The following is a 139,638-nucleotide window of genomic DNA, read 5'->3' on the forward strand; positions in this document are numbered from 1 at the left end:
TGTGTGAATTTATTCTTTAACATAACTCAGAGTTAAAGCAGACAACAAGGCTGGTTGAGCAAGGGAGTCCTGGTCTATAGAAAGTGAGTTCAGATGAGATGAGGAACTGTGTAAGAAAACAATTTAGTAGCCACCTTACAAGGAATCTGATTTAAAGGGGAGTAGATGCAAAAAGAACTTGTGTCAAATGATTGATCATCAACATACTAGATACATTGTAAAGATCAATGAGTAAAGGAAGATCCAGGAAGTATTCAGCACTGACTTAGAGCACTGTGGAAGTGTTCTTTTGTGCCAGGGATATTTTAGAGAACGAAACAATAATCAAACATATAAGGTGCAGAAAAGATAAATGTGTTTGAAGTCTTATACATCTTTAGTTAATTTAATGCCACCGAGTGGGACAGTTAGTGTTTTATTTTAACAGAGGTGTTAAGAATTTACGCAGTAACTTTAATCGAACATCTCCAGCGATTTCTGGAAGTTATAAATTTGCCACGTGTGAAAGAGGCAGATCACCATCGTCATCATCAGCATCTGGCGCCGTGTCATATGATGTGCACGATCGTGGTCTATGACCATGATTTTTCTTGGAAAATTCTCCAGAAGTGGTTTGTCACTGCTTTCTTCTGGCCAGTGTCTTTACAACACGGGTGACCGCAGCCATTATCAGTACTCTTAAGAGATTGTCCGCCTGGCGTCAGTGGTTGCATAACCAGGATTTCTTATGTTCTTATATACCAGCTACTCATACAGTGATGCACCACCTGCTCCCATGTGACCCTGATCGGCGGGGGAGGGGGTGGGTAAGCAGGTGCTACACCTTGCCCAAGGGTGACCTGCAGGGAAGCAGCATCTTACACCTTCCTTGATAGAGACATATCTCCACTCTGCCACTGAAGATCAGTGATCACATTAGTAAATTAAAGCATGCACTGTACCAGTAAACTTTCTGTAGTCTTTGCAAGTTGCATGTGTTCGTTGATAATGTATTTAAGCAAAGTTTCTTAATACACCACAATATGACTTTGAAAGTATATACACAACTGGAGATGCCTCAAGGAATGCAATAGAAATTTGGGGTGTGGGGATTCAGGGAAGAATGATTTGTTTTAGGCCAATCAGTGCAAAAAGTAGATTGGCTGAAAATTCTTGGGAGCCAGGGATGGGGATGGGTGAGAAAATTTGATCGCATTGTAAGGTTGCTCTAGATTGTCACCCAATCTAGCTCATTTAGAACAAATGGCTTTTCTAACTTAAAAACAATATGCAATAAGAGTTTGCCTGCAAGTCACAACAGCAGCAAGTACAAACTTCTCACTAGGGGACAAGTTCAGGAAGCAATCAGTAACCTGCCCATCTGGAACCACATTGAACATTATTTATGCTGCATTTTGACCACAATGTAAAGTATTCTTTCACCACTCAGAAGCCTTGAACAATGTCAGTTGTTAGACACTATGGGACATCATTCTTAAAATTGGCTGAACACAGAAATTTGCTGTAATCTTAACTGTAGAGTCATATAGTAATAGAAAAGTACAGCACAGAAACAGGCCAGTCCCATGATCCCACTCAACTCCATACATCTGCCTTCTCCCCATATCCGTTGATGCCCTGACCAATCAGGAAATGATCAACTTCTACTTTAAATGTACCCATGGACTTGGCCTCCACCGCAGTCACTGGCTGAGCATTCCGCAGCTTCACCACTCTCTGGCTAAAAGAATTCCTTCTTACCTCTGTTTTAAAATATTGCCCCTCAATTCTGAGGCTGTGCCCTCTAATTCTGGATACCTCAACCATAGGAAACATCCTCTCCACATCCACTTTATCTAGTCCTTTCAACATTTGGTAGGTTTCAATGAGATCCTTCCCCTGCATTCTTATCAATTTCAGTGAGCACAAGCCCAAAGCTGCCAAACGCTCCTTACATGTTAACCCCTTCATTCCCAGAATCATCCTTGTGAACCTTCCGTGGACTCTCTCCAATGACAACACATCCTTTCTGAGATATGAGGCCCAAAACAGTTGATAATACTCCAAGCGTGGCCTGACTAGTATCTTAAAAGCCTCAGCATTATCTGTGTGTTTTTATATTCTATTCCTCTAGAAATAAATGCCAACATTGCATTTGCCTTCTTTACCAGAGACTCAACTTGGGAGTCTTGCACAAGGACTCTTAAGGCCCTTTGCACCTCTGAAGTTTAAATTTTCTCCCCATTTAGATAATAATCTGCACTATTATTCCTTTCACCAAAATATATTATCATACAATTCCCAACACTATATTCCATCTGCCATGTTTTCGCCCATTCTTCCAATTTGCTTAAGTCCTGCTGCAATCACATTGCTTCCTCAGCATCACCTCCCACATTTTTCATATCTTCTGCAAACTTTGCCACAAAGCCATCAATTCAATTATCTAAATCACTGGCAAACAATGTGAAATGTAGCAGTCCCAATATTGACCCCTGAGGAACACCATATGCCATATGGCAGCCAAACAGAAAAGGCCCCCTTTATTCCCACTCACTGCGTACTGCCTGGCAGCCATTCTTCTATCCATGTCAGTATCTTTCTTGTAACACCATAGGATTTTATCTTGTTAAACAGCCTCCTGTGAGGTATCTTATCAAATGCCTTCTGAAAATCCAAGTAAATAACATCCGCTGCCTCTCCTTTGACCACCCCGCCCATTACTTCCTGGAAGAACTATAACAGATTTGTCAGGTAAGATTTTCCTTTATAGAAACCATGTACCTATCCAAATTTCTCTTAAAGATTGAAATTGAGCTCGTATGTACTTGTATCGGCAACTCGTTCCACAATCTCATGATCCTCTCAGTGAAGAAGTTTCCTCTCATGTTCCCCTTAAACTTTTCACCTTTTACTTTTAACCCTTGACCTCCAGTTGTCGTCCCACCCAACCTCAGGGGAATAAGCCTGCTTGTATTTACCCTATCCATACCCCTCATAATTTTGTAGACCTCGATCAAATCTCCCCTGCTGGACCAGAGAAGATCTTATTTTATTACAGACAGGTATCAAGCAAAACTCTGTCAATCCCCCAGCACATTTCTCAGTCTTTTTCACTGCTTTATCCAGTAAGATTTCCCCTGAAGTGGATCTATTCTGCAGGACAAAGGGAAAAGTGTTTAATCTATATCACCTTCACTTCAGAAGCAAGTTTATGCCGACTTTAGTCATCGAGTTGCAGTACACAGGCAATCTTGCATGTTCACACATTTGCAGCTCCAAATTATCAGTGAAGCAATTTTTAAAGCATACCAGAGGACAAGCCTTGCACTTAAAAGCTACCAATCAAAAGTTTATAGCACTTTAACAAATTGTTAAACAGAAGTTCTTTACGTCAAGTTGTACAACACAACATCCTGACAAAAATGGTTCTTGTGAGATTCTGGGAAACATGGACAACTTCCCATTCCATGGGAGCCACTTTTAAACAATGGGTACACAGTGCTGATGAGCACACCATTTCTTCAATTGATTAGCACAGCGTTTGGAGGTCCAAAGGAAAGATCAAGATCTTAAAGGTGGAAAAAAGCTTATGATCTATGAGAGAACAGGGATCCTTGTGCTTCTGTGCACATGGTTAACTTACAGGAGGTACCTCAAAGCAATGGAAAGTTACCACTAACAGCCTTTCTACAAATCCTCCAAATTAGTTATCAGTATAAGCACACGAATGGCAGCATCATTTTCCAAGTTAACAGCCCCCACCTAGAGGCCCAATTTAGATCCAACAGTTAGGCCACTTTATTTGCATGAATAATGTTATATAGCTGAATCGGACACCCTACTCAAGGTTAGAGATTTGAAATTCAAAGTTCTAAGCAAATTTATTAACAATGTACATATATGTCACCACACCATATACAAACCTGAGATTCTTTTTAAAATGCTTTTATTGAGTATGTAGTTATACTCAATAAATCCATCAAAAATAATCTCAAGATTGTATATGGTGACACATACATACTAGGATAACAAATTTACCTTGAACTTCAAACTTTAAATCTGGAATTTTGAATCTTGAATGGGGTGTCTCATATTTATCACGTGTACGTAGAAACACACAGTGAAATGCATAATTTGTGTTAACAACCAACAATATCCAAGGGTATGCAGGGAGCACACCATGCGGTGTCAAGTGTCACTATACATTCTGGCACCAACGTAGCATCCCCACAACGCTCAGCCGGACAACACGGAACACAACAGAACAGAACATAACAAGCAACAAATAAACAAGAGCAAACCAGGCCCCATTCCTCCCTCCCTCCCACCCACACACATACACAGTTGTCCTACTCCAGGACAGGCTGTCTTCAGCCTCCAGCGGACGTGATCTTGCAGACATTGGAACTTCTGTCTTGTTTGGCTGTATTCATGTATGGTTGAAAGATTTGAACTTCAACTTCAACTTCCTCACTGGCTCACAGAGATTCATAGACTTGGGTACTGGCCAATGTTCCTCAACTTACAGACTTGCGATTTGACTGTCAGGTCTTGAGCTTCAGCATTGACCCCAGGACCTGCCGATTACTGAATACTAGACCTCCAAATTGAGTCTTGCTGATCCGCGAGCCCTGTGTGTCATCGGACCTCATTCCTCCTGCCCACATGGAACTCCAGCTCTGGAACCCACTGACAATTCATTGACCCTGGGGGGGTGATGTGGAATCTCCCAACATCTGACCATAAATGCCCCAAGTCCATGTCATTGGCCTTCAAATGTGGAGCGGGGGATTAGACTTTGGCCTTACAGCCAACTTCCCCCACATCCTTGTCAGTAACTCTTAACCTGACCGCACTCCTCTCTGTCCCCAAAAAACATCTGAAATAAAGAATGAAATCTGAGCCGCGAGCTTGATGGAGACCACGTGTCATTACCATCCAAGCACTTTCATGGGAAGGAATACTTAGATATTCTTAAAGCCTGTTTGAAAAATGTGGAACATCCTCAACAACTTGTCAAAATCCCTAGCCCATGACAACTCAAAATTTAGGAGTATTCAGGACTGCACTGAACTCCACTGATGCATTTATCGAGAGCACAGCAATGTCCAGTTTAAACTACAAGTGAAACATACCACTGTCCCAATTACTCATTTGCCAGATGTCTCTTGTACCTGTAGCATAGCCTGTGCATCCACATAGGCTTCAATAGTAATCTTTATTCCTGAGGGGCTGCTTATGATGAAGGAGTCAACAGGACATGAAGAATCTACAAATAGAAATGACACAGGGCACCCAAAAGAAATCCCTTTGAAAGTGGATATATACAGTAAATGAACATATACCATCACCACAGCAGACATGGAAGAGATTGGAAAGGCACACGACAGGGTTAAATCTGTAATGATATTACGCGTATCATGATTTTCTGCCACACAAGTTCCTTTTACCCGTTAAACCCCATGCTATAAGTGAAGATGCATTCTTATGGAAAATTTTTGTTTCATATTAAACTTTTATTTCAGTGATGACAAAGTGACCCACTGCTGATACTTGACAACTGAGACCAACATTAGACTAGGGGAATGGAAAAGGCTTGTACGATATGAACAAGATATTTTGTCAATTTTTAATTTTTAGTCACTCGTGACCTGGGACAATAAGATTTGGAAATAATGTCACTGCGTCAATTGCGTTGGCAGTCAGAAGAGAGTCTGATGATACGGGAACAGCCATCTCAAAGTGCAGTGATGCCATCTTCTTCATTTCCAAGGCTGTTTAAAAAATGCACCTCATCCTGGTTCCCCATTCCTTTGTTGCCACCAAAGGGCTGAAATGTTTTGGTAAAGTGTTTTGTGCTATATCCCCATGGTTACAGCAGTAGGTAAATTGCACTGTAATTGTTACTTCTACTTTGTAAAATGCTGGAATTCCTCCACCATTTTGTATGTATTTCTCATGACTTCCTGCGTCTTTCGAACCTCTTGTGTTCATCATTTGCCAAATAATGGTCACCTTTACAGGTAGAGGCCAGAATGCATAACATGGCAATAACAAGTTGGATAAATGAGAGATGAAACTTCAGGCCAAGACTCAGATCCTGAAACAACAGGAATTCTGCAGATGCTGGAAATTCAAGCAACATACATCAAAGTTGCTGGTGAACGCAGCAGGCCAAGCAGCATCTATAGGAAGAGGCGCAGTCGACGTTTCAGGCCGAGACCCTTCGTCAGGACTAACCTGACGAAGGGTCTCGGCCTGAAACGTCGACTGCGCCTCTTCCTTTCGATGCTGCTTGGCCTGCTGCGTTCACCGGCAACTTTGATGTATGTTACTCAGATCCTGACCTTGATTTCAAGTTAATATTGTCCCCTGCCACAATTCTTCCTGACTTTCGACATTGTCAAAGTACTACGTTAATTTGCAAGAGGAAGATTATGTCATGTGGAAAGATTGGAACAATTCTGCTAGAATGCAACAAGGAATGACTCCCAATATTTGATACAATGTCATGTTTAGAGGTGCCATTGTGAATGGCGTGAGGGGAGCATTTAATTACAGATAAAATAGTTGTTTGATAAGATAGTCAAAGCTGTGGCAAGTATATTTGACTATATGAAAAGAATTTTCATGGCATGTATGCGGAGGTGATTAGAACTACTGGGACAGTTCCCGAATTCTGCAGTACGATCAGGAAAAGACAAATTTCTTCCCAGAGTATATTCTTTTGTTATTTTATTTGCTTAAGATGTTAGATAATAGGCTGGTTTCTGTTAAGGTATAACTATTATATGACTGAAAATATTCCTTCAGCTATAGTAAGGTAGGGTAGAAAAAGATGACAGCTTTTGGAAGAAATTACTGACATAGTTCTCTTTGCAACTGTTTCTTAAAATTGATATATTGTATTTAAATGGAACTTTCTGCTCAATGCATAATACTAGTAAAAGCAATACATAGTAAGTTTATTATCTCACAAAGTTATTTCTTTATTTTTATCATCTATGTCTAGAATGAAGCATTACATTTTGAATGAGAGATATTTTCTTTGAATACTAATAACAACCAAAACCACTCCAGACTATTACATATGGCATTTATATCAGTTACAAGTAATCCTATTCCTATTCAATCTAAAAGTACACAAAAGCGTTATATGTCTTTACTTACCTAAAATAGAAAATGTTCATGTAGCCAGTTTCCATTTGCAGCAAAACTCAGTGTAGGCTCACAAGTGATCGAATTTTTTGTAGACTTCAAATGCTCCTTTGAGATCACAAATGGAAGTCCTTATTGAAGTTTGGCTGAATTTGAGGATGAATTGCAATTTGAATGGATTTCTATTTTTTTAATTAGTTTTTCATCACTCGTGTATTGTTGATTTAAAATCCATATCTCCATTTAAAGCCTAATGGGGAAAGCTACCAAGTTGTGTATTGGAAGAAAGCTATTGGTAATTTTTTGTGGTAATTTTGAATTAGATGCTAGTACAACATTGCACATTTCAATAATCATTACTCTTCACCACAACCTTGTTCTCCACTCTTTATCCTCTAAAAGGTAAAGAGCCAAATATCTAATCCTATTATCAGACAAATAAATATAAAGTAAATAATCAAAATATAATTCCTAACTCTAGAAAATGTTTATAGATTAATACGGCTTTAACTAGTCAACACTAGTGAAAAGAGTTTTGTTTCAATCTGCATGATTAAGGAGTCATCACCAAATTCTCAGGTGCATTTTAGTGTGGGGAATAAATGTATCCACAGACACCAGTAATGTAACTGAAGTCATTTTATGCTTCTATTCTCAATGAGTTATAACAGTTAAATATACAATATGATGAAAGATAAACCAAACAACAATTTCAAACTCATCTTGGAAACAATACTTAAATAAACCAAAGTTAACTAATGCTTGACATTTTGTTTCATTCCTAGTTTTGAAATACTATATAGTTAACAAAAACCATATTAGAAGGTTGGTACATACAGAAGCTAAAAATTTTATTAAGAACTGTACTAAGATAATCATCAAAGACATGAGTAAATGATTTGCTGTAGAATTTCTTGTTTTCCATTCTTCATTATCTGTTGGGGATGTAATTCATTTAAATTAATAATAGTAATGCACTTTAAGATATAAAGTAATATATTAATACACCATTTAGCACATCTGCAAGGAGCACTGCCACAAGTAAGCAGCACGCAGGCCATGCTCTCTTCTCACTGCTAGTATTGGGATGGAGGTACAGAAGCCTTAGGTCCCACATTATCAGAATCATCAACAGTTATTACCCTTCAACTATCAAGCACTTGAACTAGTGTAGATAATTTCCCTCGCCTCAACACTGAACTGATTCCACAACCTATAGAGGTACTTTCAAAGACTCTACAATTCATGGTCTCAATAGTATGTACGTATGTACATATGTATGTATATATATTTATTTATTTTTAATATTTGCACTGTTTGTCTTCTTTCACACAGTGGCTGTCAGTTTTTGTTTGTGTGTAGTTTTTCATTGATTCTATTGTATTTCTTAGTTCTACTGTGAATGTCTGCAAGAAAATCAATTTCAGAGTGGTATATAGTGACACACGTGCACTTTGATAATAAATTTACTTTGAACTTTGAATTCATAAGTCTATAAGAAAATTGTAACTCACAAGAGTTAATCTTAGAAATTGGATTAGTGAAAACTTACTTTCTTCCATATTTATTGATAAATTTTGCATGACTATGATCCTGGGAATGTTGTGAAGTATATTTTCTTGGCTGAATGGCAGATGAGTAGGAAAAGCTGAACTCAAACAACAGGAATTCTGCAGATGCTGGAAATTCAAGCAACACACATCAAAGTTGCTGGTGAACGCAGCAGGCCAGGCAGCATCTCTGGGAAGAGGTACAGTCGACGTTTCAGGCCGAGACCCTTTGTCAGGACGAAGGGTTTCGGCCTGAAACGTCGACTGTACCTCTTCCTAGAGATGCTGCCTGGTCTGCTGCGTTCACCAGCAATGTTGATGAAAGCTGAACTCAATTGCCTGCATTATTAACATTCTGTTCAACAAGGGACATTTCATGCCAAAAGTCTTGAATCGAACATGATTTAGAGGGACATTAGTAGTGAGTGACATTAATTATATACTGTTAGTAATATCCTAATATCATTAGGACATTGTTTATATAATTATAAAGCATACACTTTTTGCTCAGTGATCTTCATTGCATTAAAAATGTCAGCTGCCTATGCTAGGAGGTGCAGACACTACCCCTGACTGAATTGTGATACTTTCTCCTACTTGGCCTACTTTCATAAGGTATTGAACATCTAATCATGACTCACTATGTCCCCACCAAATTTCACCCACCCCCTGCTTTCTATCCCTTCAGCTCCCCACCCCAGCTCTATTTTATTCCACAACCCTTCTTAATCTCACCGGCCCTGACTCTTTCTTCCTGCCTCAGCCCTTCATCCTATTTTTTCTCACTTCCCTGACAGTTATCTTATCTTTACTCCTTCGTAACTATTATTGTTTCAAAGTGTATAACTTTATACATCCATTTGACTGACCTATTCAACTAACACACTCAAAATGCTGGAGGAACTCAGCAGGCCAGGCAGCATCTATGGAAAAGAGTGAACAGCTGATGTTTCAGGCTGAGACTCTTCATCAGGACCAATCTAATTTCGGTTTTCATGACACATTATCTTGCAATATTGACCCTTGATCCTTTTTTTAAGGTTTTCTTGTGATATTGCTTTTCTGTTCTGTAAACGTTCTAGCTTACATTATATCATGTCCTTTCTTTGCATGTTTTCGCCATTTAGTTCAGTGAACCTGTTTCCTTCTGATCCCGCTGATGTGGCCATCATTTTCACTCAATGTCCTCAAACCTACATTTTTCATTAAAAGCAGAATTCACCCCAAATGGGTTTGCTGCTGTACGTATGGTAGATTGACAAACTGAGAAACAACTCTGACAGAGCAAATGGCCGTCTCTTAATCAATGCACCTTTCCTCACCAATTTCACTTATACTTTGTGGTTGATTGAAAGGATTGCTTTGTTGAGACATTCTCGGATGTACTTCGGGAGACCTGAAAGAAAAAAGGAATCTTGTTATTTGTTCTATAAAGTCATTTTTAGAAAGCAGGTTACCAGGTCCTTCCTGTAGCTTTGATTATCCAGACCCTGTATATTATTAAGAACTCACTTTGTGATTTTATTCTATTGAAACATACAGTTTCTAATCCTCCCTCAGCAACAGAAAACATCAGACCATCTCTTGCATGACCATGGACTTGTCTCTGAGCATTTTATCTTGTTCTGTACAGTCTTTTTTGCACTTAACTGTTTTGTATAATTTATGCATAAAGTCTTCAAAGTTTCAAGTGTACATTTAATGTCAGAGAAATGTATATAATATACATCCTGAAATGCTTTTTCTTCGCAAGCATTCATGAAAACAGAGGAGTTGTCCTGAAGAATGAATGACGGTTAAATGTAAGAACCCCAAAGACCACCCCCCAGCTCCCTTCCCTCCCACGCGTATGCGGCAGCAAGCAATGATCCCCCCTCCCCCCACCAGCAAAATAAACGCATTGGCGCCATCACCGAGCACTCAAGTGTGCAGCAAAGCAACAGCAAAAACATAGACTTGCAGTACCCCAAGGACTACTCGTTCACCTGCTATTCAACGTAACACAGGCTCTCTCTCTCCGTAAGAAGGGAGAAAGAGATGTCTCCATTTCACAGAATTTACAGTATGTTCTGTATTTTGTCTGAATCTATGTGTCTGTGATGCTGCAATATAAGGGTACTGATTTTCATTGCACCTGTAACTTACCTGTGCATATGATAATAAACACAACTTGACTTAAAACTTCAACACTGTTTCTTTGTTTCTAATCCATTTATAATATTTATTTTCTGGACACATCTTAGACATTATCTTCCTGTTTTACACTCTGGTGTATTTTCAGGTCTTTGAAGAGCATACATAAAAGTATTTCAAATAGGACCAGGGATAGCTAGTCTTCCACTCAAGCCTGCTGTTCCAGTCATGTCTAATATATTGTTATTATTTAAATGGTAAAAAATTGTAGCATGCTGCTGTGCAGAAGGACTTGGGAGTGCTTGTGCATGAAAGGTTGGTTTGCAGATGCAGCAGGCTATCAACAAGGCAAATGTTGGTTTTCATTGCTGGAGGGATTGAATTTAAGAGCAGGGAGGTTATGCTGCAACTGTACAGGGTACTGGTGAGGCTGCACCTGGAGTACTGCATAAAGTTCTGGTCTCCGTACTTGAGGAAGGATATACTGGATTTGGAGGCAGTGCAGAGGAGGTTGAGCAGGTTGATTTCAGAGATGAGGGGGTTAGACCGTGAGGAGAGATTCAGTCACCTGGAACTGTACTCACTGCAATTCAGGAGAATGAAAGGAGATCTTATAGAAACAACAAAAATTATGAAAGGGCCAGGAATCCCTGGTCCTATTTCAAATAAGATAGAGACAGGAAAGTTGTTTTAACTGGTCCGTGAGACTAGAATTAGGGGACATTGCCTCAAGATTCGGGGAGTAGATCTATGAAAGAGATGAGGAAGAACTGCTCCTCCCAGAGTGGTGAATCTATGGAATTCTCTGTCCAATGAAGCAGTGGAGGCTACCTCAGTAAATATATTTAAGACAAAGTTGGATAGATTTTTGCATAGTAGGGGAATTAAGGTTTATGGGCAAAAGGCAGATAGGTGGAGATGAGTCCATGGCCAGATGAGACATGATCTTATTGAATGGTGGAGCAGGCTCAATGAGCTAGATGGCCAGCTCTTGCTCCTACTTTTTATGATCTTATGTTCTTATGTAACCTGGTTTCAGCATGAGATTACTGTGTTCTCTCTTTGTCCCTTGACCACCTTATAGATCAAACATTTGTCAAACCCTGCTTTGATATGTTCAATGATTTGTGTTCCAGTATAAAAAGAATATATTACTGCCTCTCCGCTCATTCACAAAGCCAGCTGATATGGCTGAAAAATCACTTTAAAAAAAGACTACCAAAAGGTGGCAGTATGTCATCAGTGACTTACAACTTTCTATAAACGTGCAGTGGAGAGCAATACAACAGCTGCATCACAGCCGAGTACGGAGGTTCTGGTGCACAGACTGCAAGAGGGTGCAGAGGGTTATAAACGATGCCAGCTTCATCGTGGGCACCATCAAGGACATCCTCAAGAGATGGTGCCTCAAGAATGTGGCATCTATCACTAATGACACCCCTCCCCCCACCCACCATTCCAGATGTGCCCTCTTCTCATCGCTACCATCAGAGGGGAGGTAAAGGAGCTGAAAGAACTACACTCAACAATTCAGAATCCCCTCTGCCATCAGATTTCTGAACATGACCTTATTATTGATTTCTTTGTATTATTTACGTTTGCTTTTCTAACAGTAATTTTATTCTTTGCACTATACATACAACATGTCATGCATGCCAGGGATAATAAACCTGATTCTCGTCCTCTCCGTTCATTGAATGGAGATGTTCTTCTTCAGGTATGTTAATCTGTTACAGGTCCAGCAGACAAATTTCCCTGCCTGAGAGCTGTGAAATCTCCAGAAGGATGTTTTGTCTTGCTGAGTTCCAATTGCATCATTCTTGTAAAATTTGGGTATCATTTATGATTTTCTTGTGAATTCTGCTAATCTGCTGCTATGTCCCTGTGATTCTGCTGCAGGTAAGTTTTTCATTACATCTGTGTATACTTGCATTCCAGAATATGAAAATTAACCCAATTTTGATTTCATGCATTGCAATTTTGGTGGTCATTGTTTAATGTTCTGTCGAGTGGAAGGCAGTGTTATGACCTCAGTTCAGTTGTTATCTGATAACAGGCTTACTTATTGATAGATCTTGTGGGACCTCAATGGATATTTTTCTCCAATAATATTGCAAGTAAATCTTATTGTCCACAATATAACTTTATATTTAGAAACATACTCACCATTGACCTGAAATGTTTAAAGAATGCTTCCCGTATCTAAAAATGATGAAATAAGTAAGTTATAAAAACAATTGGGTACAAAAGCAGCAACAAATGCTTAAATTTTTGAAACGTTGTTCAAAGGTTTCACCTTTGCCTCTGTGAATCCTGCAGTTACTAACATAAAGAAGCCCTTGAAGAGAAATGAATACAATGTATTAGGATGCATTTGTCAAGTTTCAGAATGTTTCGTAACTGAAATGTTGTTCTCTCCATTACCTGAAATGCGTTTAACAAAACAAATGCATATTGCAGAAAATCATGAGGATCGTCTTGCATGGGAAATCCAATGATCCAGGTCAATCCAAAAGATGGAGTGAGAATAAGGACAGCTTTAATGATCTTTTTAATTGTTTTTTTGTCCTGCTCCATTAATCCTTCCGCAATATTTGGCCTCAGCAATTTCAGAATGACTATTGTCAGGATAATCATATTGATGCCAACAATGCATCCAACTGGAATGATGAACGATAAGGATGGAGTATACTCTAGCCAACAGTTACTTTTTCTCGTATAATTGCTTTTCTTCAGGAATGCTGAGGCTACAGCAGTTACTATTACCAATGGGCAACCATAGCCGATGATGAAACAAAATGACAAAAAGGGTACCCTTCTAATGTGATGGAAAACAAAGATAATCTGATGGAGGAGAGTTAGACTTTGATTTAATGTCCAAAAGAACATTGAGAGAAAGAAAAAATGAGTGAAAATTGTTGCCATTGTACAAAGTGAGTTATCTTTTTTAACAAAGTCAATTGCACCAAATACAAATGAAATCTGGGCAAATAACAAAGCAATAGCAGTGTTAATCTGAGTAATGTGCCGGGAATAGGCAATGCTTGTTTTAGTAATTGAGTTCCACATCATTTTTTCAATACTGATCCATATTAACAGTGATAGAATGGAAATGCTTAATCCTATGTAGGTCAATTCTTCAATAAATGGGATTTTTCTTTCCTTTGATGCCATTAGCACAGCAAAGGATGTTAAGTGGTTACACATGCAACGTATTTTATCCCCAATCCTCTTGGACTTACAGCCTTCATCTGACCAGCCTCCTTGATTGTTGGAGAAACTAAAATTCCAGAATACACACCTTGCAGTGTTCAGATCAGCTTGTGGATTTTTTGGAGGGATTGTAATTGTAATGCTTGGGATTTTCGGTAGGCTCTGGTTTCCGATGACCTTCACTGTTATTGTTAAAATATTGGTTTGCACCTCCTGGTGCTTTTTTGACTGCTCTGCTTCTTCTCTTTTTGGAATTAAAATCCTGTCCAAATCTCTATACTGAACACTCAATACTTGGAAAGTGACATTATCCTGTGCCATCCAGCCAGCTAGATTTATTGTAGTAGAGCCATTAGGAACTACCGTGAAGCTAAAATTCGTAGAACTAGCATTAAATTGTTTTGTACTTATTTTAATCTGATCCATTTCTTCACTGTCGCACACATTAGTGTCGGGCTGTAAAGCTTCAGTAAATGTTTCAATGGACCTCAGTAATGTATTGGAATTTGGATCTGTGTCATTATTTTCTGTTTTCTGAAGAAGAATTCTGTTTGAAGTGTTAAGGAAATCCTGTAAAAAAAAGCAAACAAGCACAAGTGCCATCATAATACAACACAGGGAGAAGCCTATCATATCAGGATTAGAATGGTTATGTTTTGACTGTGAATAAAAGACAAGAAACTGGATCAATCTGAGCCTAATTTTAGTCTCATTTTCATTCTAAAATCTTTTTATTAATTATTATTGAAAATCAACAATTAAATACATTAAACTAATCAAATCAACATATCAATATGTACAATAAGAATTAAACTATTAAATAACCGATTAACCAAGCTAAACAGTATATCAATAATAATAAGAAAAAGCAAAATGTTAAAACTATTTTTTTGGAAAAAAAAGAAAGAAGGAAAAAAGAACCCCTACTAACTAAAACAAAAAAAAACCCCTCTACTAACCAAAAAAACAACGAGAAAGAAACTCCATTGGGAGCACAACCCCAGAGCTATACACCATACAAGCTTCCACAAAAGAAAAACATCAACCACCAACCAAATCCAATTACACAAAAATCAGAAGGGGACCATCTTAATTAACTCAAATCAAATGATAGTAGTGGGTAAAGGAACCCCATCTTTTCGCAAAGTCTAATCGAGGATCAAAAGTTCGACTTCTAATTTTCTCCAAACTAAGACATAACGTTACCTGAGAGAACCATTGTATCAAAGTGGGAGCAGAGGCATCTTTCCATTTCAATAAAATAGCCCTTCTGGCTAATAATGTGACAAATGCAATTACATGTTGGTCTGATATAGAAATACGGTGAATATATTAAGGAATTATACCGAACAAAACTGTCAATTTATTAGGTTGTAAATTAATTTTTAAAGCTTTAGAAATTTTAGAGAAAATAGATTTCCAAAACTGTTTCAATACAGAACACGATGAAAATATATGTGTCAATGTAGGCGTCTTAGTTTTACATCTATCACACTGGCTATCAACATTAGGAAATATTTTCAACAGTCTCTCCTTTGTCAAATAGTAATGATGTACAATTTTAAATTGAATTAGAGAGACTGACACAAATCGAAGAAGAGGTAACCAACTTCAAAATTCGCAACCAATCCTCTGTTATCAAGGTCATGTTAAGCTCTCTTTCCGTATCTTGCTTAACCTTAAGTAAAGGATAATTATACTGTTGTAATAGTAAATTATAAATTTTCCCAATAAAGCCTCTCACTAAAGGATTCATTTTTAAAATAATGTCTAACAGGACAGAGTCTTGTATATATGGAAAATTACTTAAATATTCTTGTAAGTACTTCTAGTCTCTAAACATGAAAAGATTGAATTAATCCAAAGTAGATTGTGCTGGCAGTCACTATGAGATAAAACTGCTCCCGTAATGAAAGTGAACCAGGCACTACCATGCATTATTTACATTAGCTTCCTTGATGTTTACCAGGTATCAGGGACCTTCTGAATGACTTTACTATTCATCTAACACACTTTTTCCACTCTTACATAAATTGGCTGCAAATGGTGATTAGTCTCTGGAGCATATTTGTTCAAATTTGCCACTTACATTGTTTTTTTATGGAGAGAGTTTGATGAAATCTGGACAGTTGCCTCTGTAATGACACAAGTAACTACATGCTGCTCAAGTATCTTCTGAGGTCACAGAATGTTACAGCTAATGGAGTGCTTCTCCAGCATGTAGTTACACATTCCATGGTGGTGGTGAAGAATGGCGGGAGTTTGAATGGGGAAGACTGGGTGGAGCTCAGTAGTGATATCATTGGCACAGTTCCAGTATTGGATGAATCATTGTGTTCACAGGATTGGTAAGGACATGAAACTCGTGCAGGAAGGGAAGACGTGCCATTTGTAAGAATCTACCCTAAAAGAACCTTCAGAGGCAGCACAACTGACCAAGGCATCAGACTGTCTTCATTGAGACCTTTAGTTTCTTGCCTGAACTGCTTTCACTGTGAAATTCCATCAAAATGGTTGATTTCACATTTTCCACATTATACAGTATGTCACCAACCAGGTACTTGTCCATTTACAACTTGTCCATTTACAACACCTGCATCTCTGCATGCTCCTCACAGCCCACACTTCACTTAGTTTAGTATCAATCATCAGACACGAATATGTTGCAGTTGTCACATTGTCACACACTTCTGATATACTGTTTGAACAGCTGGAGCCACAGAAATGATCCTTTGGCACTTCACTGATGTTGGCCTCCGAATCCAAAAATGACTCATTTATTGATTTTCTGCTGACCAATCTTTAGTCTATGCCAGTATATTACTCCAAATATTGTGTGATCCAATTTTGTTTAATAATTTCTTGTGTGGCACCTTATCAATGGTCTTCTGAAATACACCTTATCTCATTTCACATCCATTCCGCAAGTTACAGCTTTAGAAATTGCAACAAATTTATCTGACAAGATTTCCCTTCCATAAACCCACATCAGCTCTGCTCAGTCCTATTACTATGCTAGAAGGGAATTGTTATCATTTACATAATAATTTTTTTCTACATTTTTCCTTTTTACAAGTCAACAATACACTGTAATTATACCCAGAAGTGGCCTACGCATAGGACTCCAACATTGCAAAATCATTTTCCACACTGTCAACTTTGTAAAGTCCACCTCACTTGTATCCAACTAGGTAGGGTCATCCTACAGATTAATGAAAAAAACACATCCTCACAGACAAAGCCCTGTACCCTTCAGAAACAATCCCATGCTGCACCCTCTTGCATTGACAGGATTGATTTATTAACAATGGCAGAACAATAATGCATAATCTGGAAGGAGTGTTCGCTCAACGTCAACTTTCAACACCATGAAATCCAGCATCAGGTCAGATAAGGGAAGATATCCTTCTGCGGATTGTCCTCTCTAAATTGATCTGACTATATTGGAAAACAATTGTCATAAAGACTGAGGGGAATGACAGCGCTTTCTGGGTACCCATCACCAAGATAGCATCATTGATCAATGAGCTGAAGCAATCTTAAAAGGTTTGAGTCTCTGGCATATGGTAAGTTGACCAGCGAAATAAATTAAATTCACTTCTCCTCCCTAATGTCGCAAAAACAAAGGAGCTGGTTGAGGACTACAAGAGGAATGGAGACAGGTTAACCCCTATTGATATTAATGGATCTGGGATTGACAGGGTGAACAGCTTTAAGTTCTTTGGCATATATATCACCAAGGATCTCATGTGGTCTGTGCATACCGGCTGTGTGGTGAAAAAGGCACAACAGCTCCTCTTTCACATCAGAAGATTGAAGAAGTTTGGTATGGGTCCCCAGATCCAAAGGACTTTCTACAGGGGCACAGTTGAGAACATCCTGACTGGCTGCATCACTGCCTGGTATGGGAATTGTACTTCCCTCAATTGCAGGACTCTGCACAGAGTGGTGTGGACAGACCAGCATAACTGTAGTTGTGAACTTAAGACCATAAGACCATGAGACAAAGGAGCAGAAGTTGGCCATTTGGCCCATCGAGTCTGCTCCGCCATTTTGTCATGAGCTGATCCATTCTCCCATTTAGTCCCACTCCCCCGCCTTCTCACTATAACCTTTGATGCCCTGGCTACTCAGATACTTATCAATCTCTGCCTTAAATACACCCAATGACTTGGCCTCCACTGCCGCCCATGGCAACAAATTCCATAGATTCACCACCCTCTGGCTAAAAAAATTTCTTCGTATTTCTGTTCTGAATGGGTGCCCTTCAATCCTTAAGTCATGCCCTCTCGTACTAGACTCCCCCATCATGGGAAACAACTTTGCCACATCCACTCTGTCCATGCCTTTCAACATTCGAAATGTTTCTATGAGGTCTTCCCTCATTCTTCTAAACTCCAAGGAATACAGTCCAAGAGCGGACAAACATTCCTCATATGTTAACCCTCTCATTCCCGGAATCATTCTAGTAAATCTTCTCTGTACCCTGTCCAATCCTTTCTTAAATAAGGAGACCAAAACTGCCCACAGTACTCCAAGCGAGGTCTCACCAGCACCTTACAGAGCCTCAACATCACATCCCTGCTCCTATACTCTATTCCTCTAGAAAGTAATGCTAACATTGCATTCGCCTTCTTCACCACCAACTCAACCTGGAGGTTAACCTTAAGGGTATCCTGTACGAGGACTCCCAAGTCCCGTTGCATCTCAGAACTTTGAACTCTTTCCCCATTTAAATAATAGTCTGCCTGATTATTTCTTTTGCCAAAGTGCATAACCATACACTTTCCAACATTGTATTTCATTTGCCACTTCTTTGCCCATTCTTCCAATCTATCCAAGTCTCTCTGCAGACTCTCTGTTTCCTCAGCACCACATACCTTCGTATCGTCAGCAAACATAGCCACAAAGCCATTTATTCCATAATCCAAATCGTTGATGTACAATGTAAAAAGAAGCGGCCCCAACACTGATCCCTGTGGAACACCACTGGTAACCGGCAGCCAACCAGAATAGGATCCCTTTATTCCCACTCTCTGTTTCCTACCAATCAGCCAACGCTCTATCCACGTATGTAACTTTCCCGTAATTCTAAGGGCTCTGATCTTGTTAAGTAGCCTCATGTGTGGCACCTTGTCAAAGGCCTTTTGAAAATCCAAATATACAACATCCACTGCATCTCCCTTGTCTAGCCTAGTTGTAATTTCCTCAAAAAATTATAATAGGCTTGTCAGTCAGGATTTTCCTTTAAGGAGTCCATGCTGAGTTCTGCCTATCTTGTCATATGCCTCCAGGTACTCTGTAACCTCACCCTTGACATCCTTGACACTATTCAGGACATTTATAAAGACAAGTGTGTAAAATGGCCTGAAAGATCATTGGGGACCTGAGTCACCCCAACCACAAACTGTTCCAGCTGCTACCATCCAGAAAATGGTACTGTAATGTAAAAGCCAGGACCAATCGGCTCTGGGACAGCTTCTTCCACCAGGCCACCAGACCAATTAATTCATGCTGATACAATGATATGTTCACCGTGAGATGTCAATTGATTTTTTAAAAATGTAAGATAATTGTAAGTTCACTATTATTCTGGTGGAATACCAATACTTTTGACCTACCCAGTGGAATAATACTTGCAATTATGGTGCAATTTAAAATTCTCAGGCTTAGTGTTAATTGCAAGGGCTAGTTTCTTTGAATAACATGCAAATGGAAATGGATTTCCCAGTGAGAAAAGCATGGTGCTGACAATTTCTGAGACAGACTATCTTTTTCATTATCCATCAGCCCTGACAGAAACTCAGCATCGAAGTCATAGAATTATGCAATTTTCCACACAAAACTCATTTTGGCGCACTGTGGGCAAATTTGAACTGTGTTTCACTGGGACAAAGTATAACTTCTCAAATTGCATATGTAGAAAGATCTTGCAAGTGAAGTAAAATATCCTTATTGTGTATCAGACATCCTCCTGTCCCTTCCTGAAATGGACTTACTAAGTTCTCCAAAAGGACTAAAGAGGTCCTAAGAAAGAATACAGGGAGTTGGGAAGGAAGCTGAGGAGCAGGACCTCAAAGGTAGTAATCTCGGGATTGCTGCCAGTGCCACACAACACTGAGGATAGGAATAGAATAAGGTGGCAGAAAAATGTGTGCTGAAAAATTGGAGCAGAGGGCAGGGATTCAGAATTCTGGATAATTGTGACCTATTCTGGGGCAGGTGTGATCTCTTGCACTTCAATCCGAGGGGATCAATATTCTTGTGGGCAGATTTACCAGAGCTGTTGGGAGTAGTTGAAACTAATATGGCAGGCGGATGGGAAATAGCGTGATAGAGCTGAGGATGAGCCAACAGGTTTACAAGTAGATGCTGGGTGTAACATGAATGTAAGGAAGGACAAGCCAATCAAATGCAGACAGAGCAAAGAGCTAAAATTCAAAAGGGAGAAGAATGCAGGACTGAAGGTACTGTATTTAGATGTGTGTAGCATTCAGAATAAGCTGGATAAACTCATGGATAAACTCAATCAATGGCTGATTTGATGTTGTGGGCATCACTGACTGTGGCTGAAAGACGACCATAATTGGGAGCTTAACATGAAAGAATATACTTTGTATCAAAAGGAAAGGCAAGAAGGCATAGATGGCGGTGTGGCTTTGTTGGTAAGAGATGGAATTACATCCTTAGAAAGAAGTGACATAGGGTCAGAGAATGTTGAACCTTTGTGGGTGGATTTAAGAAACTGCAAGTGTGAAAAAAACATTATGGGAATCATATATCGGCTTCCAAATAGTAACCAGCATGTGGGCTTGAGATTGCAAAGGTAGCTGGAAAGGGCATGTAATAAGGGTAAAGACACAATTGTAATGAGGGAATTCAATATGCAAGGGGATTGGGAAAAAAATGCTGGTGTCAGATTGCAAGAGAGGGAGTTTGTTGAATGCCTACAAGATGGCTTTTTAAAGCAGCTTGTGTTTGAGCCTACTCGAGGAAAGGCCATCTTAGATTGGGTTTTGTGTCATAACACAGATCTTATTAAGGAGCTTAACATGAAGAAACCCTGAGGAGGCAATGATCATAATATGATTGAATTCATACTGCAATTTGAGAGGGAGGAGCATAAGTCACGTCTATCAGTATCGCAATGGTATAAAGGGAATTACAGAGGCATGAGAGAGGAGCTTGCCCGATTGAATTGGAGGAGGATATTGGCTGGGATAAAGGCAGAGCGGAGATCACGGAAGTTTCTGGGAACAGTTCACAAGCACAGGATAGATCTGTCCACAAAGGAAGAAGTCTTCAAATGGCAGGGGGAGGCAACTGTGGCTGATAAAGAACTGCATAAAAACCAAGGAAAGGGCATATAAGGTAGCAAAAATGAGTGGGAAGCTGGATGATTGGGAAGCTTTTAAAATCCAATGAAAGGCAACTAAAAAAGCTATAAGAAGGGAAAAGATGAAACATGAGGGCAGACTAGCCAATAATGTAAAGTAGTAGTGTCAGGGAGTAGGAGCGAATGCCATTGCTATTACAAAGGAAAAAGTGCTGGGCAAACTCAAAGGTCTTAAGGTGGATAAGTCACCTGGGCCAGATGGACTACATCCTAGAGTCCTGAGGGAGGTGGCTGAAGAGATAACAGATGCATTGGTCATGATCTTTCAAGAATCACTTGAGTCTGGCATTTTCCCAGAGGACTGGAAAATTGCAAATGTCAATTCCTTTAAGAAGGGAAGAAGGCAAAAGAAGGGAAATTATAGGCCAGTTAGCCTAACCGCAGTGGCTGGGAAAGTGTTGGAGTCTATTATTAAGGATTATTAAGGTTTTGGGCTAGTTGGAGACTAATGCTAAAATAAGTCAAAGTCAACATAGTTTCTGTAAAGGAAAACCCTGCCTGACAAATCTGTTAGAGATCTTCAAGGATGTAACGAGCAGGGTGGACAAAGGAGAGGCGGTGGATGTCACTTACTTGGATTTTCAGAAGATTTTTGATAAGTTGACACGTACGAGGCTGCTTAACAAGATAAAACCCAATGATGTTATGGCAAAGATACTGGCATGGTTAGTGTAATGACTGTTGGCAGGAGACAGTGAGCGGAAATAAAAGGGGCCTTTTCTACTTAGCTGCCAGTGACCAGTGGAGTTCCTCGGGGGTCAGTATTGGGACCACTGCTTTTCATCTTGTTTGTCACTGATTTAGATAATGGGATTGATAACTTTGTGGCAAAGTTTGCAGATGATATGAAGATAGCTGGAAGTGTAGGTGTAGGTGTAGCTGGAGATTGCAACAGGACTTCGACAAATTGGAAGAATGGGGAAAAACTTGGCTGAACTAGAGGTCACAGCCTCAAAATTGAGGGGTGACCCTTTAGAGCAGAGGTAAAGAGGTATTTTTTTTAGCTACAAGTAGTGAATCTGCTGAATGCTCTGCCATAGACTGCAATGGAGACCAAGTGAATCTGTGGAACCTCCATGATGGAAAGGTGGAGCAGACTCAATGGGCTGAATGGCCTAATTCTGCTCCTATGTCTCATGATCTTATGGTTTAATGCCCTGTTTCCAAGCAAGGATGAATTTAAAAAAAGTAAGCCAAGAAATTGGTTTGGTTTGCAGCCAGACTGCAATGTGTGGAAAACACATTGCTTGGATTTTTATACCAATTCCACTGCAATTCCTACTACAGGGAAACAGAACCAGAACAAAGCAGAGTATTTGATTCCAACACCATTCACACTCTAAACGTTCATTCCCTTCTCCACTACTGTGACCACAGTGTATACCCTCTACAAAATCCTCTGCAGTTACTTTTCAATTTAGTCTGATAGCAGCTGTCATACCTTAAATCTCTACCACAAGGAAAGGCAAGGGTGTTACGTACATGGGAGCACTGCCTTACGGTGCCCCTCCTTGTCACCATCCTGACTTTGAATTAATTCACCAAGCTTTCATCTAAAATCGGGATCTTCACTGGGATGACTGCAACAATTCAAAAAGTAACCAATCCTTTTCAATCAAAATTATTAATATCAATCAAATAATGTATTTGCCAGCAGATTTCTTTGCGTTTTCTAAAGAGATATTGAACTACTCTCTTTATACTGGGACACAGGCAGGCATTCAAATAATGAACTCAGCAGAATGTTTCATTTTGATTTTTATTTGAAATTTTAGATTTTTATTAGAATTTTTATTCTTAAAAATGAAAGTAAATTACTTACTTTAAGATTTTGGCAAGAAATGTCTTCGTCTTCTTTCTTTAAGGTTTCGGAAAGTGTATTTAGAATGTCAACAGAAACTCGAGAGTCTGGATTAGAAATCTCCCTGTTTGTCAGATTTCCGTTTAAATTATTCCGTAATCCTATCAACACTTCTGTCAGCACTTCTGTCACATTACCACGTCCTTCCTTGATCTCCTGAGAGGTAACACAAACCACTGAAATTAGATTCTTTTTAAGCCACTGTCTATTGGTCCACATTCTAGTTTATCCCTTTTTGTTTGAAGATCTGTTTTGGAATTTCTAAGGGTGAGTTTTTTAAAACATTAGAGTATGAATTTCATGTCCAAGATCACAAGAAAGTCAATGGTTTGCTGTGAGTAATTAAGTAAAACTTCATTTTCTTTAACAGATTTTAAAAAATGTCTTTAGTAAGTAAATTCTAATATTCTTCGGAAGTAAGTAGCTTGTATTGAACTGACAGAGGAGGTCTGGGATGAGTGTTTAAAGAGTACACATGATTGTTTGGTCAATGTCAGACACAGACTTATACAGTTTAAAACAATACATAAACTTCATTATTCCAAAGAAACGTTGCACAGTTTCTACCCTGATGTTTCACCAGTTTGTAATAGATGTAAATCTGTGAACAGTAACTTGTCACATTCATTCTGGTCATGTTGTAAGCTTTATGCATACTGGAAAAGTATTTTTCACTGTATCTCTGAGGCTTTTGGGAAGCGGTGGGAACCAGACCTGCTCATAGCCATCCTTGGAGCAACCAGCTCCCTATCTTCAGCTAATAAGTATGAAAAAAAAGGCTGTATTGTTTGGAACGGTGATTGCTAAGAAGTTAAACCTGCAAATGTGGAAAATGGACTCTGTGCCTACATACGATCTGTGGCTGAGAGAACTGGCAAATACTTTACATTTGGAGAGACTGAGACTATGTAATGAAGACAGAGGGGACATCTTTGAAAGGATATGGTGCCCTGTATTGGACTTTCTTACGGGGTGAAGACTGAGGTTTTTTGGTGTGGTGCACCTCTGCATGTTTACTTTTGTCTTTATATTTTTCTCCCTTTTGCTGCTCAATATTTAAACAGATTTTGTTAAGCTCGTGGTTTTTGTAGATGTGCTTTTCTTTTGTCTTGTTTTTTTCTTTGGTAATAAAAAAGTAGAAAGAATATGAAAACAAAACAAAAAAAATATAGTTGATGCAACCTTGGCATCAATACCAAGCACAATAATCCAGTTGAAAGATAAAATACAATTAGTCTCAATGAAGTGAATAGATGAAATAGTAAGGAAAGCGGGAGAGGAACAAAAAGGATCATGGAGAAATTGAGGTGACAAAGGGATGCAAGGCTAGGAGAAGAAGAATTATTAAAAAGGAGGAGCAGCATGAAGGAACAATGACACAGGCATGAGGAAGGAAAATGGATAAGAAGTGCAGATGGAGAGAGAAGCAGAAATTATATCCAGAATCATGTCTAATTATTGGCAGAAAGTATCAGGAAAAGCTATTGCATCCAGAAGCAATAAATTGCCTATTCACTAGGATACTGGAAGGGATTAGAGTTGAATTCCTGAGAATGGCCAGATGAACTTGATTTAGACTTCGTTGACTTCGATGTCACAGGTATCAGCGGCAGCAGAAGGCAAGTGGAGCAGTCATTGTTGGAGAGGCCATCATCAGTGTGGGGGCTAGAGTCAGAATGGGAACCTCGAGGCTTTGACTCAAGAGGCTTAATTGAGAAGAGGCTGAGGCCAAAGAAAGATAAGAAAGGTAGGTTCTTCCTTTCGTTATTACTGATCGGTCTTGGTTGCCCAGAGAACAGTACAGGCAGGATGGCAGTAGAATGTTCCTCCTGTATAATGTGGGAAATCATTGAATCTGATGGTCTCCTTGATGACTACACCTGCGGGAAATGCAGCCAACCACATCTCCTGAAAGACCGCATTAAGGAGCTGGAACTGGAGTTGGATGAATTTAGGATAATCTGGGAGGCAGAGCAATTGGTAAACAAGACTTTGGAGTATGTGGTTACATCCAGAGTGCAGAAGTCAGGGGGTAGATGGTTGAACACTGAAAGAGGTAAAAGGAGAAAGAAGTCAGTGCAGGGTCCCCCTGTGGCCATTCCCCTCACAACAGGTAGACCCCTTTGGATACTGATGAGGAGGTGTTCTATCTGGGCAAGGCAGCAGCAACCAGACCAATAGCACTGTGCTCAGCTCCGAGCCTCAGAAGTGTAGGGTGAAGGCAGGCAGGGCAATAGTTACAGGGGACTCGATAGTTAGGGGGACAGATAGGATATTCTGCGGTAGCAAAAAAGACACCAGTATAGTGTGTTGCCTCCCGGGTGCTAGGGTCCAGGATGTCTCAGAGTGGTTGCAGGATATTCCTGAAGAAGAGGGCGAGCAGCCAGAGGTCGTGGTACATGCAGGTACCAATGACATAGGCAGCAGAGGGGTAAGAGACCCTGCGCAGTAAGTTTAGGGAGTAGGAAAGAAGCTGAAGGGCAGGACCTCCAAGGTGGTAATCTCTGGATTACTCCTGGTGTAATGAGCTAAGGAAAATCAGAACAGGAAGATAGTGCAGATGAATGAGTGAATGAGGAGATGGTGCAGGGGGCAGGGTTTCAAGTTCTTGGATCATTGGAACGTTTTCTAGGGAAGAGGTGACCTGTACAAATGGGACGGGTTGCACTTTCACTGGAGAGGAACAAATATCCTAGGAGGGAGATTCGCTAATGCTTTTGGGAGGTTTAAACTACATTTGCAACGGGGTGGGATCCGAAGTGAAGAGGCAGAAGATGGAGTGGTTGGTGCACAAGTAGAGACAGCTTGTAGGGGATTGTGAGGAAGGAGAGGCGGATGATGGTTTGAGATGAGTCTATTTTAAAGCAAGGAGTATCATAAACAAGGGGGATGAACATAGAGTGTGGATCAATTTTTGGAACTATGACGTTGTGGTCATTTCAGAGACTTGGATGGCTCAGGGGCAGGAATGGCTTCAGGGTGTGCCGGGCTTTAGATGTTTCGAAAAGGACAGGAGGGGATGTGCATTGCTAATCAGAGATAGCATCATGGCTGCAGAAAAGAAGGAAATCTTGGAAGGATTGTCTACTGAGTCTGTGTCGGTGGAAGTCAGAAATAGGAAGGGGGCAATAACTCTTCTGGGCATTTTTTATAGATTCCCCCAATAGTAACAGCGAAATCAAGGAGCAGATAGGGAGGTAGATTCTGGAATGGTGCAATAATGATAGGGTTGTTGTGATGGCTGATTTTAACTTTCCTAATATTGACTGGCATCTCCTTAGGGCAAAGGGTTTGGATGGGATTGAGTTTGTCAGGTGTGTTCTGGAAGGTTTCCTGACACAATATGTAGATAAGCCAACTAGAAGAGAAGTGTTACTTGATTGGATTTGGGAAATGAACCTGGTCAGATGTCAGATCTCTCGGTGGGAGAGCATTTTGGAGGTAGTGATCACCACTCTATCTCTTTTACCATAGCACTGGAGAAAAAAATGAGCAGACAGTTTGGGAAAACATTTAATTGGGGTAGGGGGAAATACAATGCTATTAGGCAGAAATTTGGGAGCATAAATTGGCAGCAGATGTTCTCAGGGAAATGCACAACAGAAATGTGGCAAATGTTCAGGGAACATTTGCATGGCATTCTGCATAGATATGTTCCATTGAGGCAGGGAAGGGATGGTAAGGTAAAAGAATCATGGTGCACAAGGACGTAGAAAATTTAGCTAAGGAGAAAAGAAAAGCTTATGAAAGGTTCAAGAAACTAGGTGCTGTTAGAGCTCTAGAAATAGCAAGATTGTCAGGCAGGAGCTTAAGAATAGGAGAGCTAGAAGGGGCCATGAGAAGGCCTTGGTGAGCAGGATTCAGGAAAATCCCAAGGCATTCCACAAGTATGTGAAGAGCAAGAGGATGAGCTGTGTGAGAATTGGACCAACCAGGTATGATAATGGAAACGTGTGCATGGAGCTGGAGGAGGTAGCAGACATACTTAATGAATACTTTGCTTAAGTATTCACCAGTGAAAAGGACCTTAGCAATTGAGGGGACGACTTACAGTGGACTGAAATGCTTGAGTGTATAGACATTAAGAAAGAGGATGTGCTGTAGCTTTTGAAAGATATTAAGTTAGATAAGTTGCCAGGACAAGATGAAATATACCCCAACCTACTGTGGGAAGCGAGGGAGGAGATTGCTGAGCCACTGGCAATGATCTTTGAATCATCAATAGAGATGGGAGAAGAACCAGCCAGTTGGAGGTTTGCAAATGTTGTTCCCTTATTCAAGAAAGGGAGTAGAGATAACCTGGTAAATTATAGACCAGTGAGTTTTACTTCAATGGTGAGCAAGTTGTTGGAGAAGATCTTGAGAGGCAGGGTTTATGAACATTTGGAGAGACATAATCTCATTAGGGATAGTCAGCATGGCTTTGTCAAGGGCAGATTGTGCATTATGAGCCAGAATGAATTCTTTGAGGATGTAGCAAAATACATTGATGAAGGTAGAGTGATGGATGTAGTGTATATGGAGTTCAGTAAGCCATTCGATAAGGCTGCCCATGCAAGGCTCATTCAGAAAGTTAGGAGGATAGGATTTCAAGGAGACCTTGCTTTATGGATCCAGGATTGGCTGGCCCACAGAAGGCAAAGGATAATTGTAGATGGTTCATATTCTGCATGGAGGTCAGTAATCAGTGGTGTTCCGCAGGGATCGATTCTGGGACCCCTCCTGTTTGTGATTTTTATAAATGGCCTGGATGAGGAAGTAGAAGGGTGGGTTAGTAATTTTGCTGATGACACAAAAGTTGGGGGTGTTGTGGATAGTGTGGAGGGCTGTCAGAGGTTACAGCAGGACATTGATAGGATGCAGAAGTGGCAGATGGAGTTCAACCCAGATAAGTGTGAAGAGGTTCATTTTGGTAGGTCAAATTTGAAAGCAGAATATGATGTTAATGGTAAGATTCTTGGCAGTGTGGAGGGTCAGAGAGAGCTTGGGGTCTTTGTCCATTGGACACGCAAAGCTGCTGTGCAAGTTGACAGTTTAGTTAAGAAGGCATATAATGTTTTGACCTTCATCGACTGTGGGATTGAGTTCAAGAGCTGTGAGGTAATGTTACAGATATACAAGACCTTGGTCCGACCCCACTTGGAGTAATGTCTTTGGTTCTGGTTACCTCACTGCAGAAAGGATGTGGAAACAATAGAAAGGGTGCAGAGGAAATTTGCGAGGATGTTGCCTGGATTGGAGAGCATGCTTTCTGAGAATACATTGAGCAAACTTGGCCTTTTCTCCTTGGAGCGATGGAGGACGAGAGGTGACCTGATATAGGTGTGTAAGATGACCAGAGGCATTGATTGTGTGGATAGCCAGAAGCTTTTTCCCAGGGCTGAAATGGCTAAGACGAGGGGCATAGTTTTAATGTACTTGGAAGTAGGTACTGAGGGGATGTTAGAGCTCAGTTTTTCACACAGAGAATGGTGGAATGCACTGCCAGTGACGGTACAATAGGGTTTTTAAGAGTCTCTTAGATAGGTACATGGAGCTTAGAAAATAGAGGGCAATGTTGTAGGGAAATTCTAGGCAGTTTCTAGAGTAGGTTACATGGTTGGCACAACATTGTGGGCCGAAGGCCTGTAATGTGCTATAGATTTCTACGTTCTATGTTTCAAAGAATATGGAGTGATCGAGGTTAACTATTTCAAAGAATGCAATAGCATAAATACTTAAAAATTGGTTCTTTAAAGATAGCAAAAACAAGATGAGATTATCTTTAAGTTAGTTTTGGGTCACTTAGAAAAGAAATCAGGAAGATCTACTTCTCACAAAACAAAGGAAATCTGAAAATTATTGTTCCAACAAAATGTAGATATTGTGTCAAGACTCTGATTAGTATTTATTTTTGATGAGGGGATTATTTATTTATATATATATATATATAGGACCCAGCACCAATTCCTGAATTCCAGAACAATACTGGTTCTCTGTCTCCAATCTGAAAGACAACCCTCTGCTATATAGGCATCCGTTAGTCTCATGAGACCATGGATTTGCACCTTGGAAGGTTTCCAGGGCGCAGGCCTGGGCAAGGTTGTATGGAAGACCAGCAGTTGCCCATGTTGCAAGTCTCCCCTCTCCACGCCACTGATGTTGTCCAAGGGAAGGGCATTAGGACCCATACAGCTTGGCATCAGTGTCGTCGCAGAGCAATGTGTGGTTAAGTGCCTTGTTCAAGGACACAACACGCTGTCTCTGCCAAAGCTCGAACTAGCAACCTTCAGATCTCTAGACAAACACCCTAACCACTTGGCCATGCCCCAACACACCCTCTGCTACCACCCTCTATATTCAAGTTGCTTTCTCATCTTGGATCTCGTGTATTTAACTTTGTCAGCCTAGTGGACCAAAGGGCTTATCTCCAACCTGAATGGCAATAGCTCCATAGTTCTAAAACCAATGCTTGAGAAATACAATGGAACTATCAAAAGTGTTCTTGGCTTTCCAAAGATAACAGTGTGAGAATGGAAAGAGAAGGTATTACAAGTAATTCTTGGACTACAGCTGGATAGATTTAAATAGAACCAGGCGAGTAGAGTGGCAACAAATTGTGTGACAATGGAGAAGCTTTGGAGAATGATGGTGAGATCAACTTTATCAATGTTTCTAGATGGACTTAAAAAAGAATGGACTTACAGACACAGAGGTTATTTCTATAACTGCTTCAGTGCTCAGGTGGAGATAATTAAAATAAAAGAACATAAACCAGAACAGTCCAGTACAATAGGGCTCTTTGACCCACAATATTGTACTAACCTTTTAACCCACTCCACAATCAATCTAACACTAAGGTTGCAATCTAACCTTTCCTCATACATAGCCCATAAGCCACCATTTTTCTTTCATCCATGTGTCTATCCAAGAATGTCTTAAATATCAACCTCTACCATCACACCTGGAAATGTAAAAAAAACTACATTTGACAGCTTCTCCAAACTTTTCTCCACACACCTTAAAAAGGATATCCTTTGGTATTAGCCATTGCCACATGGGGAAAAAGGCATTGTCTGTCCACTCTATCTGTGCCTTTTAGAATCTTACATACCTAAATCAAGGGATCTCTTATCTTCCTCCATTTCATAGAAAAAAGCCCTACCTCGCTCAAACTTTCCTCATAAAACATGTTCTCTAATCCAGGCAGCATTTGATAAATCTCCTCTGTCAGTAATTATGAAGTTTTCAATGGTTCCAACATAATCAAGGATTCAAAAGTGGAAAATGGGTGGGGGAGGGGAAGTCACATTGCTTCTCAAATCTACAATTTATTGGACATATATCCAGAACTACAAATTGAGTCAGAGAGAGAGAGAGAGAAGTTGAGACCCACTGCAATGTTGGGGGAGAACAGACCCCTGGAATTTCTTGACTATAATATGCAATTTTCCAGAATTTATTAGCAACCCCACATAAGTACTGTTCCATCAAAATGAATTAAAAGCTAATACCGTTGCCATATGCAATAATTTCAGCAAACGTTTTGATGTGCAGTTTTTAAACACGTCATCCCACTTGCCATCTTCCTTGCAAAATCTTAATATTTTCCCAACATTTCCCTCTGTACAGGATTTGTTAGCTTCCATAAACGAGTTGGCTTTGGTACTTTTCCAATGGTACTCACTCGTCATCTCCTCTCTGCATGTTTTATCATTCTCTAGATAGATATTCAAAGAAAGGGAAGAGACATTGTTGAGTAACTTGTGAAGGAGCCGTTCTCTTCGCATCATATTTTTATACAATGTATTTCCTCCTTTGGTGATCACCTCTAAATTGTATTGCATCTGAGCTGCATCCTGCTAGGAAGCTTCTGTCCATGGTGGTCTGCTTGGCTTTGTTAAAATCACCATGGTCAATTCCATATTTTCCTGTTAGGGTAGGTTAGTATAGATGTGCACTTGATGGTCAGTGTAGAGAGGATAGGCAGCAGGGCCTGTTTCTGTGCCATATGATTCTGTTATCCCATGTATTACATCACAACACTGGTCTGCTTTCTTACACATTATAAATATTCTCCTATTTCTGTCCAATCCCTGTTTTTTTACTGTGTAAGGGATATATATACCTAACTTAAAAATAATACATTCTAAAAAAGATACACAATGACACAAACTGTAGATCTACTGAACAAACTCCAGTGACTGAGTTCAAATCTGACTGCGTTAATAGAGTTTGCACATCCTCACTGGGTTTGCTCTGGTTGCTCCTGTTTCCTACCACATAACTAAAGTGTATTGGTTGGAGGCCACTGTAAATTGTCCTGTGTGTGTTAGTAGGATCTGGGGTGTATAAGGTGATGAGATGATGACCCACCACAATGCTGGGGGAGAACAGACCCCTGGAATTTCTTGGCTATAATATAATATAATATTTCTTGGGTGTATGAGATGATGAGAGGCATTGACCGTGTGGATAGTCAGATGCTTTTTTCCTAGGGCTGAAATGGCTAGCACGAGAGGTCATAGTTTTAAGATACTTGGAAGTAGATACAAAGGAGATGTCAGGGGTAAGTTTTTTTACTCAGAGAGTGGTGAGTGTGTGGAATGGGCTGTCAGTGACGGTGGTGGATGTGGAAACGATGGGGTCTTTTAAGAGACTCCTGGATAGGTACATGGAGCTTAGAAAAATAGAGGGCTATGGGTAACCCTAGGTAATTTCTAAGGTAAGGACATGTTCGGCACAGCTTTGTGGGCCAAAGGGCCTGTAATGTGCTGTAGGTTTTCTATGTTTCTATAAATGGGAATATGGGGAGAATAAAATGGGTTAAGGATTAGGGTAAACATGAGTATTTTAGGGTTGGTATGGATCCAACAGGGTAAAGGTCTTCTTTCTGTGCTGTATGTTGAATGTTGTTTTTTGTTGCATGTTACACCCTGACCAGCACACCTCTGAAAATTCCTAATATATGTAAATGTATGTGGCAAATAAAGTTGTCTTTGATCCTTGATGTTTCTAACTTTTTGAAAGTGGCTATTAATATTAGATTTCATGTTTCTAGTAAAGGGCCAGGATCTTAAGGCATCCTGTGTATTGAATCAGAAAGCAAAATGATTCAGAAACAAGAGTGCAACCAAAACAGGATCAGTCCATTACTGCTGTCTCAACTGGCAACAAAAGTTTATTTATTATAAAATGTGGAGAAGTATACATGGAATCAATACTTGCGTATTAAACAACTGGTACATTCATCAGCAGAAACCTTTCTTTAGAATATCAGGCTTAAAGAAGCAAGACCCTTAACAGTGCTGATGAACAGAGGGGTCATGGAATCCAAGTTCATTGCTCCCTAAAGGTGGCTAGACAGGTTGATGAGGTGGTTAAGAAGGCATTTGGCAAGCTTGCCTTTATTACTCAAGGCATTGGGTTACAAAAGTCAGGAAATTATGTTGCAGTTTTATAAAACTCGAATTAGGCTGCATCTGGATTATTGTATTGGGTCTGGTGGCCTCATTATAGGAAGGATGTTGAGGCTTTGGAGAGTGTGCAGAAGATATTTACCAGGATGCTGTCTGGATTAGAGGGCATGTGCTATCATGAAAGGTTGGCCAAGCTTCAGCTGGTTTGTCTGAAGCGGTGAAGACTGAGGGGAGATCTCATAAAGGTTGATAAAACTATGAGAAGCATGGACAGCATCTTCTTTCCCAGGGTTGAAACATCTAATATCAGAGGGCCTGCATTTAAGGGGCAAGGGGGTAAATTGTTTTTTTTTTGCACACAGAGTGGTGGGTGCCAGGAACCACCTGATTAGTGGCAGATACATTAGGGGCTTTTAAGAGATGTTTAGATAGGCACATGAATGTGAGAAAAATGGAAGGATATGCTCATCATGTAGGCAGAGAGGATTACTTTAGTTGACCAATTGATTGCCAATTTATTTGGTTTGGCACAAAATTGTGTACTGAAGGGCCTATTCCTATGCTGCACCATTCTGAGTTCTCTGTTCTAATATTCTTAGAGAGGCATCCACAATAGATCTGCAATTGTTTGCCTTCGCTCTGTCGAGGTTGCTAAAGAGACAGTGTAAAGTTACAAGGATATCCAAAATGACTAGAGAACGGTGAATTTGCAGTTGCAAAGTCCTGGATAAAATATTGTCATAGGATTCAGCAAGACAAGCTAATCATGATCTTTCTATTGGTAAGATTGACAACACTCTCAAGGAAATTAACAAAGCAGAAAAGAGTCCTAAATGCAAAGCTTACAGGAGCACCAAGAACATGACAGATAAAAGCTTTAGAAACAAGGTAAAAATTCTAGAAACTCACAGAACTTCACATCCGTAAAATCAGTCAAAGTAACAATGAAAATCATAGGTACCAAAGAAAACAAAACCCACGAGGGGTTAGGCTCAATCCAAGCGCAAGAGGTGAAAATGGTTGCGTAGTCATAGAATCCAAAGGTAGATTGAAAGCAATACCGGGAAGGCTCAGAGCACCACTTGTGAATATTGTTCTTCAAGAAACCTGTTTTGCTCTGGGTTCAGTTGATGAAGAAGTTTTTGATTGCATCCATCAGTTGTTTTTCTGTTATGAGTATTGAGTTTGAAGGCGATAATGAAGAAAGAGAGGAAAATAGAACATAGAAAATAGAAATCTACGGCACATTACAGGCCCTTCAGCCCACAATGTTGTGCCGACCAAGTAACCTACTGTAGAAAACAACTAGAATTTCTCTACCACATAGCCCTCCATTTTTCTAAGCTCTACGTACCTAACAGTCTCTTAAAAGACCCTATTGTATCTACTTCTACCACTGTCACCAATGGTGCATTCCACACACCCAACACTCTGCGTGAAAAACCTACCCTTGACAAGCCCTTTGTACCTACTTCCAAGCACCTTAAAACAATATCCCCTTGCTCATCCCAGTTTGGCAAAAGAATAAATCAAGGAAGCAAGCAGCTGAGAAGAAAGGGAAGAACTCAGATGGAAAAAGTCGCTTTTTTTTAAACACAGCTCGGGGCGAAGGGTCTGCACTGCGCAGGCGCGTGACGTAGCGCGCCAAGGTTTAAAAGACCGCCATATACAGTGGCCATCGTTGTAGCGGCCATCGTTGGAGTGGACTGAGTTAGAGTGGGACGGCTTTGGTTCAACAGGCTTCGGCAAGAACAGGCAGAGACCAGGGTAGGTTCCGGTAAGTTTTTTGTTCAGATTGTTTAGAGAGAATGCCAGGCAGGATGTTGGAATGCTCCTCTTGCAGGATGTGGGAAGTCAGGGAGCCCTCCGGTGTCCCTGACAACAACACCTGCAAGAAGTGCATCCAGCTGCAGCTCCTGACAAACCGCGTTAGGGAACTGGAGCAGGAGCTGGATGACCTGCGGATCATTCGGGAGAATGAGGAGATTATAGATAGTAGCTACAGGGAGGTAGTTACGCCAAAGGAGCAGAGGACGAGAAATTGGATCACTGTCAGGCGAGGGAAGAGGAAAGGGTAGGCAGAGCAGGGTTCCCCTGTGGCCATTCCCCTCAACAAAAAGTATACCGCATTGGATACTGTTGGGGGGGGATGACTTACCTGGGACAAGCTGCAGTAGCCGGATCACTGGCACTGAGTCTGGTTCTGCAGTGCAGAAGGGAGGGTGGAAAAAGAGGAGAGCAGTAGTGATAGGGGACTCGATAGTTAGAGGTGCAGATAGGAGGTTCTGTGGTCATGACAGAGAATCCAAGATGGTTTGTTACCTCCCGGGTGCCAGGGTCAAGGATGTCTCTGATCGCTTGCATGACATTCTGAAGTGGGAGGGTGATCAGCCAGATGTTGTGGTGCACATCGGTACCAATGACATAGCAAGGAAGAGTGAGGAGGTCCTGGAGAGTGAGTATAGAGAGCTTGGTAGGAAGTTGAAAAGCAGGACCTCGAGGGTGGTAATCTCAGGATTGCTACCTGTGCTAGGTGCCAGTGAGGGTAGGAATAGGGTGCTTTGGAGGATGAACAAGTGGCTGAGGAACTGGCGTAGGGGGATGGGAACCAGAGTGCCAGAGCTGACAGTGTGGCTGGGGTGAAAATAAATGATGTTAAAAGTTCAAGCAAATCCGCTAATAGAAAGGTTGTGAGTGGTGGTAAAAATCTTCTGAGGTGTATATATTTCAATGCTAGGAGTATTGCGGGGAAGGCGGATGAGTTGAGGGCGTGGATTGACACATGGAATTATGACGTTATAGTAATTAGTGAAACTTGGCTACAGGAGGGGCAGGACTGGCAGCTTAATATTCCAGGGTTCCGATGTTTCAGATCTGATCGAGCCAGAGGAATGAAAGGTGGGGGAGTAGCATTGCTTGTTAGGGAAAATATTACAGCAGTGCTCAGGCAGGACAGATTAGAGGGCTTGTCCACTGAGTCCTTATGGGTGGAGCTGAGAAACAGGAAATGTATGGTCACATTAGTGGGATTGTATTACAGATCACCCAATAGTCAACAAGAATTGGAAGAGCAAATCTGCAGAGAGATAGCAGGCAACTGCAGGAAACATAAAGTTGTGGTGGTAGGGGATTTTAATTTTCCTTATATTGATTGGGACTCCCATACTGTTAGGGGTCTAGATGGTTTAGAGTTTGTAAAATGTGTTCAGAAAAGTTTTCTAAATCAATATATAGAGGGACCAACTAGAGGGGATGCAATATTGGATCTCCTGTTAGGAAACAAGTTAGGACAAGTGACAGAAGTCTGTGTAGGGGAGCACTTTGGTTCCAGTGATCATAACACCATTAGTTTCAACTTGATCATGGACAAGGATAGATCTGGTCCTAGGGTTGAGGTTCTGAACTGGAAGAAGGCCAAATTTGAAGAAATGAGAAAGGATCTCAAAAGCATGGATTGGGACAGGTTGTTCTCTGGCAAAGATGTGATCGGTAGGTGAGAAGCCTTCAAAGGAGAAATTTTGAGAGTGAAGAATTTGTATGTTCCTGTCAGGATTAAAGGCAAAGTGAATAGGAATAAGGAACCTTGGTTCTCAAGGGATATTGCAACTTTGATAAAGAAGAAGAGGGAGTTGTATGACATGTATAGGAAGCAGGGAGTAAATAAGGTGCTTGAGGAGTATAAGAAGTGCAAGAAAATACTTAAGAAAGAAATCAGGAGGGCTAAAAGAAGACATGAGGTTGCCTTGGCAGTCAAAGTGAAGGATAATCCAAACAGCTTTTACAGGTATATTAAGAGCAAAAGGATTGTAAGGGATAAAATTGGTCCTCTTGAAGATCAGAGTGGTCGGCTATATGTGGAACCAAAGGAAATGGGGGAGAGCTTAAATAGGTTTTTTGCGTCTGTATTTACTAAGGAAACTGGCATGAAGTCTATGGAATTAAGGGAAACAAGTAGTGAGATCATGGAAACTGTACAGATCGAAAAGGAGGAGGTCCATGCTGTCTTGAGGAAAATTAAAGTGGCTAAATCCCTGGGACCTGATAGGGTGTTCCCTCGAACCTTGAAGGAGACTAGAGTTGAAATTGCAGGGGCCCTGGCAGAAATATTTAAAATGTCGCTATCTACAGGCGAGGTGCCAGAGGATTGGAGAGTGGCTCATGTTGTTCCGTTGTTTAAAAAAGGATCGAAAAGTAATCCGGGAAATTATAGGCCAGTAAGTTTAACGTCGGTAGTAGGTAAGTTATTGGAGGGAATACTAAGAGACAGAATCTACAAGCATTTGGATAGACAGGGACTTATTAGGGAGAGTCAACATGGCTTTGTGCGTGGTAGGTCATGTTTGACCAATCTATTGGAGTTTTTCGAGGAGGTTACCAGGAAAGTGGATGAAGGGAAGGCAGTGGATATTGTCTACATGGACTTCAGTAATGCCTTTGACAAGGTCCCGCATGGGAGGTTAGTTAGAAAAATTCAGTCGCTGGGTATACATGGAGAGGTGGTAAATTGGATGAGACATTGGCTCAATGGAAGAAGCCAAAGAGTGGTAGTAGAGAATTGCTTCTCCAAGTGGAGGCCTGTGACTGATGGTGTGCCACAGGGATCAGTGCTGGGTCCATTGTTATTTGTCATCTATATCAATGATCTGGATGATAATGTGGTAAATTGGATCAGCAAATTTGCTGATGACACAAAGATTGGAGGTGTAGTAGACAGTCAGGAAGGTTTTCAGAGCCTGCAGAGGGACTTGGACCAGCTGGAAAAATGGGCTGAAAAATGGCAGATGGAGTTTAATTACAGACAAGTGTGAGGTATTGCACGTTGGAAAGACAAACCAAGGTAGAACATACAGGGTTAATGGTAAGGCACTGAGGAGTGCAGTGGAACAGAGGGATCTGGGAATACAGATACAAAATTCCCTAAAAGTGGTGTCACAGGTAGATAGGGTCGTAAAGAGAGCCTTTGGTACATTGGCCTTTATTAATCAAAGTATTGAGTATAAGATCTGAAATGTTATGATGACGTTGTATAAGGCATTGGTGAGGCTGAATCTGGAGTATTGTGTTCAGTTTTGGTCACCAAATTACAGGAAGGATATAAATAAGGTTGAAAGAGTGCAGAGAAGGTTTACAAGGATGTTGCCGGGACTTGAGAAACTCAGTTACAGAGAATGGTTGAATAGGTTAGGACTTTATTCCCTGGAGCGTAGAAGAATGAGGGGAGATTTGATAGAGGTATATAAAATTATGATGGGTGTAGATAGAGTGAATGCAAGCAGGCTTTTTCCACTGAGGCAAGGGGAGAAAAAAACCAGAGGACATGGGTTAAGGGTGAGGGGGGAAAAATTTAAAGGGAACATTAGGGGGTGCTTCTTCACACAGAGAGTGGTGGGAGTATGGAATGAGCTGCCCGACAAGGTGGTAAATGCGGGTTCTTTTTTAACATTTAAGGATAAATTGGACAGATACATGGATGGGAGGTGTGTGGAGGAATATGGTCCGTGTGCAGGCCAGTGGGACTTGGCAGAAAAAGGTTCGGCATGGACAGGAAGGGCCAAAAGACCTGTTTCTGTGCTGTAGTTTCTATGGTTCTATGGTAGTGCACCCGTGGCTGACAAGGGAAATTAGGGATAGTATCAATTCCAAAGAAGAAGCATACAAATTAGCCAGAAAAAGTGGCTCACCTGAGGACTGAGAGAAATTCAGAGTCCAGCAGAGGAGGACAAAGGGCTTAATTAGGAAGTGGGAAAAGGATTATGAGAGAAAACTGGCAGGGAACATAAAAACTGACTGTAAAAGCTTTTATAGATATGTGAAAAGAAAAAGATTGGTTAAGACAAATGTAGGTCCCCTACAGACAGAAACAGGTGAATTGATTATGGGGAGCAAGGACATGGCAGACCAATTGAATAACTACTTTGGTTCTGTCTTCACTAAGGAGGACATAAATAATCTTCCGGAAATAGTAGAGGACAGAGGGTCCAGTGAAATGGAGGAACTGAGGGAAATACATGCTAGTAGGGAAGTGGTGTTAGGTAAATTGAAGGGATTAAAGGCGGATAAATCCCCAGGGCCAGATGGTCTGCATCCCAGAGTGCTTAAGGAAGTAGCCCAAGAAATAGTGGATGCATTAGTGATAATTTTTCAAAACTCTTTAGATTCTGGACTAGTTCCTGAGGATTGGAGGGTGGCTAATATAACCCCATTTTTTAAAAAAAGAGGGAGAGAGAAACCGGGGAATTATAGACCGGTTAGCCTAACATCGGTGGTGGGGAAAATGCTAGAGTCTGTTATCAAAGATATGATAACAGCATATTTGGAAAGCAGTAAAATCATCGGACAAAGTCAGCATGGATTTGTGAAAGGAAAATCATGTCTGACGAATCTTATAGAATTTTGAGGATGTAACTAGTAGAGTGGATAGGGGAGACCCAGTGGATGTGGTATATTTGGATTTTCAAAAGGCTTTTGACAAGGTCCCACACAGGAGGTTAGTGTGCAAACTTAAAGCACACGGTATTGGGGGTAAGATATTGATGTGGATAGAGAATTGGTTAGCAGAAAGGAAGCAAAGAGTGGGAATAAACGGGACCTTTTCAGAATGGCAGGCAGTGACTAGTGGGGTACCGCAATGCTCAGTGCTGGGACCCCAGTTGTTTACAATATATATTAATGACTTAGATGAGGGAATTAAATGCAGCATCTCCAGGTTTGTGGATGACACGAAGCTGGGCAGCAGCGTCAGCTGTGAGGAGGATGCTAAGAGGATGCAGGGTGACTTGGATAGGTTAGGTGAGTGGGCAAATTCATGGCAGATGCAATTTAATGAGGATAAATGTGAGGTTATCCACTTTGGTGGCAAAAACAGAAAAACAGATTAATATCTGAATGGTGGCCAATTAGGAAAAGGGGAGGTGCAACGAGACCTGGATGTCATTATACGCCAGTCATTGAAAGTGGGCATGCAGGTACAGCAGGCAGTGAAAAAGGCGAATGGTATGCTGGCATTCATAGCAAAAGGATTTGAGTACAGGAGCAGGGAGGTACTACTGCAGTTGTACAAGGCCTTGGTGAGACCACGACCACACCTGGAATATTGTGTGCAGTTTTGGTCCCCTAATCTGAAGAAAGACATCCTTGCCATAGAGGGAGTACAAAGAAGGTTCACCAGATTGATTCCTGGGATGGCAGGACTTTCATATGATGAAAGACTGAGTCGACTAGGCTTATACTCGTTGGAATTTAGAAGATTGAGGGGGGATCTTATTGAAACGTATAAAATCCTGAATTGGATGATCAGCCATGATCATACTGAATGGCGGTGCAGGCTCGAAGGGCCGAATGGCCTACTCCTGCACCTATTTTCTATGTTTCTATGTTAGCCATTTCAGCCCTGGGAAAAAGCCTCTGACTATCCTCATGATCAATAACTCTCATCATCTTGTACACCTCTATCAGGTCACCTCTCATCCTCCGTCGCTCCAAGGAGGAAAGGCCAAGTTCACTCAAACTATTCTCATAAGGCATGCTTTCCAATCCAGGGAGATCCTTGTAAATCTCCTCTGCACTCTCTCTATAGTATCCACATCCTTCCTGTAATGAGGTGACCAGAACTGAACACAGTACTCCAAGTGGGTTTTAACTAAGGTCTTATATAGCTGTAACATTACCTCATGGCTCTTGAACTCAATCACACGGTTGATGAATGCCAACACAGCGTACACTCTCTTAACAACACTGTCAATCTGCGCAGCAGCTTTGAGTGTTCTATGGATACGGACCCCAAGATCTCACTGATCCTCCATGCTGCCAAGAGTCTTACAATTAATGTTATATTCTGTCTTCAAATTTGACCTACCAAAATGAACCACTCACACTTATCTGGGTTGAACTCCATCTGCCACTTCTCAGTCCAGATCTGCATCCTATCGATGTCCCGTTGTAACGTCTGACAACCCTCCAGATTACCCACAGCACCCCCAACCTTTGTGTCATCAGCAAACCTACTAACCCACCCTTCTACTTCTTCAGCCAGGTCAGTTATAAAAATCACAAACAGGAGGGGGTCCCAGGACAGATTCCTTAGGCATACCACCTCTATGCAGAATATGCATGTGTGTGTGTAAGTATGAAATCTGTGATTCATATATATGCGATTCATATGTACAGGTAAATATATATAAAGCCGTTTAACTGCGGGTTCTTTTTAAAAGACAAAGCAATGCATTGTATTTAGTGATAACCGTAAAAGAGTATCACTTAGCTTTAACGCTTCTATCTCATTAATCACTGTGTCATCTGCTCTTTGTGTTATAACAAATATCCATGAAGACTTGCTGAATCCATCTAAAGTGACTCTTAGAAGAAACAGTCATATGTCTGGCAGTTCCCACATCTGAGAGACTTTTCATCCACAAAATTGAAACAAAGAGCCCAGACGTTGCAAAAGTAAACGCACTTGAAGCAGATAAAGCACAGATTATCCTACAAATCATTGTGCTGGAGTATTTCTTTTAGTCTTATCACTTTAAATTGTAACTAAGCAATGAAGTCTTTACTTACTTTTTAGGACATAAATAGAGAATTTTGCACTTTTCCACTGATTTGCATTATTTTTAAATATGCAGTCATAGTGAGTATCATTTTCTGTTGAATTCACTTGAACTTTCCAACACGTGTTTTCTCCATCTGTCTCATTTTGATGGCAATTTACTATGAGCAAAAGGTTAATAAAACTAATATATGAATCAGAATTAGAATCAGGTTTAAGATCACCAGCATGTGTTGTGAAATTTGTTAACTATGAGGCAGCCGTACAATACAATACATGATAATAAAGAGAAAAAAGAAAACTGTGAATTACAATAGGTATATTATCTATATTAAATAGTTAAATTCTGTAAGTAGTGCAAAAAATAGGGGGAAGAAGTAGTGAGATAGTGCTCATGGGTTCAATGTCCATTCAGAAATCTGACAGCGGTGGAGAAGAAGCTGTCTTGAATCATCGAGTGAGTAACTGGACCGGACCCTGGCAACATTTCAGTTTGTTTGGGGTCTGACCCTGACATGGACTTCTAGGTGTGTGTCAGATAATAATAAATAACAAAAGGCATCCATAATTCACTCATAGAACTTCAATGAGCAAATTGTATAAATAATGCAATTGGTTGCATTATCGGAAGTTCAGAATATTACAGAGCTATGGATCATCTTTATATTTTACTCCTTTTGCACTTTGATAGTTTGTCCGTCCTGTTGAGGACAGTCTTACAGTCTTTCATTAATTCTATTGTGTTTTTTGCATTTACTGTGAATGCCTGCAAGAAAATGAATCTCAGGTTTGTTTATGGTGACATGTACGTACATTGGCTGGCTGACAGGAAACAAAGAGTAGCGATTAACTGGTCTCTTTCAGAATGGCAGACGGTGACCAGTGGGGTACCGCAGCTGTTTACAATATACATTAACGATTTAGGTGAAGGGATTAAAAGTAACATTAACAAATTTGCAGATGACACAAAGCTGGGTGGTAGTGTGAAATGTGAGGAGGATGTTATGAGAATGCAGGGTGACTTGGACAGGCTGGGTGAGTGGGCAAATGCATGGCAGATGCAGTTTAATGTGGATAAATGTGAGGGTATCCACTTTGGTGGTAAGAACAGGAAGGCAGATTATTATCTAGATGGAATCAAGTTAGGAAAAGGTGAAGTACAATGAGATCTAGGTGTTCTTGTACATCAGTCACTGAAAGCAAGCATGCAGGTACAGCAGGCAGTGAAGAAAGCTAATGGCATGCTGGCCTTCATAACAAGGGGAATCAAGTATAGGAGCAAAGAGGTCCTTCTGCAGTTGTACAGGGCCCTGGTGAGACCACACCTGGAGTATGGTGTGCAGTTTTGGTCTCCAAATTTGAGGAAGGACATTCTTGCTATTGAGGGAGTGCAGCGTAGGTTCACGAGGTTAATTCCCGGGATGGCGGGACTGTCATATGTTGAATGATTGGAGCAACTTGGCTTGTATACACTGGAATTTAGAAGGATGAGAAGGGATCTGATTGAAATATATAAGATTATTAAGGGATTAGACACGCTGGAGGCAGGAAGCATGTTCCTGCTGATGGGTGAGTCCAGAACCAGAGGCCACAGTTTAAGAATAAGGGGTAGGCCATTTAGAACGGAGTTGAGGAAAAACTTTTTCACCCAGAGCGTGGTGAATATATGGAATGCTCTGCCCCAGAAGGCTGTGGAGGCCAAGTCTCTGGATGCTTTCAAGAAAGAGATGGATAGAGCTCTTAAAGATAGTGGAATCAAAGGTTATGGGGATAGGGCAGGAACTGGATACTGATTGTGGATGATCAGCCATGATCACAGTGAATGGCGGTGCTGGCTCGAAGGGCCGAATGGCCTACTCCTGCACTTATTGTCTATTGTCTATTGATAATAAATTTACTTTGAATTTAAACTTTGAACTCCACAGAAATGTTAATAAAACATACCTGTTTCATCAGTGTTACCATCTTGTTTCAATGAAACATGATAGCTTTCATCGTCGTTCTTGATACAGCACTGAAACTTAATATTTTCTGTTTTTCCATTCACTGTGTAGTTTAATGGTTTAACTACTATTTCCTCAGGGAGAAGATGGACTTTTACATTAGAATATGCTTTTTGTTTGATTACTCCATTTTCAAAAGTCAGAGTACAGGTATAAGTTCCTACATAATACAACACACAAGAGAAATATACTTGAGAATGACTAGATGCTAAGTAGTGCATTTATATCTAGAACACGGGAATAATTTGGTCTTCATTTTGTAAACTGTAAGTAAGCTTCATAATTCCATGCAAGCTCTGCTGAGGTTGAAAGTGAAACTAGAATAGGAAACTACAGGGCTTCAAAATTTAGATTCACAGTGCCATTTTCAGTGTGCTACAGGCTTATGCGGACTCCAATATAATGGGTCAGGAGTGTGCAATCTTTCTAATCGATCCACCTTGATGGAAATTGAAGGAAAAATGAAGGGCTGCTCGGTGCTTACACAGGTAGAGTCATAGAATCATAGTGCTGTAGAGCGAGGAACGACCTGGCAAGGTGACTACCTGAGCCAGTCCCACCTGCCTGTATTTGGCCTGTATGCCTCTAAATTGTGCCTATTTATGTTCCTGACCAAATATCTTTTAAGTGTTGTGATTATTACTGTCTCTACTACTACTTCCTTCAGCTCCTCATTCCATATACTCATCATCCCCTGTGGGAAAAACTTGCCCTTTGCGTCCCTTTTAAATTTTTTTCCCTTTCCACCTCATACGCTGAACAATATTTCAATTCAAGACTTCATTATCACCGTTATGAAAGGTTGAACAAGTTGGGGGAAGGTTGAACAAGTTGAGTCTTTATTCTTTGGAACGTCAAAGGTTGAGGGGGGACTTGATAGAGGTATTTAAAATTATGAGGGCGATAGATGGAGTTGACATGGATAGGCTTTTTCCATTGAGAGTTGGGGAGATTTAAATAAGAGAACATGAGTTGAGATTTAAAGGGCAAAAGTCTAGGGGCAACATGAGGGGGAACTTCTTTACTCAGAGGGTGGTAGCTGTGTGGAACGAGCTTCCAGCAGAAGTGGTTGAGGCAGGTTTGATGTTGTTGTTTAAAGTTAAATTGGACAGCTATATGGACAGGAAAGGAATGGAGAGTAATGGGCTGAGTGCAGGTCGCTGGGACTAGATGAGAGTAAGAGTTCGGCACGGACTAGAAGGGCCGAGATGGCCTGTTTCCGTGCTGTAATTGTTATATGGTTATATGGTTACATAGCTAAATGGGTCCCTTTCGGAATGGCAGGCGGTGACCAGTGGGGTACCGCAGGGTTCAATGCTGGGACTGCAACTGTTTACAATATATATTAATGATCTAATTGAGGGAATTAAAAGTAACATTAGCAAATTTGCCGATGACACAAAGCTGGCTGTCAGTGTGAAATGTGAGGAGGATATTGTGAGAATGCAGGGTGACTTGGACAGGCTGGGGAGTGGGCAGATGCGTGGCAGATGCAGTTTAATGTGGATAAATGTGGGGTTATCCACTTTGGTGGTAAGAACAGGAAGGCAGATTATTATCTAACGAGTCAAGTTAGGAAAAGGGGAAGCACAACGAGATCTAGGTGTTCTTATACATCAGTCACGGAAAGCAAGCATGCAAGTACAGCAGGCAGTGAAGAATGCTAATGGCATGCTGGCCTTCATAACAAGGGGAATTGAGTATAAGAGCAAAGAGGTCCTTCTGCAGTTGTACAGGGCCCTGGTGAGACCACACCTGGAGTACTGTGTGCAGTTTTGGTCTCCAAATTTGAGGAAGGACATTCTTGCTATTGAGGGAGTGCAGCGTAGGTTCACAAGGTTAATTCCCGGAATGGCGGGACTGTCATATGTCGAAAGATTGGAGCGACTAGGCTTGTATACTCTGAAATTTAGAAGGCTGAGAGGGGATCTTATTGAAACATATAAGATTATTAAGGGATTGGACACGCTGGAGGCAGGAAGCAGGTTCCTACTGATGGGTGAGTCCAGAACCACAGTTTAAGAATAAGGAGTAAGCCATTTAGAAGGGAGTTGAGGAAAAACTTTTTCACCCAGAGAGTGGTGGATATATGGAATGCTCTGCCCCAGAAGGCTGTGGAGGACAAGTCTCTGGATGCTTTCAAGAAAGAGATGGATAGAGCTCTTAAAGATAGTGGAATCAAAGGTTATGGGGATAAGGCAGGAACTGGATACTGATTGTGGATGATCAGCCATGATCACAGTGAATGGCGGTGCTGGCTCGAAGGGCCGAATAGCCTACTCCTGCATCTATTGTCTATTGTCTAAACCTTTGGGCTTCCTGTCATCAACAAGTTTAAAAAGGAAACTTCGTTGTACATGTGGCAATCAAGAAAACCTATTCACTTCTCAGTTGGCACTGGACTTCCAAACCTGAACTCTGTTTTGTTTTACATTGCCCCAGTCTTCTAAATGGGTAGCGGGGTGGAGATACATCTCCCCCAGAGGAGGTGTAAGGTTCTCCTTCCCTCCATTAGCTGCAGGTCACCCTTAAGTACCTGCTTAGCCCCCCCCCCCACCACCACCGTCCCGGATCAGGGTCACATGAAGCCATGGGAGCCGGTAGGGGGATGCCCGTATGAGTTGTTGGTGCCTATCTCAATTCCTGGTTATGCAACCACTGAGGTTAGGCAGACAGTCTTGGGAGAGCATTGATAATGGCTGACATCACCTGTCTTGTAAAGACACTGCCCAGAAGAAGGCAATGGTAAACAACTTCTGTAGAAAAATTTGCCAAGAACAATCAAGGTCAAAGATCATGATTGTCCATGTCATATGACACAACACATAATGATGATAATGACTCTTCTAAATCCCTTCATGGCATCAAATCATCTCATTCCTAACTGAAACCTTCCATTCACCTTCCAGGAATGAAGGGGTTAACATATGAGGAGCATTTGGCAGCTTTGGGCCTGTCCTCACTGGAATTTAGAATAATGTGCGGGGATCTCTTTGGAATCTACCAAATATTGAAAGGACTAGATAGGGGAGATGTGGAGAGGATCTTTCCTATGGAGGGGGTATCCAGAACTAGAGGGCACAGCCTCAAGATTGAAGGGTGACCTTTTAGAACAGAGGGAAAAAGGAATCTTTTTTTAGCCAGAATCTGTGGAATGCTCTGCCACAGACTGTGGAGGAAGCCAAGTCAGTGCGTATATTTAAAGCGGAAGTTGATCATTTCCTGATCGATCAGGACAACAAAGGATACGGCAAGAAGGCAGCTGTATGGGATTGAGTGGGATCTGGGATCAACCATGATGAAATGGCAGAGCCGACTTGATGGCCAGAATGGCCTAATTCTACTCCTATGTCTTATGGTCTTATGGTCTTACCTTCCCTGTTTAATTCCATCATTACTCATTTATGCATTACTAAAAGAGCTCGGGCATATACCTGCTCTTCCCTTATCCCATACCATAACATTGAAGTCCTGCAAAGATTTTCTACTCTCTTGTTGCCTTATAGCAACATCTTCTGATACTGTGCCAGTCAGATTCCTTACAAACATTAACGTACACGTATGCATGACGACTTTGGAGTCCCTTATCAACAGATTTTATTATTTCTGAATCGCTTCAAGTTCAAGTTTGTAGTCCTCTGACTGTACATATGTACAACCAAACGAAGAAACATTCCTCTGGCCGCAGTCCACCCACGATACACAATACAGTCCACAGACAGCACAGAAGGCAAAATATTAACCACAAATAAGTTAATAAACTCTAATTCAGCGTGCATGTAGTGCGGAGCACAGATGAACAGTAAGCTGTACAGCTCTTCTCCGGTTCCAGCCTATTGAGTATTAATGTCTTCTTTGATCCCACCTTTACTGTCAATGTCATCAGCTCACTAGGTTGAATTTGCTATAATTTTACAGCTTAGTTTCTTAGCTCCACCTGCCTTCTCCTTCTGTAAAACTTCATTAAAAGCACTTGTTTTGCCAAGAAGAATGTCCACACTAAAATCTCCTCCCTGACCTTTGATTACATTCCTGTGTTGAAAGCATTATATAAATAAAGCTTGTGCTGCAATGTCCTGTTGTCTTTCAAGGATAACACAATGAAATTGGAACAATTCTTGTAATGGTATGGATGGGGACGGTAGGTAGGGACAAGGAAGACATCAATGGCATTGAAAGTGAAGGGAAGGAAAGAAAGGTGTGGAGAGAAATTTTGTAACATTTTTATATGGGAACCAGAGTGCCCAAACAGACAGTGGAGAGGTTGTAGAGACAGATGTTGTCAAGACCTCAGACAAAGTCAGGAAACAAAAGGTTGAGTATAGTACGGCTAATGTCATGGGCTGTGGGTATCTTCATCCAAGAAGTATTGCAGGAAAGACAGATGAGCTCAGGGCATGGATCAACACCTGGGATTATGATACTGTAGCCAGTAGTAAGACTTGGACGCAGGAGGGGCAGGTCCGGTAGATCAGTGATCCAAGGTTGTTTTAGATGTGACAGCGAGAGAGGGATTAAAGGAGGAGGGGCGGTGTTACTAGTCAAGGAAAATTTCATGGCAGTGCTCAGTCAGACTGGAGAACTTGTTAGTGAGGCATCATGGGTGAAACTGACTTAGAAGAAAGGTATGACCACATCATTGGGGCTATGTTACTGACCACACAACAGTCCGAAGGATTTAGAGGAACAATTTTGTAGAGAGATCCTAGACTGTTGCAAGAAACATAAGGTTGTTATCATAGGTGATTTTAACTTTTCACATATTGACTAGGACTCCCATATTGTAAAAGGACTAGATGGGATAGAGTTTGTCAAATGTGTTCAGGAAAGTTTCTTTCATCAGTAAGTAGAAGTCCCAAAGAGTGTGTGCGATACTGGATCTGCTGGTAGGGAATGAGGCAGCGCAGGTAACAGAAGTTAGTGTAGGGGAACACTTTGCACTAGTGATCACAATTCCATTAGTTTCAAAGTAAATATGCAAAAGACAGATCTGATCCATGGGTTGAGATTATAAATTGGAGAAATGCCAATTTTGATGGCATCCGCAAGGATTTGGCAAATGTGGATTAGAATAGGCTGTTTTCCGGCAAAGTTGTACTTGGTAAGTGGGAAGCCTTTAAAAGTGAAATTTTGAAAGCATAAGGTATGTGCCTATCAGAATAAAAGGTAATGATAACAGGTTTAGGGGACCTTCATTTTCTAGAAATCCTGAGGCCTTGATTAGGAAAATAAGAGGTGCATTGCAGGTATAGGCAAATAGGAATTAATGAGGTGCTTATGGAGTATAAGAACTGCAAGAGTACACTTAGGAAAGAAGTCAGGAGGTCTAAAAGAAGGCTTGAAGTTGCCCTTGCAGACAAGGTGAAGGAAAATCCTGAGAGATTTTCTACAGATATGTTAAGAGCAAAAGGATTGTAAGGGACAAGACTGGCTGTCTGGAGGATCAGACTGGTAATCCATGCATAGAATCAAAAGAGATAGGGAAGATCTTTAACGCATTTTTTCATCTCTGTTTAGTCAGGAGCCAGATATTGAGTCTATTGAAGTAAGGCAAAATGGTATCAACTTCATAGACTCTACAGGTTACAGAGGAGGAGGTTTGTTGTTTTAAGACAAATTACGGTGGATAAATCCCCATAACATGACGAGGTGTTGTCTTGGACCCTGCGGAATTAAGAGGAGAAATTACCAGGGCCCGAGCAGAGATATGTGAATAACCCTTAATGACAGGTGGGGTGCTGGAGGACTGGAGGATAGCCAATGTTGTTTCTCTGTTTAATAAAGGCTCTAAAACTAAATCAGAAAATTATAGGTCACTGAGCCTGACATTATTATTGGGAAAGTTATAGGAAGATGTTTTAAGGGACGGTATATATGAGTATTTGGATAGACATATACATTGATATCTATGAAGTTAGAGCCGTAGATGTAGTGTATATGGATTTCAGCAAGGCATTTGATAAGGTACCTCATGCAAGGCTTATTGAGAAAGTAAGGAGGGATGGGATCCAAGGGGACATAGTTTTGTGGATTCAGAATTGGCTTGCCTACAGAAGGCAAAAAGTGGTTGTAGACGGGTCATATTCTGCATGGAGGTCGGTGACCAGTGGTGTGCTTCAGGGATCTGTTCTGGGACCCTTATTCTTTGTGATGTTTATAAATGACCTGGATGAGGAAGTGGAGGGATGGGTTTGTAAATTTGCTGATATCACAAAGGTTGAAGGTGTTGTGGATAGTGTGAAGGGCTGTCAGAGGTTACAGCGGGACATTGATAGGATGCAAAACTGGGCTGAGAAGTGGCAGATGGAGTTTAACCCAGATAAGTGTGAGGTGGTTCATTTTGGTAGGTCAAATATGATGGCAGAATATAGTATTAATGGTAAGACTCTTGGCAGTATGGAGGATCAGAGGGATCTTGGGGTCCAAATCCATAGGATAATCAAAGCTGCTTCGCAGGTTGACTCTGTGGTTAAGAAAGCATACGGTGCATTGGACTTCATCAACCATGGGATAGTGTTTAAGAGCCGAGAGATGATGTTACAGCTATATAGGACTCCGGTCAGACCGACTTGGGGTACTGTGCTCAGTTCTGGTCACCTCACTACAAGAAGGATGTGGAAACCATAGAAAGGGTGCAGAGGAGATCTACAAGGATGTTGCCTTGATTGGGGAGCATGGCTTATGAGAATAGGTTGAGTGAACTCGGCCTTTTCTCCTTGGAGCAACGGAGGATGAGAGGTGACCTGATAGAGTGTATAAGATGATGAGAGACATTGATCATGTGGATAGTCAGAGGCTTTTTCTCAGGGCTGAAAGGGCTATCATGAGAGGGCACAGTTTTAAGGTGCTTGGAAGTAGGTACAGAGGAGATGTCAGGGGTAAGTTTTTTACGCAGGGAGTGGTGAGTGTGTGGAATGGGCTGCCGGCAGTGGTGGTGGAGATGGATATGATAGGGTCTTTTAAGGGACTCCTGGATAGGTACATGGAGCTTAGAAAAATAGAGGGCTATGGGTAACCCTAGGTAATTTCTAAAGTAAGTACATGTTCGGTACCGCATTGTGGGTCGAAGGGCCTGTATTGTGCTGTAGTTTTTCTGTGTTTCTACGTCTCTATATTTCTATATAGACTGATTAAAGATAGTCTGCATTGCTTAGTGCATAGTAGGCCATGTCTAACCAAACTTATAGAGTTTTTTGAAGAAGTTACCAGGAAAGTTGATAAAGGTAAGACAATGGATGTTGTCTACGCGGACATTAATAAGGCATTTGACAGGGTCCCCATGGAAGGTTGGTCAAGAAGGTTCAGTTACTCAGCATTCAAGATCAGCTAGTAAATTGGACTAGACTTTGGCTGAAGCCCTGTGACTAGTGGTGTGCCACAGGGATCATTGCTGGGTTCATTGATGTTTGTCATCTATATCAATGATCTGGATGATAATGTGGTTAACTGGATCAGAAAATTTGCAGATGACACCAAGACTGAAGATGGTGGATCATCATGATTTTGTGGCGGGATCTGGACCAACTGGAAAATGGGCTGAAAAATGGTAGATAGAATTTAATGCAGACAAGAGTGAAGTGTTGCACTTCGGTAGAACCAACCAAGGTAGGTCTTGCACAGTAAATGGTTGGGCACTGAGGAGCATGGTACAACAAATGGATCTGGGAATACCATAAGACCATAAGATATAGGAGCAGAAGTAGGCCATTTGGCCCATCGAGTCTGCTCCACTATTCCATCATGGGCTGATCCAATTCTTCCAGTCATCCTCACTCCCCTGCTTTCACCCCATACCCTTTGATGCTATGGCTAATCAAGAACCTATTTAGCTCTGCCTTAAATACACCCATTGATTTGGCCTCCACAGCTGCTCGTGGCAACAAATTCCACAGATTTACCACCCCCTGACTAAAGTAATTTCTCCGCATCTCAGTTCTAAATGGACGTCCTTCACTCCTGAAGTCGTGCCCTCTTGCCCTAGAATCCCCCACCATGGGAAACAACTTCACCATATTTAATCTGTTCAGGCCTTTAACATTCTGAATGTTTCTCTGAGATCCCCCCTCATTCTCCTGAACTCCAAGGAGTACAGCCCAAGAGCTGCCAGATGTTCCTTATACGGTAACCCTTTCATTCCTGGTATCATTCTCATGAATCTTTTCTGAACCCTGTCCAATGTCAGTATATCCTTTCTAAAATAAGGAGCCAAAAACTGCACACAATACTCCAAGTGTGGTCTCACAAGTACCTTATAGAGCCTCAACATCACATCCCTGCGTTATATTCTACACCTCTAGAAATGAATGCCAACATTGCATTTGCCTTATTCACTACCGACTCAACCTGAAGGTTAACCTTTGGGGTATCTTGCACAATGACTCCCAAGTCCCTTTGCATCTCTGCATTTTGAATTCTCTCCCCATCTAAATGATAGTCTGCCCGTTTATTTCTTCCACCAAAGTGCAGATCCACAATTCATTGGAAGTATTGCCACAGGTTGATAGGGTCACAAAGAAAGCTTTTGGCATATTGGCCTTCATAAATGGAATTACTGAGTAAGGGAGACGTTATGTTGAGGTTGTATAAGACATTGTTGAGGCCTAATTTGGAGTATTGTGTGCAGTCTTGGCCACCTATCTACTAGAAAGATGTAAATAAGGTTGAAAGAGTACAGAGAAAAATTTCAAGTATGTTGCCGGATCTGGACAACCTGAGTTATATGGAACGATTGAATAGGCTAGGACTTTATTCCTTAGAATGTAGAAGATTGAGAGGAGATTTGGTAGAGGTATACAAAATTATGTGGGGTACAAATAGGGTGAATGCAAGCAGGCTTTTTCCACTGACGTTAGGTGGGACTAGAAATAAAAGTCATGAGTTATGGGTGAACGGTGAAAAGGTTAAGGGGTACATGGAGGCGGGTTCTTCTTCATGCAGAGGGTCATGAGAGTGTGGAATGAACTGCCAGTGTCAGTAGTGCAAGCAAACTTGATTTCAACACTTGAGAAGTTTGGATAGGTGCATGGATGGTAGGGGCACGGAGGGCTATGGTCCCAGTGCAGGTGGATGGGAGTAGGCAGTGTAAGTGGCTTGGCATGGACTGGATGGGCCATAGGCCCTGTTTTTGAGCTGCAATTTTTTATGAATCTATAACTCCATAACACTTCAGCAACAAATTGTGTATACAGTACCTGAAGTAATGGCTATGAATTTCCTTAGAACTATTCTCATTTACTGTTTTAGTTATCATTATTTTGATCATGTTTCTGATCAAGCTCTTCTTTCAGATATTTGCAAATTCACCAAAATGGTGAGGAAACCCAGTTTGCTCAATATTTATTTTTGCTTATCTCTAAGATTTTCAGCTTTTGATATTTTATTTCTTTTCATTATTTATACCTGGTCTATTTACTACTTCAGTGAATGCCACTTTGTTATCTCGTATGAGACTTCTCCGAAGTTCCTGAAAAAATATACTATAGCAAACATCTTGCAATAAAGACAGCCAAAACCCTTCCCTATTAAGAAAATAATATTCATTTGGTCAAAGCTGCAAAAGCTAGAGAATCATAGAAAACTCCTGTGTAGTGTCTTAGACTTTATTCAAACTTGTTGGTAATTCAATTTACCTTCCCAAATTGAAGTTGCACGTACTTCAAATTTGCTTGTAGATTGTTCATTGCTTTTCTGAAATTGATAGAGACGTTTAGAAATGGGTGCATCTTTCTCATCTTTTGGTGCCCTGATGGACCACTTTGAACCTTCAGCTAAGTCTTTAATGGTACAGGTCAGTGTTACTTTTTTATTATATTGAACAACCGAAGGAGAGATTTCTATCTTCAGAAGTCCTAAAGGAAAATTGTCATTTGTTACAAGGATAAGTATTTTCGCATCACATTTGAAACACTGTTCAGAAATTACAGTTTCTCAGCATCACTGAAATAATACTGATCAAGTCAAGACAAGTTTATTGTCATTTAACTGTATACATGTATATAACGTATATAACTATATAATGTATATAGAAATGAGACGACATTTCTCCAAACCAGGGTGTAAAGCACAGTAGCTCACATTGCTCATGATAACTTATGAAGGTAAGGATAAAATCTGCAGAAGAATCACACATACAGTAAATAACAAACTAAAGTGCATCAATATTAATTATTGTAAGGCATGGAACAGATTAACCAATGAGACTTCAAATATGAGCTCAGAAGCTTAATGGCTTGGGGGAAGAAACTGTTTTTCATTTTCCTCTTTAACAAAGAATATTAGATTATTGCAAAATATAATTCCACAAAAATAAAGAAGAACATGCAACATCACATTTTCAATATGTCCCACATTAATGGGTAATTATTTGCCTAACATTCACAACACGCTGGAGGAACTCAGCAGGTCGGGCAGCATCCATGGAAAAGATCGGTCAACGTTTTGGGCCGGAACCCTTTGTCAGGACTGTAGAGGGAAGGGGCAGAGGCCCTACAAAGAAGGTGGGGGGAGGGTGGGAAGGAGAAGGCTGGTAGGTTCCAGGTGAAGAACCAGTAAGGGGAAAGATAAAGGGGTGGGGGAAGGGAGGCAGGAAGGTGATAGGCAGGAAAGGCGAAGAAAAAATAGGGGAAAACACAATGGGTAGTAGAAGGAGGCGGAACCAAGAGGGAGGTGGTAGGCAGCTGGGGGAGGGGGTAGAGTGACATAGGGATAGGGGAAGGGAGGGGGAGGGAATTACCAGAAGTTGGAGAATTCTATGTTCATACCAAGGGGCTGGAGACTACCTAGACGGTACATGAGGTGTTGCTCCTCCAACCTGAGTTTACCCTCATCATGGCAGTAGAAGAGGCCATGTATGGACATCTCTGAATGGGAGTGGGAAGCAGAGTTGAAGTGGGTGGCTACTGGGAGATCCTGTCTGTTTTGGCGGACGGAGTGGAGATGCTCGACGAAGCGGTCCCCCAATCTGCATCAGGTTTCACCGATGTAGAGGAGGCCGCACCGGGAGCACCGGATTGCCTAACATGCTTGGCTATACCTGTGGGCCATCGTGGGTGACACAGATAGCCCAGGTAGTAGAGCCTCACATCACCAGAGCCCTGGGTTTAATCCTGATCTTGGGTCCTCTCATTGTGGAGTTTTACATATTCTCCTTATTGCCTTGTATGTTCCTCTAGGAAGCTCCAGTTTCCTACCAGGCTGGGAGGTTAGTTAGCCATTAGTGTATAGTAAGTGCACCTGGTTGTGAGGTGGAGGGTGGGGGTTGTTGATGAAAATGTGGGAAGGCTAAAAGCATTGAGTTTAATGCAATGTTAGTGTAAATTTGTGGTTGGCCACATTGGACTTTTATTCCCAGAAGTGCAGGAGAATGAGAAGTTACCTCACAGATGTTCTTAAATCCTGAGGAGTATGGATAATATGTAGAGTCATAGCTTTTTCCCCAAGATTAGAGAGTCTACACCTAGAGGACACATGTGCAAGATACAAAGGGAAAAATTTAATAGAAATCTGAGAGATAACTTCTAAACAAATAGAGAGCAGAGATTACCTGGAAGGAGCTGCCGGAGAAAGTGGTCAAGGTGGGTATAATTATAACCTTTAAGAAGCATTTGGATAGGTTCATGGAGGAGAGGAGTTTGGAGAGTTATGGGCTGAATGTAGGGGACTGGGACTAGCTGGATGATCCTGTGCTCAGCTTGAATCAGATGGGTCGAAGGGCCAATTTCTGCTCTTTATGACTCCATGGTTGATGTGGATGGTGGGCAAAGGCCACCATGTGCTGTGCCTCTTCGGCCCCATGGGCTGTTTGAATTACATTGACTTAAATAGTAGTATATATTATTTAGTTAAAAACATGTAGTAAAAGGTGGGGGTCTGTGTTTCATGATAAACTGACTGTGGTGCTCCAATGTGGCAGTTTAGTCATACTTGCGTTCCTCTAATCTGAGACACTTAATGATCACGTGCTGACCATTCTACTTACCAAGAGAATTAACCTCCTTGACCCTGACAACACTTTACCTACCACAAGCAACAGACTATAATCAAGTGCTTGAGATACTGCATGCTGCTGTCACCGAACAAGAAACAGTCCACCCCGATACATTTCAAATTATAGTTGAGGACTTCAACTAGGCTTGCTTGAAAAATTTTCTGCCCAGTTACCGTTAGCATATTACCTGTAGCACCAGGTTCCAACACACTAGACCACTGCTATACTATGATATGGTATGCCTACCGTTCCATGCTCAGACCACATTTTGGGAAATATAACACTTGGCTGTCCTTCTTTTAACTGCATACAGGCAGAGGCTAAAAAGCAAGGCCCCAGAAATAAGGACAATGAAGAGGTGGTCATGGGAGGCAGAGGAACAGCTCCAGGCTTGCTTTGAGTCAGTGGACTGGGCTGTGTTGAAGGACTCATCTGTGGATCTGAACGAATACACCACAGTTGTCACAGATTTATAAAACGTCATAGGCGAGTGTGTCCTGACAAAATCATTCAGAGTCTTCCCTAATCAGAAGCCTGGAATGAGCCATGAGAAAACTGCTAAGGGCCAGATCAGAAGCTTTCAGGTCTGGCAACCAAGTTAGATACAAAAGGTCCAGGTATGATCTCAGGAAAGCCATCACACGGGTGGAGTGACAATTCCAGATTAAACATGAATCACTGAAGGATGCTTGATATCTGTGGCAGGCTTGAATGCCATTACCTCTCTCAAAGTGAAAGTAAGTGACATTGGTGACAACAAGGCTTCACTTCCAGATCAGCTCAGTGCCTCTTATGCTCACTTTGACTGTCAAAACAATAGAAGAGCTTTCACAAACTCCAACAACCCCGGTGACCCTGTGACTTCAGTCTCTGAGGCTGATGTGTAAGCATCCTTTTGGAGGGTGAACCCTCAAAAAGCATCCGGCCCAGATGGGGTACCCAGCCGAGTATGAAAGACCTGTGCTGATCAACTGGCTGGAAAGTTCACTGAGATCCTTAATCTCATCCAAGGTACCCGGCTGCATCAAGCGAGCTTGAATTATACCAGTGCCTAAGAAGAATGTGATAACCTGTCTTAATGACAATCATCTAGTAGCACCTACATCCATAGTGATGAAGTGTTTTGACAGATTGGTGATAAAACACATCAACTCATGCCCAAGAAGTGACTTGGATTAATCCCAATTTGCATATGAGAGCAACAGATCCAGAGCAGATGTAATTTCACTGACTCTTCGGTCAACTCTGGAACATCTGAACAACAAAGGCACTTACATCAGGATGCTCTTTATCAACTACAGCTTGCCATTCAATAGTATCATCCCCTCAAAACTAATCAGTGAGTTTCAAGAAGTTGGCCTCAATACCTCCTTGTCAATTGGATCCATGATTTCATCGCTTGCGAACCCCAATCAGTTTTGACTGGCAACAACATCTCCTCTATGATCTCCAACAGCTCATGTTCATCACAAGGTTGTGTGCTTAGCCGTCTGCTCTACTTGTTTTACTCTGTGCAGCTAAGCACTGCTCCAAGGCCATATTTAAGCCTGCTGATGACACCACTGCCATTGGTTGAATCAAAGGTGGCGATGAATCATAATACAGCAGGGAGATTGAAAATCTGGCTGAGTGGTGCCAGAACAGTGACCTCTCACTCAGTATCAGCAAGACCAAGGAGCTGATTGTTTATATCAGCAGGAGGAAACCAGAGGTCCATGAACCAGTCCTCATCAGGGATCAAAGGTGGAGAGGGTCAGCAACTTTAAATTTGTCGGTGTTATCATTTCAGAGGACCCGTTCTGGGCCCAGCATGTAAGTGCAATTATGAAGAAAGCACGGCAGTACCTCTACTTCCTTAGACGTTTGTAAAAATTTTTCATGACATCTAATACTTTGACAAACTTTGATAGATGTGTAGTGGATAGTATACTGACTGGTTGCATCACAGCCTGGTACAGAAACACAATGCCCTTGAATGGAAAATCCTACAGAAAGTAGTGGATAATGAGTAAAGCCCTCCCCTCCACTGAACACATCTACTCAGAGTGTTGTTGCTGGAAAGCTGCATCCACCAAATTGGATCAGCCATGATGAAATGGCAGAGTATACTTGATGGGCTAAATGGCCTAATTCTGCTGCTGTATTTTATGGTGCTATGAAATATAACCTAGCCATTCTCTGAGTGAAAATGTTGGTCCTCAAGTTCATTTTAAATCTCTCTCCTCTCACTGTAAATCTATGCCCTCTTATTCTTGATTCCCCACCCTGAGAAAAAGACTGTATATTCACTCTATCTATGCCTCTCACTGCTTTATACATAAGATCACATTCTTTCTCCTACAGTCAAAAGACAAAAGACAAACCTGCTCATTTGATGTGGTAGAGTAGCATAACACTATTACAGTGCCAATGACTGGTTCAGTTCAGCCACTGTCTGTGAGGAGTTTGAACATCTCCCCATGACCATGTGGGTTTCCTCCTGATGCTCTGCCTTCCTCCCACATTCCAAAGATGTAACGTGTTAGTATGGTAATTGGTCATGCGTGTGTAATTAGTCAGCACAGGATTATTGACACAATCTTTTGCCACCCAATTACACTCATGTGACCAATTAACCTACTAATGGCCAAAGTGACAAATTTATATACTAATTGATTGTAAAAAATCTCTTGCCATAACTCAGTAACTCAGTCCCTTGAATCCTGGCAACATCTTGGTAAATCTCCTCTGCACTCTTTCCAGCTTAATGGTTGATCAAAACTGAACACAATGTGCCAAATGCATCTTCACCAGTGGCTTGTACAACTCCAACATAACATCCCAACTTCTGTACTCAATGTTTTGACAGTGATTTTCAGTATTTACAGCATCAAGCTCATACCTTCAATGCACAGATCCAAGGTATTCATAGCATCTTCACTGATCAGAGAAATTGCATCCTTGGATTGACTTAGAAAACGTTCAGATTTTAATTCTCCATTGATGTTGAGTTGAAATTCCACAATGGTGCTTCCATTCCTAATTATATATAAAATATGAAATGAGAATGAGCTTCCAATCAAATAAATTTAGAGCTACTGTATAATAACTTACCATAAAGGATTTTAAGTTCCTCTACTTAATGGAAGAAGGGCAGAACTGTTGTAACTCTGGGGAGCTGTGGTGTCCATTTGGCTTTTGTAGACCCTGTATTAACATTATTCAAGGCCTCTTTGCTTGGAGAGAACAATGAATCTGAAGCATATGTGTTAGGCAGCATGACTGATTAAGTGTGTCAAAGCAGTGGAAGATTATGAACAACCATCCCTCCCATGTTGTCTAACTCTGTTGACACTATCCCCACAGCTGATCAAATCCGATGTCTGCTTGTCATCTGCTTTCCAGAGAAGGTGGCCTATCAATGTTGTCAATTCACGGATAAGGTGTTGCATTCTGAAAATGTCTACGGAGAGCACAGGTGGATATCATGAGGGCTGGGGGTTGGGTTGGAGGAATTATTGGAATGGAGAGAATTGGAACGTGCACAATTCTGACTTGATAAGACAAACGTGAGAAGCACAGAGGTACATCTGGGGAAATTTCTGAAATGCCAGTTCGCTGCCGCTGCTACTGTGTGATCGAGAATCTCCGGAGGGAAGGCCCCAAAATCCATGGCTTTGCCTGCTGCTGGCAACCGAGGCTGAGGTCGAAGCGTTCGGATAGAGATGGTGCTCGGTGCTCGGTGTCGGAGGGCTGGTCGGAGCTCGAAGTTTTCGGACAACTCAGAGTCGGACTGTGGTCGGGCATAGCAGGGAGAGTTTTCTTCCTTCTCCCGTCTGCGTGAGATGTGGGACTTTCGAGAGATTTTGAACTTTCTTACTGTGCCATGGCCTGTTCTTCATCAAGTTATGGTATTGTTGCACTGTTGTAACTATACGTTATAATTATGTGGTTTTTGTTAGTTTTTCAGTCTTGGTCTGTCCTATGTTTCTGTGATATCACACCGGAGGAATATTGTATCATTTCTTAATGCATGCATTACTAAATGACAATAAAAGAGGACTGCGTGTCCTCATAATCTAATCTAAAAAAATTAAATTTCAATTTGAGAATTAAAAAAAAATCTTTTACAAGTTATGTATGGATGGGGAGGCTGAGTGGTGGTTATACTAGACCATAAAACCATAAATTAGGCCATTCAACCCATCAAGTCTGCTCCATAATTCCTGGATCCCACTTAACCCCATACACCTGCCTTTTCACCATGTCTTTTGATGCCCTGACCGAACAGGAAACGGTCAACTTCTGCCTTAAATATTCCCACGAACTTGGCATCCACCGCAGTCTGTGGCAGAGTATTCCACAAATTCACTACTCTCTGGCTAAAAAAAAATCCTCCTTAACTCGTTCTAAAGCCCCAAAACTTTTGAGGCTCAGTCCTCTAGTTCAGGAAACGTCCACCACAGGAAACATCTTCTCCGCATCCACCCTATCTAGTCCTTTCAACATCTGTTAGGTTTCAATGAGATCCCCGCCCCCTCCCACTTTCTTCTAAATTCCAATGAGGACATGCCGAAAGCTGCTAAACACTCCTCATATGTCAACCCCTTCATTCCCAGAATCATTGTGAACCTCCTCTGGATGGTCTCCAATGACAACACATTCTTTCTGAGATGTGGGGCCCAAAACTGTTGACAATACTCCAAGTGCAGCCTGTCTAGTGTCTTATAAAGCCTCAGCATTATCCCCTTGCTTTTATATTCTATTCCCCTTGAAATAAATGCCAACGTTGCAATTGCCTTCTTTACCACTGACTCAACATGTGAATTAACCTTCTGGGAGTCTTGCACAAGGACTCCTAAGTTCCTCTGCACCTCTGATGTTTGAACTTTCTCCCTATTTAGATAAATGTCCACACTATTGTTCCATTTACCAAAATGCATTATCATACATTTCCTAACACGATATTCCATCTGACACTTTTTTGTCCATTCTTCCAATCTGTCTATGTCCTGCATTGATTCCTCAGCACTAGTTACCCTCCACCTATCTTCATATCATCTGCAAACGTTACCACAAAGCCATCAATTCCATTATCTAAATCATTGACAAACAATGTGAAAAGCAGCAGTCCCAATACTGACCCCTGAGGAACATCAGTAGACACTAGCAGCCAACCAGAAAAGGCTCCCTTTATTCCTACTCACTGCCTCCTTCCTGTCAGCCATTCCTCTATCCTTTCCAGTATCTTTTCTGTAACACCATAGAATTTTATCTTGTTAAGCAGCCTCAAGTGAGGCACCTTATCAAATGCCTCTAAAATTCCAAGCAAATGACATCCATTGACTCTCCTTTGTCCACCCTGCTTGTTATATCTTTGAAGAACTCTAACAGATTTGTCAGGCAAGATTTCCCTTCACAGAAACTAATTTTATCATTAGTCTCCAAGTACCTGAAACCTCATCCATAATAACAGACTTCAACACTTTCCCAACCACCGAGGTAGGCTAACTGGCCTGTAACTTCCTTTCTTTTGCCTTCCTCCCTTCTGAAAGAGCGGAGTGATATTTGCAATTTTCTAGTCTTCAAGACCATGCCAGAATCAAGTGATTCTTGAAAGATCATGGCCAATCCATTATCTCTTCAGCAACCTCTCTAAGGACTCTGGGATGTAGTCGATCTGTTCCAGGTGACTTATCCATCTTAGGACCTTTGAGTTTTCCTAGTTTACTATTCTTCTCATGAGTTATAAGTTTGATATAGAAAGAGTTACTGACAAGAATACTCTGGTAAACAGCTAGCAGTCCAACAGAATTTACAGTCTATGGGACCAGCACAGATATGCAACCATGAAGAGGGTGCATCTGCATCTCTACTTTCCTAGAAGTTTAAGAAGATTCAGCACATTATTTGACTTTGACAAAATTCTATGGATGTAGGGTGGAAGGTATTCTCAATGGTTGCACAATGGGCTGCTCAGAAAACTCCAATATACAGGAATGCAAAAGGTGCCAGAGAGTAGTGCACTAAGCCATTTCTATCACCTGAACAGCTCTCTCCCTCTCTCCAACATTGAACACATCTACAAAAGGCAATATCTCAGGAACACAACGTTCGTCATTAAGGACCCCCTCCCCCAACAATTCTGGCCATCCCTTCTTCTTGATGCTGCTACAGGCAGGAGGTATAGGAGCCTGAAGACCCATACCTCAAGGTTCAACAACAGCTTCTTCCCCACTACCAAGCACTCACTTATTTTTCTAACTTTTAAGTTGCGCTCATTATATTTATTTTGTTGTGTAAATTAGGAATAATTTATGTTAATATAAGTTTATGTTAACAATGTTTATCGTGTGCATAATGTGCTATGCTGCTGTAGTGAGGTTAACTCTCATGATTTTTATACCTTGTGTATTTATGCCTATGACAATTAACTTGAACTTGAGAGAATAGCTAACCCCATGCAGAACCTGCTGCAATTTGTTCACGAAATTCAGGGATCCAGTGCCCACATATGCATCTGAATTTTCTTTTTGTCCCATAACTCACCATTGATTTCAGTGTCATTCTGCAAGCGGCTGAGGAGAGATGGTAAGTACACTTCATATCTGACCATTCAGCTTTGTATGAGCTCCAGGTAGATGAATACAAATTCAGGTAAGTTTTTGTTAATCTTTCTTGACTTCAATGTCTTTATTAATTCTGTGCAGATCATTGATCTATGTGTAATCAACAGGCAGTGCAGAATTAATACATCATGAGCTCCTAGCAACACACACAAAATGCTGGAGGAACTCAGCAGGCCAGGCAGCATCTATGGAAAAATGCACAGTTGACATTTTGGGCCGAAACCCTTCGGCAGGACTGGAGAAAAAAAGTTGAGGAGTAGATTTGAAAAGTGGGGGGAGGGGAGGGAGAAACACAAGGTGATAGGTGAAACCAGGAGGGGGAGGGATGAAGTAAAGAGCTGGGAAGTTGATTGGTTAAAGAGACAGAAGGCCATGAAGAAAGAAAAAGGAAGAAGGAGCCCAGAGATAGGCGATGGGTGGGCAAGGAGATAACGCGAGAGAGGGAAAAGGGAATGGGAAATGAAGAAGAGGAGGGGGGTGTTGGGCGGCATTATCAGAAGTCTGAGAAATCGATGTTCAGGCCATCAAGTTGGAGGCCACCAGACAGAATATAAGGTGTTGATCCTCCAACTTAAATGTGGCCTCATCACGACAGTGGAGGAGGCCATGGATGGACATATCAGAATGGGAATGAGAAGTGGAATTAAGATAGATGGCCACTGGGAGATCCCATTTGTTCTGGCAGATGGAGCATAGATGCTTGACTAAGCAGTCTCCAAATCTATGTCAGGTCTCACAGATGTACAGGAGGACACAACGGGAGTGCTGAACAGAGTAAATGACCCCAACAGATTCACAGGTGAAATGTCGCTGGGTCTGTATTCACTGGAATTCAGAAGAATGAGGGGCGTCCTGAGTGGTGAATCTGTGGGATTCTTTGCCACAGCTTTTTCCACCAGGCCATCAGACTACTTAACTCATGCTGACACAACGGTATTTCTATGTTACATTGAGTATCCTGTTGTACATACTATTTATTATAAATTACTATAAATTGCACATTGCACATTTAGATGGAGACGTAATGTAAAACTTTTTACTCCTCATGTTTATGAAGGATGTAAGTAATAAAGTCAATTCAGTTTGATGCAATTCTGTTAATTCAGCAGCTGTGGAGGCCAAGTCTTTATGTATATTTAAGGCAAAGATTGATAGATTCCTTATTGATCAGGGCATGAAAGTGGAGGGGGTGGGAGGGAAAGTGGTGGGGGTGCTTGGTGGTGGGATCCCATGGGAGGTGGATCCCTCTCCCCCACTTTCTGCTTTCCCCAGGGATCGCTCCCTATGTGACTCACTTGTCTATTCATCCCTCTCCACTAATCTCCCTCCTGGCACTTATCCTTGCAGGCAGAACAAGTGTGACCCCCACCCCTTCACCTCCTCCCTCACTACCTTCCAGGGACCAAAACTGTCCTTCCTGGTGGAGCAACACTTCAGCTTATCTCGATGCCCGACCATTGCCTCCCTTTGGTGCTCCCCCGCCCCCGCTTTTTCTTTCTTCCATGCACTTTTGTCTCTTTCAGCAATCAGAGGGATTGAGGAGTTCATTTGTCTTCGTGGGTGAGGGATTGGGGAGTTCATTTGTCTTGGTAGGTGAGGGATTGGGGAGTTCATTTCTGTTAAGTGGGGTGAGGGATTGGGGAGTTCATTTCTGTTAGGTGGTGCGAAGGATTGGGGAGTTCATTTGTCTTCGTGGGTGAGGGATTGGGGAGTTAATTTCTGTTAGGTGGGGTGAGGGATTGGGGAGTTCATTTGTCTTGGTGGGTGAGAGATTGGGGAATTCATTTCTGTTAGGTGGGGTGAGGGATTGGGGAGTTCATTTCTGCTTGGTGGGGTGACGATTTGGGGAAATCATTTCTCTTGGTGGGTGAGGGATTGGGGAGTTCATTTCTGTTTGGTGGGGTGAGGGATCAGGGAGTTCAGTTTTCTTGGTGGGTGAGGGATTGGGGAGTTCATTTGTCTTGGTGAGTGAGGGATTGGGGAGTTCATTTCTCTTGGTGAGTGAGGGATTGGGGAGTTCAGTTTTCTTGGTGCGTGAAGCATCGGCGAGTTCATTTCTGCTTGGTGGGGTGAGGATTTGGGGAGATCATTTCTCTTGGTGGGTGAGGGATTGGGGAGTTCATTTCTTCTTGGTGGGGTTAGGTGGTAGGGATATGATGAGCTTTGAGAAATTCACATATTGGTGGAGGCACCAGAAGTGGAAATGGTTAGCTGCCAGGGGGTTATTTATGGCCTCAGTGCCAGGATCCATGGTTAGAGAGGTCATGCAGTCATAGAGTGATACAGCATGGAACTGACCCTTCGGCTTAGTTCATCCATGCTGACCACGGGGCCAACCAAACTACTCCCATTTGCCTGCATTCGGCTCTTCATGATTTTATACACTACTGTAGGTCACCTCTCAATCTCCTGTCCTCCAAGGATTAAAGCCTTAGCCTGACCAACCGTTCCCTATATTTCAGACTCGCAAGCCCTGGCAGCATTCTCATAAATCTTCTCTGCACTCCCTCTTTAGTTTCATAACATGGTAACCAAAATTGTACACCATATCTCAGGGTGTGAGCAGATTGGAGGGGATTTGATCCAGTTCAATAGCTGGAAGTCACAATCAAGGGTAAGAAGGGTGGTGGAATATTCTGCAAGAGTTTAAATTAAGATTGTTTTCCATTAGTGCATCCCCATTATGCAGTATCCCGTTCAAGCAAGTTTTACTGAAGCAGGCTTCAGAGAATTTGTGTAGGCCTGGCCCACACCTTCTGTGGGCTGCAAATGTGCCAATGAGTCCCGAAGAAATCCAGTCCTAATGGTTGTTGCACTCTGTTAGACACCACTGAAATGACTAACACTCACAAAAGGGGTTTTGAAATGAAGTCACAGACTTTGCCAGTCATGAAGTGTAATTAACTGTGCTTTGCAGTCTGGGTAAATAACAAAGTTGGCAACATATCACTGATGCACCACATAATAGGATTTCTGAGGTTTGATCCCAAATTGAACATAGAAAAGTTGTGAAAGCAGCGTATGTTTGAGAAGTCTACAACCACTGTTAAAGGTGATGGATTTGAAAGAATATATTCTTTGCTCTAGTTAACTTTAAATTCAGTGAAAAGCGATTACCTAATATCCGTTATATTGACACACTGGAACCCATTCAATATGCTGAAGGATTTGGCAAGCTGAAAATACAAAGTAAAAGTTATCTTTTGGAATACAAATCTAAACTGAGTTTTGACAATTATTAATAAATGCATTGTTCAAAATAAAATCATTTTCTTGTAAAATATAAGTGCACATACAATGACATAAAATTGTTTACAAGTCATTGATCTGAAACATCAGTTCTTCCTCTCCTCACAGATACTGATGACTGCTGAGTAGATCCAGCATTCTCTGCTTTCATTTGGGATTTCCCAGCATCTTCAGTTTTTAAGCTTTTTGAAAATAAAACGTTATATAGCTCTTTTGGAATGAGGGTAGAGAGAAGAATAAGAACTATAAACAGTCTAATACTCCCTGAAAAGGGATGAAAGTACAGAGGCACATTGAACTCTTTGAATATAATGGAGCAAGCTGAGAAGAAAGTAAAAAAGATCAGAAAGAACCATGTTGTTATAGAGATTTACAGAGAGGAAAAAAAGAAAACTACACTTTTCAAAGTCTTTGGTTGAACCTCAAGTCAATTAATCTGCTCAATTCGGCACACTTGATTTCAGAAAGAGATATCAAAGTCTTGGAGAGGGTGCTGAGCAGATTTACCAAGATGGTATTAGGAGGGAAGGACATTGCAGAGTGACTGGGAAAAGTTGCTCTTGGAGCAGAAAGGGTTAAAGATAAATTTAATTGGTGTGTTCAAAATTATAAGAGGTTAAACTGGAAGAAATTGGCTCTTTGGAGAGATCAATAACCAACAAGCAAGTTTAAAATGATGGGTAAAGGAACTACAAGGGAGATGAAGGAAATGTTTTAAATTTAATGAATTTGCAATAAACTTCCTAGTAGAAGTAAATTCAAAAGTAATTTTCAAAAGGGATGTATACTTGAAGGGGAATAATTTTAAGGTTATATGGAATAGCATGGGTGTGGGTCTAATTATGTAAGTCTTTAAAAGAAATTTGGACCTGCACTTGGAGAGGGAAGGAGTTGATGAATACAAGTGTAGATGGGCACCACAATCAACATAGACAATATGGATCATAAGGAACCATCTATGGTCTGTAAGTCCCTATGTTTCTTGAATTGAGCTGGCATAGGGAAGATAGAGTGGATAATATCCTTCAGTGATGTATCATTCCTTAAGAGATTGAGCATTTGCTTGAGGAAAGATATGTATTTTGGAGGTACAGTTTTTTCCTAAATGAGTAGAATTGGTCCCATATCTTCTTTTAACAAGAGTTGTACCTTGATAGCATAGTCTGACCTTTTTAAACTGAATCACCAGTTTTTCTTTATTGTGACTGAAGTGAGACACAGACTTATACACGTGCACTGTGAAGTGTGGAAATGTGGAAATTCCTAATGGACTGTCTTGTCTCCCTTTCTCTTCACCAATTACTGCACAGAGTCTTGTCATCTTCAGAAGTTTTCTGATGACTCTGCCATAGATGGGATACATCAGCAAGGGAGATGAGGCTGAGTACAGGGCTACGGTAGGAAACTTTGTCACATGGTGTGAGCAGAATTATCTGCAGCTTAATGTGAAAAAGACTAAGGAGCTGGTGGTAGACCTGAGGAGAGCTAAGCTACTGATGACCCCTGTTTCCATCCAGGGGGTCAGTGTGGACATGGTGGAGGATTACAAATACCTGGGGATACGAATTGACAATAAACTGGACTGGTCAAAGAACACTGAGGCTGTCTACAAGAAGGGTCAGAGCCGTCTCTATTTCCTGAGGAGGCTGAGGTCCTTTAACATCTACCGGACGATGCTGAGGATGTTCTACGAGTCTGTGGTGGCCAGTGCGGTCATGTTTACTGTTGTGTGCTGGGGCAGCAGGCTGAGGGTAGCAGACACCAAAAGACTCAACAAACTCATTCGTAAGGCCAGTGATGTTGTGGGGATGGAACTGGACTCTCTGATGGTGGTGTCTGAGAAGAGGATGCTATCCAAGTTGCATGCCATCTTGGACAATGTCTCCCATCCGCTACAAAATGTACTGGTTGGGCACAGGAGTACATTCAGCCTGAGACTCATTCCAACGAGATGCAACACAGAGCGTCATAGGAAGTCATTCCTGCCTGTGGTCATCAAACTTTACAACTCCTCCCTTGGAGGGTCAGACACCCTGAGCAAATAGGCTGGTCCTGAACTTATTTCCTGGCATAATTTACATATTACTATTTAACTATTTATGGTTTTATTACTATTTAACTATTTATGGTGCAACTGTAACAAAAAACAATTTCCCCCGGGATCAATAAAGTATGACTATAACTATGGATTTGGGAAGCTAATTTTACTTGTTGCACTGCTGTATTTCAAGTGTCCAATAGTGTTGGCCAAACCAATATCCCAATGATTTCAATGATTGCAATTAAGCAAACGAATTAGTCCATGAGCCAGGACCCCAAATTTGGGCCACCGGTACCATCTGGAGGGAATAATTCTTATAGTGGTTTTTGGCAAGGTATACACCCCTAGTGCTAGAAAATATGTGATAGCATTGCAGCGGTGGTAGCTTTGGGCAGAGTTCACATCGTGGGTTGAGGACAACGTTCCAAAGAGGAGTGCGATGATCAAATCATTCTTAGACCATGTGAACGACATGGCCAGCGAAGTTGAACAATCTGCTGCAAAGTCCACTCTTAGCTGTGCTGATAGCCCTGTGGACAGACTCTCTGGAAAACCTCTGTCAAAACAATGGAGAGCTATCTGCATTCTGGATATCATGCATTGACATGGTAGAGAACGTTGTACTTGGGCTTCTGCGCGCCTCTCGTGAGGGGGACTGGGGGTTGCACCTCCATGCTATAAGAACCATGATCCCATGGTGCTTTGCCTATGATAAGATGAATTATGCCAGGTACCTGTCCCCTTACTTTGCTCAGATGATGAACCTCCCAGAGAAGAATCCTTCTGTGTATGAAGCCTTCAAGACAGGCCAATTCTCAGTGCAGCTGTCAAGTAACAACCTCTTTGGGCAGATCCCTGTGACCAGGCTATTGAAGCCACAGTGAACAAAGACACACAGACTCTTGGAGGCACATCACGGTTCAGCCTGAATGCTGGAGCTGTCAAGCTACGAAACAGCTGAGCACCGCAGTACATTCCCGGAACAGTTAAGGAAGAAGGTGCCAGGCAACAAATCAGAGCTTTGTCATGCGGAGTTACCGCGGCCAGGAATCCAGAAAGATGAGGAAGCAGTTTCAGCAGTGGTTAGCCTCATACATGAATGGGTCAACCTATCTGCAGAAAAGCGGGACCTCATTAGCATCTCTACAGCAAAGGCAGCCCCCAAGGACACTGCCTCCAACCTGATGAAGGCATATGAGATTGGTGAGCAATGCTATGCAACCTTCATGAGACACTATAGGAAGACCCACCAGCAAAGAAATTCCATGACCCAATGAAAACCAAAAAGCTGAAAACATTCAGTGATATGTGTAAGAAGAGAGAAGTGAAATCAAATGGGAGGGTGATCATCTTGAAAGCAAACAGGTCTTTGTTTGGACGCATCATAGTGATGGCACAAGGGCGCAGTCTACGTATGCAGGATATCCTTTCTCATCCCCTTGGACCATTGCCCTGGGCCCTGTCCACACCAGAAGGATCGCTGAGAAAGACAAATAAAGCTACTTTAGCCACAACCTTGCAGAAAAATGTAGCAGTAGAAGAGCAACTCCCAGGAAAGACTGCTACAGTGGTTAATGGAATGAACTTGGTCCAAAGAGTGAAAGGTGATCAAGTTACTTTCAGAGATGTTGCCACAACAATTCTGGGTATGGCTCTGAGGGAAGGCAGTCAGAGTGGCAGAATAGATGTTGTGTTTGCACATACAAGAATCAAGAATAGTGAAAGATTTCTCAGGTGAAGAGACTGGTCATGAGTTGCAAGGTACTACGGGCACACAGATGGTGAGGCAGTGGAGGAGCTTCCTGGCCAAAGTCAGTAACAAAATTAGTCTCATTAGCTTCGTCGTCCATGAATGGAGGAAGGTGGAGTACAGAGCAAAGCTACAGGAGAAGATTCTGTATGCAACTGTGAATGATAAATGTTACAGAATCACATCTCAAGACAGTGAGGAGGTGTCAGCTCTTCAGTGTCAACAAGAAGAAGCAGATGGCCGCCTACTTCTCCATGCTGCCCATGCCACAAGAGAGGGATACCAATCTGTAGTGATCTGCTCAGAAGACACAGATGTCTTTATCATGTCTTTAGCATTTTGTGACAAGATTGAGGCCCCATTGTTCCAGAAGTGTGGCACTAGAACCGGTACAAGGCTTGTAGACATCAGGAAGGTTGCTGCCACTGTTGGCATAGAGGTTTGTAGGGCTCTCATGGGGCTGCACGCATATACAGGAGGTGACACTGTAAGTGCTTTTGCAGGCAAGGGGAAGACAAGTGCCCTAAAACTTCCAACCAGTAACAGGGAAACTCAGGACACATTCTTAGAGTTGGGTCAGGAATGGGATCTCTCCCCAGAATTGATGGACAAACTGGAAGCATTTACATATCTCCTGTATGCCCCAAAAGCATCGACCACCAAGGTCAATGAGCTCAGGTATCACCTTTTCTGTGCCAAGGAATGTGAAATCGAAAGTCACCAACTCCCATCATGCAAGGACTGCTTAACAAAACATGCACAGTGAGCCAACTACCAGGCTGGTATATGGAGAAGATGTTTGGAGAAGGACCCATAAGTGCCAAGCCCTGTTGGCAGAGGATGGAAGATGGAGAGAGAAGAGGAAGCTGAACAGTTGGTGGTGCACTGGATGGAAGGCCAGCCTGCACCCAATGCTGTCCTGGATCTACTGGCCTGTAACTATTCAAAATAATGTTCACTCCCAAGATGTATGTGTGTTGCAAATGGCCTCAGGTGTACTGACATGTGTAGACTGGCAGGCATCCACCGCAGAGAGTGTGGAAAGTTCAGATGAAGATGTGGAAGATGTGGAAGATGTGGAAGACTTGGAAAATTATTATGATTATTAATAGGTTATGAAAGTATTGAAAACTAAGTATGGAAAGCAGTCTTTGATTAAATATATTCATTTTACAACCATTGGGGCCCAGGTAATGGCCGAGTAGAACCCCACATTTGAGTTATTGTACTGTAATTCTATATGCTATGATGAAAGCTTAAGATTGTTTTGATTTGATACAACAATATGGAAAATATCATGACATTGATAAAACTCCAGGAATCTCTCCAAATGAGGTTTCTTACCTTTTGGGGGGTGGGGAAACATTTTCTGCTGTACTGATGTTAATATGGAATATATACAAAAAGTGATTACTTATTTCAATTCCTGAATTCTCTACAAATCCTTGTGATTATATGTGCCTTAGGGTTTTTATTGACTTTTCCAAAATAAACAACAGACAAATATTTTTCTAAAAATGAAATGATTCACTCTACTGAAATTGGGCACTGTACTGCGAGTGCCACCAATGACATAGTTTTCAATGTAGAATTTTATAACAACATTTGATGAAAAGTGCTTGAACTCAGCTATCATTGAGAAAAATTTCAAGGTTGAGGTATCACTGATGACAAAATACCACTAGGTTGAATATATATGTTGTACTTTATATTGGCCACTTTTCAGAAATGCTTATTTTAGGGTAGTGTTATGAAATGCACACATAAAGCTACCACTGGTGCAATGCTATCACATATTTTCTAACTCTAGAGATGTATACCTTGCCAAAGATCACTATGAGCATTATTCCCCTCAGATGGTGCTGACCATCCCTACTGGCTCACAGACTAAATAGGAGAATAAAACTGAAAAAAACTGTGGGAGATGGGGGAAGATCTTACATCGACTTTTTGCATCTATATTTACTCGGGGTATAGACACAGAGTCTTTATATGTGAGGTAAAGCAGCAGCAAGGTTATCGACCCTAAAGAGATTACAGAGGAGGAGATGCTTTCTGTCTTCATGCAAATTAGGGTGGATAAATCCCCAGGGCTGGATAAAGTATTCTTTTGGACCTTGTGGAAGGCTAGCGCACAAATTGCTGGGACCCTGGCAGAGATATTTAAATATCCTTAGTGACAGGTGAGTTACTGGAGGATTGGAGATAGCTAATGTTGATCCTCTGTTTAAAAAAGGCTCTAAAAATAAACCAGGAAATTATAGGCCAGTGAGCCTGACATCAGTAGTGGAAAAGCTATAGGAAGGTATTCTTATAGGCATCCGTTAGTCTCATGAGACCATGGATTTGTGCCTTGGAAGGTTTCCAGGGCGCAGGCCTGGGCAAAGTTGTATGGAAGACCAGCAGTTGCCCATGCTGCAAGTCTCCCCTCTCCACGGCACCAATATTGTCCAAGGCAAGGGCATTAGGACCCATACAGCTTGGCACCGGTGTTGTCACAGAGCAATTTGTGGTTAAGTGCCTTGCTCAAGGACACACACGTTGCCTCATCCAAGGCTTGAACTAGCGACCTTCAGATCACCAGACGAACGCCTTAACCACTTGGCCACGCGCCAACACAAAAGGTATTCTAAGGGACCAGATATATGAGTATTTGAATAGACATGGACTGATTAGGGATAGTCAGCATTACTTTGTGTGTGGTAGATCATGTCTAACCAATCTTATAGTGTTTTTCGAGGAAGTTGCCAGGAAAATGGATGAAGTCAAGGCAATGAATGTTGTCTACAGGGACCTTAGCTAGACATTTGACAACATCTCACATTGAAGGTTGGTCAGGAAGGTTCAGTCGCTTGGCATTGAAGATGAGTAGCAAATTGGATTAGACATTGACTCAGCAGCAGAAGCCAGAGAGCAGCAGTAGAGTGTTGCCTCTCTGACCGGAGGCCCGTGACTAGTGGAATGCCACAGGGATTGATACTGGGTCTGTTGTTGCTTGTCATCTATATTAATGACCTAGATGATAATGTGGTTAACTGAATCAAAAAACTTGTGGATAACACCACGATGGGGGATGTAATGGACATTGAGGAAGACAATCAAAGCTTGCAGCAGGAAAAATGTGCAGCAAAATGGCAGATGGAATTTAATGTCCATATGTGAGGTGTTGCACTTTGGTTGGACCAACCGTAGGTCTTGCAGTGAACTGTAGAACACTCAGGAGTGCAGTAGAAAAAAGGGACCTGGGAATGCAGGTCCATAATTCATTAAAAGTGGTGGCACAGGCAGATAGAGTCATAAAGAAATCTTTTGGCACATTGACCTTCATAAATGAAAGTATTGAGTACAGGAGATGGGATGTTATGTTGAAGTTATATAAGACATCGGTGAGGCCTAATTTGGAGTATTGCAGGCAGTTTCGGTCACCTATTTACATGAAATATGTAAACAAAGTTGAAATAGTACAGAGAAAATTTACACAGATGTTGCTGGGACTGCAGGACCTGTGTTACAGGAAAGGATTGAATAGGTTAGGACTTCATTCCTTGGAACGTAGAAGACTGAGGGGAGATCTGATAGAACTATACAAAATTATGAGGGGTATTGATAGGGTAAATGCACTTTTTCCATTGAGGTTGGGTGGGACTGCTACTAGTGCCATGCGTTAAGGATGAGAGATGAAAAGTTTAAGGGCAACAAGAGTGGAAACTCCTTCACTTAGAGGGTGGTGAAAGTGTGAAGTGAGCTGCCAGTGCAAGTGGTGCATGCAAGCTCGGTTTCAATGTTTAAGCGAAGCTTGGATAGGTATATGGATAGCAGTGGTAAGGAGGGCAATGGTCTAGGAGTAGGCAGTTTGAATGGTTTGGCACAGACAAGATGGGCTGAAGGGCCTGTTTCTGTGCTATTCTTTTCTGTGACTCTTTAACTCTATGGAAATGAAATAGACGCAGAAAATGCTATAAACAGTCAGCAGGTCAGGCAGCATCTGTAGAGAGAAACAGAGTATTATTGTTGATAATCTCCTGAAATGTTAACTATGTATCATTGTTGCCTGACCTACAAAATATTTCAGGCATTATCTGTTTTCGAGTTTGGGTGGCACAGATAAAAACAGGTTATAATCTTAATTCTCACTTTTGAGTGTTATGTGAGTTTTGTTTTTTTTTAACTAAATGTTTGTGTATCATCAAAATAGAATGCTTTTTTAATTTTTAGATTTTTTTCAGTGTTACTATTTTTACAAAATTCTCTGAATGCCAAGACACCTAAAATCTCTTAAAACTAAACCCATATTTCCCCATTGCTTGCCGGCATGAAATATTGGAGACTTCTTCCTTCACCACCCATCACTCTGCAGCCTCTGGAAATAGTTTTGCACTTTAGGATGCAAAAGCAGCTAATAAACTACACCCCCCCCCCACCCCATGATTGCAGCCTGAGAGATGAGGGGCAGCAAATGTCAAGGATATTAGCGCAAGAGCTGAACTCAAAAATAGAGATTTTAAAAAGTATTTTAAAGAAATAAAAATATCACAATAAAACATCACTATGAACATTACCTTTTATTAGATCAGTTTGCAGGAGTGTTTTTCTTTTCATAATGCATTTAAATCTAATCTTAATCTCATAATCAGAGATTAAGCAATAGATGAGATGTTGAAATAAGAATATTAATTAGAGATTTAATGTATGTACATAAAATCTACTCATGCAAAAACCATAGGAATTGTTTATGCTTACCCTTGCTTTTGGATTTTATTATGATGTACATACCAAAGTTGTAAAATTCTCTTGGCATTCTGATACATCAGGGCATGATCCATTTAGCTTGAATGTGCCACGTGTTGTAACTAAAAACAAATAGAGGAAAAGATCAATGCTTCGGAGATCATCCAAAAATAATACAAACATTGGGATATCATTAAATTCACTTTCTGAAATGCTGTGGTGGTGATAAAAGCAACCTGTGCTGTTAGTATTCACAGCAGAGCTAATTAATTTAAACATCAGTGGCAGGTGAACACATTGTGTACAGGATGGTAAACTGGGGTGGAGACAAGTATGTAAAAGAATGCTGGTAAGATGAAACAGAATTAATTATTTCTCTGTTGCAATAGCTATAAAATTGTTGAATATGTTGACAAGACAATTGACTCTAATTAATTTTAGGCTTTTGTTATGCAGGTAGGGCTGTCTGAGATGATTTACTGGAAATCATGTGGTATTTTCCGATAAGTTGCATATCAGTGGTCTTGCCTTATATGGAGTTGTTATTCACTTGTAGGGGAGATAGGGAGACCCTAAACAGTATGATAGCAAGGTTATTTCAAGGGATTTTTCCGAGCCTCTCCATGGACTGGATTGTGATGGATACCGAATGATCTTGATGCCCCTTCATGTCTTGTCGGAGTGTTGGGGCTCCCCAGCAGATAAAGACTGAGTGTTTAAGAATATACAAGCAGGTAAATACTTATTGCTGAGAAGTATCACTATGAATTGCATGCAATCTTGAGTTTGATTTATTAGTGAAGAATCAAATAAAAAAGTCTGAGTTTTGTTCTTTTAGTTGAATTAGACTAGATTTGTTGGTATGGTTAGAAGTTGAATTGGAGTTAAGAGTTAAACAAAATTACCTGAGTTACTCACTTAAAGATTAAAGATTGCCTTTATTTGCTGCATGTATATTGATATACGTCATTTGTGTCAAGATAAATTAGCAAAGATTATATTGGGCAGGCTGCAAGTGTTGACATTTTCTGCACCAAAATAGCATGCCCACAACTCACTACCCCGAACAGTACATCTTTGAAGGAAAACAGTCCATATTGGGGAAATTGAAATCACCTGTAACGACAAACCTGTTGTATTTGCAACTGTGATGACCTAGTTAACATTTTTACTGCTAAGCTGTAGGTATTCATTTTAGCAGTTCTGTAAAAGCAGTGTCTTTTGCTTTTAGAATATTTTGCTTTTGTCTAAAATATAAGGGGCTATGATGTTCAACTTAAGAAGTGTCAGCCAGTCAAGATGGTGGAATCGGGAGCAAGTTTCAAAGAGCAGGGCAGAGGGAGATTGGTGACAGACAGTGTGGTTTGCGGGGCTTGTTTTGACGGGAGCTGCGGCGAGGACAGGAGGGAAGATGGCTGAGGATGCCGTGAGAAGGAGTGTTCCCATTGTACAGGGTGCTTTGTACAGATGAATGGCTCCAAGGAGGAAGGGCCAATACTCCCAATGAGAGCGCCTATTTCTTCGAGATGGATTTCGAGCGACATTCAAAATGTGGTGTGTGCTTTCGTGCAGACCGCAAGTCGAACACGTGAGTAAAAGGACAACTTCAAGATGAAGCTCCAACTTTATGTGCACATTTGGACTGGGTGAACTGTAACAGGTCCTTTTATTTTGTTTTTCTTTTCCTACCAGCTGTTTCATAAAGCTGAAATTTGTAAATATACTTCCTTTAAAATTTTATGTGGTGTACTTTCTGTTATTTCGTGCCGACTGGCGATTGTGTATGGGCAATATTTACACAGCATTAGCTCAAATCGAGGTATCTTTAAATCAGGACATCACGATGTTCCTGTTTGGCTGAGCCCCAAATCATATTGACCCTAGATGTATATTGTTTATAAATGGTGGCCTATTCACCGTCGGGTTCTGTGGCTGTCAGAAGAGCCAGCTAACGAGCCAAATTTGCATATGGGCCCAGTGAGGGAGTTGCATAACTTTCTTTGATCTGTCTGCATATCTGTTCCTCATTGTCCCTGTGGCTACTGGGTGTGTCTGTAGTATAAACCCATTAGTATGCTTGCATCTTTCTGTTTTTTATTTCTACCCATGTAGATAGCAGATGAGCCCTTCACTCTCTGTGAGCGCCATTGTGATATTGTTCCTTATTAATAGTGCAACACCAACCCCCAACTTGGCCACTTTGATTTTAAACAAGTGGTACAGTGGAAACCTGATTGGATGAGGACTAACCAGTCAGGAGGGATGGACAATGGGGTCATAAATACCACCAGACTAGGCGTGCCCAGGTATCACCCCTGATGAAGATGGCAGAGTTTGTCATAGAGACATTGGTCAAAATCAACACCTGTACCGGGCTTGAAACCCGAGATGAATTTATTCTTCGTATATGCTGGGAAAGCACTGGATACCTTTTCAGGATACAACTTGTCTTTCTTGCACAGGCTGTCCCTATCCCAGAAGGAAGCTCCCAGAAGGGAACGTGACACCCTGCACTCCATGCACCAGTTCCTCAGACAAGCATCTGAATGTTCTACCTTTCTACTCCTGCCCTGACTAGCATGTGAAACTGGGAGTAATTCAGAGAGTGCTATCTTTGAAATCCTGCTTTTCTGTTTATTTTTTCCTAATTCCGGATACTCACTGTTCATTCCACTTTCCACCTATGCCATTGGTGCTAACGTGCACCACAACCTTTGGCAGCTCACTCCTCCCCCCCCCCCACCCCGAGAATATTCTGCAGCTACTCTGAGACATCCATAACCCTGGCCACTTGCCCAAATACTCCCTCCTGCTAAAGCCATTCCCTCCATCATCCTCCCCTTGTCTCAATGCCAATGGTTTATCCTGTTCTGTGTACCTTCTGTTTGGTCTCACATTACAACGTGATCCAAGCAAAATTGACTAACATATTTACTGTACATCTATGCAGAAATGTTTGGAATATCACATGCCATTAAATTCTGCAACTTGAAGTAATTATAGGAAGAGCCAAAAACTTTAACCCAGTAGTCACGATGATCCCTTCTAATAGTGCAAGTGAGGAAGTGAGTGGTTTTCATTTCACTGCTGCTTGCGTCTTGGGCCATGAGGTCAAAGTGAGGCTTTAGATAAGGTGGATAGTAGGAGACTTTTCCCAAAAAGACAAACATCTGAAGCTAAAGGACAACATTGTGTAGGACGTCAGAGGATTAGAGTAGGTGTGAGGTAACCTGCATGGTACCTGGAATCTGAATCTGGCTGGCTGCAATGGAGGTGGAGGCAGACCCTCTCATAACAATTAATGAACTGTTCAGATGAGTATTTGAATTGCCAAAGAAGACTATGGACTAAGTGCTGATAAATGAGATATTTATTATTGATGAGTGCTTGATGGTCAGCTTGGACATGGTGCGATAAGGGCTTGTTTCTGTGTGGTATCACTCTCTGGCTTTATGGCTCAATGATGAGGGTACTAGAGTTCATACTGAAAATAGCAGCATTGTCCACTCATTGGTGTTTGGACCTGGCTGAAGATGGTGGTAGTTCATTGCATGTGAACTTCTGTAGATTAGTGCAAACAAGTCACTGATCATTTTAATGCACGAGAAGATCAATTTTTGAACAACTTGGCCAAACTGGGTCTACTCTAAAACTCTTTGCGACATCACTTTATATTTATCTGTTCATGAACATAGTCTAGTAGGCAGTGCAATAACAGAAGAATTTGATATGCATTTTGTTGTTTGAACTCCTGAAACATTTGCAGTAAAGTATATCAACCAGCACTGCCATCATTTCAAATACTTCTCCAGCTAAATTAATCTGGGTGCCAAGCAAATCAAAGTGGGGGTGTGATATTATTAACACAATATTAATTATTAATAAATTATTAATAAATCCATAAATTATCAGCAAACAGATCAGGATATTCAGACAGTTTATAATGCAATGTTTAGGTGATTCAACAAAATGCAAATCAACACCGTGAGGAAAAGCACAAACAAGCTTTCCTTTTGATAAGGTTAGATTATTTGTATAACACACCTGTACTACGTGATCAACTTGGATATTTCATACTTTATATTTACATATGTACTTTGCATGGCGATATGCTGTGAAAATGCCAGCATTGTAACTGATGTGAAGAAACAATAACCCGTGAGAGTGAAACCCAAGTCATCAGCAGCCGATAGTGATCGTGAACACAGCTCAGCATATCACACAAACCAATCTTCCGTCCTTGGACTCACTTCACACCGTATGCTGTCGGAGCAGTGCTGCCAGGATAATCAAGGACACGACCCACCCAGCCAACACACTTTTCGTCCCTCTTCCCTCCGGCAGAAGGCTCAGGAGCTTGAAGACTCGTATGGCCAGATTTGGGAACAGCTTCTTTCCAACTGTGATAAGACTGCTGAACGGATCCTGACCCGGATCTGGGCTGTACCCTCCAAATATCCGGACCTGCCTCTTGTTTTTTTTGCACTACCTTACTTTCTCTTTTCTATTTTCTATTTATGATTTATAATTTCAATTTTTAATATTTACTATTGATATGTACTCCAGGGATCACGAAGAGCAGAATCAAATATCGCTGTGATGATTGGACTTTCTAGTATCAATTGTTTGGCGACAATAAAGTATAAAGAAAAGTAGTGTGTTGATGTGCCAGGAAGACTTCTGTACTAAAGGCACTTATGTAATTACTCGACTGAGTTTGATTTTAGGGGTTCAAGTCTCACCACCATTCTATCAGCGCCATCCTTTCTTTCACAAAATTAAATGCTAAACGGCCCTTAGCTAAGCACTGGAAAAAAAGGTATTCGTGCAAGAGAGTTTTAAAGAGAGGGTTGCGAGGTAGAGATTTTTAGAGTATATAGGAGAGCTTAAAGTTTAGGCAACTAAAGACCAACAGTGCAATGTTGGAAATTTGGCATACACAAGAGTTCAAAGTTGGAGGGGAATCAAAGTTACAGTGGACAACCCTTAATATTCCTGAAAGCAAATCCCTAAGCAGTAAACAGGAAGAGGGGAATATATATAAAACAATCTTTTTAGGAATGTGGATATATTGACGAGGCTAGCATCTGTGTGAACAGTCAGAGGGCAAATGCAAATCAGAAGGCATGTGGTTGGTTGAAGAATAGGATTTGATATTAGTATGTACTTGTGCACTCGAATCATGGATAAATCAAAAATTTATGGAAGCTAGAAGTTAAGGGGCTGGTCAGTGGAACATTGAGTAGTTGGATATAAACTTGTAGGCAACTTCATTGTAGTCCATTGTCCATGATTATATTTCAAACAGATGCAATTACATTCAAATGTTAAACATCTATTAAAATATAAACACAATACATTTTGCAGATGTTGGAAATCCAAAGCAACACACGTAAAACGCTAGAGGAATTCAACAGGTCTGGCAACATCTATGGAAATGAACAAACAGTTGATATTTTGGCTGTGATCCTTCTTCAGGACTGAAAGGGGGGGGGGTGTCAGAAAAAAAGTGGGGGGAGGGGGAGGAGGAAAGTGAAGCCAGATGGGTGGGAAAGGTAAAGGGCTGGGAAGGAATCTGATAAGAAAGGAGAGTCGACGATAGGAGAAAGGAAAGGAGGAGGGGCATGAGGAAGAGGTGATATACAGGTGAGAAGAGGTAGAGGCCAGAGTGCGAAATACAAGAAGAGGGGAGAGGGAGGGAAAATATTGGTAAGAGAATACAATATTTATACCATTAGATTGGAGGCTACCCGGATGGAATATAAGGTGTTGCCTGTCCACCCTGAAGGTGGCTTCACCATGGCACAAGAGGAGGCCATGTCCTAACATGTCAGAAAGGGAATGGGAATTGGAATTAACATGTTTAGTCTCCAGGTCGTCCCGCTTTTGAAGGATGGCGTGGAGGAGCTCAATGAAGTGATTATCCAATTTACAATGGGTTTCACCAATATAGAGGAGTCCACATTGGGAGCAGATTCACAGGTGAAGTGATTTGTTCACCTTGAATGATGATCAAGGGCCGGGAATGGAGATGAGGAAGGAGGTGACTGGAGATGAGGGAGGAGGTGAATGGGCATGTGTTGCACATTGGCCACTTGCAAAGATAAGTTCCTGAAGGAAGATTAGTGCAGAGAGAGGAATGGAAAGGAAATGACAGAGGGAACAATCCCTGCAGAAAGTGAAGGGTGGGGGAGAGGTAAATATGTGTTTGGTGGTAGGATCTCTTTGGAGATGGTGAAAGTTGCAGAGATTGATGTGTTGGATGCGGAGGCTCACGAGGTGGTAGGTAAGGACAAGAGGAACTCTATCACTGTTAAGGCGGTAGGAAGATGTGAGTGTGGATGTATGGGAAATGGAGGAGATGCAGGTGAGGGCAGGATCCGTGGCAGATGAAGGGAAACACCATTCTTTGAAGGAGGAGGACGTCTCTGATGTCCTGGAAAGGAAATACTCATCTTTGGGAACGGATGTGGCAGCGAAGAAGGAACTGAGAAAAGGGAATAGTGATATTTACAGGAGACAGGGTTAGAATAGGTATTGTCAAGATAACTGTGGGAATTCATAGGTTTATGAAAAATGTCAGTTGACAGTTTGTCTCCAGAGATGAAAACAAAGAGATGAAGAAAGGGGAAAGAGGTGTCAGTAATGGACCAAATGAATTGAAAGGGCAGGATGGAAATTGGAGGCAAAGATAATGAATTTGATGAGTTCAGCATGAGGGCATGAAGAGGTGCCATAATCCTTTAAAATATATTGGCCCTAAATTTGATATGCAAAACAATAACAGCTCTCCGTGTTCATTATAATAATGAAAATATCTGACAGCATGTTTGGAGAAAATACATAAGACCATAAGATATAGGATCTGAATTAGGCCATTTGGCCCATCAAATCTGCTCCACCATTTCATCATGGCTGATCTATTTTTCCTCTCAGCCCCAATCTCCTGCTTTCTCCCCGTATCCATTCATGGCCCAACCAATCAAGAATTGATCAACCTCTGCCTTAAAAATTTGTTAGGACTTTGCCTTCACAGCTGCCTGTGGCAAAAAATTCCACAGATTCATTACTTACTGACAGCTCAATCAGCGGCAGCAGCAGGCCACAGCAACAAGGTTTCTTGCAGGTGAGCAACACTTGTTTGAAAGTGCAGAAGGGACAAGCGGGGTGGACAACATTGTTGGGAGTAGGCCAGTGGTCAGTGCAGGAGTGTCAGGCTTTGGCTCAAATAAGGCTTCAGCTCAAAAGAGGCGTTAGCTCTGGCTAAGCTTCTGTCAAGGTTCCTTTTACTCACTCTCTCTCTTACTGTACCTAGTGTAGGAAATGGCTGTTGTGTGTTTTTCATGCTGGATGTTGGAGTCCTGGGAGACCCAGAATCTCCCAGGGAACCACAACTGCGTGAAGTGCATTCAGCTGCAGCTCCTTGAGACCGTGTTAGGGATCTGGAGCAGCAGCTGGATGACCTTTGGCTTGTACAGGAGAGTGAGGAGATCATCGATCAGAGTTATAGGGAAGTAGTCACCCCAAAGTTGCAGGAGGCGAGTAGCTGCATGACTATCAGGAGAAATGGAAATGTAAATAGGCAGTTAGCACAGAGCACCTCTGTGGCCATTCCCCTCAAAAATAAGTGTACCATTTTGGTACTGTTGTTGTGGGGTGATCTCGCAGGGGAATGCCAAGACCACCAGGTTACCGGCACTGAGCATGGGTCCATGGTGCAGAAGGGAAAGAGGGAGAAGAGGGGAGCGGTAGTGATAGCAGACTCAATAGTCAGAGAAGCAGACAGAAGATTCTGTGGATGTGAGTGGGACAACCGAATGGTGTGTTGCCTGCCAGATGCCAGGGTCGGGAACGTCTAGGATCGCATCCACAGCATTTTGGAGAGGGACGGAGAGCAGCCAGATGTCTTGGTACATATTGGCACCAATGACATAGGAAGGAAAAGCAAAGACGTCCTGAAAAGAGAATTTAGAGAGCTCAACAGAAAGCTGAGAAGCAAGACACTCAGGGTTGTAATTTCTAGATTATTGCCTGTGATACACACCAGTGAGAATAGAAACAGGATGATTTGACAAATTAATGCATGGCTGAAATGCTGGTGCAGGGGGCAGGGCTTCAGATTCTTGGATCATTGGGATCTCTTCTGGGGGAGGTATGACCTGTTCAAAAGTGACAGGTTACACTTGAACCCAAGGGGGCCAATATTAGAAACACAGAAACATAGAAAAACCTACAGTACAATACAGGCCCTTTGGCCCACAATGCTGTGCCAAATATGTACTTAACTTAGAAATTACCTAGAGTTACCCATAGCATTCTATTTTTCTAAGCTCCATGTACCTGTCCAAGAGTCTCTTTAAAGACCCTATTGTATCCTCATGGGCAGGTTTGTTAGTGCTGTTGAGGAGGGTTTAAACTAATTTGGCAGGATTGTGGAAACTGAAGTGAAAGGAATTAGGATAGAGCAGATGGTAAAAAAGCAAAGATAGTGTGCAGTGAGGCTGTCAGGAAGGGCAGGCAGATGATAGGACATAGTTGCAGTCAGCAGGGTGAGTATCAGTGCTTTAGGGATGCAGAATCAAAAAGGGTAGCAAATACAGTACTCAAAGTGTTACATCTCAATGCACTGAGTATAAGAAATAAGGTGGATGATCTTGTTGCACTATTACAGATTATCAGGTATGATGTTGTGGCCATCACTGAATCGTGGCTGAAAGATGGTTGTAGTTAGGAGCTAAATGTCCAAGGTTCCATGTTATTTCAGAGGGATAGGAAGGTAGGCAGGGAGGGTGGCATAGCTCTTCCGGTAAAGAATGGCATCAGATCAATAGAAAAATATGACATAGGATTGGAAGATGTTGAATTCTTGTGGGTTGAGTTAAGAAACTGCAAAAAGGATCCTGTTGACAATTATATACAGGCTTCATAAAAGTAGCTGGGATGTGGACCACAGATTACAAAGAGGAAATAGAAAAGGCATGTCAAGAGGGCAATGTTGTGATAGTCGTGGGAGATTTCAACGTACAGGTTGATTCTAAAAATTAGATTGGGAATTTGTCTCAACAGAGTAAGCTTGTTGAATGCCTATGAGATGGCTTTTTAGAGAAGTTTGTCATTGAGCCTACTAGGGGATCAGCTATACTGGATTGGATGTTATGTAATGAACCGGAGGTGATCAGGGAGCTTAAGGTAAAAGAACTCCAAGAACCCTCAGGAGGCAGTGATCACAATATGATTGAGTTCAACTTGAAATTTAATAGGGAGAAAGTAAAGTCTGACATAGCAGTATTTCAGTGGAGTAAAGAAAATTGCAGTGATATGAGAGAGGAGTTGGCCAAAGATAATTGGAAGGGATGTCAGCAGAACAGCAATGATGGAATTTTTGGGGTGCAGGACAGATGTATTCCAAAAACAAAGAAATACTCAAATGGCAAAACAGTACAACAGTGGCTGACAAGGGAAGTCAAAGCTAATGTAAAAGCAAAAGAGAGGGCATACAACAAAGCAAAAATTAATAGGAAGACAGGATTGGGAAGCTTTAAAAACCCTACAGAGCAACGAAAAGGATCATTAGGAGGGAAAAGACGAAATATGAAAGCAAGCTAACAAACAATATCAAAGCGGATAGTAAAAGCTTTTGCAAGTACATAAAAATAAAAGAGAGATGGGAGTGGATATAGGACTACTAGAAAATGAGGCAGGAGAAATAATAACGGGGGACAAGGAGATGGCAGATGAACTAAATGAGTATTTTGCATCAGTCTTCATTGTGTAAGATATTAGCAGTGTGCCAGAATGCTGAAGGGTGTGAGGGAAGAGAAGTGGGTGCAGTTTCTATTACAAGGGAGAAGGTGCTCAAAAAACTGAAAGACCTAAGGATACACAAGTCACCCAGACCAGATGAACTGCACCATAGGGTTCTGAAATAGGTAGCGTTAGAGATTGTGATGGCATTAGTATTGATCTTTCAAAAATCCTTGGACTCTGGCATGGTGCCAGAGGACTGGAAAATTTCAAATGTCACTTCACTCTTTAAGAAAGTAGGAAGGCAGCAGAAAGGAAATTATAGACCAGTTAGCCTGACTTCAGGAGTTGTGAAGATGTTGGAATCAATTGTTCTGGATAAGGTTTTGGAGTACTTGGTGACACAGGACAACTATAGGACAAAATCAACATGGTTTCCTTAAGGAAAAATCATGCCTGATGAACCTTTTGGAATTCTTAGAGGAGATTACATGTAGGAAAGATAAAGGGGATACAGTGGATGTTGTATCTTTGGAGTTTCAGAAGGCCTTTGACAAGGTGCCACATATGAGACTGCTTACTACGTTAAGAGCCCGTGGTATTACAGGAAAGTTACTAGCATGGTTAGAGCATTGGCTGATTGGTAGGAGGCCGCAAGTGGGAATCAAAGGATCTTTTTCTGGTTGGCTGCCAGTGACTAGTGGTGTTCCGCAGGGGTCGGCATTCGGACCGCTTCTTTTATGCTGTTTATCAGTGATTTAGATGATGGAATAGATGGCTTTGTTGCCAGATTTACAGATGATATGAAGGTTGGTGGAGGGGCAGATAGTATTGAGGAAATAGGTAGGCTGCATAAGGATTTAGACAGATTAGTAGATTGATCAGGAATGTGGCAAATGAAATACAATGTTGGAAAATGCATGGTAATGCACTTTGGTAGAAGAAATAAAAATGCAGACTATTTTCTAAACAGGAGAAAATCCAAAAATCTGAGCTGCAAAGGTACTTGGGAGTCCTTGTGCAGAACACCCTAAAGGTTAACTTTCAGGTAGAGTCGATGGTGAGGAAGGCAAATGCAATGTTAGCATTCATTTCAAGAGGTCTTGAATACAAGAATAGGGATGTGATGCTGAGGCTAGTGAGGTCTCACCTTGAGATTTGTGAACAGTTTTGGGCTCCTCATCTAAGAAAAGATGAGCTGACATTAGAGATGGTTCAGAGGAGGTTCACAAGGATAATTTTGGGAATGAAAGTGTTATCATACGAGTAATGTTTGATAACTCTTGGTCTGTAGTTGCTGGAATTTAGAAGGATAAGGAGGGATCTCTTTGAAACCTTTCGAATGTTGCAAGGCCTAGACAGAGTACATGTTTTAAGGATGTTTCCCATGGTGGTGGAGTCTAGGACTAGAGGGCAAAGCCTCAGGCAAAAGGGGTGTCCATTTAGACTAGAGATGTGGAACTATTTCCTTAGCCACATGGTGGTGAATTTGTGGAATTTATTACCATAGACAGCTGTGGAGGCCAGGTTGTGGGGTATATTTAAGGCAGAGCTTGATAGATTTTTGATTGGACATGGCATTAAATGTTACGGGGAGAAGGCCGGGGCGTGGAGCTGAGGAGGAGGAAAAAAAAACTCAGTCATGATTGAATGGTGGAGCAGACTCAATGGGCCAAATGACCTAATTCTGCTCCTGTGTCTTATGGACTTACAGTCTCTGGCTAAAGAAATTCCTCCTCATCCCCATTCTAAATAGACTATCCTCTATTTTGAGGCTATGTCCTCTGGTCTTAGACACTCCCAGCATAGGAAACATCATTTCCACATCCACTCTATCAAGGCCTTTCAGCATTCGATAGGTTTCAATTGAGTCACCCCTCATTCTTCTAAATTCCTGTGAATAGAGGCCCAGAGTGATCAAACACTCTTCATATAACAAGCTATTCAATCCTAGAGTCATTTTTCTGATCTCCTTTGAACCCTTTCCAGTTTCTGTACATTCTTTCTAAGATAAAGGATTCAGAGCAAGAAGGCTGCGAGTGAATGGCTGATTCCCAGAGCAAAGGCAGTTTTTACTTCTCTGGGTAAAAGAGAGGCAAGACTGCGCAGGCGCGTCATGTCAGCCAGTAGAGCACAAAAGGTTTAAAAAGAAGACCGCTATATCCAAAGGGCAGCATTTGGAGTGGGCAGCGGAGTGAGAGGCAGCAGAGTGATAGGGTTTTGGCTCAACGGGCTTAGGCGGTAATGGGACGAGGCGCCGTAGGTCTACCTGTGTAATTTGCGGAAAGGAGGATGTATGTGTGTGAGGCCAGTCTTCTGTGCTTGGTGTTAGATGTGGGAGATCCTGGAGTCTCTCAGCCTCCTGGACGGCCATATCTGCACCAGATGTGTTGAGCTGCAGCTCCTAAGGGAACGAGTTAAGGAACTGGAGATGCAGCTCGATGACCTTTGCCTGGTCAGGGAGAGCGAGGAGGTGATAGAAAGGAATTATAGGCAGGTGGTCACACCGGGGCAACAGGAGACAGACAAGTGGGTCACAGTCAGGAGGGGGAAGGGGAAGAGTCAGGTACTAGAGAGTACCCCTGTGGCCGTACCCCTCGACAATAAGTACTCCTGTTTGAGTACTATTGCGGGGAGGATAGCCTACCTGGGAGAAGCAACAGTGGTCATACCTCTGTCACAGAGTCTGGCCCTGTGACTCAGAAGGGTAGGGAAAGGAAGAGGAAGGCAGTAGTGATAGGGGACTCTATAGTTAGGGGGGCAGACAGGCGATTCTGTGGATGCAGGAAAGAAACTTGGATGGTAGTTTGCCTCCCAGGTGCCAGGGTCTGGGATGTTTCAGACTGTGTCCAAGATATCCTGCAGTGGAAGGGAGAACAGCCAGAAGTCATGGTACATATTGGTACCAATGACATAGGTAGGAAAAGGGAAGCGATCCTGAAAAAAGACTACAGGGAGTTAGGAAGGAAGTTGAGAAGCAGGACCACAAAGGTAATAATCTTGGGATTACTGTCTGTGCCACGCGACAGTGAGAATAGGAATAAAATGAAGTGGAGGATAAATGCATGGCTGAGAGACTGGAGCGGGAGGCAGGGATTCAGATTTCTGGATCATTGGGACCTCTTTTGGGGCAGGTGTGACCTGTACAAAAAGAACGGGTTGCACTCGAATCCCGGGGGGACCAATATCTTGTCGGGGAGGTTTGTTAAGGCTACTGGGGAGAGTTTAAACTAGAATTGCTGGGGGGTGGGAACCGAACTGAAGAGACTGGGAAAGAGGAAGTTGGCTCACAAGTAGAGAAAGCTTGTAGACAGTATGAGAGGGAGGATAGGCAGGTGATAGAGAAGGGACATGCTCAGACCAAAGGTTTGAGATGTGTCTATTTTAATGCAAGGAGTGTTGTGTACAAAGTGGATGAGCTTAGAGCGTGGATCAATATTTGGAGCTATGATGTGGTGGCCATTACAGAGACTTGGATGCCTCAGGGACAGGAATAGTTACTTCAAATGCCGGGTTTTAGATGTTTCAAAAAGGACAGGGAGGGAGGCAAAAGAATTGGGGGCGTGGCACTGTTGATCAGAGATAGTGTCATTGCTACAGGTGGATGCCATGGAGGGATTGTCTATGGAGTCTCTATAGGTGGAGGTTAGGAACAGGAAGGGGTCAATAACTTTACTGGGTGATATTTATAGGCCGCCCAATAGTAACAGGGATATTGATGAGCAGATGGGGAAACAGATCCTGGAAATGTGTAATAATAACAGAGTTGGTGTGATGGCAGATTTTAATTTCCCAAATATCGATTGGCATCTCCCTAGAGCAAGGGGTTTAGATAGGGTGGAGATTGTTATGTGTGTTCAGGAAGGTTTCTTGACGCAATATGTAGATAAGCCAACAAGAGGAGAGACTGTACTTGATTTGGTATTGGGACATGAATGTGGTCAGGTGTCAGATCTCTCAGTGGGAATGCATTTTAGAGATAATGATCATAATTCTATCTCCTTTACAATAGCATTGGAGAGAGATAGGAACAGACAAGTTAGAAAAGCATTGAATTGGAGTAAGGGGAATTATGAGACTATTAAGCAGGAAATTGGAAGCTTAAATTGGAAACAGATGTTCTCAGGGAAATGTATGGAAGAAATGTGGCAAATGTTCGGGGGATATTTGTGTGGAGTTCTGCATAGATACGTTCCAATGAGACAGGGAAGTTATGGTAGGGTACAGGAACCATGGTGTAAAAAGGCTGTAATAAATCTAGTCAAGAAGAAAAGCTTACAAAAGGTTCAGAGCTAAGTAATGTTAGAGATCTAGAAGATTATAAGGCTAATAGGAAGGAGCTTGAGGAAATTAGGAGAGCCAGAAGGAGCCATGAGAAGGCCTTGGCGGGCAGGATTAAGGAAAACCCCAAGGCATTCTACAAGTACGTGAAGAGCAAGAGGATAAGATGTAAAAGAATAGGACCTAACAAGGGTGACAGTGAGAAAGTGTGTATGGAACCAGAGGAAATAGCAGAGGTACTTAATGAATACTTTACTTCAGTATTCACTACGGAAAAGGATCTTGGTGATTTTATTGATAACTTTCAGCAGACTGAAAAGCTTGAGCATGTAGATATTAAGAAAGAGGATGTGCTGGAGCTTTTGGAAAGCATCAAGTTGGATAAGTCGCCGGGACCAGACAAGATGTACCCCAGGCTACTGTGGGAGGCGAGGGAGGAGATTGCTGAGCCTCTGGCGATGATCTTTGCATCATCAATAGGGACAGGAGAGGATCCTGATTTTCTGAGGATGTGACTAAACACCTTGATGAAGGAAGAGCAGTAGATGTGGTGTATATGGATTTCATCAAGGCATTTGATAAGGTACCCCATGCCAGGCTTATTGAGAAAGTAAAGAGGCATGGGATCCAAGGGGACATTGCTTTGTGTATACAGAACTGGCTTGCCCACAGAAGACAAAGAGTGGTTGTAGACAGGTCATATTCTACATGGAGGTCGGTTACCATTGGAGTTTTTCAGGGATCTATTCTGGGACCCTTACTCTTCGTGATTTTTCTAAGTGTCCTGGATGAGGAAGTGGAGGGATGGGTTAGTAAGTTTGCTGATGTCACAAAGGTTGGAGGTGTTGTGAATAGTGTGGAGGGCTGTCAGAGGTTACAGCTGGACATTGATAGGATGCAAAACTGGGCTGGGAAGTGGCAGATGGAGTTCAACCCAGATAAGTATGAAGTGGTTCATTTTGGTAGTTCAAATATAATGGCAGAATATCATATTGATGGTAAGACTCTTGGCAGTGTGGAGGATCAAAGGGATCTTGGGGTCCAAGTCCATAGGACACTCAAAGCAGCTGAGCAGGTTGACTCTGTGGTTAAGAAGACAATGTATTGGCCTTCATCAATCGTGGAATTGAATTTAGGATCCGAGAGGTAATGTTGCAGCTATATAGGACCATAGTCAGACCCCACTTGGAGTACTGTGCTCATTTCTGATCGCCTCACTATAGGAAGGATATGGAAGCCATAGAGAGGTGCAGAGGAGATTTACAAGGATGTTGCCTGGATTGAGGAGCATGTCTTATGAGAATAGGTTTAGTGAACTCAGCCTTTTCTCCTTGGAGTGATGGAGGATCAGAGGTGACCTGATAGAGGTGTGTAAGATGACAAGAGGCATTGATTGTGTGGATAGTCAGAGGCTTTTTCCCAGGGCTGAAATGGTTGCCACAAGAGGATGCAGGTTTAAGGTGCTGGGGAGTAGGTACAGAGGAGATGTCAGGGGTACTTTTTTACTCAGAGTGCTGAGTGCGTGGAGTGGCCTTCCGGCAACAGTGGTGGAGGGGGATACGATAGGGTCTTTTAAGAGACTTCTGGATAGGTACATGAAGCTTAGAAAAATAGAAGGCTATAGCTAAGCCTAGTAATTTCTACGGTAGGGACATGTTCGGCACAACTTTGTGGACCAAAGGGCCTGTATTGTGTTGTAGGTTTTCTATGTTTCTATAAGGAGCCTAAAACTACACACAATACTCCAAGTGAGGCTTCACCAGTGCTTTATAAAGTGTCAATATTACATCCTTGCTTTTATATTCTAGTCCTTTAGAACTGAATGTTAATACTGCATCTGCCTTCCTCACCACAGACTCAGGCTGCAAATTAACCTTCAGTAAATCCTGCACAAGGACACCTAAAGCCTTTTGCACCACAGATTTTTGTATTTTCTCTCCATTTTGAAAATAGTCAATGCTTTCATTTCTTCAACCAAAGTGCATGACCATACATTTCCTGACACTGTATTCCATTTGTTACTGCCTAGCCCATTCTTCTTATCTGTCTATCCTTTTGCAGCATCCTTATTTCCTCAAAACTACCTGCCCCTCCACCTATCCTTGTATGGTATGCAAATTTTGCAACAAAGCCATCAATTCTATCATCCAAGCCATTGACATACAATGTAAAAAGAAACTCAGAAGACAGTAGCAGTGGTTTTCTGTTGTTGGCATTATTTTAGAGTCATAGAAAAGTACAGCACAGAAACAGGCACTTCAGCCCATTCTTGTCAGTTCCAAACCATTTCAACTGCCTACACCTATTGACCTGCTCTCGGACCTTAGCCCTCCAAACCCCAAACATCCATAAATCTATACACACTTCTCTTAAATGTTGAAATTAAGCTCACATGCATCACTTACATTGGCATCTTATTCCACACTCTCACGACTCTTATGTTCCCCTTAAACTTTTCACCTTTCACTCTTAACCCATAACATTACTTGCAGTCCCATCCAAACTCAATGGAAAAAAATCTGCTTGTATTTACCATATCTATACCCCTCATGATTTTGTATACCTCTATCAAATCTGCCCCTCAATCTCTATGCTCCAAGGAATAAAGTCCTTAACTTTAATTCAATCTTTCCTTATAACTCAGGTCCTCCAGTCCCAGTAACATCCTTGTAAATTTTCTTGGTACTCTTTCAACTTTATTTACATCTTTCCTGTAGGTAGTTGTCGAAAACAGCACACATACTCCAAGCAGCACGCACAAAATACTGGAGGCCACCAGCAGGCCAGCAGCATGTATGGACAAGAGTAAATAGTCAACATTTTGGGCCAACATAGTCTTTTCCATAAATGCTGCCTGGCCTGCTGAGTTCCTCCAACATTTTGTGTGTTGCTCAGATTTCCAGCATCTCCAGATTTTCTTGTCTTCACAACTCTCCAGCATCTTATAGAACTTCAACATAACATCCCATCCCCTGTACTCAATACATTTATGAAGATCAATGTGCCAAAAGCTTTCCTTATGATCCTATCAACCTGTAACACTACTTGTAATGCATTATAGACCTGTATTTCCAATCCCTTTGTTCTACCGCACTCCTCGCACTCCTGTTCACTGTGTCAGACCTACCCTGGTTGGTCCTACTGAAGTGCAAAACCTTGCACTGTTCCATCGGCCATTTTTTTCAGCCCATTTTACTGGCTGGTCCAGATCCCACTGCAAGCTCTGATACTCTTCCTCACTGTCCACGACACCCCCAGTCTTGGTGTCATCCATAAATTTATTAATCCAGTTTACTACATTATCATCCAGATCATTGATATAGATGACAAACTACAAACTACAAAGATGACCAGCACTGATCCTTGCCGTAATCCATTAGTCGCAGGCCTCTGGTCTGAGAGGCGACTCTCTACTACTACTCTGTGGCTTCTCCCTCAGAGCCAATATCTAATCCAATTTACTACCTCATATTGAATGCCAAGCAACTGAACGTTCTTGAACAACCTCCCATGTGGAACCTTGTTAAATGCCTTGCTAAAGTCTGCGTAGACAACATCCACTGCCTTTCCTTAGTCCACTTTCCAATGAGGTTGGTAAGACAAGGCTACCACACAAAAATTAATGCTGTCTATCTATAATCAGTCCCTGTCTATCCAAATACTCATATGTTTGGTCCCTTAGAATAACTTCCAATAACTTTTCCACTACTGATGTCAGGCTCTCGAGTCTATAATTCTCTGGTTTATTTTTTATAGCCTTTCTTAAACAATAGAACGGCATTAGCTATCCTCCAACGCTCTGATAAATCTACTGCCACAAAATATGATTTAATTATCTCTGCTAAGGCCGCAGCAATTTCTGTACTTGCCTCCCATAGGGTCCAAGGGAACACCTTGTCAGGCCCTGGAGATTTATCCACCCTAATGTGCTAAAAGACAGCAAAAACCTCTTCCTCTGTAATCTCCTTCGGGTCCATGGTTGATGCTACTTTGCCTCACTTATATAGATTCTGTGTCCATCTCCTGCGTAAATATAGATGCAAAAAATCACAAGGCTATAAGATCATAAGCTATAGAAGCAGAAGTAGGCCATTCAGCACATTGAGTCTGCTCCACCATTCAATCACGGACTGATCCAATTCTTCCAGTCATCCCCACACCCCTGCCTTCACCCTATACCCTTTGATGCCTTGGCTAACCAAGAATCTATCTATCTCTGCCCTAAATACAGACAATGACTTGGCCTCCGCAGCCACTTGCAGCAACAGATTCCACAGACTTACCACCTTCTGACTAAAGTAATTTCTCCACATCTCAGTTCTAAATGGACGTCCTTCAATCCTGAAGTCGTGCCCTCTTGTCATAGAATTCACTACCATGGAAAATAACTTTGCCATATCTAATCAGGTCAGGCATTTTAACATTTGGAATGTTTCTAGGAGATCCCCCCTCATTCTCCTGAACTCCAGGGAATACAGCCAAAGAGCTGCCAGACGTTCCTCATACAGTAACCCTTTCATTGCTGGAATCATTCTCATGAATCTTCTCTGAACCCTCTCCAATGTCAGTATATCCTTTCTAAAATAAGGAGCCCAAAACTGCACACAATACTCCAAGTGTGGTCTTACAAGTGCATTATAGAGCCTCAACATCACATCCCTGCTATATTCTATACCTCTAGAAATGAATGCCAACATGGCATTTACCTTCTTCACAACCGATTCAACCTGAAGGTTAACCTTTAGAGTGTCTTGCACAAGGTATCCCAAGTCCCTTTTCATTTCTGCATTTTGAATTCTCTCTCCATCTAAGTAATAGACTGCCCGTTTATTTCTTCCATCAAAATATAGGACCATACACTTCCAACATTGTATTGCCAATTTTCAACATTGTATTTCATTTGCCACTTCTTTGCCCATTCCCCTAAACTATCTAAGTCTCTCTGTTTCCTCAACACTACCCGCTCCTCCACCTATCTTTGTACCATCGGCAAATTTAGCCACAAATCCATTAATACCATAGTCCAAATCATTGACATATATCGTAAAAGGCAGTGGTCCCAACACCAAAACCTGTTGAACTCCACTGTTAGCTGGCAGCCAGCCAGAATAAGATCCCTTTATTCCCACTCTGTTTTCTGCCATCCAGTCAATGTTTCACCCATTCTAGTAACTTCACTATAATTCCATGGGCTTTTATCTTGCTAAGCAGCCACATGTGTGGCACCTTGTCAATTGCCTTCTGAAAATCCAAGTACACCACATCAACTGCATCTCCTTTGTCTACCTTACTTGTAATTTCCTCAGAGAATTGCAGTAGGTTTGTCAGGCAGGATTTTCCTTTCAGAAAACCATGTTGGCTTTGGCTCATCTTGTCATGTGCCTCCAGGTACTATGTAATCTCATCCCTATAAATCGATTCCAACAACTTCCCAACCACTGATGTCAGGCTAACAGGTCTATAGTTTCCTTTCTGCTGCCTCCCAGCCTTCTTAGATAGTAGAATAACATTTGCAATTTTCCAGTCATCTGGTACAATACCAGAATCTATTGATTCTTAAAAGATTATCGTAATGCCTCCACAATCTCTCCAGCTACTTCTTTCAGAATCTGAGGGTGCATTTCATCAGGTCCAGGAGATTTATCCACCCTCAGACCATTAAGCTTCCTGAGCATCTTCTCAGCTGTAATTTTCACTGCACAAACTTCACTTCCCTGACACTCTTGAATGTCAGGTATACTGTATGGGGTAGTGGAGGTATAATTTGTCCATCTGTGCTGATCACCCCATCCTTGACTAAGCTGTTCCACCGTGAATGCGATCTGTTATGAGTCAACATGATGCTTTCAGATCATGGCATGCATAGCACATACCTCTGCCACACTGTTCAGGTGTGTTTCTGGGGTACGGGGCTAGCGACCCCTGTGCCTATTCTGTGTTCTTTTGCTGAGCAGCAGTGAACCATCTGATTGGCCTATCAGAGTTCTCTTTGGGAACTAGTTGACCTGATCAGCATTTGTGATCTGCCTATTGTTCACGATTGCACTTAATAATAAAAAAGGATGTCTTCTACTGTGAAGACCGATGCAAAATATGCGTTCGGTTTCTCTGCCACCTCTGCATCTCTCATTACAATATCTCCAGCGTCATTTTGTATTGGTCCTATATTCACCCCCAGCTTCCTTTCATAGTTCATCTTTTCCTTCCTAATGACCTTCTTAGTCTCCTTCTGCAAATTTTTAAAAGCTTCCCGATCCTCTATCTTCCCACTAGCTGTGGTTTCCTTGTATGCCTTCTCTTTTGCTTTTACTTTGGCTCTGACTTCACTTGTCAGCCACGGTAGTGTCCTTCTTCCATTTGAAAATTTCTTCTTATTTGAAATACATCTGTCTTGCACTTCCCTCATTTATCACAGAAACTCCAGCCATTGCTGCTCTGTTGTCCCTTTCCAGTCAACTTCAGCCAGTTCTCCTCTCATGCCATTGTAATTTCCTTTATTCCACTGAAATACTGACACATTGAATTTTATTTTTTCCCTCTCAAATTTCAATTTGAACTCGATCATACTGTGATCACTGTTCCCTAAGTGTTCCTTAACCTTAAGCTCTCTTATCACCTCCGGATCATTGCACAACACCCAACCCAGCACAGCTGATCCCCTAATGGGTTCAACAACGAGCTGTTCTAAAAAGCCATCCCTCAGACATTCTACAAATTCTCTCTCTTGAGGTCCAGTACTGACCTGATTTTCCCAATCCACTTTCAAGTTAAAATCCGCAATGATTATCATGACATTGCCTTTGTGACACGCATTTTCTATCTCCTGCTGTAATCTGTAATCCACATCTCGGCTGCTGTTTGGAGGCCTGTTTAACTGCCATTAGAGTCCTTTTACCCTTGCCAATTCTTAACTCAACCCGTAGAGACTCTACACCTTCCAATCCTATCTCTTTCTAATGGTTTAATATTACTTCTTATACACAGAGCCACACCACCCCCTTTGCCTACTAACCTATCTTTCCGATACACTGTATATCTTTGGATGTTCAGCTCCCAATGACAGCCATCCTTTACCCAAGTTTCAGAGATGGCCACAATGTCATATTTGCCAATCTGTAGCTGAATCTCAAGATCGTCCATTTTATTCCTTATGCTTCATGCATTCAAATATAACGCTTTCAGTCCAGTATTTGTTGCTTTCTGTTTTAACTGAACCACACCTCTATTGCCCTGAAACTCATGCCACTGGCTGTGATTATGCCTCATCTCCTGCCTGTTCTTTCTATAATCTCTGTTACACCCTACCTTTGATTTATTTCTGTTGTACCCTTCCTCAACTCTATCACTCCGGTTTCCATCTCCCTGCCAAATTAGTTTAAACCCTCCCTAACAGCTCTAGTAAATGTACGTGCTAGGATATTGGACCCATCCTTTTTGTACAGGTCATACCTCCCCCAGAAGAGGCCCCAATGTTTCAGGATCTGAAGCCCTGCCCCCTACACCAGTCTCTCAGCCACACATTAATATGCCTGATCATGCTATTCCTGCACTTGCCATCACGTGGCACAGGCAGCAATCCTGAGATTACTACCCTGGAGGTCCTGCTTTTCAGCTTCCGACCTAATTCCCAGAATTCTCTCTTCAGAACCTCCTCCCTTTTTCTACCTATGTCATTGGTACCAATGTGTACCAAGACTTCTAGCCGATCTCCCTCTCCCTTCAGAATACTCTGCACCTGATCCGAGACATCCTGTACTCTGGCAAAAGGGGAGGCAACACACCATGCGGGTATCTCTGTCAGGCTGACAGAACCTCCTGTCTGTTCCCCTCACTATGGAATCCCCTATGACTACCGCATTCCTTATCTTCCTCTTTCCCTTCTGCACCATGGAACCAGGCTCTGTGCCAGAGACCCAATCTCCGTGGTCAACCTCTGTCAGGTCATCCCACTCAACCACATCCAAAACGAGATAACGATTACTGAGGGGAATGGCCACAGGGGTGCTCTCTACTATCTGAGCTCTTCCCTTTGCTTCCCTGACTGTCACCCACTCATCTAACTCCTGCAGCCTTGGGGTGACTAACTCCCTGTAGCTCCTCTCTATCTCCTGTTCACTCTCCCTAATAAGCTGTAGGTCATCGAGCCGCAGCTCCAGATCCCTAAGACAGTCTCTCAGGAGCTGAATCTCGGTGCACCTGGCGCAGATGTGGCCATCTGAGAGACTGGAAGATTCCCAGGATTCCCACATCTGACACCCAGAGAAAAATACTAACCCTACTGACATGCTCTCAGGTCCACCTACCCACTTACCTCACCGAAGCCTAAATGAGCCAAAGCCTGTTGCTTCTACTCTCGCCATTGGGCTACTCCTGACAATGGCCGCTCCACTTATCCCTTCTGTACTTTTATTTAGTTCATCACACTCAGTTGCCACCACCTGATAGGCCCCACACAATGAACTAACACCTGCGAAGCTCTTGTTTTAAATCACCGGCTCTGACCTGTGAGAAGCACTCCTTCGTGGAGCTTAGTTGCCACCACTGATATGCCCCACACAATGAACTAACACCCACGAAGCTCTTGTTTTAAATCACCGGCTCTGACCTGTGAGAAGCACTCCTTCGTGGAGCTTAGTTGCCACCACTGATAGGCCCCACACAATGAACTAACACCCACGAAGCTCTTGTTTTAAATCACCGCCTCTGACCTGTGAGAAGCACTCCTTCGTGGAGCTTAGTTGCCGCCACTGATAGGCCCCACACAATGAACTAACACCCACGAAGCTCTTGTTTTAAATCACCGGCTCTGACCTGTGAGAAGCACTCCTTCGTGGAGTTTAGTTGCCGCTGCTGATAGGCCCCGCACAATGAAGATCCATGAAGATCTCCCCGATCTTCTTTGGGTGCACACATGGATTACCATTCTGATATTCCAAAGGACCAATTTTGTCCTTTGCCATCCTTTTGTTCTTAATATATCTGTAGAATCTCTTAGGATTCTCCTTCACCTTGTCTGCTAGTGCAACCTTCATCATCATCATCATCATCATCATCATGTGCCATGCCCAGTTTGAGTTTTGACTGCCGTCCCCACACACTCCTGTTTCGGGTCAAGAGGATCAATTCATTGGTATTCATTTCCAGTTCTCTGGCTGCTGTCTCCATCATCATTTGTCTTTGCCTTCCTCTTGCTTTCTTCCCTGACACGAAGCTGGGTGGCAGTGTTAGCAGTGAGGAGGATGCTAAGAGGATGCAGGGTGACTTGGATAGGTTGGGTGAGTGGGCAAACTCATGGCAGATGCAATTTAATGTGGATAAATGTGAAGTTATCCACTTTGGTGGCAAAAATAGGAAAACAGATTATTATCTGAATGGTGGCCGATTAGGAAAAGGGAAGGTGCAACGAGACCTGGGTGTCATTATACACCAGTCATTGAAAGTGGGCATGCAGGTACAGCAGGCGGTGAAAAAGGCAAATGGTATGCTGGCATTTATAGCGAGAGGATTCGAGTACAGGAGCAGGGAGGTACTACTGCAGTTGTACAAGGCCTTGGTGAGACCACACCTGGAGTATTGTGTGCAGTTTTGGTCCCCTAATCTGAGGAAAGACATCTTTGCCATAGAGGGAGTACAAAGAAGGTTCACCAGATTGATTCCTGGGATGGCAGGACTTTCATATGAAGAAAGACTGGATGAACTGGGCTTGTACTCGTTGGAATTTAGAAGATTGAGGGGGGATCTGATTGAAACGTATAAGATCCTAAAGGGATTGGACAGGCTAGATGCGGGAAGATTGTTCCCGATGTTGGGGAGGTCCAGAACGAGGGGTCACAGTTTGAGGATAGAGGGGAAGCCTTTTAGGACCGAGATTAGGAAAAACTTCTTCACACAGAGAGTGGTGAATCTGTGGAATTCTCTGCCACAGCAAACTGTTGAGGCCAGTTCATTGGCTATGTTTAAGAGGGAGTTAGATATGGCCCTTGAGGCTACAGGGGTCAGGGGGTATGGAGGGAAGGCTGGGTTCTGAGTTGGATGATCAGCCATGATCATAATAAATGGCGGTGCAGGCTCGAAGGGCCGAATGGCCTACTCCTGCACCTATTTTCTATGTTTCTATGTTTCTATAATTACCATGCATTCTAACTCCTCTTTCCTAATCGAATGTCCAATGAAGTCACGTTGCCTTTTCATGATCTCATACATTATTTCTCTTTTTGTATTTGCTCTGTTCATGACATCCTCATTAGATATTCATTTCGTCCATGATATTCTTTGCATCCTCCTCAAAAACCACATCTCTGCTGCTTCAATTCGTTTCCTCATGTTACTAGATATTGTCCAACATTCTGATCCATATAACATAACTGGATAAACATAACATTTCAGTGCTCTGAAGCAGGTTGTCAGGCCTAGTTTAGTGTTGGTCAGTATACTCTTCATTCTCGTAAAGGTGTCTTTTGCCATCCCAATTCTGCTTTTGATGTCCATGTCGCATCTGCCATCTGATGTCACCCAGCTTCCTAAGTAGCAAAAGTTCTGTGCTCGTTTTATGTCTTCCCCATTTATTCTCAGCCTGCAGATAGGATTCTCCTTCTTTTTGGATATCACCGTACATTCTGTCTTTTTGCAATTGATAGATATACTAATGTTTGCACTTTCTTCAACGACTATATCAATTAAGTTTTGTAGCTCTTCCTCTGTACTTGCAATTAACACAATGTCATCCACATATCTAAAATTATTGATGTTTTCACCGCCAACTTTGATTCCCAAGATGACTCTTATTTTTTGTAATATTGTTTCACTGTACACATTAAACAAATCAGGGGAGAAAACACACCCTTGTCTAACGCCTCTCTTGATTTTCGTAAACTGACTCACTTCTCCAGCAGGTTCAGTAACTGAACTTATGATGGAGAAGGCGGATGAGCTAGGACCTCAAATGTCAACAGCGGATGAACATTTGGGAAGAGAAATGGTGATTTCTTTAGTTCACCCAATGGTAGGCAATAGCAAACCATCGTTGCTAGATACTAGGTTTCCTAGAATCTGTTTGCTAAGAAAACCATGGTCAAACTCAAAATGTATCACACAACAACAGCATCAAGAGGATCTTCAAGACAATTCTGAACATGCTTCGCTCGGTAGGGGTGATTCTGGGCAGCAGGGGATCCCTGACTGTCATCAAGCTACTGCTCAAAAAATTCAGTGCAAACTTAGGCCTTCTTAAAAACACAGGAGTCAAAGATGACGTGTGTACTTCATTTTACCTCAGTGAAGCGCACACTTATGCAATGATAGCTTAATGACAGATGCCATTCATGTACTTCTTATATATAAACCGTGATGGATAACATAAACAACAAAGAATGCTTAAACAATATATTTACAATATTTCTCAAATATAACTGAATTATTAAATACTTAACAGGTGAGACCGAACGTAAACTGGGGGACGGCTTCGTTGAGCACCTCCGCTCCATCTGCCAAAAGCAACATTTCCCCATGACCAACCATTTTAATTCCACACACCATTCCTGGTCCAACATGCTGGTCCATGGTCTCCTCTTATGCAACAATGAGGCCACTCTCAAGGTAGTGGAGCAATACCTCATACCCTGTCTAGGTAGCCCCCAACGTGATGGCGTGAACATTTATTTTTCCTTTGTGTAATTCTTTTTTCATCGCCCTTCCCTCTTCTTCTATTCCTCACTCTGGCCTCTTACTTCTTCTCCTCACCTGCCTATTATCTCCCCTTGGTGCCCCTCCTTCTTCCATTTTCCCATAGTCCACTCTCCTCTCCTTTCAGATTCCTTTGTAAGGTAATGTAATGGGTAGAGATATATGCATAATTCACAACCACCAGTATTGAGTTGGGGTTCACGTTAAGAGGCTTGCCTAACATGATGATGTAACAACATGAAGTTTTATCGCGCTTTATCAGCCCAGGATTGAATGACGGAGGAGACTCGATGGGCTGAATGGCCTGCCTCTGCTCCTATATCTTATAGTCTTATGGTCTTTATGGTCTGTGTTTGGAGGATAAAGAAGGAGTTAATATGGTTTTCCTTAAAGTTAAAATGCCTCTGCCACTTCATTTACAAAATCCTACACCTTCTTCTCCAGCCCTTTACTGTTCCCACCCACCCTCCCCTCTCACCTTCTAACTAGTCCTCCTTCCCCTCCCCCCAGCAATTTATTCTGGCATCCTCCCTCTTCCTTTCCATTCTTAAAGAAGGGTCTTGGCCTGAAAAATCGATTGTTTATTCATTTCATAGATGCTGTCTTACCTGCTGAGCTCCTCCAGCAGTTTGTGTGTGTTGCTCTTAAGTATCAAAGCAGAAGAAGGAAGAGAAGATGGTGGCGCGACGCAGCTCGCAGCAGCCACTCCGGTGATGAATATCTGTTATCTGTCAAGTAGGGTGCCGTGCACAATCCTGATTTGATGGAGACAGATGTGAGAGAACGGAGGAACATCTGGTGAAACTTCTGAAATGCCTTTTTCACTGCCGCTGCTACTGTGTGATCCAGAATCTCCGGAGGAGAAGGCCCTGAGTCCTCAGCTTTGCTTGTTGCTCAGCGGTCAGGGTGGGGGTCGAAGTGCTTGGCCGAGATGGTGCTCGGAGCTCGGTGTCAGAGGGCTGGTCGGAGTCTCGAAGTTTTCGGACGGACTCGAGTGGTCGGGTGCTTCCAATGCATTGGCAGTTGTCGGTGCCTGGAGGTTTATGGCAGGGAGAGTTTCTCTCTTTTGCAGCCTGCTATCGGGACTATCGGGAGTCGATCGGAACTTTGAGACTTTTTTTTACCGTGCCCATGGTCTGCTCCTTATCAAATTATGGTATTGCTGTGCACTGCTGTAACTATATGCTATAATTATGTGGTCAGGTCAGTGTTAGTCTTTGGTTTGTCCTGTTTTTTTGTGATATCACTCTGGAGGAACATTGTATCATTTCTTAATACATGCATTTCTAAATGACAATAAACGAGGACTGAGTGTCTTCATAATCTAATCTAATAACTTGCTTTCAAATTGAAGCATACATTAAATGATAAATGGCTCTAAAAAGTTTGCACAATTACAATTTTCAATTTTGAGTACTACTTGTGACTATTTTGCCAAATGTATCCAAAGTGGAAACTCCTGCTATATTTTATTACTGTGCACACATTGGACAATGCGACAATCTTTAAAAATATCTCCATTCAGTAATTTAAGTTTTTAGTATGTTTTCCTGTTCTAATTTATTATTTTTATCAAGTGTATATAAAAGATGCATAAATTGAACATTCAGCTTTTATTGAGAAAACAAAAACAAAGTTCAAGCCTATTGAATTCTGCAAGAAAATTAAAAAATGAAGCATGATATATCAAAATGTTGATTGAATTACCTGAATTAGTGAGATTTTGTGCATCTTGATAGCAGAATCCTACTCCATTAATTATCGGGCAACTGCAATTATGCTCGGGAATTTGTGAGCATTCTGGCAAATCACTACATTCATCATTTTTCTGGGCAGTTTCATTCCAGAAAAAGCACTTTGATCCATTCATTTTGTAATTGCATTCTAAAAAATACAGTAAGATAAGCATTATTAAAATGATAAAATAATGCTTTAAAACATAATAAATATATATTCTTGCAGTATGCACAGCATTTTTCTAATGTCAACTGCATCTCTTCCTGCAGCTATGACCTTGCAGAGTATTTTCAGTCACTTTACTTCCACAAACTCTTTAGGAGTTCAATGCCTGTTTATAAAGAGTCTAGCAGCATCTTTGTATGAAGTGTGTACCATTTTAAAGTCTAACATATTTTAACAGCAGCATCTTCCTAAATGTGCTATTGTAATATTTCTGAAATTTTCATCCATTTTCTCTGTACCTGGAGCTTGGGCCAAACAAATATTGATGCTGTGGTCCCAAATGTTTTATCCCAAATCCATGGAGTCCAATCCATTTATTATCTGGCAACAGAATCTTTTAACCTTGGGAATAAGCCCTTCCAGTTAACCCAATGTGATCGTGACTGTTGATCCCATCAATCCCAGTTTCTTTAACCCCAAAATTCTAGATTTTGACTGACAAAGCAAGGGGCAATGATTCAGAAGCCGGATGTAGCTTCATTTTTTCAGCTCTGAGCTGGAGAAGAGTGTTACTCTAAAAAAAAAGTTGCATTTCACCAGTTTGCAATTAAATTGGCACCTGGATCCAAGCAAAAATGTTCAACTGGAGTGACAATTAGATTCCCCCCCCATCCCATCCCACCAATCTCACTTGACCCTTGAAAGTGGAACAAGTGCTACACATGCCCTTACACTTCCTCCCTCACCACCATTCAGGGCCCCAGACAGTCCTTCCAGGTGAGGTGACAGTTCACCTGTGAGTCGGCTGGGGTGATATACTGCACCCGGTGCTCCCGATGCGGCCTTCTATATATTGGCGAGACCCTATGCAGGCTGGGAGACCGCTTTGCTGAACACCTACGCTCTGTCTGCCAGAGAAAGCAGGATCTCCCAGTGGCCACACATTTTAATTCCACGTCCCATTCCCATTCTGATATGTCTATCCACAGCCTCCTCTACTGTCAAGATGAAGCCATATTCAGGTTGGAGGTACAACACCTTATATTCCGTCTGGGTAGCCTCCAACCTGATGGCATGAACATTGACTTCTCTAACTTCCGTTAATGCCCCACCTCCCCTTTGTACCCCATCCATTATTTATTTATCTATCTATCTATCTATTTATTTATTTATTATTACTTTTTTTTCTCTCTCTCTCTCCTTTTTCTCCCTCTGTCCTTCTCACTATACTCCTTGTCCATCCTCTGGGCTTCCGCCCCCCTTTCTTTCTGCATAGGCCTCCCGTCCATCCCATGATCCTCTCAAATCCCTTCTGCCAATCAACTTTTCAGCTCCTAGCTCCCCCCCTCCCCCCCATCTTCTATCATTTCGGATCTCCCCCTCTCAAATCTATTATCTCTTCTTTCAGTTAGTCCTGACGAAGGGTCTCGGCCTGAAACGTCGACTGTAGATGCAGCCTGGCCTGCTGCGTTCAACAGCATTTTTTATGTGTGTTGCATTAGATTCATAATTCATGTTTGTCAACTTGCAAGGCCAATTTGAGTACAAATGAGGAAACAAAAGGCAAACATGAGGAGACAAAATGGGTCTAGCGACCATTGGTGACATGTTGCAGACAGCTCACTAAACAACTAGATACACTTCTACTTCTAGAAATTCTTCTTCTGAACTGTGATTGATTGCAGACTGTAAGGGCCCTTTTAAGGATGTACATTTGGGCTGACCTAACAATCTGTTGCTTTTGCGATCTCCTGGGGGAGTCGGTGAGAATGTTTGCAGAAAGTGCAGGCATGGCCAATGCTGGGCGCAGCTGCAATGATTCCCGACAACAGAACTCGAACCAGCGGTCGGTTCCATTACTCTGCACCAGTTAAAGCATCCAGCAAGGTTAAAATTGTTGAGGATGAAAATGGAAAACGAACAGGTGTTCAGCACATCTGCTTGCTTTTGACAGGTCTACCTCTCTTCTCACTATAGCTGTCAGGTGGGAGATGCAGGAATCTTGGCTCCTCGCTGTCAGGTTCAGGAGCAGTGGGCTGCTTTCCTTTGTATGCAAATAAAAAGACGTTTCCCCTAATCCGAGATTTACCTGATTTTTGCACTGTATATTAGTCTCCTTCAGTTTTTCAGTTTTATTTCTTGTGGCTAATTGGCGGGTCGGTGATCTGTTAGTTTTTGTATTTGTGTGTGTGTGGGGCGGGGGGAAGGTTTTGGGGGTTTGGTGCTTCTACCACTTTTTTCCTGTGAGTGAGTGTGTCAGTGGTTGTTTGTGTAGAGGGTCAGTGATTGCTATTGTGGCTGTTTTTTGCTGCAGGGGAGGGGGAAATATTGGGGTCTGTAAGTTTTGTTTCTTTTATTTTTCATTGGGGTGGAGTTAATATCTTTTCTTTCATTAACACCCTTGGTCTTTCTATATTTAACAGCTATCTGGAGGGGGGGCAATATTCTTGCAGGCAGGTTTGCTAGAGCTGTTGGGAGTAGTTTAGGACTTATATGGCAGAGGAATGGCAACGTGCATGACAGAGTTGAGGATGAGCCAGCACATTTACAAGTAAATGATGGGTGTAACAAGAAAGTAAGGAAGGACAAGCCAATAATTGGGGGCAAGTGCAGACAGAACAAGTTAAATTGTACCACAGAGGCAAAATTCAAAAGGGCAAAGAATGAAGGACTGAAGGTTCTGTATTTAAATGCACGTAGCATTCGGAAAAAAGTGGACGAACTCATGGCGCAATTGGAGAATGTTTGGTATGACGTTGTGGGCATCACTGAGTTGTGGCTGAAAGAAGGCCATAGTTGGGAGGTTAACATCAAAGGATATATTTTGTATCGAAAAGACCGGCAGGAAGGCAAAAGTGGTGGTGTGGCTCTATTGGTAAGAGATGAAGTTACATCTTTGGAATGAGGTGACATAGGGTCAGAGAATGTTGAATCTTTGATGGTGGAGTTAAGAAACTGCAAGGGTAAAAATCCATTATGGGAATCATATATAGGCCACCAAATAGTACGCAAGATGTGGGGTTGAGATTGGAAAAGGCATGTAATAAGAGTAATGACACAGTTGTAATGGGGGAACATCAATATGCAAGGGGATTGGGAAAATCTGGTTGGTGTTGGATCACAAGTGAGGGAATTTGTTGAATGCCTAGGAGATGGCTTTTTAGAGCAGCTTGTTTGAGCCTACTTAGGGAAATGCCATCTTAGATTGGGTGTTGTGTACTACATCTTATTATGGACCTTAATGTAAAGGAACCCTTAGGAGACAGTGATCATAATTTGACTGAATTCAGACTCCAATTTGAGACGGATAAGCATAGATCACATGTATCAGTATCACAATGGAATAAAGGGAATTACAGAGGCATGAGGAGGAGCTTGCCCAAGTGGATTGGAGGAAGATACTGGCAGGGATAATGGCAGAGCAGAGATTGCTGAAGCTCCTGAGAATAGTTCCCAAGGCACAGGATAGAAGTTCTCAAATGGCAGGGGTAGGTAACTGTGGCTGACAAAGGAAGTTAAAGACTGCATAAAAGCCAAGGAAAGGGCATATAAGATAGCAAAAATGAGTGGGAAGTTCGACGATTAGGAAGATTTTTAAATCCAAAAAATTGCAATTAAAAAGCTATAAGGGAAAAGATGAAATACGACGGCAAACTAGCCAATAAAATAAAGCAGAATACTGGAAGTTTTTTTTCAGTTATAAAAGAATAAAAGGTAGGTGAGAGTTGATGTTGGACCATTGGAAAATGATGCTGGTGAGGTAGTATTGGGGGCAAATGACCTTAATGAGTACCTTGCATCAGTCTTCACTGTGGAAGATACTAGCAGTGTGCCAGAGGTCTGTGAGTGTCAGGGAGCAGGAGTGAGTGCCTCTGCTATTACAAAGGAAAAAGTGCTAGGCAAACACAAAGATCTTAAGGTGGATAAGTCACCTGGACCAGATGAACTGCATCCCAGAATCCCAAGAGAGGTTGCTGAAGTGACAATGGATACGTTGGTCATGATCTTTCAAGAATCATTTGATGATGGCATGGTCCCAGAGGACTGGAAGATTGCAAATGTCACTGTGCTCTTTAAGAAGCGAGTAAGGAAAAAGAAAGGAAATTATAGACCAGTTAGTCTAACTTCAGTGGTAGGGAAAGTGTTGGATTCTGTTATTAAGGATAATGTTTCAGGGTACTTAGAAACTAATGACAAAATAAGTCAAAGTCAGCATGGTTTGTGTAAAGGGAAAACTTGCATGACAAATCTGTTAGATTTCTTCGAGGAAGTAACAAGCAAGATGACAAAGGAGAGGCAGTGGATGTCATTTACTTGGATTTTCAAAAGACATTTGATAATGTGCCACACGAGGCTGCTTAACAACATAAAATCCTATGGCATTACAGGAAAGATATTGGCATGGATAGAGGAATGGCTGACAGGCAGGAGGCATAACGTGGGAATAAAGGGGGCATTTCCTGGTTGGCTGCCAGTGACTAGTGGTGTTCCTCAGGGGTCAGTATTGGGACGGCTACTTGTCACATTGTTTTTCAATGATTTGGATAATGGAATTGATGGCTTTGTGGCAAAGTTTGTCGATGATACGAAGATAGGTAGAAGGGTAGGTAGTGCTGAAGAAGCAATGCGATTGCAGTAAGACTTAGACAAAATTTAGAGTTTAGAGTAGAGAGAATGCCATGCAGGATGTTGGACTGCTCCTCATGTAGGATGTGGGAAGTCAGGGAGCCCTCCGGTGTCCCTGACAATGACACCTGCAAGAAGTGCATCCAGCTGCAGCTCCTGACAAACCACGTTAGGGAACTGGAGCAGGAGCTGGATGACCTGCGGATCATTTGGGAGAATGAGGAGATTATAGATCGTAGCTACAGGGAGGTAGTTACGCCAAAGGAGCAGAGGACAGGAAATTGGGTCACTGTCAGGCAAGGGAAGAGGAAAGGGCAGGCAGAGCAGGGTTCCCCTGTGGCCATTCCCCTCAACAACAAGTATACCGCATTGGATACGGTTGGGGGGATGACTTACCTGGGACAAGCTGCAGTAGCCGGATCTCTGGCACTGGGTCTGGCTCTGCAGTGCAGAAAGGAGGGTGGAAAAAGAGGAGAGTGATAGTGATAGAGGACTCGATAGTTAGAGGTTCAGATAGGAGGTTCTGTGGTCGTGACAGTGAATCCAGGATGGTTTGTTGCCTCCCAGGTGCCAGTGTCAAGGATGTCTCTGATCGCTTGCATGACATTCTGAAGTGGGAGAGTGATCAGCCAGATGTCGTGGTGCACATCGGTACCAATGACATAGCAAGGAAGAGTGAGGAGGTCCTGGAGAGTGAGTATAGAGAGCTTGGTAGGAAGTTGAAAAGCAGGACCTCAAGGGTGGTAATCTCAGGATTGCTACCTGTGCTACGTGCCAGTGAGGGTAAGAATACGATGCTCTAGAGGATGAACGAGTGGCTGAAGAACTGGTGTAAGGGGCAGGGTTTCAGATTTCAGGATCATTGGGACCTCTTCTGGGGCAGGTGGGACCTGTACAAGAGAGACGGATTACACTTAAACTACAGGGGGATCAATATCCTTTCAGGGAGGTTTGTTAGTGCTATTGGGGAGGCTTTAAACTAGATATGCAGGGGGATGGGAACCAGAGTGCCAGAGCTGACAGTGTGGCTGGGGTGAAAATAAAGAATGTTAAAAGTTCAAGCAAATCAGCTAATAGAAAGATTGAGTGGTGGTAAAAATCTTCTGAGGTGTATATATTTCAATGCTAGGAGTATTGCGGGGAAGGCGGATGAGTTGAGGACATGGATTGACACGTGGAATTATGATGTGATAGCAATTACTGAAACTTGGCTACAGGAGGGGAAGGACTGGCAGCTTAACATTCCAGGGTTCCGATGTTTCAGATCTGATCGAGACAGAGGAATGAAAGGTGGGGGAGTAGCATTGCTTGTTAGGGAAAATATTACAGCAGTGCTCAGGCAGGACAGATTAGAGGGCTTGTCTACTGAGTCCTTATGGGCGGAGCTGAGAAACAGGAAAGGTATGGCCACATTTGTAGGATTGTATTACAGATCACCCAATAGTCAACGAGAATTGGAAGAGCAAATCTGCAGAGAGATAGCAGGCAACTGCAGGAAACAAAGTTGTGGTGGCAGGGGATTTTAATTTTCCATATATTGATTGGGACTCCCATACTGTTAGGGGTCTAGGTGGTTTAGAGTTTGTAAAATGTGTTCAGGAAGGTTTTCTAAATCAATATATAGAGGGACCAACTAGAGAGGATGCAAAATTGGATCTCCTGTTAGGAAACGAGTTAGGACAAGTGACGGAAGTCTGTGTAGGGGAGCGCTTTGGTTCCAGTGATCATAACACCATTAGTTTCAACTTGATCATGGACAAGGATAGATCTGGAAGAAGGCCAAATTTGAAGAAATGAGAAAGGATCTAAAAAGCGTGGATTGGGACAGGTTGTTCTCTGGCAAAGATGTGATCGGTAGGTGGGAAGCCTTCAAAGGGGAAATTTTGAGTGCAGAGTTTGTATGTTCCTGTCAGGATTAAAGGCAAAGTGAATAGGAATAAGGAACCTTGGGTTCTCAAGGGATATTGCAACTCTGATAAAGAAGAAGAGGGAGTTGTATGAAATGTATAGGAAACAGGGAGTAAATAAGGTGCTTGAGGAGTATAAGAAGTGCAAGAAAATACTTAAGAAAGAAATCAGGAGGGCTAAAAGAAGACATGAGGTTGCCTTGGAAGTCAAAGTGAAGGATAATCCAAAGAGCTTTTACAGGTATATTAAGAGCAAAAGGATTGTAAGGGATAAAATTGATCCTCTTGAAGATCAGAGTGGTCGGCTATGTGTGGAATCAAAGGAAATGGGGGAGAGCTTAAATAGGTTTTTTGTGTCTCAATTTACTAAGGAAACTGGCATGAAGTCTATGGCATTAAGGGAAACAAGTAGTGAGATCATGGAAACTGTACAGATTGAAAAGGAGGAGGTGCTTGCTGTCTTGAGGAAAATTAAAATGGATAAATCCCCGGGACCTGACAGGGTGTTCCCTCGGACCTTGAAGGAGACTAGTGTTGAAATTGCAGGGGCCCTGGCAGAAATATTTAAAATGTCGCTGTCTACGGGTGAAGTGCCGGAGGATTGGAGAGTGGCTCATGTTGTTCCGTTGTTTAAAAAAGGATCGAAAAGTAATCCAGGAAATTATAGGCCAGTAAATTTAACGTCGGTAGTAGGTAACTTATTGGAGGGAGTACTAAGAGACAGAATCTACAAGCATTTGGATAGACAGGGATTTATTAAGGAGAGTCAACATGGCTTTGTGTGTGGTAGGTCATGTTTGACCAATCTATCAGAGTTTTTCGAGGAGGTTACCAGGAAAGTGGATGAAGGGAAGGCGGTGGATGTTGTCTACATGGACTTCAGTAAGGCCTTTGACAAGGTCCCGCATGGGAGGTTAGTTAGGAAAATTCAGTCGCTAGGTATACATGGAGAGGTGGTAAATTGGATTAAACATTGGTTCAATGGAAGAAGCCAAAGAGTGGTAGTAGAAAATTGCTTCTCCGAGTGGAGGCCTGTGACTAGTGGTGCGCCACAGGGATCAGTGCTGGGTCCATTGTTATTTGTCATCTATATCAATGATCTGGATGATAATGTGGTAAATTGGATCAGCAAATTTGCTGATGATACAAAGATTGGAGGTGTAGTAGACAGTGAGGAATGTTTTCAGAGCCTGCAGAGGGTCTTGGACCAGCTGGAAAAAATGGGCTGAAAAATGGCAGATGGAGATTAATACAGACAAGTGTGAGGTATTGCACGTTGGAAGGACAAACCAAGGTAGAATATACAGGGTTAATGGTAAGGCACTGAGGAGTGCAGTAGAACAGAGGGATCTAGGAATACAGATACAAAATTCCCTAAAAGTGGTGTCACAGATAGATAGGGTCATAAAGAGAGCTTTTGGTACATTGGCCTTTATTAATCAAAGTATTGAGTATAAGAGCTGGAATATTATGATGAGGTTGTATAAGGCATTGGTGAGGCCGAATCTGGAGTATTGTGTTCAGTTTTGATCACCAAATTACAGGAAGGATATAAATTAGGTTGAAAGAGTGCAGAGAAGGTTTACAAGGATGTTGCTGGGACTTGAGAAACTCAGTTACAGAGAAAGGGTAAATAGCTTAGGACTTTATTCCCTGGAGCGTAGAAGAATGAGGGGAGATTTGATAGAGGTATACAAAATTATGATGGGTATAGATAGAGTGAATGCAAGCAGGCTTTTTCCACTGAGGCAAGGGGAGAAAAAAAACCAGAGGTTAAGGGTGATGGGGGAAAAGTTTAAAGGGAACATTGGGGGGGGGCTTCTTCACACAGAGAGTGGTGGGAGTATGGAATGAGGTGCCAGACGAGGTGGTAAATGTGGGTTCTTTTATAACATTTAAGAATAAAGTAGATAGATACATGGATGGGAGGTGTATGGAGGGATATGGTCCGTGTGCAGGGCAGTGGGACTAGGCAGAAAATAGTTCAGCACAGCCAAGAAGGGCCAAAAGGCCTGTTTCTGTGCTGTAGTTTTTCTATGGTTTCTATGGTTTCTAAAATGGAAGAGTGGGTACAAAAGTGGCAGATGGAGTACAGTATTGGGAAATGTATGATAATGCACTTTGGTAAAAGGAACAATAGTGCGGACATTTATCTAAATAGGGAGAAGGTTCAATTATCAGAGGTGCAGAGGGACCTAGAAATCCTTGTGCAAGATACCCAGAAGGTTAATTTACAAGGTGAATCTTTGGTAAAGAAGGCAAATGCAATGTTGGCATTTATTTCAAGGGAAATCAAATATAAAAGCAAGGAGATAATGCTGAGCCTTTATAAGACACTAACCTGGTCGCACTTGGGTATCGTCAACAGTTTTGGGCCCCATATCTCAGAAAGGATGTGTTGTCATTGGAAAGAGTCCAGAGAATGTTTACAAGGATGATTCTGGGAATGAAGGGGTTAACATATGTGGAGTGTTTGGCAGCTTTGGACTTGCTCACTGGAATTTAGAAGAATGTGGGGGATCTCACTGAAACCTATTGAATGTTGAAAGGACTAGATAGAGTGGATGTGGAGAGGATGTTTCCTAGGTTTTGGTATCCAGAAATAGAGGGCACAGCCTCAAAATTGAGGGGCAACCTTTTGGAGCAGAGGTAAGCAGGAATTATTTTAGCCAGAGAGTAGTGAATCTGTGGAATGCTTTGCCACAGACTGTGGTGGAGGCAAAGTCCGTGGATATATTTAAGGTGGAAGTTGGTAGTTTCCTGATCAGTCAGGGCCTCAAAGGGTATGGGAAGAAGATGCATAGATGTGCTTGTCGTTTCCTGAAAAGGTGCATCCTGGGAATCCCAGGCACATAACTGCTCAGGATGGAGAAGGATGGTGTTGGGAGCCTCCAGGACAATGCATCAGCTGTACACAGAGCCCTGAGGAGGAGCCCCTCCCCCCTTCCCCCTTCCCCCAACCACCTTTTGGCTTAGCCTCGAAAGCGTCTGTGGTTCCCACATTATCCTTAGCACCCACAATACTTGAGTGAAAGCATCTCCAGTCCCGAGGGGCGGCCTAAGAAGAAGTTCTAATCTGAGCAATTTCAGCTGCTGAGTAGATTTCCCATCCTTCCAAAAGTAAAGTCAAGCACCAGTAAACACACATCAAAGTTGCTGGTGAACGCAGCAGGCCAGGCAGCATCTCTAGGAAGAGGTACAGTCAATGTTACAGGCCGAGACCCTTCGTCAGGACCAATATTTTGCATACATACTAGTATCTTGGTTCAGTAGCATATATAACTTACCAATTGTGATGTTAATATTACTGATGATAAGGTAAGCATCCTTTCCACTGATTGAAACATTCAGAGGAAGAATTAGTCTCCTCATGTATTCAGTGACTGAGTCAAAGTGAATGGTTTCAAAATTCATGTCAGAATAGTAAAATCTTTTTGAATGTCGTATAACTGGAATATGAGCAACCAGATAAAGGAAAAGAAAGTTATTTATTGAGGGAAGCAGTACAGAATATGTTGCATAATATTCATCCTATTTTGTTTTCATTGAATAACTGTCAGTTCATGACTGATTCAGGAGTAAGTGTTACATACTGTCAAATGGCATCATTTACATAAAATTTCAACCAAGACATCCCCTGTTACTCAACTAAAGTGAAGAAAAATTATAGCATTTTACTGACTGGTATTTACAGTCCTTTTAAGTAAAACCTCTAAAACGTATTATCTAATAACTTGTCATGGATTATTGGCAACTCTTTGACAAGGTAAGAAAAGCAAATAAGTGAAATCTCCTCAAACATGAGGAATTCTGCAGATGCTGGAAATTCAAGCAACACACATCAAGGTTGCTGGTGAACACAGCAGGCCAGGCAGCATCTGTAGGAAGAGGTGCAGTCGACGTTTCAGGCCGATACCCTTCGTCAGGACTAACTGAAGGAAGAGCTAGTAAGAGATTTGAAAGTGGGAGTGGGAGGGGGAGATCCAAAATGATAGGAGAAGACAGGAGGGGGAGGGATGGAGCCAAGAGCTGGACAGGTGATTGGCAAAAGGGATATCAAAGGATCAAGGGACAGGAGGTCCAGGGAGAAAGAAAAGGGGGAGGGGAGAAACCCAGAGGATGGGCAAGGGGTATAGTCAGAGGGACAGACGGAGAAAAAGGAGATCTGACTATACCCCTTGCCCATCCTCTGGGCTCCCCCCCCCCCCTTTTCCTTCTCCCTGGGCCTCCTGTCCCATGATCCTCTCATATCCCCTTTGCCAATCACCTGTCCAGCTCTTGGCTCCATCCCTCCCCCTCCTGTCTTCTCCTATCATTTTGGATCTCCCCCTCCCCCTCCCATTTTCAAATCTCTTACTAGCTCTTCCTTCAGTTAGTCCTGACGAAGGGTCTCGGCCTGAAACGTCGACTGCACCTCTTCCTAGAGATGCTGCCTGGCCTGCTGTGTTCACCAGCAACTTTGATGTGTGTTAAGTGAAGTCTCCTTCTTGTTGCAATTAACAGTTTTCAGGTTTCTATCACCAATTTTTCTCATTGACTTGTCTGAGATTTTAACACTAAAACACAATGTGGAAAAAAAAAGCATTTTTATATTTGTGGAACTGATTCTTTTGAAAAGTCCGTTACTACATTTGTTGTTTATAATCTTGCAATAGTTCAGAAACAATATGTCTAAGTCTCTGGGTAATATGATTTCTTTATATCTTTTATTTCTTACCATTGACTTGGAACTGATGTCCATGAAACAGCTGAAAAAGTGAATCAAATTCGTCCTGCAAATGAGGTAGATAATGATATCATAGTTGATGAAACAGTATTCACTGTGTTGTGTCTTTGCTGCTGATTCAGCAGCCATAAACGTACTTATAATAATCTGTGCTTAAGAGTACGGAGCAAGGCAAATATGGAAGCAGAAGCAGAATCTGGAGGAGGTTCCTGTTTAGCAAGAGGTTTCGATAGACACCAAGGACAAAGAAGACAAAGGCTAACCTATGGCAATAGACATATTACTGAAGTAACTCTTGACCAACATATCGGGGAGGAACACACACAAAATGCTAGGAGAGCTCAGCGGGTCAGGCAGCATCTATGGAAATGAATAAACAGTCAACATTTGGGGCCGAAACCCTTCTCAGGACTGAAAAGGAAGGGCGAAGACACCAGAATAAAAAGGTGGGGGTAGGGGAAGGCGTATATCTGGAAGTTGATAGGTGAAGCCAGGTGGGTGGGAAAGGTAAAGGGCTGGAGAAGAAGGAATCTGATAGGAGATGAGAGAGGGAAGGTGGGGGGTCCCAGCAGGAAGTGATAGGCAGGTGAAAAGAGGTGAAAAGCCAGAGTGGGGAATAGAGGAGGAGGGGAGGGGGGAGAGAAATTTATTTTACCGGAAGGAGAAATTGATATTCATGTGTCTTGCCATCAGATTGGTGTCTACTCAAATGAAATATAAGTGTTGATCCTCCACTTTGAGAATGACCTCACCTAGGCATAAGAGGAGGCCATGAACTAACATGTCGGAAAGGGAACGAGCATTTGAATTAAAATGTTTGGGAACCGGGAAGTTCCATTTGTGATACCTCATGGTTATTGGGGAGTAGTGGTTAGACGAGAATCAGTCACATCTGTAACATGCAAGTGTGGCAAACACCTAATACTGATGGAGCATTGACTAACATAGTGAGGAGACGTGGTTAGACTAGAATCTACATATATCAAATGCCTCAATCTGGTTAGCCTTAACCAACATAGGGGGCTGCGATACTTAGACCAGAACTAGTGTCTTCTATGAAACATCTCTGGAACCTCTGACATATCTCTGATATTCAAAATGTGCCCTTGTACTGTTAAGTATGGATATTTGCTTTTGCTGCTTTGATCAGACCAATAATGATTAGTGCTCAGGGAAAGAAGGTCACAATGGTGATATCCAAGAAGTGGTAAGGATAGATCTTCATTACTGTTCGGAGCTAACATTATTAGCTGTCAATTTCTAGGATTATCAATAAATTTGTATATAAATTAGCTATTCTAATTGAAAGTGGGTTAGATTCCCCTCTACTATCCTCTCCGTAATTCATGTCCCGATAGTCCACTTCATTCCACTTCCTGGTCCAGCACTTGAGTACATACAGTCATTGGCCCAAGTTACAGCAGACCACAAATTTAGAGGTAGATGTGCTGGACAGTATTTTACACAGCCGTTGCTGTTGTTTAACTGCTACACAAGAAGCACACAAAGTGCTGGTGGAACTCAACAGGTCAGGCAGCAACTTTGGAGAGAAATGAACAGTCAACAATTTGGGTCAAGACTGTTCATCTGGACTGGAAAGAAAAAGGGGAGATAGACAGTAGAAAAAAGGTGGTGGAAGGGTTGATTAGGAGCTGGTGAGTGATGGGTGGATCCAGGTTAGAATGTGATAGGCAGGTGAGGGAAGCGTTAAAGTAGGGATGAAATAAGAAGCTGGCAAGTGATAGGTGGAAGTGACAAAGAGCAGAAGAAGATAGAATCTGACAGGAAAGGACATTGGACTGTGGAATAAAGGGAAGAAGGTGAGGAGGAAAATTGGTGGGAGAATCCATCGAGAGGGCAGTGGAGACTAAAGAAATGCAGTAATAAGGCCAGTGAGATAAGGGTAAAAAAGGGACAGAGTGGAATGGTGTTAAGGGAGCTCAGAGGAATCAATGCTCATGCTATCAGGTTGGAGGTTACAAAGGTGGAATATGAGATGCTTTACCTCTTGTCTGGGTCTAGCCTCAACATGGAAGTAGAGGAGGCTGAGGACAGATACGTTGGTATGGGAACTGGAAATTAAATTAAAATGCTTGGCCACTGAGAGATCCTGGTTGATCTGGCAGTTGGAGCAATGATGCTCGACAAAGCAACCATTAATCTTCACCGAAGTCTATATTAAACCGTTAATCTTGACTGAGTCTCACCGAAATCTATATTAAAAACTGTGGTATCTTAATCTCACCGAAATCTATATTAAATCCTTAATCTTCACCGAGTCTCACTGAAATTTATATTAAAAACTGTGATATCTTAATCTCACCAAAATCTATATTAAACCCTTAATCTTCACTGTCTCACTGAAATCTATATTAAAAACTGTGATATCTTAATCTCACCCTTAATCTCACCGAAATCTATATTAAACCCTTAATCTTCACCGAATCTCACCGAAATCTATATTAAAAACTGTGGTATCTTAATCTCACCGAAATCTATATTAAATCCTTAATCTTCACCGAGTCTCACTGAAATTTATATTAAAAACTGTGATATCTTAATCTCACCAAAATCTATATTAAACCCTTAATCTTCACTGTCTCACTGAAATCTATATTAAAAACTGTGATATCTTAATCTCACCCTTAATCTCACCGAAATCTATATTAAACCCTTAATCTTCACCGAATCTCACCGAAATCTATATTAAAAGCTGTGATGTCTTACCGTTGATGGCTGAGCTGAAGAACATTGATTTGCTTCCACCATTGAATCAGAAAAGGGCAGCAAAAGCCAAATGGCAAGGATTATATAGAACATCATTTCCACCACTTCAGCCTTTGTCTAGAGTGATGAAAAACATTAAGGGGACTAAGTTAACATGGATTTAATGATATCCCTTTAGCTCCTTGTTGCAAATTATTAGTGCTATAATTTATAAGCGTCAAGACATCCTTATTTTATTCTGTTAGATGTCTCAAATCACCTGTAGATAAAGGGAAAATTATATAAGAAGAGAAAGGTGGTCTGGGCAGCACACCGGTTGGAATACAGAACAAGCCCCGAGGTAAACTGACTGTGGATCTTCATATCCTGAAACTGAGTGCCCTGGAAGCTGAGTGACAGCAAATTCAGCAAATGTAAAACAGCAGATCTTTTATTTGCATTTACTTGAAAGAACTGTAACTTCTCTAAGAACACAGATAACAGAATAATACAGCACAGGAACATGTCCTTCATAGAACCATAGAAACATAGAAAAACTTTCAGCACAATACAGGCCCTTCGGCCCACAATGCTGTGCCAAACATGTCCTTACGTAGGAAATTACCTAGGGTTACCCATAGCCCCCTATTTTTCTGAGCTCCATATACCTGTCCAGGAGTTTCTCAAAAGACCCTATCATATCCGTCTCCACTACCATCGCCAGCAGCCCATTCCACACACTCGCCACTCTCTGCGTAAAAAACTTACCCCTGATATCTCCTCTGTACCTGCTTCCAAGCACCTTAAAACTGTGCCCTCTTGTACTAGCCATTTCAGTCCTGGGGAAAAAGCCTCTGACTATCTACGTGATCAATGCTTCTCATCATCTTATACACCTCTATCAGGTCACCTCTCATCCTCCGTCGCTCCAAGGAGAAAAGGCCGTGTTCACTCTACCCGTTATCATAAGGCATGCTCCTCAATCTGGGCAGCATATGGCAGTGGAATGCTCCTCCTGTACGATTGTGGAATTCATGGAACCTGATGGTCTCCCTGATGTCTACGCCTGCGGGAAGTGCAGCCAACTCCAGCTCCTGAAGGACCGCATTAAGGAGCTGGAGCTGGATGAACCTAGGATCATCCAGGAGTCAAAGCAATTGAGAGCTAAGACTTTTGAGCAGTTGGTTACACCCAGAGTGCAGAATTCATGGAGGAGACGGGTGAAGACCGAGAGAGGTAAAGGGAGAAAGAAGTCAGTGCAGGGTCCCCCTGTGACCATTCCCCTCAGCAACAGGTAGACCCCTTTGGATACTACTCATGGAGTGACCTATCTGGGCAAGGCAGCAGCAGCACTGTGGTCAGCTCTGAGCATCAGGAGGGTAGGGTGAAACCAGGTGGAGCAATAGTCATAGGGGACTTGATAGTTAGGGGAACAGAGAGGAGATTCTGTGGCAGCAAGAGAAACAGCAGAATAGTGTTTTGCCTCCCAGGTGCTAGGGGCCAGGATGTCTCTGAGGGGTTGCAGAATATTCTTGAAGGAGAGACTGAGCAGCCAAAGGTCGTGGTACATGTTGGTACCAATGACATAGGCACGGGGTGGGGGTGGGGTCCTGTGCAGTAAGTTAGGAAGAGACTTTAAGAGCAGGATCTCCAAAGTGGTAATCTCTGGATTAATCCGGGTGCAACAAACTAGGGAAGGTCAGAACAGGAAGATAGCACACATGAATGAATGGCTGTGGAGATGGTGCAGGGAGCAGGGTTTCAAATTCTTGGATCATTGGAACTTTTTCCAGGGAAGGAGTGACCTGTAGACGTGGGACAGAGACTTGGATGTCTCAGGAGTAGGAATGGCGGCTGAGTGTGCCAGGCTTTAGATGTTTCAAAGAGGACCTTGGGGAAGGCAAATGAGATGGGGGCATCGGATTGCTAATCACGGACAATGTCAAGGCTGCAGAAAAGGAGGAAATCATGGAGGGATGGTCCACTGTAGGTGGAGGTCAGAAACAGAAAGGGGCAATGACTCCACTGGGTGTTTTTTATAGACCCTACAATAGTAACAAGGACATTGAGGAGCAGATAGGGAGGCAGATTCTGGAATGGTGAAATAATAATAGGGTTTAAACTTTCCTAATATTGACTGTCGTCTCCTTAGAGCAAGAGGTTTGGATGGGGTGGAATTTGTTAGGTGTGGTCAGGAAGGTTCCCTGACACAATAGGTAGAAAATCCAACTAGAGGAGAGGCTGTACTTGATCTGGCATTGGGAAATGAACCTGGTCGGATGTCCAATCTCTTGGTGGGAGAGCATTTTGGAGGAAGTAATCACAATTCTATGTCCTTTACCATAGCGCTGGAGAGGATTATGAGCAGACAATTTGGGAAAACATTTAATTGAGGTGGGAGAAATATGATGCTATTAGGCAGAAACATAGGAGCATAAATTGGGAAACGCATGGCAGAAAGCCTAGCACTTGAAGTAGCCGTTCCGGCCCCTGCACCATCCAAGTCTCTGTAATGGCCACAACATCATAGCTCCAAGTGCTGACCCACGCTCTAAGCTCATCCGCTTTGTTCATAATACTTCTCACATTAAAATAGACACATCTCAAACCACCTTTTACCCTACCATCCTCTCCCTGCTTCAATGGAACATACCAGTGCAAAATACCATGCAAATGTTCCCAGAACATTTGCTTAAAATCTAAAAGAAATGAAACAAATGTTCCGGGAACATTTGCATGGCTTTTTGCATAGGTATGTTCCATTGAAGCAGGAAAAGGATGGTTTTTTAATTTCCCAAATATTGATTGTCATCTCCCTAGAGTGAAGGGTTTAGATGGGGTGGTGTTTGTTAGGGTGCTCAGGAAGGTTTCTTGACACAATATGTAGATAAGCCTACAAGAGGAGAGGCTGTACTTGATCTGGTATTGGGAAATTAATGTGGTCAGGTGTCAGGTCCCTCAGTGGGAGAGCATTTTGGAGATAGTGATCACAATTCTATCTCCTTTACCATAGCATTGGAGAGGGATAGGAACAGACAAGTTAGGGAAACGTTTAATTGGAGTAAGGGGAAAATATGAAGCTATCAGGCAGGAACTTGGAAGCATAAATTGGAAACAGATGTTCTCAGGAAAACGTACGGAAGAAATGTAGCAAATGTTCAGGGGATATTTGCATGGGGTTCTGCATAGGTATGTTTCAATGAGACAGGGAAAGGATGGTAGGGTAGAGGAACCATGATGTACAAAGGTTGTTGTAAATCTAGTCACGAAGAAAAGAAGAGCTTACAAAAGGTTCAAAAAACTAGGTAATGATAGAGAGCTAAAAGAATATAAGGCTAGCAGGAAGGAGCTTAAGAATGAAATTAGGAAAGCCAGAAGGGGCTCAGAGAAGGCCTTGGCGGACAGAATTAAGGAAAACCCTAAGGCATTCTACAAGTATCCGAAGAGCAAGAGGATAAGACGTGAGAGAATAAGACCTATCAAGTGTGACAGTGGAAAAGCATGCATGGAACCAGAGGAGATATCTGTGGTACTTAATGAATACTTTGCTTCAGTATTCACTATGGAAAAGGATCTTGGCAATTGTAGTGATGACTTGCAGCAGACTGAAAAGCTTGAGCATGTAGATATTAAGGAAGAGGATGTGCTGGAGCTTTTGGAAAGCATCAATTTGGATAAGTCACCGGGACTGGACGGGATGTACCCCAGGCTACTGTGGGAAGCGAGGGAGGAAATTGCTGAGCCTCTGGCGATGATGAGGGAGAGGTGCCGGAGGATTGGAGGGTTGTGGATGTTGTTCCCTTGTTCAAGAAAGGGAGAAGAGATAACCTAGGAAATTATAGAAGTCTTTATAATCGTTATCATTATAATCAACTCCAACATCTTGCCAACCACTGAGGTCAGACTAACTGGCCTATAGTTTCCTTTCTTCTGCCTCCCTCCCTTCTTGGAGTGGAGTGATATTAGTAATTTTCTAGTCTTCTGGAGCCATTCAGGAAATTATAGACCAGTAAGTCTGACATCAGTGGTGGGCAGGTTGTTGGAGAAGCTCCTAAGAGGCAGGATTTATGAGCATTTGGAAAGGCATAATCTGATTAGGGATAGTCAGCATGATAGTCAGATAATTGGCTTGCCCACAGAAGGCAATGAGTGGTTGTAGATGGTTCATATTCTGCATGGAGGTCGGTGACCAGTGGTGTGCCTTAGGGATCTGTTCTGGGACCACCCCTATCCTTGTGATTTTTATAAATGACCTGGATGAGAAGTAGAAGGGTGGGTTAGTAAGTTTGCTGATGACACAAAAGTTGGGAGTGTTGTGGATAGTGCGGACGGTTGTCAGAGGTGATAGTGGGACATCAACAGGATGCAGAACTGGGCTGAGAAGTGGCAGATGGAGTTCAACCCAGGTAAGTGTGAAGTGGTTCATTTTCGTAGGTCAAATATGATTGCAGAATATAGTATTAATGGTAAGACTCTTGGCAGTGTGGAGGATCAAAGAGATCTTGGGGTCTGTGCCCATAGGACACTCAAAGCTGCTGTGCAGGTTGACAATGTTGTAAAGAAGGTGTATGGTGTGTTGGTCTTCAACGGAAAAAACTGTTGGGAATCCCTGATCTGCAGGATTTTTTGGTTTTAAAGTGCAAGGAAACCTGGGGTGCATCATTGCTCCTTCCACTTTGTGTATCATTCTGAGAAATCTTTGTTATCCATTACCAAAGTGGCTCAGTTGTACCATCAGTGACTGTTCTGCCTGAACTCTAGACTTGGCTGCACAGAAGTAACCAACACAAGGATATAGATTTCTTCATCTAGTCTTTACATTGTCGACTCTTACAAATATAGTCAACCATGACATTGTTGATAGGTGTGACTGTCACATAAATATTATCGAAATAAAGTTTTGTCTTCATATTGAGTGCATGAGTGCAGAAGAAATTCGTTTGGATATTGCCAAGAATGAAGGAATATAGTTATGAGGAGAGATTGAATAGACTAAGTTTATTCTCACTGGGATATGGAGGATGAGGGGTGAAATTAAGGAGTTTTATAGTATGAGGGGAATGGATTGGATGGTCAGAATGCTTTTCTCAAGGCAGACAAGTCTAAAGCTAGAGGGCACAGGCTGAAAGTGAAAAGGGAGAAATTTGAAAGAAGTCTGAGGGTAAACTTTCCACACAGTGGGTAGAGAATATCCGAGCGGCCAGAGGAGTGAGTAAAGGCAGGTACAGTTGATATGTCTAATTGGACAGGTACTTAGAAAGGTAGAGCTCAAGGGGATATGGATTAATGTTTAAAAAAAATGGATAGTGAGATCATTTTAGATGAGCTGGAACAGAAGGGCCTTTTTCTCTGCTGTACCATCCTGTATGATCACTGTAAAAACAGAGCTTGCAGTTCAAAACTTGGGATCCATGAGCTGTTGTGTGCAGAATCGAATGTTGTGGACATCTGACACTTCATATGCAAAAATTCCCTCACTCCATCACCACCAATGCTGAAATTATCTAAAACATACATTGAACAGCTTTTCCAAAACAGTCTAATTCCTCACATGTATGCAAAGTGGAAATTAACCAGTGTACTAAGTCCAGATGAGCAAGTCTGTGGAAATACCTATAAGGTATGATAACTTCATTGTAGACCGTGGGATTAAAACTTACCTTCTCAGAAAGGAACATTGAGCAATACAGAAACAGAAATGAGCTATTCATTGGCCTCCTGCTTCTCCACCAGTCAATATAAACATGGATGGTGGTGCGATCAGACGCCGGGAACTCCTGTGGGCCAACCAAAGGTGTTTTTGTCTTTATTTACAACTGCAAGACAATGCTGGACTTCAAGAACTTTTTTGTACTGCAGGTCTACCCCTTCAGTGAGCTGCTCCTTGGCAGATGAGCTGTACGTGGCACAGGCCGTATTGCTGCCTGCTACAGGAAGATATTGAAGGCATCAGAGTTCATGCGCGAAGGTAGCAAGCAGTATAGTGGCGGGTGATTGTCTTGGACATTTCCCTTGTCAGCACACGACTTTATTGGACTTTGATAATGTAAGATATGTCAGGCCTGTTTCCCTTACTTGTTGCTGCAAAAGACCGGGGGAGCTGTATAGCAAGGACTACGCCTCAAGCTGCGGGCTTGCCTGTTGCTGCCATCCAGGAAAGGCGATGTAGCATGGCTTTCATACTCGGTTGGGAATGGCCGCTCCCTATTGGTGCTGCCCTCCAGTGTTTGATCAAAGGAATGACAAGCTGGATTGCGTGCGTGTGCACGCGTATGTGCATTCATCTGTTGACTGCTGGTTACCGCTTTTTCTTACTGGTGGCACCTATGCACCATCAGTTTGTGGGACATGGGCTATACATATATATTTTTGCATCACTCTGTTTGCTTGCTGTCTTGTGTGTACTATATTGTGTTGTGTATGTTTTGCACCTTGGCCCCAGAGGAACACTGTTTTATTTGGCTTATTCATGTATGGTTGAATGGTTAACTCGAACTTGATAAACTGAGCTCCCCTCCAGTGACTCCATCTGCTCTTGCCGCTGTCTTGGGAAAGCAGCCAACATAATCAAGAACTCCTCCCACTCTGGTTATTCTCTCTTCTCTCCTCTCCAATCAGGCAGAAAATACAGAAGCTCAAGAGCACAAACCACAAAACTCAATACAGCTTCTATCCAACTGTTAACACTAAGCAATGGTTTTGCTCAAGATACCTGGATCATAATAAAAACTTTATAAACCTATCAGGTCTGACTTCAGCCTCTGCCACTCCAGAGAAAACAATCGCAGTTTACCATCCTTTCCTTATAGCACTTGCTCTCTCATCCAGGCAGCATCCTGGTAAACCTCTCCTGCACCCGCTACAGTCTACACATTCTTTCTGTAATGTGGTGACCATAAATGAATGTAATACTACAGATGCATCCTAACCAGAGATTTATAAAGCTGCAACAACGCTTCATGATACTTGAACCCAATGGCTCAGCTAATAAAGGCTAGCATGCCAGATGCCTTCTTTATCATCCTATTGACTTGTGCAGCTACTTTCATGAAGCTATGAACTTGGACCTGAAATGCCCGTTGTACATCAACTCTGTTAATGGTTAAGAGTCCTGTCACTAATTGTGTACTGTCCCTTTACATTTAATCTTTGAAAGTGCAACATTGCACACTTGCCTGGAATAAACTCTGTCCATCATTTCTCTGACAACATAAGATCATAAGACATAGGAGCAGAATCAGACCGTTGCGTCTTCTCCGCCATTCGATCATGGCTGATCCTTTTTCCCCCCTCCTCAGCCTCACTAACGGCCTTCTCCCCTTAACCTTTGATGCTATGTCCAATCAAGAACCAGTCAAGATCTGCACTGAATACACCCAACGACCTGGCTTCCACAGCTGCCTGTGGTAATAAATTCCACAAATTCACCACCCTTTGGCTAAAGAAATTTCTTCACATCTCTGCTTTAAATAGATGCCCCTCTATCCTGAGGCTGTGCCCCCTTGTCCTAGACTCTCCCACCATGGGAAACATCCTTTCCACATCTACTTTGTCCAGGCCTTTCAACATTCAAATAGTTTCAATGAAATCCCCCCTCATTCTTCTAAATTCTAGTGAATACAGACCTAGAGCTTTCAAACATTCCTTATATGATAACACTTTCATTCCCAAAGTCATCCTTGTGAACCGCCTCTGAACCCTTTACAAAGCCAGGACATCTCTTCTTAGATGAGAAGCTCAAAACTGTTCACAATGCTAAAGGTGAGGCCTCACCAGTGCCTTATAAAGCCTCAGCATCACATCCCTGCTCTTGTTTTCTAGTCCTCTTGAAATGAATGCTAAAATTGCATTTGCCTTCCTCACCATCAACTCTACCTGCAAGTTAACCTTTTAGGGTGTTCTGCACAAGGACTCCCAAGTCCTTTTGCGTCTCAGATTTTTGGATTTTCTCTCCATTTAGAAAATCGTCTGCACATTTATCCCTACTACCAAAGTGCATGACTATACATTTTCCAACATTGTATTTCATTTGCCACTCTCTTGTCCAACCTCCTAATCTGTCTGAGTCCTTGAATCCAGGAGCCATGAGGTAATGTTACAGCTATACAAGACCTTGGTCAGACTCCACTTGGAGTACTGTGGTCACCTCACTACAGGAAGGATGTGGATACCATAGAAAGAGTGCAGAGGAGATTTACATGGATGTTGCCTGGATTAGGGAGCATGCCTTATGAGAATAGGTTGAGTGAACTTGGCCTTTTCCCCTTGGAGCAACGGAGGATGAGAAGTGACCTGATAGAGGTGCATAAGGTGATGAGAGGCATTGATCACGTGGATAGTCAGAGGCTTTTTCCCAGGGCTGAAATGGCTAGCACAAAGGGGCATAGTTTTAAGGTGCTTGGAAGTAGGTACAGAGGGCATGTCAGGGGTATGTTTTTCCACACAGAGAGTGGTGGGTGTGTGGAATACACTGCCAGTGACAGTGGTGGAGTTGGATAGACTCTCAGATAGGTACATGGAGCTTAGCAAAATAGAGGGCTATGCGGTAGGGAAATTCTAGGCAGTTTCTAGAGTAGGTTACATGGTCAGCACAACATTGCAGACTGAAGGGTCTGTAATATGCTGTAGATTTCTATGTTCTATGTTCTGCAGTCTCCCTGTTTCCTCAACACTACCTGCCCCTCCACCAATCTTCGTAACATCTGCAAACTTAGCAACACAGTCACCTATTCCACCATCTGCTGGAAATTTTCATCCACCAAGCTATCAAACAGAAACCGAAGTTACTCACCAATAATCCGGTCACAGATGTTCAGATGAGGTTCCGCCTGGTCTACTCAGCCCCAGACCTCACTAGGGGCCATGATCCAAATGCAGAAAAGAGGCAAAAATGACTACTATTGACACCCAGGCACAACCCCACTGAGTGTGGAATTAACAAACCTATTGAGAGTTATCCCAAGAGCACTACTGAGGCTAATAGAGTTCAAATGAATAATTCCCCAACGTTTAGAGTCATACCACTCAAAGAAACATGATTACACTGGGCTGGATGCCACCACATTTCTCAGTGGTCCAGGTCCAAACTGCTGCTTCATCAATCACAATCCATACCCATCAACTCTTTCCAATTTTCTTACAATCCACCTAACCAGCAGTAATTTACTGAGAACCCAAAACCTACAGGTTAGTGCATAACAGGTGGCTGAGAAAGGACTCAAGTGCAAGACACAGGCACTGAAGTACTCGGGACAGGACTAGGATACAGGGCGAGGGCAAGGACATGGACAGGAAAACCGGGAACCAGGAACAGGACTGGGCAAGAGAGCTAGGAGCCCAGGCTTGGACTCCGAGCCAGAGACTGGACAAGGACCCAGTACCTGGGTCTTGCCTCTGGCTCGGACCCCAGAACTAGGCAAGGACGAGGCTTGGCTGGCAGGCAGAACGAGGCTGGAGTCTTCAGGCTTGAGGCTAGAGACTAGAGGTGAGGCTTGGCAGGAGGCTGGAGGCTAGAGGCTCGAGGCTCCTCCTGGGCAGGGCGCGGATCACCACCTGACAGAGGCAAGGGTTAGGAAGGGACAGAACCAACCGTAGGTAACGGCAATACGGCCTGGCTTACCCAACGGAGGCAAGGGACAGGAAGGGAGCTAGGTACAGGGTAGCTCCAGGACAAGACTACAGGCGAGACGAGGTGAGAGTTACCAGCAAGACAAGGCAAGCCTTCAGGCAATGCAAGGCAAGATGAGAACTTCAGGTGAGGTGAGAGTTACCAGCAAGACAAGGCAAGGCTTCTGGCAAAGCAAGGCAAGACGAGAATTTCAGGCGAGGCAAGAGTTACAGGCAAGACTAGGGCTTCAGGCGAGGAAACAGAAGGCAGAGGAAGGGATACAAGGAGTAAGGACAAGAACAATCCAGCTGCCACACCCTGGTCTCTGAAGGTATTTATGCAGCCAGCCCCAACGAGCACCAGCTGCCTCAGTTAGAGCTCAACAAGAACAGAAACAGGTAGACAGGAAAACCTGGAGCAAGGGTCAATGGACTGGACCATGAACCGGAATACGGATTTCACGGACCAGACCATGACAGCAGAATTGGAAAGTGAAAGGAAGTTGGTGTCCCTGGGGGACCCAACATGATAACAGTGAGAATAGCACAGTCACAGCACCAGGAGTTAGGACTGATCATAACTGCTGAGCTGTGTGAGGCTCTACTTACTGTGCCATACTGCCACTTCATCTAATCTGTGAATCCGGACCGTACGACTGTATTAGTCTGTTCCATCCACAGCCCATGCTTGGCCTGCAGACCTGCTTCAATTTAGCTCACTGATGCTTGGAGAAATGTTGCTGCATTTTACAGCATTCCAAACAATGTTGAATTCAACTATTTTGGATTATTACTGACTGCTTACATTTTTCAAACAACATTTGCAGCATTTCTAGAGCAATTCTATCACCAACTCCCTTTACCACACTCCACATCAAGTCTACCATCAGATATTTACTCCATCCTTCCACCATCTTACAGATCTTCTTTTCTGTTCTTTCCTATGATTCTGTCTCATTTAGTCCCTGTTTGCCTAGAACCTATCGCAATGGAGTGGAAATATTAACTGTAGTCTGAACAAATACTGTCAAGTCTGAAAAATCAAGGTTGACATACGGCCATGGCAAAATGAGCTCCCACAAATTAACAACCATTTAGAAAAGCCAACTGATATTTAGAGTTGGAGGCAAAAGTCATATTCTAGTGCAGTGATGTGAGATGTTCTCATAGATTCAGATATTACTTAAGCAGAATAGAGGGAACTTTACTATAGTGTATCTGAACAATTGCTCAGTACTTCTATCTGTAGCATTTGATATTTCATCTTCAAAATAAGGGATAATTCTTGTATCAGCTTCACATGGAAAATAAGTAAATGAATAAAGGTTTGGCTAGAAATGCCTAGATCCTAATAATAATTTCATAAAATTCTTTGCAGGCAGGATTGTTTCTTAGTGGAAGTGTATAATATTACGTAAGGCTTAAAGTAAAATGGGAAGACCCCTTTCCCTTGGCAATGGTGTAAAAACAATAAGAGGCATTGACTTAAAGTAACTGGTAGAAGGACTAAAGGAATGGATTAGAGGTATCATTCAGGGAATGTTATGCATCCAGATGCAAAGCATGAAAGGATGGTAAAGATGGTATGATATCTCATGGTCTTAACCTATGACCAGCAGGCTTACAAATAGTGCTTAAAGGTGGGATCAGTCTGGAAAACTTTTACTCAACCAACATAAGGCTTCCGGCAATTTAATGCTCACCTACTCACAGGACAATTTACAATGACCAATTGACCTATAGACCGGTATGTCTTTGGATTGTGAGAGGAAACCCACACGATCACAGGAAGAATATAGAAAAAGCCAGCGGCGGGAATAGAACCTGGGTCACCTGTACTGTGAAGTGTTGTGCTAACCACAATGCTATCGGGCTATGAGACTGTAATGTTTTTACAACTCTATAATTCACCCATTTTTATGAGTAATAAGATTATATTCCAATGCAGGATATGCAGTGGTGAGGATTTTTATTTAAAGATTGAGATTTTAGGAAAATATACATGAATATTCCTTCCGTACAAAAATAAAATAACTTAACTGTGAACATTTCAACAGAATTATCAGACCTACTCTAAGACCAATCTAATTCTTCACTCCCACTTAGCCCTCGATTTTTCTATTATCTATGCGCCCTTCTGTCAAACTTTTAATGCCATTTACCATCATCCCTGGTAGATTGTTTCACACACCCACCAATATCTGTAAAAACACATACCTCTGACCTCTCCCGTGTCATATCCTGTAATCACCTTAAAATTATGCCTCCTCGTCAATTAAGTTCCTTAATTTCTTAATGTTATTTAAAAACCAATAATCTTTACTTACAATTTCTGTAAGGACTTCAGGTTCCACTCTGCTGTGCTCAGTCCTTCACTACTACCCTCGCAATGGATGTACTAAACAAGTACAGATTTAAACAAACTACCGGTTTGATCACCCGTGGACGGTAACCTTGAATTTTACAATAGAACCTCTGTGGGTCGTGTTCAGCAGGACATTAGAAATAGTAACTCATTTGCATGCACAAGAATGGTATATATTCATTAGTGTGATGTGATGTAAATCCATAATATGAATATCCCTATGCACAACACACTTTAGCAAACTGTTGACAAATTGGACAACACCATCTCTGATATTCAAAGCAGTTAAAATCTATTCACAGTGAAACTTTGAAAACACTTTTAAACTAAAAAACATGCATTATATTTAATTCTTTATTAAACAATTACCTTACAAACACTTATTACAGACACAAATAATTAAACACATAAAAGAAAGCACCAGTTTTTGAACTTTAACATAATTTACTTTTATCTGCAATTCCTTGTAAAGACTGGGGAATATACAGTTTCCTTGTGGGGAAACTGTGGATAAAACCCCGGCGAACCTGGGTCTTATCCTCTCCATCATTCTTCAGTGCTTTATTCTTTTGCCCTTTAGTAGCTAGAGGAGGAAGCTGATAGTAGTGCAAAGAGGATAAGCTGAAAAATTGGAGGCTGGAAAATGATGGGACTGATATCAGTCATACCAACCAAAGTTTTGCAGAATTATAAAAAAGTATTGACATCAACTTAGATAAATGATAGAGAAAAAAAAGAGAGAGAAGGAAAGATTACATTGTGTTTAAGAGAGAGAGAGAGATTATTCACACAAAATCTCAAACAGCGTGAACTTTATTCTAGTTCAGGGATCAGAACACATGGTGGGTGGTTTTAAATTCACTTTTGTTCTCTAAACCCCAGTGGTCTGGCTGACCACAGGTCTTACAAATTTGAAAAAATAAATGCTAGAATCACTTACCAGGTCAGACAGATACTGTGAAGAGAAAAACAGAGTTAAAGTTTCTTCTCAATAGGGTAAAGAGAACACAAGTTAGTTTTAAGTTGCAGAGAAATAGGGAGAATAGAATAAACCAAATGGAATATCTTTGGTAGAGTATTGTCAAGGTTGTCAATATGTTTTCTATATTTATGAAGCAATATTGCCTAATAAAGGAAGTTAATGAGAGAGAAAACCAACAAAAGGGCATGTTAGATCAGGGATGTAGATGATTCTGAACCTTAAAGAAAGAATGTTGGAAAGTTTTGTGGAGATAAAAAATCCATTAATATTACAGATGGATAGCCTTCATAATTGAATATCAGAATATCATAATTTCAGATAACCTCACCCTCTTGGTATCAGAACCAGCAATTTCTGCTGTTAGTTGCAATTTGTCTGATTGTAACCTTAAATTGCATTCCTATTTCATTCACATTCCCTTTCACTGTCTTAAACTTCAGTGGTTACATGCCTTCTTGATGAGGAACCCTCAGTCCAGGTATTTGTCGTGCAAGTCCACTCTGAACTGATTCCACTGGATTGACACCCTTCCTGAAAGGAGGTGACAAACACTGTACACTATAATCCAGATGCCCTCTCACTCATGCCCTATATAACTGATGCATAACTTTCCTAGTTTTGCATTCAGTTTGGGATGACCAGTACAATGCATGGTTGATAAATGTTCAAGGCTTTGAGTTAAATATTCAAGGAGACTTGACTTCTAGACACAGCGTCAGTCACAAGAAAATTATATATTATACACAACTTATGCAAGAAAACATAATTAGAACAGAAACAGTCTATTTTAGAACATGGTAATTAAAGTAGTCATGGTGTTACTAAAATATGGTGATTAGGGTTTTGCCAGTTGGATCAAGCACTAAATAATTGAAGGGAAGTAACTGTTCTTGAATACAGTTGTGTAGGTCTTCAGGTTTCTAGGCCTCTTGCCCAGTGGTAGCTGAGAAAAGATGGCATGGCCTGGATGATGACAATATTTGCTAATAAATGTTGACTTCTTCAGGTAGCACTTCCTGGAGATGCTACCAGTGGTGGGGGTGGGGGGGATGTGTCCATGATTTACTGGGCAGCTTCTTACATTCTCATGCCTTCAAATTGCTGTACCAGACCCAAGTTCAAGTTCAAGCTTATTGTCATTTCAACTGCGTACATGTATACTGGCAAATGAGACAACATTCCTCTAGAAAGAGGAAGTACATATAACTCACACACAACACATACAGTTATATTACCACAAATAAATATGGGAGGAGAAGTTGGTGACATGACGCAGCGTGCGCGGCCTCTCTGGTGAATGATATCTGTTTTTGTTAAGTAGGGTATCATGCACAATTCTGATTTGATGGAGACAGATGTGAAGAAGCACGGAGGAACATCTGGAGAAACTTCTGAAATGCCCGCTTCGCTGCCGCTGCTACTGTGCAATCGAGAATCTCCGGAGGGGAAGGCCCCGAATCCTCGGCTTTGCCTGTTGCTTGGTGGCCAGGGCCGGGATCGAAGCGCTCGGCAGTGATGGTGCTCAGTGCTCGGTGTCGGAGGGCCAGTCGGAGGCTCGAAGTTTTCGGATGGACCCAAGAGTCGGCTGTGGCCGGGTGCTTCCAAAGTGCTGCATCGGCAAGTTTGCGGCGCTGGAGGTTCATGGCAGGAAGAGTTTTCCTTCCTTCTACCATCTGCGTGAGATGATGGGACTTTCGAGAGACTTTGAGACTTTTTTTTACCGCGCTCATGGTCTATACTTTATCAAATTACGGTATTGCTTTGCTCTGTTGTAACTATATGTTATAATTATGTGGTTTTTGTCAGTTTTTCAGTCTTGGTCTGTCTTGTGTTTCTGTGATATCATACTAGAGGAACATTGTATCATTTCTTAATGCATGCATTACTAAATGACAATAAAAGAGGACTGCGTGTCGTAATCATAATCATAATAAAATAACTAGTAGTAAGGTGCGTTAAAAAAAGTAAACAGTATAACGCTACTGACACTTCATATGTGGTGAGAGCTGGGTGGTGACGGAGAGAGTTCAGTAGCTTCATAGTTTCATGGAGGAAGAAACTGTTTCCCATGTCCTTGCCCTGATGCCATGGTGCTTCCTGCCTGGTGGTAGGGGGTCAAAGAGATTGTTATAGCATATCAGGATAGCTGCGGAAATTTATCCTGGTATTTTGGAGGTGGTAGTTGCTGAGGGCATGCAGCAAAAGTTCACCAGATTGATCCCTGCATTACTTGAGGAAACGTTAATGGATGGGGTTGATGCTCTCTAGAATTTAAAGCGATCAAAGGTGTTGAAGAATTAATTTATTGAACATGATTAATAAGGTTAATAGGTTTAAAAAAAGTTTAAATGCTATTATAGTTTGGGTGTTCTGGAGTTCTGAGTTCTTTTCTGGTGCCATCTGTAAGGAGTTAGTACTTACATGAGAATGTGGGTTTCCTCCAGGTGCTCCGGTTTCCTCCCACAGTACAAAGATGTACTAGTTAGTAATTAGTACTTAGTAGTTAGTAATTAGTCATTGTAAATTATCCCATGATTAAGCTAGTCTTAAACAGGTGGGTTGCAGGGTGGTCTGGTTCTGTCATGGTCTGGTCCGTGAAGTACGTGTTCCAGTCCGTGGACTCTAGACTCCAGGTCTTCTGGCTGTTCCTTGTTTCAGTTGGGCTTAATCGTAGGCACCTGATGCTTGTCTTGGGGCTGGGAATATAAGTGGCCCTGGGTTCTAGTGTGGGTGTTGGGTTGCAGGAGTAGGCGTGAAAGGCTGGTTGGTGGAAGGTTCAGCTGCTGAGTTGGCTTGACTGGAAGCTGGCTGTGTTTTGCTTGATGTGTGAATGTGGTTTGGAACCTGTTGAGGGAAAGAGAGTGGGGAAGGAATGGAAATTGCTGGGAGGGGGTTGTGTGGGTCTGGTAATGGTGGACAAGATAAGAGGTGGGGTTGAGGGAAGGAAAGTGGAGAAGGAGAGGGATAGAGACTTGGGACCAGAGGTAGGCAGCTGGGGAGAGGTGGATTATTGTGAAGGAAGAAATAAAGGGAATGAGGAGGTAGTGAGGGGTTGGATGAATAAAAACCAAGACAAAGGGAATAAAAGAATAAGAAATGATAGTGGAGAAAGCTCTGAAAGTGAGAAAGATGAACAAGCTCAGAGAGGGGGTGTTGTCATAATTAGGTTTAATGAGAAGGCTCAGGGACATATGAAGAAAATTAACCTGTTTGTGCTAACAACAACTCTGACAAATAAGGTAGGGAAAATAGTATTTGCAAAAGTCCTTAATGATGGCAACTTGTTGGTAAGATATGTGAATGAGGAACAACTTGAGAAAGCACTCAAGCTAAAAGAGATAGGAAAATGCAAGGTGGAATACACTGGGAGGGTGGGAGCACAAAACAGTGGTTGTAAAGGAGTGATCACGGGGATACCAATGAGTATAAATATGGAGGTGATAAAGAAGAATATCAAAGGAGGGAAAGTAATGAATGTTCAAAGACTGGAAACAACAAAGGAGGGAGTGAAAAAGGAAAGTGAATCAGTATTGATTGAATTTGAAAAAGAAAGAGTGCCAAGGAAGGTGTTCCTGGGTTTCATGAGTTACCCAGTAAGGGTGTATGTGCCAAAGCCGCTGAGGTGCTATAATTGTCAAAGGTTTGGACACGTGGCTAAAAACTGTAAAAGGCAGAGGAAATGTGCTAGATGTGGGGGTGATCATGAATATGGAAAGTGCGGAACAGGAGTTCAACCAAAATGCTGCCATTGTGAAGGAGCTCAATGTTGCATATAGTGGGTGTGAGGTTGTCAGACGGGAGACTAAAATTCAAGAAATAAGAGTGTAAAGAAAGATCACTTATGCAGAAGCTATAAGAATGTCAAGAGAACAGAATAATGCTCCTAATGAACAGGAGCATTATTCTGTTCTCTTGACATTCTTATAGCAATAGGGATACAAGAGAAGCAACAAAGAACAAATGACAGGATTTATGTAGACAAAAAGGCTCTAGTAACATTCATTGCAGGAGTGATTAATAGTACGGCTGAGGTAAAGTCAAAAAGTGACAAAATTCAGCTGGTGGTAAAAGCAGCAGTAAACCATTTAGGGTTAGTAGGACTGACATGGGAGGAAGTGAGGGAGAACCTCAGTAATCAGTCAAGCCAGGAAGTGTCATGTGTTGGTTAATACTAATTATGGTGATTCTTTTACAATGGAATGCAAGGAGCTTACTGGCCAATAGCCAGGAATTCAAGCACTTTATTAAAGAAATAGTTGTAAAACCGGATGTAGTGTGTATTCAGGAAACTTGGTTGAAACCAACTTTAGACTTTGTGGTATATGGGTATACAATGATAAGGAAAGATAGAAATCTAGGGGGAGGAGGGGATTGTGCTATGTTAATCAAGCAAGGTATACCATATAGGGTACTGGAAAAAGGAGATGATCAGGAATACATAGTGGTGGAAGTGTTAACTACTACAATCCATGTAAAAGGTTGGATTTGAACAGCCTATTAAAGATACAAGGACAAAACAGACATAAAGTAGTGTGGTGTGCAGATTTCAATGCTCATAGCACAATATGGGGGGATCAGATTACAGATCTAAATGGAAAGGTAATTGAAGATTTGATGGAAGAAAGGGATTTGGTGTGTATGAATGATGGTAGCGGCACAAGGATAGATATAACAACAGGAGCTGAGTCAGTGTTAGATATTACGTTAGTGTCTAATACCTTGGCTGGCATTAGTAACTGGGGAGTTTGGACTGCTTCAACAGTAGGCAGTGATCACTACCCAGTTTTGTGTTCAGTGGGTGAAAGAGTTGAAGTAAGACCAGGTGGCAGAACCCCAAAGTGGGTGTTTGAAAAAGCTGATTGGGGTAAGTTCCAGAAGTTGAGTGAAGAAGGGTTGACAAAGATTGATATTTCTGGAAATGTAGATGAATTAAACAGTCAGGTGACTTCAGCAATTATCATGGCAGCAGAAGGATCTATACCTAGGAGTAAAAATAAGATGAATAGAAAACTGGTACCATGGTGGACAGAGGAATGTTTTCAGGCTGTAAAAAACAGAAATAGAGCATTCAGGCTAGTTAAAAGAACCCATAATATGCAGCATTTGGTTCAATATAAGAAAGCACAGGCAGTGGTGAGAAGAACTATATGTCAAGCTAAAAGGGCAAGTTGGAGGAGTTTTTGCGACAAGGTAGGAAGAACAACACCTGTGGGAGAGATATGGGGAATGATTAAGAGGATGGGAGGAGATAGAAGGGAATGGGAATATCCAGTAATGATATCTGAGGAGGAAACTGCAGTCTCCAGTAGGGATAAGGTTGAGGTCATGGCCAAGTCATTTGTACTGATACACAGTTCAGAAAATTTGTCTGAAGAAGGGAAAGAATAATGAGCCAACACCCAGGTGTGTTAAGCAGGAGGGAAGGAACAGATGATATAATTGATGATCCATTTACATTAGCAGAAAAGGTGAGAGTAATAAAGAGATCGAGACCAACCTCCCCAGGGAAAGATCTGATATGCTCTGTGATGCTAAAAAATCTAGGAGAAGGAGCGCTCTTGAAGTTGCTGCATTTTTATAACAGTGTGGGAGGAGGGAAGATTACAAAGTGCATGGAAAGAAGCAGTAGTAATTCTAATAAGGAAGCCTGGCAAGGATCTGTCAAAACCCACTAGTTACAGACCAATTGTATTAACATCAAGTATATGTAAGATAATGGAAAGAATGATAACAGAAAGGTTATCATATGAGCTTGAGAAAAGGGGAATGCTGGCAAGTTATCAGTGGTTTTAGAAAGGGAAGGAATTCCATGGACTCAGTGATTATGTTAGAGACTGAAATAAGGAAGGCCCAGGCAAATAGAGAGTCAGTAGTGGCAGTGTTCTTTGACATTGAAAAAGCCTATGATATGATGTGGAAGGAAGGATTATTAATTAAACTGCACAAGATGGGGGTTGGTGGGAGAGTTTTTAATTGGATTAAAGATTTTTTGTTTGGTAGAAAAATTCAAGTTCGGATTAGATCAGAATTATCAAAATAGTACATAGTGGAAAATGGCACACCTCAAGGTAGTGTGATTAGCCCGTTACTTTTCGTCATTATGATCAATGATGTCCTCACAAAGGTACCAGTGGATATGGGTAGGTCACTGTTTACGGATAATGGGGCCTTGTGGAAAAGAGGCAGGAACATGGACCATATAATCAGGAAACTACAAGAAGCAATTGTTGAAGTGGTGGAGTAGGGTTATGATTGGGGATGTAGATTTTCAGTAGATAAAACTCAAACTGTATTTTTTTTTACCAGGAAAAGGGTTGAGGTAGGGAAGAAGTTAAGGATGTATGGGGTTGAATTAGAAAGGGTTGCATCATTTAAATTTCTGGGGGTTATATTTGATTCACGATTAACATGGGCAGACCATATCAGGAAAGTTGAGGAGAAATGTAAAAAAGTAATAAATGTGATGAGATGTTTGACTGGTAGGGAATGGGGAGCAAGTTGTTCAGCTTTGAAGAGAATGTATGTGGCTTTAGTAAGATCTGTATTGGATTATGGAAATATAGTATATGGATCAGCAGCTAGGTCTCTTATAAGGAAACTGGATGTGATTCAGGCTCAGGCCTTGAGAGTGTGCAGTGGGGCTTTTAAAACGTCACCAGTGTCAGCCCTACAGGTAGAAATGGGAATAATACCTTTGGAACTAAGAAGGATGCAAGTGATGGCAAACTACTGGGCTAACTTGCAGGGGCACAATGATTCTCACCCTACTAAAGGAGTGTTGCAGGAGTGCTGGGAAAATGGGAGGTTTCAGAGGGATACCTTTAGTCAGGTAGGGAATGATATTGCGAAAGAATGTGGAGTATTTGATCTGAGGATAAGTCCTTCAGTAGTTTATCCGGTTGTAGCTCCATGGAAGCTTGTATGGCCTGACATAGACTGGCATTTGTTAGAGGTAAAAAGGAAAGAAAGATATAAAACAGATTTGGTAAATGCATTTAACTGTCATGTGATGGAAAAGTATAGTGATTATTCTCACATTTATACGGATGGTGCAAAGGAACCTGAAACAGGAGTGACAGGGTTTGGGGTAGTAATACCAGCAAAAGAAATTGGAATCAGCAGAAGAACATCTAATAAGTTGGGGGTGTTTACAGTGGAGATGCTGGCAGTGTTGGTTGCGTTGCAATGGGTGCAGAAAGCCAGACAAGACAAAGCATTGATATGTTCAGATTCATCCTCAGTTCTAGCAAGTTTAAGGTATTTTCACACAAACAGTCAGCAAGATGTACTTTATGAAGTCCTTCAGTTAGTTACAAGAATTGCAAATCAGGGAGGTCAGGTAAAATTTCTATGGGTTCCAGCACATGTAGGGGTGAAGGGGAATGAGAGGGTGGATGAGTTGGCAAAGAGGGTGTTAAAGAAAGAAAATGTGGAAATGCACATTAGTATCAGTAAAGCAGAGGTTAAGTGTGTAATCTGGGGAAAAAGTCAACCGAATGTGGCAAGAAAGATGGGAAAGGGAGGCATTTATATCAAATACAAAAGAGTGTTGCAGTTACTAGGGTAGGTAATGGAAACAGAAGAGAGGAAATTGTGTGGACTAGGTTAAGGCTGGGGCATTGTGCATTAAACAAAACATTAAAAATGATAGGGAAACACCAGACAGGATTGTGTGAGGAATGTCAGGAAGAGGAGTCAGTAGAACATGTAGTTCTGAGTTGCAGGAAGTATGGGATACAGAGAGATATGATGAGAAATAAATTAAGGGAGTTGGGGATGCAGGAATTCACATCAAAAGGGTTGCTGGGCATGGGTGAGAGAGCACAAGTCTGGGTATTTTTAGCATTTATAAGGGGTACAGGGGTTTTTTATAGAATATGATGAATAAACAGGAATAGGATACTAGGATGGTCAAAGATGGGAGGGTGAAGTGTAGGTATGTATGTATATATATTATATATATATTGTGTGTGTGTACGCGATTGGGTGAAGGGATTTGGAATGTATGTCTAGTGCACATTCTGGAGCAGAGGGTGGCGGTAATGCACCATTAAGCTGGATGCCAACTGCCGTAAAACAAGATACAGACAGACAGTGTGGGTGCTGGTTTGTCTTGTCAGTATCTTGTCCTTGCTTCTGTGGGGGTAAGTCAGGCCATCTTTGCTGTTACCCTGTGGTTGGATCTGTCCCTTCCTGTCCTTGCCTCTGTTGGGTAAGCCAGGCTGTCTTAGCTGTGACCCTGAGGCTGGACTGCTCCCTTCCCTTCTTTCTGTAGCCTTTGGCTGTAGCCCTGCCTGAAGCCCCGCCTGAGGACTTGCCTGCAACCCGTGTCTGGAGCCTTGCCTGTAACCTTGTCAAGTTCTACCACCAGGGTGAGACCGGAGCCTTGCTGTGTCAAGATAAGGAACTGTCTATCGTTGAGTTGGAACTGTCTGTGTCCACACCTTCGCAAAGTAGGTCTGGCTGTTTGCTGCTACCTAATGTTGGGAACTGTCTCATTGTGTTCAGCATGCTGTGTAGAGCCCTGGCCTCAAATCCTGTTCCAAAGGAGGGGTCCTGGCTCTGTGTTCTGTGTTCCTGCCTCTCAAGTCCAAGGCTCCTGGTTCCCGTGCTCTAGACCAAGGCTCTGTGTTCCTGTCCTTCCCAAGATCAAGGCTCTGTTCTGCATTCCTGTCGTCCCAACTCCAAGTTTCAGAGGTTCCTGTTGTCCCAAGTCCAAGGCTCAGCTGTTCCTAAGTAACAATTCAAGGCTTTGTGTTCTCATCCTGTGCTGGAGTTCCCTTGTCCTGCCCAGGAGTCTCTTGTTCAGTACAGTAGCCTTACTTAGTCCTGTCTCCCTAGACCACGTCATGTTTTCACCTAGTTCTGGAGTCCGAGCCTAAGTCAAGACCCAGATTCTGGGTCCAAGCCCAGTCCCTGGCTCGGAGTCCATACCCATGCCTCGAAGAACCCAAGCCATGTCCAGTCCTGTAGCCACGTCATATCCTCGCCTAGTTTCGGAGTCTGAGCCTGAGTCAAGACCCAGGTTCTGGGTCCTTGTCCAGTCTCCGGCTCGGAGTCCAAGCCCAGGCTCCTAGTTCCAAGTTCCTTGTCCTGGTCCCACTTGTCTAGCCAATGTCCTAGCCCAAGTCTGTGTTCCTGTCCCAGCTCTCTAGTCAAGTCCTGTTTCCAGTACTTCGGTGTCTGTGTCTTACATATGGGTCTGCTCCCAGTGCCCTCCCTTATGACAGAAGGGCTTGTTCCACACTGTATCCCTAAACAAACTAAAATAAAATAAATGCTTAATAAAGTTCTTAAAGTTTATTCCTTCAAAGCAATTCAGCCAGGATTATTAATGTTACTGAAGTTTGTTTAGTTAAATTTATTTTGTCTCAAGGTACAGAAATTGGGGGAAAAATGAATTGAAATTTGTAAATGTCATTAAGGCCATAGCAAATGTAATTTGTATGGTAGTTATAATTGTTCATTTCAAGGATGCAACTTTTGCAGGTGTGGCCAGCTTTTATTGTCTGCCTCCAGATGTGAAGGTAGTGGTAATCTTGGACAGGGAGCTCCAGGATTTGACCACTTACAACTGACTGAAGGGAGTCACCATATTATAGGAGAGAGATCGCACTGGCGCGGTTTTAAAGGACAGGTAGAAAAAGTTAGTAATCAGAATGGCTATTCTAGGATTGTTTTCAATGGAACAAGGGAGGGAGAAGGAAGATTTAATTATGGGAAGCAATGACAACCATGGAAAGCATTCTATCCAAAGGCACCACAGCCCATGACATACAAACTGCTGAGGCTTGTGAATGCAGCTCAATCCATTGTGCAAAACAGCCTGCCCTCCATTGACTGTCTTCACTTCCCACTGCCCCAGGAAAGTATCCAACGTAATCAAAGACTCCTCTGACTGATGTTATTCTCTCTTCTCACTTTTCCCATCAAGCAGAAGATAAAAAATGCTTGCAATCATGTACTATCAGATTCCATCAGCACAGGTGCACCATGAGGCTGTGTGCTTAGCCCCCTGCTCTCCTCACTTTACACTGTGTGGCTAAGCACAGCTCCAATGCTATGTTCAGGTTTGCTCACAACAACACTGTTGTAGGCCGAATCAAAGGTGGCAATGCAATGTGCAGACTGAAAATCTGGCTGAGTGGTGCCACAACACCAATCTCTTGCTCAACAAGACCAAGGAGCTGATTATTGACTTCATGAGGAGGAAATCGAAGGTCCATAGCTCAGTCTTCATCAGAGGATCAGAGGCAGAGAGAGTAATTTTAAATTCCTCGGTGTTATCATTTACGAGAACGTGTACTGGGCCCAGCACATAAGTGGACTTACAAAGAAAGCATGGCAGCACCTTTATTTTCTTTGGAGCTTGCAAAGACTAAGGCATGACATCTAAAACTTTGACGAACTTCTATGGAAGTGTAGTGGCGAGTATATTGAATCACAGCCTGGTATGGAAACACCAATTCCCTTGAAAGGAAAATCCTACAAAAAGTAGTAGATATGGCCTATTCCATCATGGGTAAAGGTCTCCCCACCATTGAGCATATCTGCACAAAGCATTGTCGCAGGAAAACAGCATCCATCATCAGGGATCCCCACAACCCGGGCCGTGCTTCTTGTTGATAAAATCAGGAAGAAGGCACAGAACTCATACCACCAAGTTCAGCAACAGTTATTACCCTTGAAACATCAGGCTCTTGAACCAGTGGGGATAACTTCACTCGTATTCACTTGCCCCATCATTGAAATGTTTCCACAACCTATGAACTCATCTTCAAGGACTCTTCATTTTATGTTCTTGATACTTATTGCTTGTTTGCTTGCTCATTTATTATTTATTTATTATTTCTTTCTTTTTGTATTTGTACAGTTTGTTGCCTTTTGCACACTTTAAACACCCAAGTTGGTGGGACCTTTCATTAATTCTATTGTGGTTATTATTCTATTATGGATTTATTGAGTATGTCGGCAAGAAAATGAATCCCAGGATTCTATATGGTGACATATATGTACTTTGATAGTAAATTTACTTTGAACTTTATCAGACTCAAGGTCTTCCTCCACTGCACTTATCTTAACCTTGTATGTAACTCTCATATGCTAAAAGATGAAATTAGTTCTTCCAGTCTATCATGACATGTGCACTTTATTTGTCTATCTGTACTGCCTATGCTGTACTTCCTCTGTAACTACAACACTATATTATGCATTCTGTTTTTCTTTTCACTACCTCAATATAGGCACTTACATACGTAAGCATGAGAGCACAATAACTTAAAGGTAGATTACAGGGTTAATGGCAGGATTCTTAGCAGTGTGGAGGAACAGAGGAATCTTGATGTCCATTTCCATTGATCGCTCCAAGTTGCCATGCAAGATGATTGGGTGATTACGAAGGTATATGGTGTGTTGACCTTCATTAGTTGGAGGACTGACTTTAAGAGCCACAAGATAATGTTATGAGACTATATAACTCTGATTAGACCACATTTGGAGTATTGTGT

At 42.1% G+C, this 139,638-nt stretch overlaps 1 protein-coding gene across 1 annotated transcript; it reads right to left on the minus strand.

The window, feature by feature from the left end:
* Nucleotides 1-7,645: 7,645 nt before the first annotated feature.
* Nucleotides 7,646-110,127, minus strand: LOC134357218 (adhesion G-protein coupled receptor F3-like). The gene is made up of 15 exons (XM_063068513.1): nucleotides 110,088-110,127; nucleotides 101,019-101,195; nucleotides 73,650-73,726; nucleotides 64,954-65,012; nucleotides 58,110-58,246; nucleotides 52,872-53,090; nucleotides 43,184-43,402; nucleotides 41,251-41,400; nucleotides 30,787-30,992; nucleotides 23,255-23,449; nucleotides 13,248-14,606; nucleotides 13,120-13,161; nucleotides 12,990-13,025; nucleotides 10,013-10,086; nucleotides 7,646-8,075 (listed from the first exon to the last, which is right to left on the minus strand). The coding sequence occupies exons 1-14, from the start codon at nucleotides 110,125-110,127 to the stop codon at nucleotides 10,018-10,020; spliced, it is 2,985 nt and encodes a 994-aa protein (XP_062924583.1). The 3' UTR covers nucleotides 7,646-8,075; nucleotides 10,013-10,017.
* Between the last annotated feature and the right edge of the window lie 29,511 nt (nucleotides 110,128-139,638).

This window comes from Mobula hypostoma, chromosome 2 (assembly GCF_963921235.1).
Source record: "Mobula hypostoma chromosome 2, sMobHyp1.1, whole genome shotgun sequence".
Taxonomy (NCBI): Eukaryota; Metazoa; Chordata; class Chondrichthyes; order Myliobatiformes; family Myliobatidae; genus Mobula; species Mobula hypostoma.

What these genes read in the sequence shown, in the direction of transcription:
- LOC134357218 (XM_063068513.1), bottom strand. Translation starts at nt 110,127, where the DNA reads ATGGGGCCCAAAACTGTTGACGATACCCAAGTGCGACCAG. An exon ending in AATTATTGCATATGGCAACG is followed by an intron (nt 23,450 to 30,786) that starts GTATTAGCTTTT and finishes GTTACCTCTCAG; the next exon opens with GAGATCAAGGAAGGACGTGG. An exon ending in CAGGATTCACAGAGGCAAAG is followed by an intron (nt 13,026 to 13,119) that starts GTGAAACCTTTG and finishes CATCATTTTTAG; the next exon opens with ATACGGGAAGCATTCTTTAA.